General features: G+C 35.5%; 3 protein-coding genes and 1 pseudogene across 4 annotated transcripts; all 4 read right to left on the bottom strand.

The window, feature by feature from the left end:
* Positions 1–10339: 10339 nt before the first annotated feature.
* On the bottom strand, positions 10340–86226 carry LOC100925756 (glucosaminyl (N-acetyl) transferase 2 (I blood group)). 2 transcript variants are annotated; one of them, XM_031946868.1, is made up of 3 exons: positions 85272–86226; positions 19185–19277; positions 10340–12950 (listed from the first exon to the last, which is right to left on the bottom strand). In XM_031946868.1, the coding sequence occupies exons 1-3, from the start codon at positions 86185–86187 to the stop codon at positions 12760–12762; spliced, it is 1200 nt and encodes a 399-aa protein (XP_031802728.1). In that variant the 5' UTR covers positions 86188–86226; the 3' UTR covers positions 10340–12759. The 2 variants fall into 2 exon arrangements, with proteins under 2 accessions (XP_031802728.1, XP_003760236.3); XM_003760188.4 differs by lacking the exon at positions 85272–86226 and adding an exon at positions 54329–55711.
* Positions 72712–75602, bottom strand: LOC111719101 (annotated as a pseudogene).
* Positions 86227–115401: 29175 nt separating the features above from the next.
* LOC116420643 (N-acetyllactosaminide beta-1,6-N-acetylglucosaminyl-transferase-like) lies at positions 115402–116899 on the bottom strand. The gene has a single exon (XM_031946869.1). The coding sequence runs from the start codon at positions 116464–116466 to the stop codon at positions 115465–115467; it is 1002 nt and encodes a 333-aa protein (XP_031802729.1). The 5' UTR covers positions 116467–116899; the 3' UTR covers positions 115402–115464.
* A 17367-nt stretch (positions 116900–134266) lies between these two features.
* Positions 134267–135762, bottom strand: LOC116420653 (N-acetyllactosaminide beta-1,6-N-acetylglucosaminyl-transferase-like). The gene has a single exon (XM_031946940.1). The coding sequence runs from the start codon at positions 135221–135223 to the stop codon at positions 134267–134269; it is 957 nt and encodes a 318-aa protein (XP_031802800.1). The 5' UTR covers positions 135224–135762.
* Positions 135763–144179: the final 8417 nt, after the last annotated feature.

The raw sequence follows: 144179 nt of genomic DNA on the forward strand, positions 1-144179 counted from the left end.
AAATTCTGTGCCTTTTGTACCTTCTGGTTATCTCCTATATAGAGATTGTTCTTATGTAGTTGTTTACAAATTGCCTCCCCCATTAGACTAAGCTACTTAATAGTAAAGATTATTTTTTCCCTCTTTCTTTGTAGCCCCAGTTTTTATTATAATGCTAGTGCAGAGAAGACATTTAACAAATACTGATTCACTTAATTTACTGATTTGCCTGTGGTCTGACAGTTAATTAGTTTCAGAGCCACAAATGGACCTGAGTCCCCTGACTCCAAAGCCCAGAGTTCTTAAAATTACATCTCATCACCTTCATGGATGGCTAAAAATAATACCCAGGTCAGGTTGGGGAATAGTAAAAGCTTAACCAGAATAGTATTATTATTATGAATTTATAGATGAAAAACCTGAGGCTGAGGGAAGTTGAAAGACTTTCCTACATAGCTATTAAGTGACAGGGGAGGGTCTTGTATTCCTGAACTCCAAATGATGATAGCTAACATTTATATGTATAGCAGTTTAAGATTTGCAAAGCACTATTTTTCATAGAGGGACATTGTTGTTATTTGTCCTTCATTCTTGAAGAGGAAGATGACATTAGGAGGTCATGACATGCAAGGGAGGGAAGGTTGTGCAAAGTCAGTCTTACTTTCTTTTCCAAAGTCTTCTGGGTCCAGAAGCAAAATAGAGATCAGGACAACTCCAAATATCTCTATTATATATTGTGATGACCGCATATTTTAAAATCAGCTGGAGTCAGGAATTCAGGTTAAGGGAAAATCTTCAAACTTTATTCTCAGTAGAGGTGAAGAAGGATCAGAGGTGAAGGGGGATCGCAATAGCAATGTGAGCAGCTGCATCAAGAAGCCATCCAGCAGTCTCTTTCTGCTCCTCTCTCTGCCCCTCTGTCTCTACCCATCAAAATCATTATTTCCTATACAACACATCAGAACTTGCATAAAGAGTGGGCGGGGGCCATTTTTTCTCAAGCATATATATTAATAGAGTATGGTCCAATTACTATTTAGCCTCGCGTGCTTGGGACCTCAGTGCATCAACTCAAGCTTCAGCCCATTACAATATATCATACTGCTATTTCATGATGGTGTCTCAAAAGTTTCACATTTAGACATACTAATATGCACATAATTAAACAAGACATATTCTCTAAGATATGTTCTTTAAACACACACATATAGATTTATCACTGACCATAACAAGCAGCTTTTTCAACTCTGACCAATCTCTTGCTATTTTCCTTTTTTTTTTTTTCCCTCTGAAATAATTTGATTTATATTCTTTTTTTTAATTACTAAAATTTTAATTTATACTTTAACAAATTTATTTTTATTTTATTTTTTTTTATTTAATAGCCTTTTATTTACAGGATATATACATGGGTAACTTTACAGCATTAACAATTGCCAAACCTCTTGTTCCAATTTTTCACCTCTTACCCCCCACCCCTCCCTAAATGGCAGGATGACCAGTAGATGTTAAATATATTAAAATATAACTTAGATACACAATAAGTATACATGACCAAAACATTATTTTGCTGTACAAAAAGAATCAGACTCTGAATTATTGTACAATTAGCTTGTGAAGGAAATCAAAGATGCAGGTGTGCATAAATATAGGGATTGGGGAATTCAATGTAATGGTTTTAGTCATCTCTCAGAGTTCTTTTTCTGGGTATAGCTAGTTCAGTTCATTACTGCTCCATTAGAAATGATTTGGTTGATCTCGTTGCTGAGGGATGGCCTGATCCATCAGAACTGGTCATCATCTAGTATTAGTTGTTGAAGTATATAATGATCTCCTGGTCCTGCTCATTTCACTCAGCATCAGTTCGTGTAAATCTCTCCAGGCCTTTCTGAAATCATCCTGTTGGTCATTTCTTACAGAACAGTAATATTCCATAATTTTCATATACCACAATTTATTCAGCCATTCTCCAACTGATGGACATCCATTCAGTTTCCAGTTTCTAGCCACTACAAAAAGGGCTCTCTTGCTATTTTCCAAAGAGAACTCACATATTATTAGGAAGTCATTATCCTTCACAGGATCCTTTAGATTCTTTCCACAGCCCATTTGACTCTTGCCTACCTGAATAAGTCTTGTGGGCGATTTGATTGAGGGGCACAACTCCCTCACTCTTATGATGAGGTACCCCACACTCACATAATACAACAGTTATGTAGTCTTCTTTTTCTAGCAGGACCAATCCCTTGCTTTGTGGAAAATGCTTAAAGAAATTATATCAAACTCTAGACAAGAATAGGTATTAAGAAGATGGAATTGATTCAGATTATTTTAATGATCTCCCTTTGAAAGTTTGCATTTATGATATCACTCTCAATTTACACTGTTTACAGGTTGTCCTCTCTCACAAGGTTGCTAAACTGTTTATGTGTGATTCATGTGTAGTTACCCTTATTAAAATCTTATATGGTGTAAACTTTTCAGACAGAGCCAAACCGCCTTTCTAATTCTATCAAATATCTTCATAATAATTTTTTTCAAGAACTTTTTTATATTTTGGGGTTTGTTCTTGTGAACAACACATTTCTATAATACAAATAGAACAGTAAAATAAAGCCAAATATGGTACAATTACAATCACCAATATTGTTCCTAGAGAAAAGATGGAGAAATGCATGCTTTTCCTTTCCTTAGAGGTGTGTGTGTGTATTGGGGGAACTATGGCTGTAGAATGTGGCATTGATTGTTGAATCTGGTTGCTATGTAAAGTTATTTTTGCTTAACCATTTTTCTTTCTTTCTAGCTGCCCTCAGAATTTCATTGCTTTTGTAATATACTATTCCATTACTTTCTGCAATTTCATATAGTTTATGGAATAATCTTGTGAAATTTTAATTTCTTTTCCATCAAATTTGAAGATCTTCCTTCTGGCTGATTACAATTTTTACACTGAAATTATTGTTTAACAATTATGTGCCTTAGAGTTTGAAATATGTTTAATTGTTGTTTTTGTCTTACTGGTGCTATTTTTGTAGATTCTCTCTCTTGATGTCTCTCTGTAGTCAAAAGTACTGGGCAATTTTCTTTTATTATTGCTTATATCATTGTATTCAGATTTTTTTATTTTTTAAATTTATGATCTTTTGGAAGATTTATGATTCTGAAGTTATCTGAATATTCTATCTTCAAAGTCAGACACTTTGGTTTATATAGAATTCAGGCATTTAAAAAATTGTCCTTTGTTTCTCATCTTCCATATCAGTATTTTTGCTTTATAATCTATTAATCTCTCACTTTTAAAAGAAATTCTCCATCATAATTCATTCCCACCCCCTAATCTCCTGACTGTATTTTAAAATTCTGCATTGAGAGCTCTAAGTTCTGACCTAAATTCATTTATTATTTTTTCTCTTATGAATTTAATTTCTCTTTTGAATTATTGTGTAGTTTCTTCTTGTTCATTCAATCTTGGGAAACCCTAGAATTCTATATTTCATCAAGCATTGGTTCACTTTTTTTTGTATGAATATTTCTTCAAAACATTTGCTGTTTCATTTTTCTGGTTTTAAGATTCTCTTTGGTGATTTATCAACTTTTGCCACCAGGCTTTTATTTGGGCAGGGGCTTTTTTGTTGTTGTTGCATTCATTAATGATTCAGTCTTGTTTTTTTGTTTTATTTTATTTCTACTCCATTTCTGGCCCTTTCCCTTTTGCTGGTAAGTAGACCTTAAAAGCTGGTCTGCAAGTCCATCTCAATAGCTAGCCTTGTTCTTTGCCCTGAGTATTCTTTGTTGGGACAGACTCGTTGACCCCACTTGGGTCAGGGCTTTGTTCTTTTGTCTTTAGATTTTTTGCTATCTCTCTATCTTGATTCCTTTCTTATGGCTAGGCAGAATCATTGTCTCTTATTTGTTGCAGAGTGGACATAGAGTGTTTGGGAGTGGGTGAGGGTTCTAGTCAGGTTCTGAGACCCTATGAGGTAGGTGCCTCACCTGGGGCTGCTCCCCAGTCAAAAGGCAGTCTGCTCCATTCTTCCTTTCCCTAAGTTTCATGTGGATAGCCAAATCGGAATGGAAAAATGATAGTAGAGCAGCAGTTTGCAGCAATAGGGACTTCCTTAAATGAATTCTAAGTGAGCATTAAGGATTATAGTTCTTGACTGTTATTTTTTAAGTATTTTACTTTTGGGAGATTGACTCCCAAAAGTACACTTAGCTAAAAATTCTCTACATCGAGTACATAATTCCTTTGTTGAGGAAGGTTAGAGAGTTAAAGTGGTTTGGAAAAACGGATTAACCTAGCTTCCTGGTTATAAGGCTTGGAAGTCTCAGATAAAATTCTATAGAAGCTACAAGCCACCAAGATAAAACTTCAAAATAGCAAGATGATCTGCTGTCTGAGATTTATGGAGTCATTATTTAGATATATTCTGAGTCTGGGTCTCAGTTTCATTCTCCATAAAATGAGGGAAAGGATATTGCAAAGTGTCAGAAAGTAGAGATATTCAAAAAAGGCATGCCCCAAAAGAAAAATGTCAAGAAAAGTGGAGGTTCTGAGTTTTTCTGCAGTGAAAGACTTCAAGCAGACTTGAAATGTTGTATAGGAGATACCTGGTCAGATATAGTTTAGATTATGACCAAGATAATTGTGAATGATATTATTTTTCCAGAGCAAAAATAAAGAAATATTATCCTTCTTTCTTTGGGTTATACATGCACATCCTCCTCCTCCTCCTCCTCCTCTTCCTCCTCCTCCTCTTTTTCTTCTTCTTCTTCTTCCTCACATTTCCTTATGAATCATGTTGGGAGAGAAAAATCAGAACAAAAAGGAAAACCATGTGAACAACAACAACAACAACAACAAAACAGAAGAAAAAGGAGAAAAAAGTGAACATAACATGTGTTGATTTACATTAAGTGTCCAAAATTCTCTCTCTGGATGCAGATAGCAATTTCCATCCAAAGTTTATTGGGATTGCGTTGGATCACTGAATTGTTGAGAAAAACCAGGTGTTTTATAGTTGATCATTGCTGTTACTGTGTACAATATATTCCTGGCTCTACTTGTTTCGCTCAGCAGAAGTTTGTATAAATCTTTCCAGGCCTTTCTAAAATCAGCTTGCTCATCATTTTTTAAAGAACAATACTTTTTTTTTTCTTTTTAAAAAATTTATTTATTACTCATACATATTGCTTTAATGAATCGTTTTGAGAGAGAAAAATCAGAGCAAAAGCATAAAACCATAGGAGAGATAAGAAAACAGAAAAAAGAAGTGAACATAGAATGTGTTGATTTACAGTCTCCATAGTTCCTTTTCTGGATGCAGATGGCATTTTCTGTCCAAAGTCTATTGCTTTGGATCACTGAACCACTGAAAAGAATCCAGTCTTCCATAGTTTATCATTGCACATTCTTGCTGTTATTGTGTACAATATATTCCTGGTTCTGCTTGTTTCGTTCAGCATCATTTTGTGTAAATCTTTCCAGGCTTTTCTAAAATCACTTTGTTCATCATTTTTTATAGAAAAATAATACATTATTTTCATATATTACAACTTAATCAGCTATTCCCCAGTTGATGGCCATCTACTCATTTTCTAATTCTTTACTACCACAAAAAGAGCTGCTACAAACATTTTTGTACATGTGGGTCCTTTTCCTTTCTTTATGATTTCCTTGAGATACAGATCCAGTAGAGACATTGCTGGATCAAAGGGAATGCACAGTTTGACAGCCCTTTGAGCATAGTTCCAGACTGCTCTCCCGAATAGTTGAATCATTTAAAGAACAATAATATTCCATTACTTTCATATATCATAATTTATTCAGCCATTCCCCAATTGATGGACATCTATTCATTTTTTAAAGAAATATTATTTTTCTAAGGCATATTTCTTTTGTAAAGCCTACTAAAAATACAATTTATTTGATTGAAATCAAGATTAAACAAAAAAGCTTGAGAACAGCTCTGATATTGTAAAAACAGTGACCAGCTGGGATCCAATGTCCAGCTTCTCTCATTACTCTGTTGACTGCAGAAAGATGCAAGGCGATTTGTGCTTTCTTTTTTATCTCACTCAACTGACATTTATAGCTAATGTAGGTTGATTACTTGTCTGCTATTTAAAGTCCAAGAGTATTGATAGATTAAACAACTTGGTCAGGGTAACATAAGACATTAATACACTACTAAAATTCAGAGTTGTTTATATATCTTATTAACTCTTTACAAATAACCCTCTGTGATTGGAAAGTAGTTCTTTTTATAGAGGAGGAAACTGAGGCACAGTAAAGTAAATTAACTTGTCCTAATTCTCACAAGAGATGAGTAGCAGAGTAAGAATTTGAAGGTGATTAATTTGAAGTGATTCCAAATGTAGAACACCCAAGTACTTAGTGATCTCTGACTGGGCAAAAACAACTAGGTGGCATAATGGATAAAGTGACAAGCCTGGAGACAGACTTAAGTTCAAGTCTAGGCTCAGATGGTTGCCAGCTGTATGTTCCTTGGCAAGTTACTTAACTCAGTTTGTCTCAGTTTCCTCATCTGTAAAAATGAGGAGAAGGAAATGACAAACTATTCCAGTATCTTTGCCAAGAAAACCTCAATTGGGGTCATGAAGTTTGGAAAGAACTGACAACAGACATTAGGCAAATTATTTTGGGGAAGAAAGATGTATAAGGTAAAGTCCTTGACCTTAAGAATTTGGTATCTATTGGGTGACAAGTCTAATATGCTTGAAATAATAGTAAAATAAGATAGGATATAGTTTAGTAGTAAATTATTTGATGCAGACTTTTAGTACTATATATTCCTGGTTCTGTTAAATAAGAAACTGAAATAAGATAAATGTGGGTCATAAGAGCTTGGAAAATGGATTTGATCTGAGACTTAAATGAATTTTAAAGTCAAGCATGGCTATCTTGAAAGTTAATCAGATAACCTGAGATTTTCATAGTACAGGAAATAAGAAACCATGGAAGGTTTGAATAAGGGAATAGAATGAAGAAAGGAGTATTTAGGGGAAATCAATTTACCAAAAGCATCTAAATATTGGCTTAACTCAGCCTTTCTTAATCTTTTTGTATTGAGGACTCCTTTGGAAGTCTGCTAAAGTCCATCATCACAGTGTTTTTAAAAGCATAAAATAAAATACATTGGATTATAAATGAAGCTAATTACATTAATTAACAATTTTAAAAGAAGTTCATGCTTTCATATTAATAACCCCTGCTTTAACTGAAATATTTAACCTGTTCATATTTAATTTTTATATGTTAAAACATGGGAATTCAAAGGCACTGATATTGATTTTTGTGTTATTTATAATACTGAGTATGGCATCACATGGAACAGTGATAGAGACTGGACCTATGATTTTGCTGATATGGGAAATTCAATAAAATAACTTCTTCCATCAATAGAGGCTAGCACCTTTTTAATTTGCCATCTTAGAAAGCACCGTATGCATACAATTTACATAAATTCAAGCCTAATGATTTTAATCTAGACAAATTACCAATCTATATGACATTATTAAAAGACTAAATTATTTAAAAGGTCATTTGTTGTTGTTCAGTCATTTTTTTTTTCCAGTCATATTCTACTCTTTGTGACCATTTGGGGTTTTCTTGGCAGAGTAGTTTGCAAATCCTTCTGCAACAGCTAGGTAATGCAGTGGACAGACTGCTAAGCCCTGGATTCAGGGAAAATTCATCTTCATGGTTTCAAACAGAGCCTCAGACACTCGCTGTATAATCCTGAGCATGTAAATTGTTTAACCATTTACTCCAGTTCCTCATCTGTAAAAATGGGCTGAAGAAGGAAATGGCAAGCTGCTACTCTATCTTTGCTCAGAAAAGTCCAATGGGGACACAAAGAGCCAAGTCAAATGACCGAAAAATTATTTCTTTTAAATTTTGAAGCCTCTATTTTCCCAAAGTTGGTTTACCTCTCCCTAGTCTTTCACCATTTTTTCAACAACCATTCCTGGATCCTGTGGTACTTAAACCTTTCAGTTAGTTATCTGTTGTTGCTTGTCCTTTGTCCATGACAAGCAAGTGAACTGGATTGAAGCCAGGGAGGTCAGTGCAGGTCACTTGCCTCACTTTCTCCCCGAGAACTATTTGGGTCTAGTGGCAAGATATAGATCTTAAGAACTGGAAATGGAGAAGACCTTGACCTTTTTTAAGCTAGACTGCACCCATTTAGTAATTAAGGTGTGGTAGCAATTGAGACAAAGAATTTCTTCTTTCAGATAGTCCAAAAGGAAAAAAGAAATCCAAATAAATAAATAAATGAATCTGGGAAGGAAAGGCCCTCGGGGTTTCTGGCCAAAATAGAAATGACAGCTGTCTATATTCAATACGAGTTAATCAGGACTCAAACAATGACCAATTAGGGGTTGAACTAGGATCTACTGATGATCAGTGAGAATCAGATTGGTTTGGTTTAAGGCATGATACTTAAGAAAGAAATCTACCCAGTAAATCCCAAAATATCTTGGGAGGTCCTGAAGGAAAAAAAAATGCTTTTTAAGAACATCTGTTAAGTAAGGATGTGATGGCTTATGTAGGCAGAGAGAGGGAAAGGGAAGAAGGGTAGAAGAGAGAGTACAAACACTAGGCTTCACATGCTGGCCCAACACTAACTGGCTGTGAAATTTTGGGCAAGTCATTTGTTAGTAAATCTTACCTATGCCCTCTGACATCTACGTCTTAATAAATGTTTCCAGGTATGCTGTTAAATATTTAAGAAACAGATTTCTGAAGAGAAAAAAATGTAGACAGGACACACTTTTAAATTTAATCTACATTAATATTTTATCCATCACTAAAAAAATTCTAAACAACCAACAAAACCATAAATCAATCCCATTTTGTTAGTATTTATTGATTTCTAAGATGTAAATGTTCATTTTAAATTGATTAGAGCCAGCTCCAGCATACTACTGATTAAAGTTTGAAAAGCACTTTATAAATACTATGTCATTTTGTTGTCACAACAGTAATAATCTTGGCCCACTATAGTTAGGTGGCTTCAAATATGTTTCATTTATTCATCTTGATCTTTTCCACGATCCCATTTTGTAAATCTGGACCCATAATCAAATCAATACTACTACTGCATAATGCTTTTAAATATATTTATTAAAAGTCGCAGGGGTTGTCAAACTATAGCCTGCTGGCCAGATGCAGCAGCTGAGGACGATTATCCCCCTCACCCAGGGCTATGAAGTTCTTTATTTAAAGGCCCACAAAATAAAGTTTTTGTTTTTACTATAGTCCAGCTCTCCAACAGTCTGAGGGACAGTGAACTGGCCCCCTATTTAAAAAGTTTGAGGACCCCTGATAGAGTAACAGAACCCATGCTGTAAAAGATTCTCTTAAGGTAGAAAGGTTTCAAATAAAGACACAGTAATATATGGTATCTGAAATCTGAGGACCAGATTAAAAAAGGTTGGAATGTTATCATTGGAAGATTGGTAATTTTCAGCTAAATATCACTGATTAAAAATAAAACCAAAAAATTCCCAGTACCTAATGATACCTAGATTGCTTGGAAGATTCTTAAGATAATTTTGAAGTAGTTGGAACTTTAAGGAATTGGTAATAATAATTACTAGCAAGCATTTATGGGGCACTTTAAATAGGTGTGTTGGTAAATTTTTAACAACCAGTGTACAGAAGAAAAAAAATTAAGACTGGACACATTTTAAAGTTTAATCTCCATTATCATTTTATCCATCAATTTAAAAAATCTAGACAATCAAGAAAACAAATCAGTCCTCTATATTGATTTCCGAGATGTAAATGCTCACAATGAAAAATTTTAAATTGGTTGGAATTACAATACATCACTGGTTAAAGTTTTAAAAGCACTTTACAAATATTATCTCATTTTATTCTCACAACTATTTGAACAATAGATGCTATCATAATCGTTATTTTACAGGTGAGGAAACTGAGGTTAAGTGAATTGCCCAAGGTCACACAGCTAGTAAGTAGCTGAGGCTGGATTTGCATTTGGGTCTTCCTAATTTTAGGTTCACTGTGATCTATGCACTTTGCCACCTAGCTGCCTAAGTTCTATGAGGTTAATTCCCTCCAATGATGAAGACTAAAACCCATCATTTCACTCTTCCCCCCCATTCTGTATAATTTTATGTCCATCCTTAAATTTGATATGAGGTCTGAACCCATCATTCTACTCTTCCCCCCATTCTGTGTAAGTATATTTTATGTCCACCCTTAAATTTGATATGAGATCCATTCAGTGTGCTAGGAATATTCATGTTCTCTTTACATTGTATGAATTCTAATGGACCCACATAGGCTTAACTATCCTATGATGTTCCCTTGTTCTTGCCATATGATTGGCCCATTTTTTTTTTCTTTTTTTTAGGCCAGAGGTGTCAAAAAGAATGGCACCCTTGTAGGTTGAACTAGATTCAAAAGTACTTGGGAAATATTGAACAAAATAAATATACAACAGAGATAATGTTAGTATGGGGTTTTCCAAAACAACATACAACTTCAGGGATGTTTGTATATGGTCTAGTATATGTATACGCACTTATATGGTTATACAACTAGCACATGGATGTATAAAGAAGTCTAGTCCTACTTCTTTATACATGAGTTTGACACTACTATTTTGCTTTGAATCATTCCCAGAAAATTAAAGAAACTTTTCATTTTCTTTCTTTCAATGAATGAATTTTTATGTGAGGACTGCCTTCATATAATGATCTTTCTCAATGGATTTTAACCAATGAGTCAATTAACAACACCAGCAACTCTATACATTGTCCTATAAAAATGGAAAACAATATATTAATTTATTTAAATGAAAATATAACACAAAAATCATTCAAAACAAAGACATAATCAGTAGTTTAAGGTCATGCCAAGCAGGCCAGTGATCATCTGTCAGTCTGAGGCTCCGCTCTAACCTGTTCTTCCTGAAAAGTTTGTAGGAGAGCTCTAGCTGAAGTGTAAACATCTATTTCTGAAAGAGTTCTCCTGGCAAAGTCCAGTGTATAAAACAGTCTTTAGTTTCCAGCTTATTCATTTAGACCTTCAGAATCTATTTTCTGACATCACTGATTGCAATTTGATTGGTTTTTACTCACCAATTGATTGCAGTTTATTCTTTAGCAGGAAAAGTCACACTTTTCCCTTTGGCAAAGTTGGTCCCGTTAAATGTGACACAGGTATAATTTTGAATAAGCACAAATTACAGATAAAAAATACTATTTTCCTATCTAAATACATACTACTGGTTCTCTAGTAAAAATTTTAATCAGGAAAAAACTGTAGCAATCCAAAGTATTGATAGGATGACAACATAGACTTCAATCAAATGTTACTGAAGAGGCTGGCTTTTTTCATAGTGGGAACACGTTCTTTTGCTCACAGTAAAATGGCTTAAGATGACAGTGTGATTGACTTTTCCTCTAAAGAAAAAAAAGTTGTCCCAAATTCTACTCTTCTTCTGAATAGGTTCCAGCTTCAGAAATGAATGGAATGTTTTAACAGGAGGAACCAGTTACTGAAGAACCTGTAATATTTCCTCTCAAGGTGGTTGGCCAATTTCCTTATGTACTCCTTCCATGATCTGACAGCAATTCTGGAAAACTCAGGTATGGGTATCTTAAACCCTGACTTTATCATGCTAAAAGAATGAGATTCTGCAATTCTTTAGAACCTCTGTATTTCCTAGTGCTAAGGTAACTGCCTCCATTGATTTTAAGGGTCTTAGAATCTTCTTCCTGTGAATGAATGCCTAGAATTGCTTGTTTTATTGTAAGGAAGATAGAAAGAAGAATGGGGAAAAAAAACTGTACTATTTTATATTCCTATAGTTGACAACATGTGACAAAGCTATTTTATACTGGCTCAAGGTAAAGCTCTGCTAGGCAGAGTACAATCTACTCTCTGGGATGTTATTGTTAAGAAAGCATAGAAAGAATCACATAAACATGTAGTGATTAACTCAGACACCACAGAGAGTTCAAGCAGCACTTAAGAATTTACTCCTTTTCAAATTCTATAAACATGTAAAAGTGCATTGTCTTCCCCATACACACAGAGGAAGGAATCCATGCTTCAGTAAAGTTGAAATTTTCTTTACTTCACAACTTCTCCCTGCAAATATCCAAGCTGGTATCACAACTCCTTGCTCAGAAGGTAAATATAAAAGAGAGCCAAGGGCACAGAAAAACCTGGAATTTGTAATGGAGAAAGCACACGGTCTTCACAGACTTTTTTTTTTCCTTCCAATGAAGTATATGTCATTCAATGTTTCAAGCCTTGCTCTATCCTTTGCTGGAGACGTGGCACTGTTTAAGTCAGAAATAATTCTTTCTTGGAGGTGAACTCATTCTGCTTTGTCATAGACACAGCAACAAAAATGTAGACTTTCTTCTTTATATTTCAGTATGCTCTGGATATCTGACATGTAGCTACAACAAAAGTCTTAAATAAAATGGTCCAATTATTTTGTCTATAATATATCAATAGTTGAAATTTGTAGAATGAAAAAAGTCACAGGTATCCAATTGGTTCATGCTCATTACTTGGAATGCAGCTTCTGCTTTGGTCAATGTTTCATCTTGGGTGGCAAAATGTTCATTGTCATCTTAGAGCTAATCCTTGAAAACTGTGACTATTAGAGACCAAATCTTTAAGGAAATGAAAAGCTCCTCTCCAAACTAAGTCATTAATTAAGCTTTTGTTTCCATCTTCATTCCCTTGAATCCTGGAATCAAGGAAGATCAAAGATACCAGCTTGATTGTACTGGAGTTTCACTTTGGTTTAAGGCTCTTTCTCTAAGCCTCAGCTCCAGGCATTCTAAAGTAAGTGGATATGTTTTAAGCTCAAACTTGTTAGCAAACATATTTGGAGAGTCATATAACCACTTTAAGTCGCCATTTCCAAAGATGCAAATTTCACGTATGTAGTGACCTGTAAATGAAGAGAAAGCAAGGAAAAAAGTTAAAAAACTGAACACTTGTTTTGAAAGGATGGAGGTGTGCTTTCGATCTACAGAAACATATTTTTTGTCCCTTGCCCACTTTGTGCCTAGCATTGGTTAAGGTATTGTGCAAATACAACAGCAGTACAACATTAGGAGCTATGTCCATGGGGAGCTTACAATCATAGAAAAGATATAGGTTTGCACATTAAAAATTAGGTAATATAATGCAAGCCAGGATAATAACATGTCTAATGGCATTTGAGTAGCACTTACTATAAGTCCCTAAGAGTGTAGAAAAAAATCACCACAGACTACTGTATCCACCAAAATTGAATTGGAGGAAGTGATCTTCTTAATGAGTAGTGTTAATGGATTAATGGGTAGTTCTCACATAAAGAGATCTATTTTGCTGGTCTGAAATAGACCCCCAACAGCCACTAACAGGTAGTATGGGAAAAACATGAGTAAAAGCCAGAGGGAATAATGTACATAGAGTTATAAAGCAAAAAAAAAAAAAAAAAAAAAAAAAAAAAAGTACATTAGGATTTAATATCTGGAAGGAACTTGAAACAATGTATAACTCATATGTTTTATAAATGTCAGCTACTACTATTGTTCTTATAGGTAATTGGGTCTAATACTTTTAATATGCAGGAAAAAAAAATTAAACTCAGAGTGAGTGACTTATCCAAGGTTATATAACTACAGCATATCAGAATTTTTGGAGCATTGTAATTGTGTAAAATAGTAAATGGAAAGGCAAGTTGAATCTACATTGTAAAGAGCAGTAAATCCCAGACTAAGGAACCTGATTTTATTCTGTAGTTATTGACAGTTTTTGAGCAAGAAAATTTTGGGAAAGTAGCATTTTTAGAAAATGAGTTTGACAGGGCTATACAATGGGAAAGACTAAGAATTCCATTATAATAATCAAGGCTGGAAATAATAAGTGACAAGTTGGATGTCTCAAGAATGGAAATGAAAGGAAAGGTTAGATATATGGAATTATACTCATTAAAATCATAGTTAAAGGTATAAGAAGAAAAGAACATGGAGCAAAAGTTGTCCTGGAGATGATTCACAATTAGAATGAAAAATGAGGAACTAGCAAAAGGGATAGAGGAAGCACAGCTAGAGAAAAATTAAGAAAGGATAGAATCTCAATGAGAGAATGATCAAATACTTTAGAGAGATTAATGAGAATGAATATTGAGAAAAGGCCATTGGATTCGGGCAATTGAGAAGTAAATAGGAATGTATATTCAGTAATGGGGATTAAAATTATATTTGAGAGGAATGAATTAGCTACAAAAAAAAAGGAAGCAGTAAGAAAATGTTTTAGGAGTTTGGTATTAAATAGGAAAGAACAAATAAGAAGGTAGCTTGAAGAACAAAAGAGTAATGGCTGGGTTTCATAGAGAGACTAAAGTCAGGCATACCTGAGCAATTTGAAGGGAGAGGGAAGGGGGCCTCAGTGGGGGAGAAAGTAGAAATTAGAAGAAGGGTCAACATTCCAGAGTGGATGAGGGGGGATATGATTGGTATAATAGATACTTGATAGTCTTAGTAAGGAAGAGGGGTATATCGTATGTAAAAGCAGAGAACATTCTCCCCATACCAGTACATGTTCCAAATTTGCCAAAGTGATTTTCATGAAACATCAAGCTGAATCATTCACCTACTCAGTAACTCTCCATGCTAACAGGATCAAACATAAATTCTCTTAGTTTTCTTTTAAAGCCAGTAATATTTTTGCCCCATTGGTCATCACACTACTTCCCGTAATTGAGGCAAATTGACCTTTTCTATGTTTTGCATGAAAGATACTCTGTCTGATGTTTTGTGCCTTTGCACTAGCTGTCCCCCAGGTTTCAAAGGCAATGACTTCTTGAACTTTTTGCTTCAGAGAATTCTCTCTTCTTTTAAGACACAGCTTAAAGCATGATCAACCACTTGAAGCCATTTCTGGTCTCTTTTAACTACTAGAACTCTCCTTCCCAAATTACCCTGTACATAACTTCTTTTCATTTTGTTATTTATTCACTTCATATTTATTTTATATATATATATATATATATATATATATATATATATATATATATATATATATCCTAGGGTTGTTTTAAGGATCAAATGAGCTAATATTTGCAAAACATTAGTAAGGTGCCTGGCACATAGTAAGTGCTATATAAGTGACAAATATGATTATTCTTACTATTAATTGTACTCCTATCCCTAGGCACTTAGCATGATACTGTCATTTTTTTCTGTCATATCCAACATTTATGACCCCTTTGGGAGTTTTCTTGGCAAAGATACTGAAGCGGTTTACCATTTCCTTTTCCAGCTCATTTTTACAGAAGGTGGTACATAATAAATACTTGTTCAATGACTGCCTGAAGAAATACACTGAGGAAACAAGAAAAACCTTGTAAAGGAGCTGCTGAAAAGCAAGGAGATCTCTTTTGGAGGTAATGGCAGCTCTGAATGGATTTGTAGATTTTATCTAGATACACAATGACCAGAGAGCTAGCTTAACCAAAAGTTGAGGGCAGGGTAATCTAGGGGGTTACATGAGTAACAGTAAAGAGGCTGACCATTGTGATCCAGGCTGTGTAGAGAGTAAAAAATATTCAAAAATGAGTTAATAAATTTCATGAACTTAGAAAAAATTGGATTTTAGAAATGTATTGTAATATAGACTATGCTAAGGAGAAAAGGAAATGTGAGGAGATTTTAGTCTGTGACAAGGGAGTTTGAGGTTTTAGAGTATAATCCTGAGTAGTAATTGGTAGAGTGAAGGGAAGGGAGGGACTATTAGGACAGAGTGAACTAAGAAATTAATGCAGAGGCAGCTAGTTGGTGCAGTGGATAGAGCATCCACCCTGAAGTCAGGAGGACCTGAGTTCAAATCTGGTCTCAGACACTTAACACTTCCTAGCTGTGTCACCCTGGGCAAGTCATTTAACCCCAATTGCCTCAGCAAAAAACAAAACAAAACAAAAAACCATGACTGCTTGCCATCTGGGGGAGGGGGTAGAGGGAGGGAGGGGAAGAATCGGAACAGAAGTGAATGCAAGGGATAATGTTGTAAAAAATTACCCTGGCATGGGTTCTGTCAAAGTTATTTTAAAAAAAAAAAGCTTATGAGCCCCCCCCAAAAAAAAAAGACTTACATGAATTGATGCTAAGTGAAATGAGCAGAACCAAGAAAACATTGTACATAACAACAAGATTATGTGATGATCAACTGTGATGGACTTTTCTTTTTTTCAACAATGAGGTGATTCAAAACAATTCCAGTTGACTTGGGATGAAAAGTGCTATTCATAGTCAGAAAGAGAGAAAACTGTGATACTCAATATAGATCTGAAATGCAGAAAAGACTGGCCCCCTCATCCCTAAGTCAAGGGGCCTCAGGCTTATAGGAAAATGTTGCTTAAACTAAATTAAGGGACAAAGTGCTTGCTCAACTATGTTCAGACAGAATGCTTGTCAAACAATGTCAGACATACTGTAAGTTCCCCAGCATCCCTCTCCTCAAGTGAGAAGTCACTGTGTAACCACAAGGCAGAACAAGAATTGCTTATAAGCCTGTCTCTACTTGGGTTCGTGACAGAACTTGATCCAGAGATCCGTCCTGGCCAGTGAATAAACTGCTTTCTAAATTGAAAACAAACAAACAAAAAATTAACTGAGATGATAAAGTCCCTAAGAAGATTCCAGAGAAAAAAGATGGTAAGTGGTCACAGAAAAGAGGAAGAGAAATTCAATGGCAAAGACTTTTAAGTGGAGAGAAATGAACTGCCAAGAAAATCACAAAAAGAATCCCAAAGAGTAAGATATAACTGAAAAGATTGAACAACAACAATAAATAGTGCTATTCAGCAAGGAGTAGTCCAGTGTTTTCTGTTCTGTCTCTCAGCTTAGGGTTGAGAAAGAAGATGAAACTTCTATGGCAGAGAACAGAAACTTGCTGAGTGTCTCCTGCGGACAGACAATTCTTACATCACATCACAGCTATGATGTGAGATAAATGTATGGTTTTCTACAATCTAGTAGAGTTTCTTAGGGTTCTATGGAAGTTGCAGGTAGGAGGTTGCCTAAAAGGTGAGACTGAGTGGAGATAAGGCTGATTTTGAATAAAAGTGGTATAGGGGAAAGCAGAAAAAGGTGAAGATAGGGTGGTAGGGTAGGGTGAAGGAACCAGCAGGTATGAATCACAGGAATAAGAAAGCTAAATTAGGGAGCAAAATAGAGGTCGGATTTTTACTTGAGGAAATTAAAGAATAAATATGAAGGATATCAGGAAGAAATACACACGTGAAGTCCAACATTAATATTCTGAACAGAACAGTAATGATGTCCCCTGTCTGTTTAATTGGTTATATAATGGCCCCTTCTTCATTGTTCCTAATTCTTAAACTTCCCCTCTCAATGCCATAAACAAAGCTCATTCCAAGGAACCCTATGTGCCACAGGCATCATTATACCATCCTGTGCCAACCGGATCACACAAGCATCTTTCAAAGCACATATCCTATTTGAAAGGTCCACAAAGGAAGTAAGTGAAGGGAGGGGAGTTCCTGTCACTGAGGAAAACAAAGAAAAGTCATTATTAAGAATGGAGAAGGTTTTTTTCAGACTTTCTGGATCAGGGAGTGTGGTGCAAAAAAGAGGAACTGAATCTCTTATTCTGCCCTCCATCTGTGCCCAACATTAACTGCTACCCCAACCTACAGAGAACAAGAGGGGTAAGGGAAAAAAAGGAAATAAATTATGTATCTAAAAAAGCAAGTAACTGATTTAATTTTTCAGTCACCTGTAGATATACACATTCATACACATTCAAGGGAAAGAATGATCTAAAGCAGTATTTTCTTGGTATCTTCCTAGGACTTCAAGGCCTTTGGAAACTATCTTTTTAAAACATGAATTAAATAGAGTGATGGATAGATTGGTCCAAAAGATTTGACTGGTAACTCAGTTCTTCTAATACCTATTCTGATATTTTATGCTACAAACCCCATCTATGTAAATGTACTATTTGAGTCTATTATAGATAATTATTTTATGTCTCTATTACAATTATGTAATATTCTCTTGTTGGGGTTTTCTTGGGGTCCCTGGAGGCAGCCTTCCTTTCAGTTCAGTAATCACCACAAGTGAAGCCAGGGGTTAAAGTCCAAATTCTTTATTGTCTCCTTCAAAGTCTTGTCTCCTTCACTTGGGGCTCGGCTAGTTTTTCTGGAGGCCTTCCGGATCTTGGTTTCAGTGGAGAAGTGAAGGAGAAGAGCCTGCCATCACTTCTCTGGTCTTACCTCGTTCTGATTCTGGCTGAGTTTGTCTGAGCTTATGTCCTCTCTAATCAAAGGTGTGAATCTTGTAGAACTATAGTAAGTACTAAGTACATGTAATGAACTAGAGAACTGTTAAGCACCATGCTAAATTAGATAACTATTGTCTCTATCAAATCCACTGACTTAGTACCTTGTAAGAATCCTTTGTTTCAAGTTCAGAGTTCTGGCTCATGACACAATTATATATTTTGTTATACAGTGTTAAGATGATACAAAATGTATATTGTGGGTAATATATCATATATTACATATCAGACATATTCTCCTTTTTTATATTATAAAATGTCTCTGTTATAATCAATCAATCAAGGAACCAACATGCATTTATTGAATGCCAACAGTGTTAGGCAATGTGCAAATTTCTAGGATCACAAAGACAAGAGTGAAACAGTGTCTACCTTCAAGGAGTCACACTCTGGTGTAGGAGACATGTATATAGATAGGTATATACAAATAGATCCTTTTTTGAGGAAAAAACTGATGAATAGAAGAAATTGGAGATTTTATATAGTAAGAAGTAGGAAGAGGTAGATAAACAACTAAGGAGAATGTTGCAATAATCTAGATAAAAGGTGATGAAGGCGTGAATTAAGGTGGTATCTCTGTGAGTAGGGATGGTTGGATGAGAGAGGTATTGAGGAGATAAAAACTGAATTAAATGTATAGTGGGGTGAGAGTGAGGAATGACTGAGATAGAGAACCTGGGTAACTGGAAGGATGGTGGGAAGGAGCCCTCAACAGAAATAAGAAAGGTTAGGAAAGAGATGGGTTTAAGCATGAGGATCATGACTTCTATTCTAAACATGCTGAGTTGGAGATGTTTAATGAAAAATGTAATAACGATGAAATAAAGGACATCACCATGACAGCCTCCATGTTCACTTTCCATATCATGCCACTTTACAGCTCGAAGATTTCCTTCCCAGGATGCATTTGGCATGGATCCAGGAACTCCTGTAATGTTGATAAAGGAGAAAAATCAGAAATAAGAGACAAAAAAAAAGATAATTGAAGATTAGCATTAGGCTACATTCATCATTAATCAGAATTTTAAAATGACTAGAAGAAAGTTTCTGAAATAAACAAGAATGTAAGGTTTTATACTTTCTTTTACATTATTGAAATGCTTTTCTTTTCAGGGATAGAGGAGAAAGAAAAAAGAGTTGAACTGAATCTGATTTTATAAATGTATTGGCAAATTCTCATAATCAGTATGCTGATTGGCTAACAGTTTTATAACTTACCTTATAAGATCTACTTGTTAAGAGCTAGGAAAGAAAAAAAATGTTTTGGGATCCTATGTTTTGATTAAAAACTTGAAATTCCATAGCCTGAAATCATTGGGCAGAGAAGCCTTGAGATTCAACTGAATTTTGACTAGTCTTTCTTATAGTTACTTTCAGTTCTACTATAAATATTTCAAAGTGAGATGAGCTAACAAATAGGTTATAGGATTGTGTGTGTGTGTGTGTGTGTGTCTGTGTCTGTGTCTGTATCTACAAAGAATAATTTCTCTCTATGTAATGGCAAATAGTGGAACATAAGAATCTAAATATACCAAATATATACTGATATACTAAATATACCAAAGAGAATACTAAATATATCAAATAAACCAAAAAAAACAAATATAAATTACTTAGGAATTATTCATCTATTTGATAAAAACTGCCAGAAATACTGAAAAGCAATCGGGCAGAATTTAGGCCTAAACAATATCTTATTCCACAACATAAAACAATTAGAAGTAGATCATATCCTGCTAGGAAATATATATTCAATCAAAAAAAGAAGTAATTAATAAAGATGAAATAGAAAACTGTGATGTCATGAAACTGTAAAAGCTTCTACACAAACAAAATTAATGCAATTATTATTTGCAGTTTTTAAAGAAATGCTTTGATCTGCATTCAGACTCCACTAGTTTTTTCTTTGAAGATGGAGAGCATTTTTCATCTTATGTACTTTTGAATTATCTTGGATCATTATATTACTAAGAATTGCTAAGTCATTCACAGTTGATCATTGCACAATACTGCTGGTACTATATAAATGTTTTCCTGGTTCTGCTCACTTCACTTTGCATAAAATTCTTTGCAGGGTTTTTTTGCCTTTTAAATGGTCCTAATCTAATTTTCTATTGTCAATACTGATTATAATCTTACTACTCATTCTTTTAATACAATCAGTGATCTATCCAAACTGGCCATTTTGGTGTTCCTCACATGTAAAATGCTTTATTTGCTCTGTGCCTTTGCATAGGCTGTCCTTTAAGTCTAGAAATGAACTCTTTCCTCACATCTGCCTGCTTTATGAGTAGAAATGTGGCCTCAGAGACTTATCAGCTGGGTGACCTTGGGTGAGTCACTTAACCGTGTTTGCTTCAGGTTTCAACTGTAAAATGAGCTGAAGAAAGAAATGGCATACCCTTCAATATTTTTGCCAAGAAAACCTCAAACAGGGTAATAAAGAGTCAAATATAACTTAAACAACTGAACAACAAAAACAGAAACTTCCTACACAGGACTATGACAAGGAAGGCAGTTTAAAAACCTCAAATTCTTTAATAATGTGACTGACAAAAAGGAAGTCAGTTGAAGCAATCTTTCAAAGGAATTGTGCTTCCTGGAATTAGTAAAAGTTCAGCATAATGCAGTGGAGAGAAATCTAGGTGTTTGAGAAAGACACTAGATATACAATAAGCATTTACCAAGTATTTACCTTATGCAAACACTATGAGGTGATAAAAATGAAAATAGCCTCTGCTTTTGAAGAGCTTATATACATTTTATTGGATATATCCAGTGAGCCTGCTTGTATGTGTTTGTGGGTGTTATACATCATGATTAACTTGCATAGTGATAAGTCAACAGTAAGCCACATGAAGAGAGAGGGAGCAACCAAGAGGATTAGATTTTCATGGAGAAGATAAAACTTATGATGAACCTTTAAGAGAGTGTCAAAAATAAGCCAAAGTAGCTCCTTCCTCATCAGGCTGATGGAGGAAGAAGCCTTCCAAGATGGAGACAAAAGATGGCATGAAAACATGGAGCTCTCAGATCTCTGCCAGAGAAAACTCATGGATAAAGAAAATATAGAAACAAAAATTTAGAGACGGAAGAGACCTTAGAAGCCATAAAATATGATCTCATCCTTTTTATTCATGAAAAAAACTGAGGCACAGAGATGCTAAATGACTTGTCAAGATTCAATAGAGCTAGCTAATAATTGTGTGAGGCAGAATCTGAACACAAATGTTCCTGGCTTCTAAATCCAGGATCCCATCCATCTAATTTCTACTTTCTTCACTGATGGTGTATAAGATAAAGACATAGTCACAAATGTATATAAATAAATTCAAGCCCTGCCACAGACCCAATGAAGTCAAATGTCAGCTAGATGCTGCTCCTGTAGCACATCTGGAAATGAGCCTGCCAGGCAAGGCTGATCTCTGAAAGACCTAACTAGAAGCAATAGAGAAGATCCAAGAAGAAACCAACATTTCCCAAGCAGTAGAGATAAATATTCTGTCAGAATGTTTTGCCACTGTGTTTCTCAGTAATCAAAACAAGCTTTCCCCCTGGGCCCTCTTTTCTCTATGTAGACATACTCTTTTGGTGACCTCATTAGCTCCCATTGGTTGACTAATCATTTTCTTTGCAGATCACTCTTAAATCTATATATATCCAACCTTAGTGTCCCTTTTGGGCTCGTCACCAATAGACTACTGGACATTCTGGTCAGATGCCCCATAAGCATCTCAAATTGAATATATCAAAGATACATCATGCTCTCTTTCCTCCAGCCAATCTTTCTTGCTAACTCTAGTTCTGCCAAGGAGCTCCATCATTTTTCGAGTTACTAAAATTTCCAGTTTCTACTCATCTTTCTTCCCAGTCCCACATTCAAACAGTTGTCAAGTCTTATTAATTCTACCATCCTACTTATATTCATAGCCTTCTCTCTATTTATGTGGACACTATTTTAATTCAGACTTTCAAACTTAAAATATTCTCAATATTTTAACAGATTTCTAATGGGTCATTTGGTCTTTAGCCCTCTCTTCTTCAAAACTATCCTCCACACAACAAAGTAACATTCCTAAAATTCAAGTCTTGACTATGTTACTCACTTCCTTGCTCAATAAGCTTTCATTTTGTTTGATAAACTATCTATTCCTCTATTTGGTATATGAAACCCTTCACAAATGGGTTCCAGACTACCTTCCCAGGATTAATGAACTTTGTTATGCTTCACACTTTCTACATTCCAGCCAAACTGACTGACTTCTTGCCACTCATCCACAACATGTCACCTATTATTCTTTTCCAGGTCTTTGCATAAAAAGGTATCTTCCATGCCTAGAATATATATTCTTCTATATACTAAGTCTGTATGGACAAAACATTCTAGATCTTCTGGATCTCAGAACTAAATCATTATTCCATATCTAGAAGCTTAGCATTACTTCCAAAGGGCCATGAGTAGATCAGATGATGTCCATTCAGCCTGCAGGCCAAATGAAATGCTTGCCTGCAGCCAAGTAAAATTCATGAAATAATCTACATGCTTGTATAAATTGCAATACTCAATTGATTCATTAATGTTTTACCTTTCTCTGAAAATATTCTGAAGGCTTAGTGAGAAACAACATTTAGATGCTGAACCTATACTAAGTTTTCTCTCTTATGTCTGGTCTTTACTGAACAATGATTTGATCAAGCAAATAGAGATTTGCATTTACAGAAAAAGAAAAAGAGCTAGTTTGACAGACTGCAATAAAGTCAGAAGAAGAGGAGAAAGCCGAAACAGGTTAAATTCTTCAGCTCTATGCAGCAGTAAATTTTATCTAGACCCTCTAACTGTCTATACTTTAGGCTCCAAGTTTCCCCCCACTTTTAAACCCTCTCCTCTTCTTGAATAATTTGTTTAACTTTGTTGATATATAAGGCACTGCTCATAAAGCAATGGTCCTAGTGACAAGAAGATTTTTTTAGTAACCTAAAGAAAAATGCAAGCTCTTTGAAGGACGGACTTTGTCCTTTTTATCTTTATAAACACAAGACTTGACGATATGCATGTATAGAGTTGAGTTTTTAAAAAAAAGCATTACGGAACAGAATCAAATATTTGGTAACACAAATCACTACAAAAACATTTTCCCTCAGAGGACCAATGTCATTATTAAGTACTTGGCCTCAAACAAGGAACAGGATGTCATAAAAGTAAAAGAGGTATAAACTACAATAATTTCAATAGTAGTTGTGTTTCTCAAGTCCTAAAAATTTGGAAGAAATGTGTTATTCATATTGATAATACGAGGCCCAAAGTGCTATCACACACACACATATACACAATTACTTCATTTAAAATCAGAATCCTAATTATTACAAACTTCAAATAAACATTTAATTAACAATATCTCTTTTGTCTGATTTTTAAAGGACATTTTGATGATAGTTTGAATGGCCCTGATCTCTTGAAAAAAGCAGTTCAGATAAGTCTAAAATGAAGACTTTTCTGAAACTATTATTTTATAAAATAAATACTTTAAATGCAAAATAAAATAAAATGAACACTTCTTTGTCTCTTGATAAATTTCACTATAACTAACAGGGTCATTCATTACAACTCCTTAAATGATTTAGAGCCAAACTCAAATTTGGGGACATTATTTTTTAAAACAGACATAAATGTCTAAACATTTTCACATCCAGCATTCTTTGGCTTCTGGTTCCCTTGTTCATTTTTTTTTTTTCTTTGCTTCCTATGACAAAAACAGGCTTTGTTTAGGACCTGCAACCAACCTATCTAAGAACATGAATTTCTACTGAAGGTTCCTCTCACAAGACCAAGGTTCTTAACCTGGTTTGTGAACTCAGTTTTTTTTGGTTTATATACCTGAATAACTGTTTTTCTTTGTAACTCTGTATATCTTATTTTATGCATTTAAATCATTATTTTGAAAAGGGGTACAAAGGCTTTGCCTTGCTACCCAAGGAATTCAGAAGACAGGTTAAGAATCTCTTAAGTTACACTATATACCCTGAACCTTTCCTTCAGTTTCTTTTTTCTTTTTCCCAGGATGGACAAATCTTCTTCTCCAGCTATTTCAGAAGTCTTAGTATTGCTAGAGCTCATTCTCTAATGCTTTCTTTTTTATTGTTGTACCGCAGTTAGAGGAAGTGGTTGGGACTTTCTCATTCGATTTCTAAAGCAAGGGGAAAAAACTGTCCTTTCCTAGGTAGGTCACCCACAGCTTAGTAGAAATGCCATTGTCTTGGGCCTCAGATAATAAAAATATAGAGAAACTGATAGCTTTTAAGTTCCTTCCTGGGCTCTAAATCTATGATTTTAAGATCCTTATCATTTAGGAGAGAATATGGTTGTAGGATGTGGAAGAGAAATAGAGACAAAAGCATGGAATCCTAGATATTGAGAAGTCGGATTTTTGTCTTATATCATATATAACAGTATATATGTATGTATGTGATGAAGATTAAACTTTATATGATATCAGGGAAATTGCACACAGGTACTACAGAGCTAAAAAAAAAAAGTAACTGGAAAAAACTAGACATTATATATAAAAAGCAATACTAATTATAGTATGGATTGTTTATTGTTTAAATATTATCAGTAGCAAAATCACCAAAGGGAAGTGTAGTGAGAAAAGCTCTGTTTCTGGAATCCAGAAAACCTGGGTTCAAATCCTCCCTAGGATGGGACCTCCTGGGCAAGTCACTCAATTTCCTTAGTTTCCTTTCCTCTAAAATGAGGGAGTTGGGCTTCATGGCCTTCTGTTATACCAAGTCTGACTAATGTTTGTAATTTGTTTACAGGGTGAAACTGATAGAATCTAAACTCCCAGAAGGTAGAATTACATTCTTTAAGAAGGTTCCTAATCAATGGTAAAATACAGTGGAAGTCAGGTAAAACTTCGGATTATTTCTTCAGCTTGGTCATCAGATCAAAACTTGAAAAGATTAGAGTGTGTTAAGGATCGCATGACTCCATTCTACCTTTTGTGGCTGGAAAAATCTGGTGAATCTAAAGGATGTGAATTTAATCCGAACTCGAATGATCAGAACCCCTAAAGGAGCAATCAATGTCTGCCCTGGTTCCATAAAACCATGAGCCAGCACTGACCCTCATTACCCAGGAAACTTGGCCAATCCCAACAATATTCCTTGTCAAATATGCCTTATGACTGACTGCCAGGATTGTATCACAGTGGCATGCAATGTTATCCAAGCTAAATGCCAAGTCTAATTATTATTATTTTTTTGAGAAGTGAATTTGGTTTTTTAGGAAGGCAGTTCTACAGAATGAGGATTTTTAAGAAACAAAGCAATGTCACAAAATGGAAAGAAAAAACTAAATACCAGGTGTTTTCTGGGTGACCCTTGCTGGCCTCCACTGGCCTGACTCAGCTTTTTTGAAAACAAATTACTTTGAGAACAGCAGGTTTTTCGGCTCCTGGCCCCATTGGCTACTCTCTTGCTCCTTTTCGAAGTGACAATCAGATACAACCCCTTGAAGCATGCTTCTTGGTGGGCTTATTTTCAGGAGCCAAGACATTTCTTTCTGTCCATGACTGTTTTCAGAAAGGGAGTTAGTTTCAAATAGTTCAAGAGCCCTTGTGTTGCAAAATCCCCAAATCCAGGAATTTGCTTTTAAAACTATGACAGAGGGTGTGTTTATAGGGTGTCACAGTTCCTCACAGACTCACAAATATGTGCAACTAGGAAAATGTGTTCATGAAAAATGGGGGATGGGGTAGGAAGAAGAGTTTGCCTATAGCTTCAGGTAAGAAGTTGTGTCTTTCCACTGAACACTTGGAAAAATAAATTTCATAAAGATAATTAGCACCACATATTTTCAGCATATCTATCTATCTATCTATCTATCTGCATATGTGTGTGTATATATAAATGAGAGAGAGAGAGAGAGAGAGAGAGAGAGAGAGAGTCACTAATTCACATTAATTTTATGGCATATAACAGTGTAGTGTAGTAGAAATAACTTAGAGTGGAAAGACCTGGAATCACAGATTTGAATCAGGCCTCTGACACTTGCCAGTTATGTGACCTGCCACTTGTGTAAATCTCAGAGTTGCTTGTCATCTTGAATTCATAATAAATAATGAGTTTTTATTCACAATGTCTTGAGTTCATAAATAAACAATTATTAGAAGCAAAAAAGAACAATTAGCATTAAAAATAATTTTAAGACTGATTTGATGGATTTTTTTTTTTTTTTTTTTTTTTGGTTTTGGTTTTGTTTTTTTGGTCTGCAAGTGCCTAGAATAACTCAGGCTTCTGTCCAAATCAATGTTAAACAATTGAGAAGTCCATACTATATAAGGACAAAGACTTGCAAAGCAGAATGAAGGGGAAGAGAGAAGAGACAGGGTCTCTTAGAAAGGAGATTTGTTATATTATCAAGAACGAAGCCCAGAAGTAAATATCACGTTTTGTTCAAGCTTTGTAAAGCGTAAAATATTGCTATAAATTTGTTTCATCTGATCTCAGATTGGAATGTGGTTATTTCCTGAGACTCAACTTAATCTAAGATCTCAAACAATGAAGAAACTCCAATTACCTATATGAGCATAGAGGGATCTCAGAGCTCCTTTAATTGATTTTCCTCATTCTATAAATGAGGAAACTAAGTCTCAGCAACTTAACTCCAAGGAAGGAAATGTCTAAAAGAGTGTTATGACAGAGAGTGTCAAAGGTGGAACTTGGCCCGGTCCTTGTATTCTAGAGAGAGTGCTCTTGTCCCTGTGAATCTGCTTTATCCTCGACAATCTGACATGAAGTCATCCCTTCCATACTTAAAAGACTCCTCAGGAAGACCTGCACACATACTCTCCCTATCAGGGCTAGCTACACAAACTTCCTATGGTTTTCTGAATCTTGCCTGATAACAATAAAAGAAAACACAATATTGAAGAAGACCTAGAAACAAAAGCAGAAAAGACAGATTTGGGAGCTCCTGGTCAGAAGGCTAGATTGTACCATCCTTTTTGATGATTACCTTTGTATTATGGGTGAGTAGGGATGAAAAAAGTGCAACAACATTCATTCAAATGCTGAACTATACATAGAACTGGAGTTCTTAATCTAAGGAATGTGAACTTGCTTGTTATTTTTTTTAACAATATATTATAAAAATAACAACTTTAATATTCTTGGTTTCTCTTGTAATCCTATGAGGCAGTTAGGTGGTACAACAGAGTATCAGGCTTATAGTTAGGAAAACGCAAGTTCAAAACCAGCCTCAGACATTTATTAGTTGTGTGATCTTAGGAAACTGTTAGCTTCTGTTTGGCTTAGTTTGTTCATCTGTAAATTGAGTTGACTTATCTGTACTTATCTGTGAAAGATTTTGTGAAGATCAAATGAGATTAATTATGGTAAAAAAGTGCCTGGCACATATTGTTCATTTAAAAGCATCATTGAATTATTGTTCTATAAGAAATGATCAGCAGGATGATTTAAGAAAGGCCTGGAGAAACTTACATGAACTCTTGCTAAGTGAAGCAAAGACACTGTAGAAAGCAACAAGATTATGTGATGATCAACTCTGTTGGACATGGTGCTTTTCAACAATGAAGTGATTCAAGCCAATTCTAATATACTTGTGGAAAGAGCTACTGAACGTGGATTACAACATAGTATTTTCACTGTTTTTGTTGTTTGCTTTTTTTTTCTTTCTAATTTTTCCCACTTTTGATCTAATTTTTCTTGCATAGTATAATAAATGTAGAAATACATTTAGAAGAATTGCACATGTTTAACTTATATTGGATTACTTGCTGTCTAGGGGAGAAGCATGGGGGGAAGGGAGGAAGAAAAATTTGGAACACAAGGTTTTGCAAGAGTGAATGTTGGAAACTATCTTTTCATATATTTTGAAAATAAAAAGCTATTAATTTTTTAAAAATCATCCTTGAGGAGTCCATAGGTTTCTTTGTCCTGCCAAAGGGGACTACTACATAAAGAAGGCTAAGAATACTTCCTATACAAGATAAGACTTTAGCCAGCCAACAAAGAGGCCAAGGAGACAGGTTAGTCACACTAATATCTTTATTTTACAGATTATCATTCTCAGAATATTTTCAGAGTCAGTTTGTCAATATTCTTTCTTTAATGGGTCCCTCATCTAAAACTACTTCAGATGTGATCTGACCATTATTGTTATTTAGTCATTTTTCAGTCATGTCTTACTCTTCATGACCCAATTTGGGGTTTTCTTGGCAAAGATGCTAAAAGTGATTCAATATTTCCTTTGCCAGTTCATTTTACAGATGAGGAAACTAAGGCAAACTGGGTTAATAGATTTGCCCAGGGTTACACAGATAACATCTGAAAGTCACATTTGAACTGAAGGAGTCTCTCTATCCACTGATCCACCTAGCTGCCCTAGCAGAGTTCAATAAACTTATAACTTTGGTCTTCAATTAACCCCTATGAATAGGAGGAGGTGGACAAGGTAGCCACTAAGTTCTCATCCAACTCTAAGTGGAATAGTGCATAAAGTGCTGTACTTGGAGTCAGGGCAGATTGAGTTCAAATATTTATTAACTGGGCAATACTGGACAACTCACTTCACTTCTCTTAGCTCTCAGTTTCCTCATCTGTAAAATGGAAAAAATAACAATATCTACCTCCCAGGGTTGTTGTGAAAATCAAATGTGATTAATATTCATAAAGCACTTAGCACAATGTTTGGCATATATATATATATATATATATATTCATACACACACACATATATATGGTACTCTTCCTTCATATTAATACAAACCCAAAATTGTTTTATTTTGTGCCCTTGGGAATAGGGATTTTTCTTTCTATAAACCTAGTAAAGTCTCTAGCACATAGTAGGCACTTAATAAAAGCTTGCTGATTGATCTGGACTGCTCTTTCACACAAGTGGTTCAAATCAATACAATAGTTTCTCAATTATTTTCCATATGATTCATCTTATCACCTCTCTCTCTTCTCTACTCATACAGTTGATTTTTTGGAGCTCAACTGAGAATGAATCAGCAAATCTGACAATGTCTTTGTGCTACAAAATGGATCTCTGCACTTAATGATTAAACAAGTCTGACTCTGTTCACACTGACACTCTCCTGATTAAGAGAGGGAATCTAACTTGCTGCTTGTTCTAGAAAAGGAGTTTAGGAAGGGGTAGGGGCCCTGAGGTTTTATTTGGGGGAAAAGGAGAGGGTAGAAAGATCAAAGGAGGATAGGTAAAACAATGCCAAACTTTCCAAACACCAAAGCTATTACTCTCACCTTGATCAAAAATAATCAAGAATGAACACACAATACTCTTCAACCTCAACACAGGTCCAGGACACAAGGGACAAAGTTTTGGATTTTCATTTTATACAAAGCCAGCTTCATTATGATAGAGTTTTCACTGTATAGAATCAATTCAATAAGGCATATTACTTAGAGAATTATTTTAGGTAGATACAGTTATGTATCTACCTAAAATAATTCTCTAAGTAATATTTTGGTTTGTATTAATATGAAGGAAGAGTACCATATGGATTCTCATTGCTGATTGACAATGGTGATTAAAACTAATATATACTGCTAAAAGTTAAAAATAAAAATTTCATTTAAGAGAAAAGTTATTTATGTTGATTATTATATGGTTCTAGGAATTCCCATTGTCACAGCATAGCTGTATATACTGAAATCTGGTAATATTTCCATAGACCAGAAAGTTGAGTTTAAGCTGACCTGTCAAATCATACTCCAATTTTCCCTTAGCCATTCTGTCAAATGACTTTGTTATGCATGTTTAACATGTATAAGACTGCCTGCCATCTAGGAGAAGGGGTGGAGGGAAGGAAGGGAAAAGTTGGAACAGAAGTGTTTGCAAGGGTCAATGTTGAAAAATTATCCATGCATATGTTCTGTCAATAAAAAGCTATAATAAAAAAAAAATGACTGCTATGCCAAGAGACAGAAATTAGCCTTGACTTTATACATACAATAAAAACAGATATATCCCAAATCCAATTGAATGTCATCCAAAAGTGCTCATGTAGATGTTCTTAGACTAGTGAAATAAATCTATGGCTCAATAGTCTTACAAAACAAACTTACTCCTTTGTGAGAGAGCAGCATAAACAGAGCCAAAGTAAATTACTAGTTACTTGAGAGGTAAGGATTTTAAAGCACTGATCTTTTGCATATATGAAACTCACAGGTAAACATATATATATATATATATATATATATATATATATATATATATAGTTATTTGGTTATTTCACTTATGTCTGCACTGTATGTACTGCTGTTCAGGAGGCAGCTGCCCAGAGGGTGATATTTTTCCCTTTAAATCTTTCCAAATGCTAGATTACTTCCTTATGGATTTTAGGGAAGATATCTTGCCTTCAAATGTTGATAAGCACTGAAGCTCAGAGTATACATATTCCCTCATACAATTCAGGTAGCCATATTGGCTATATATTGGAGGTGAGGAAAGTGCCTTACCAACCACATCATAGAATTTTTCAATCCTGTTGTTGTATTCTTATACAGGTTAATACAAGAAATGTTTGAGGGCATGTAAACTCCTTTGAAGAGCCTCTTAAAGGGAGAAGAATGTCTGTGTATGATCATTGGGTAAGCTAATTGAAACTGGGCTTCTTTACAGAGCAGAGCTCTATGTAGTGATTGCTAATCAAATATTTTTTACAATATAGGCCTCAAAATACGGTGTTAATTTCTTTTTCTATGCAAATGTTTTATTCCCTCCCTTGAGGACATTACAGGAATGTGTCAAGTACCAGTGGATGAATAAATGTGATCCCAGGTAATTTCTTGCCGATTTACCACCACTGAACAACATTGCAGAAAGGATTACACCCACCATGAAAATGGCAAAAAGATCTCTGAAATTTCATTATTTTAATTCCCTGAGGAAAAAAAAGAAAAAAATTAAATCCCCTTTTCAGAGAAAATATACTATTCACTCAATTTCTAATTTAATTCTTTTGAAGACCTTGGATTTTGATTCCTCTTTGATTTTGTTGTTATCTGGAATCCAAATTAAGTTGAGTTTTAAAAACATTTATATTCTGTTTAAGTGATGTAGAGGGCCACAGATAGTGGGGGAACTCTGGGTAAGGTATAAGACCCTTTAGCCCAGAGGAAACCTGCTGACAATGTCTGGTTTGGCTCCCCATCTCCCTTTGGTGTTCAAAGGGAGAAGTCAAAGAGGGTGTGATTACCTCTTTTTGGTGTTCACATTTTCACCAATAGTTTGTTTGAAAGCTGTCTGCAAACGTCCCATGAAATCAGTAAAGGGTTCATTTGGACCTTGCACTATTTTCATGAGGGCTTCCCCTTTATCATATGTCCCTATTCGGGTGCCAAAATGTAATGTTCAGACTAGCTCTCTGGAGGGTCTCAGGACCAGCCTTGGTCTTAGTGGAGAAGTGAAGAAGGCAGGAGAACCACCAGGAGGATGGTCAAAGATGGAGTGTCTTTATTTCCAGTCCTCTCAGCCCTTAAATATCTCAGTATGAGATATTACAGTACACTAAACATATGCCAATTAGAGAACCGTTATATCATCAATCACACTGAGTAAGTGCTAACTATAAGCACCTTGCTATGTAAATTCATCTTGCTGTAAGTATCCTTTGCTTCAAATAGAACACAGGTGGTCACACCCTCCTTGACTTCTCAGGAAGGGTGAGAACACCAAAGGGAGGTGGGGAGCCAAACTAGATACTGTCAGCAGGTTTCCCCTATGATGAAAGGTCTCATACTTTACCCAGAGTTCCCCCACTATCTGTGGCCTATATTCCCACCATGATGAATTCTGATGAAGTCAAAGAAAAGTTTTATGAAGACTTAGAGATCCTTATCATAAATTTGTCAAAAGAGGACAAGATTACAATTTTGATTGACTTTAATACTAAAGTAGGCTCAGACTATCAAACAGGGCAGGGAGTCTTCGAGAGGAATGGAAATGGAAACAGCAACAGCAATGGTCATTTCCTATTGAAAACTTGTGCATCTCATGACTTTCACCATAAACACTGCAGTCTATTTACTAAATGCAATAAAACTTCATGGATGCACACTCATAGCATACATTGGAATTAAATAGACTAGGTGATTATAAGAAGAGACAGACAATATGTGAGAGTGACAAAGGCAATGTGTGGCAAAGTGCTGGACTGAACATAGACTTATCCTCTCCAAATTAAATATTCACATTCAACAAAAGTGGCAGCCCTAAGGCAAAATGACTTAAGAACAATTAATGTCAACCAGTTTATATCTGGTCTCCTAGACACAACAGTTTGTTGCAAAGTTAGAGGTAAAGATGAAACAACACATAGTTGACAATAGTAGAGCACAAAAAGAGTGAGAAGGTTTCAGAAATTTGATGTACAGCACTGTACTTTATGGAAAATAATACTAATAAACAGCAAGATGTTTTGATAAAAAATGATGGGAAAATTCAGAAGCTAAATGAAAAAAAAAAAAAAAAGAGAACTCTACAGGGTTTACCAACAGAATAATTCATCTACCTCTAAAAAGGCAGCATTTAATTCCATCAAAATTAAAGCACAAGTGAAGCTTAGAGAGTTACAGGACTCTTGGTTCAGGAAGGCAGATGAAATTCAGTTTTACACTGACAATTCAAAACAATTTTAAAGGCAATTCAAATTGCTGAAGGCTATTTATGGGCCAAAAAACTATAGTGTATCTTAGCTAGGTACTCCAAAGGCTAGCAACATAGCAACCATATGTGGAACAATCAGTTACAATAGATTGATCAGATGGAGCAGGAGAAGATAAAATGCTGTGGATAAATCATTTACTTGCAATATACTTTTCAGGGATGTACACATTGATAATGAGATTGACACACTCATTGCCAGAGCTAGCTCACTTAATGTTTGGGAGGCTCCATAGGAAAGTGTGGGAGAGGAGAGATATTAGACCAAACTGAAAGTCTATAGAGCCATTGTGCTGACCTCATTGTTGTATGCCTATGAAACTTAACCAACAAGAAACTTAAATACTTCCATTTGTATTGTCTTAGGAAGACTATGAAGATCACCTGGCAGGATAAGATACTGTGATCATTTCTTAAAACAAACTGCCAAATATTCAAACTCTAATGCAGAAAGTGCAATTCCAATGGACTGGCCACATTATTTCAATGCCAAATGTGTACTTCTCAAAAAGACTATTTTATGAAGAACTCACATAGGGGAAGTGCTCACATGGTGATCAGAAAAAAAGATTCAAGAACACTTATTATCTTTATAAATATACAGCTCATGTGTCATGTTACCCAACATCCAACATAACTGGTAAAGATTTTAGTATTGATGATACACATTTTAAGAGAAATGAAGAGACAGAGACAGAGACAGGAAGAGACAGAGTAATAGAGAGACACAGATAGATAGAGACTGAGACTGAAAGACAGACACAGAACATTTATGAAGAGCTTTGTAAATCTTAAAAGAGTATTATATAAATGCTATGTAGGTATTATTTTTCTTATTCTTATTATTTCATGTCTTCCAATGTATTTTTACTGAATTTTTTACATTTATACTTCTTAAAATACAAGAATATTCCATTACATCCATACATCACAATTTCACAGATCACATAATTCAAGGATGAAAAAACCTCAGTAATAATCGAATTCAACCATACCCCAAAGGAATTCTCACTATAATTTATTTAGCAAGAGCCCAACTAGCTTCTGATTGAAGAAGGATGTCTGAAGCCAAGGTTTCCTTCCCGCATCTTCGCCTTCAAGTAGGGCAGTTTCTTTTCTTTTAAAAAATTTAGGAAGTTGCCTCTAAGACTTGACTGGCCCAGGGGCTGAAGACTTATAACCCTCTTAACCAATTTACACAGCTTCATGGAAACATAGAAGTTTCCTCTTCCCCAAATCCAAGAGCCTCTTCTAAGTCCTCTTGCTTCTTGACATCTCTGAAGGTTTTGACACTTTCAATCATTGATTTCTTTATTGGTTTTTTGAACACGAGTCTCTTTCAGTTTTCTTCTTGGGTCCACTGTTCAATTTTTCCTAGATCTTCATTCATATCATGCCCATTAACTGTGAGGGTTTGCTGTCTTCTATCCCTCCCCCCTTAAATTATGGGCTATTTGAGAGATGGGGCTGTTCCCTTCTCCTCCATTCCCTCTTTCTTAGTAGTCCCAGAGTTCAGCAAAGACTCTGTCACTTAGTAGGTGCCTAATAAACGCTTGTTCACCTGACCGGATTTGTAGAGGTCAGTATGTGGAAGAGATTACAATAAGCTATTCTATTTCCTCTTACACATTTTGCTTTTGATTTGATCCTAGGAGATTATGACTCAGAATCAGCTGTCATCATTTGAGGCAGGAATTTTTAAGCTTTTTTGTATCATGGGCTTCTAGGCAGTCTAGTGAAGACTCTAGATCCTTTTTCAGAAAAACACTGTTAAATGTATAAAAGTAAATACATAGCTACTGATCCTAGGTTACAAATCCCTGATTTAAAAGCCATTGACAATATTATCTTTGGGCTTTCCCAAATTACTTTCACATGGTTCCTTCCTACATACACAATGTGCCTGCCAAACTGGATTGTTTGTCATCCATTGTGAATGTCGTTCTCATGTTATTTTTTGGACCTATAATGTCCTTCCCTTCCCTTACCATTTTTTTGAAATTAAAGCTGGCTTTCAGGGCCTATCTTTATAGGCTCCATTTCTTTACTGGATCATTGATCACTGATTTGGAGCTAGAAGAGACCTCCTGAGGTTCAACCTCCCTCATTTTACAGATGAGGAACTTGAGAGACCCAGAGAAATTAAAATCCCATAAAATCCCAGAGGTGACAAACATAAGAACCAAGATTTGATAGAAGATCTCTAACTACCAGTGTTTTGTCTTGTTGTGTTTTCCTTCTACATTATGAAACAATGACTATTCTGATCTCCCCAGCAATAATTAGTCTCTCCCTTTCTGGAAACAACAAAGTACTCAGTACTTAGTTTATGTTTGTATCACTCAGTTCTGTTTGGCATTATGATTATTGTATATATCTTGAATAATATTGTGTTAGTGTTTTAGTATATTTCTTCTGATTAAAAGTTCAATCAAGTCAGTATGTGTCTTAATTATCATCATCTCCCAATAGATCTTTTGCAATAAGCTCTTAAACAGGCAGCTAGGTGGGAAGTGATAGAGTGGCAGGGCTGGAGTCAGGAAAATTCCTATTTTTATGGAACTATATGTCCAGTCATTCCAAAACACCTACACAAAATACAGAATAATTCCACTGAATGACATAAAATAAGATGTCACTAGGATCACAAGATGGATGAAATAAGGAATATCTCTACTACACCAGATGGACAGGCTTCTCCTCATGTTAGACATGAGGAAATGGTACAAACTATCACAATCAGTGACCTAAGTGGTCATAAGATGATCATCTGCTCCTTTTAAACAAGTGATTCATTCGGAGGTACAAAAATATTTTGGAGGAGCTTTTCATGTAGTTGTCACCTCTGACACATTGGGTTTGGTCACTATGACAAAGAAAAATAAGGATGGAGGGCCATTAGTTAACTTCCTATAATTAAATAAGTGAACTTAGAATCTACAGCTCAAACTTCTAGAATCTTACAGAACTAATTAACTGATTGATTAATTATTCAAATTGATTAATATTGACTGGAATAGTGTAGGGATTCAAATGAATTACTTCTCACAGGTCCCAATTTGTTCCTTATGTATAGCAGGGGAAATAAGTTCTTTGCCAGTTTCCTGGTGACAGTTTTTTAAAAATAAACTCAGAATTATGTATATTGCTACTGCCATTTGAGTATTATATGAAGGATGTGTTTGCTACTAAAATGGTTAATTAATATTCTGAAAGCAACCAAATGAAGTGCTGGGATCACTCCTCTTTTATACTACAAAATTATGCCATGGTTGATGGATATTCTATGAGGACATGTCCATAGTATTAGCCATATCTTCTGCCACCTACCAAAAATATCATTTCTTTATGATACAGTATATTCTTTAGGTCTTCCACCTAGACAAGAAATGGGTTGAATAAAAATAGCTAATTTTTTGCTGACAATTTTATAGTCACTTTATGCAACAAATTAGTGAGATGTACCCTAGATATTAGTATCTTTACCTTGATTTCATAGATTTGAAAGTGAGATTAAGGTAACTTCCCCAGAATCACAAAGTTATTATGTGTGTTATGTTGTAACTAGAGGAAAGAGCAAGGAGAAGAAAGTTGGGGAAAAGATGTTCAGGTTCTAAATTAAACTTATTTGACTCCCAATTCAGTGATCTTTCCAAAGCAATTTTAGAAATACTGGACACAGAGAGAGGATATCAGAAAGTTGCAGCCTAACTGCAAGGTAATGGACTCTTCTTCATCAGTATTCTAGTGACCCTAAAGAACCGGAAGTCCATCACTTCTTTTTAGCCAAGGAAAAGAGGATTTGAACAAGTGCCCAGGAAATAAGTTGTAGTTGTAAAACCCAAATCTACTATTGTTCCACCATATTTGCTCTTTGTAAATTTAAACAATGAGATTTTTATTTATTTATTTTTTTTGTCCTGATTTCCTTCCCTACCTTTGTAGTCTGGTAAAGAAAGCCTATGGGCCCTTCTCAGAAGCAATTTTTTTTAAATATAAAAAAAATAAGATATACAATATTACAGAGCAAAGCATTTATATTGAAATATAGTTACTAAAATGCCAGAAACAAGTTTAACTAATCTGATTATAAACTCCTAATTAAACAAACAAGAGTATTAGAATAAAAGTGGTAACAATTTATAGTCTGCTTCTATGGAGGCTGACCTGGATGGATTTGATATTTTATTACCAGCAGGCTCCAAGGGAAGCATTATTTAGGAACATTAATATCCTCTTAGAAGAATATATGAAATCCAGCCACACCCATATTGAATTGTGCCAAGCCCCTATTACCATTCCGCGGTATACACAATACCTTTTTAATTATACAATGTTTCCATTCGATAGGTACGTGAAAGGTTTCTGATTTTGTTTAAATTTTTAGCCAATTCTTTCCTTTTATATATTCAATGTTATGCTCTTTCCAACACAAAATGAATCACACTCTCTTCCTCTCCCTTCTCAAAGCTCTTTTTATGCTGCACTTTGTAGTATGTCATAAACATAAACTTCTGCCATGTGAGGCTACCAACTATATAGATAAAGATACTACATAGAGATGCAACATAGATGCAGAATCTAGATTCTTCCTGATCAAGAATCACTCTGGACATGGCTCCCTGAGAAATTTTTTTCTATTCTACCTCTCCTTCAAGTGACTTTTCATGATCTTTAAAGTAAGATACAAACTTCTCAGTCTGATCTCCTACAATTTGGCTCATATTAGATGGCAGCACAGTGGATAGATGTCTGGAGAGAGCAAGGCTCATCCCCCTGAGTTCAAATGTTGTCTCAGACATTTACTAGCTGTGTGACCCTGGGAAGTCACACAAGTCTGTTTACCCCAGTTTCCTCATCTGTGAAAAAAAGAACCAGAGAAGGAAATGGTAAACCATTCCAGTATCTCTGTCAAGAAAACCCCAAATGAGGTCACAATGAGCTGGAACCGATAATCTGTTTTTACTTTAAACAATATTTAATTTCACAATATTTCTGCCTTCATAGATTCCCTGTTTTGGCTAATCAGCTTGGCTGTACCCTGAACTTGATATTCCCTCTCCCACAAATTTGTGCTTTCCAAGTCTAGAATGAATTCCTTTCTCATCTCTGCCTCTCAATCCTTATCCTGGTTTTCCTCCTGGAATGCAAGCAGAGCAAGACTTTCATTCCATCCTTAGCACCATGCATATAGAATATATGCTTAATAACAGTTTGGTGAATCATATTGAGAGAAATACTGAAAAGGTACAAGCTTCAAGATAATGTAAAATAATAAGTACCATTGACCAATGGGTTTTCAGAATGTGAGAAATTAAGGATGGTAACTTTTCCATAGAACAATTAAGTTTCAATCTTTCAGAACTCGAGCAAACAAGGAATTGGGGAGGTAGGAAGGCCCAGGTAGTCTCAGCCAATCAGAAAGAGTTTTATGGTTTTAAGAAAACCACAATCTTAAGATAATAGCTGATCCAGCTCAAAGTGGTTGGGATCAATAACATGACTTGACCAAATTGCTATTGCATCTGCTTAATAGACTAACTGAATATTAATCAATAGGGGCAGCTAGATGAGATGGCACAGTAGATTAGAGCACTGGCCCTGGAGTGAGGAGAACCTGAATTCAAATCTAATCTCAGATATTTAACACTAACTGTGTGATCACAGCCAAGTCACTTAACCCCAATTACCATGCCAAAAAAAAAAAAAAAAAAAACTAAATTAAAAACAAACAAAAAAAAATCCCCAGAATATTAAACATACAACATAGGAGGAGTTTTCCATCATTTTTTGAACATGGAATATATGATAAGGGAGGGGGGGGACATGCTTATACATATTTAGGGGGAAACATACAGCAGAAATATCAGAAAGATTGTAACCTGAAGGGAAAGAACCAATCCAGTCTCAAATGGGAGGGGATTTTCTTGCCTCTTCAGCATCTCCCTCTTCCCAAAGAGGAACAGAATCCACTTCTGGCCAGAAATGTTAAGATGATTCTTTAAGATTCTTCTTTAATAAATTTTCCTAGATAACTGATTCTCATTGCCAAGTGTGTTTCTAACAGTTTTGGCACCCAATGTGAGCTAGACTTGCAGACCTCAGATGGACTAGGCTAAGACCTCTTAGGAAGAGCGCTCCCAATGATTTCAATTGTCCTGGAGATTGAACCCATTCCTTCGAACCACAAACCTTGAGGTAGCCTGAAGAATATTAATACTAGGGAAGCCTTCCACAAGTTGCTATATCAAACAAAGGTAAGAAACATTCTTTGTTGGTCCGGAAGTTCCTTCCTAGCAGAAGGCTGAGTGAATAGCTTTGGACTACACCAACCTTGCAGGAATTATCTAGCGCGAATTGACAGAGTGGACAGTTTGGGGGCCCTGCCAAACTTTCTGGATTTGCAGGTGTGGGAATGGGTTCTAGGCCTAGGGAGAAGGGAAGAAATCTCTGGGAAAATGTTTCCTGAAAGTCCTCTTGGGAAAATACTAAGGGATTGGGAGGGTGCTCCCAGCACTAAAGGAAAGGAAAAGATGAAAATGATCAAATATTGTTGCCAAGAGTAGACTAAGAAACTTATCTTGGCACCCTCAGTGTTTTGACCAAAATTTGGATCTGATGAGGATTGGGTTTGTCAATTACTAAACTTGTATGTGAATGACAAGAAGGGAGTGACAGAGGAACAAAAGGATTATGCCACTTGTTGGGTTCCTGAAACCTCACCAGCAGCTAGAATTTTTTGAAGTCAGTCAAAGGAGAAGGATAAGAAAAATCACAAGTCATCTTCTAAATAGGATCCTCTACTTGTTTTACCCTTTTCATCCTCCCCTTATAGTCCACCTCTATCTAATGCTCTGTCCTCCCTGCTTCCTTACTCCAGGGTAAGGAAGGAATTAGAAAGAAGGATGTCTGTAAAACAGACATCCAGGACCTTCCATTTAAGTGTAATGAAAAGGGTGGGATGGAATCAGACTGCTTCAATTCCTACTCCTACTCCTACTCCCATGTGTCCCCTAATGGAGGTCCCAATGGGAGTCTGGGAAAGGATGGGGGGGGGGGCAGGGAATGGGGAGAGGTATTAGATTTGTGAATGTTCCCTTAATCCCTACTGAAGTAAGAGCCTTTAAGAAATGAAAACTTTGACAGAAGACCTGGCAGTGTTGTCTGAACAATTAGAGCAGTTTTTTGGTCCAAATATCTATACTTAGAGTGAGTTGATATCAATATTTAACATTCTCTTAACTGGAGAAGAGTATAATAAGAAGGGCAGCAATGGCAGGGTGGGAAAGGAGATACCCTCTTGAATGGGAGTGGTTCCAGGGGAAGGTCAAATATTCCAATGTAACCTTGGCTGGGATCATAATAATCAGACCTACTAGGGTCAATATGTAAGAACTTGGGGGATTAATTATTGCTGGCATTAAAAAAGCCACACCAAAATCTCAAAATTTGAACAAAATGTTTGCAATTCACCAAAAAAGGAGGATTTTTTTTTTCAGAAAATCTCTGAATTTTTAGAAAGGATGACAGAAAACTTTAGAAGGTATTCTAGCTTAAACTCACAGGATTCCCTAGCAGAAGGAATATTCAAAACACACTTTGTGACCAATTCTTGGCCAAATATAAATAAGAAACTCCAAAATTGGAACAATGGAACACTAAGCTTCTAGAGAAACTATTGAGTTTTTGTCAGGAGGGAAGACAGACAGAAAACTAAAATCATGATATAAACAGTGAAGGAGGTGTAAAATCAGAAAGAACTAAGAGGAAAGCAGATTGAGACAGAGATACCAGAAGAGGGGAAAATAATGAGAAGAGATGATGAGGTAGAGGGTGGCTAGCAAAGAACAAATGTTATATATGTGGGAAACCAGGGCATTTTAAGAGAAATTGCCCTGAGTGGAAAAAGGAAGAACAAGTAGTGCCTCTTATGACATGAGGAAAAAGACAACTAGGGAATTTGGGGGTTCTTTCTCTTTAAACCTGCCCAAGAACCCCTGGTTAATGTAGAGGTTGGGAGCTCCAGAGACAATATGCTACTCCTTGTAGATATGGGAGCAAAGAGATCCTCCAGTGGGGAAGCCTTAAGATACCTTGAATAAAAGGAGAAAATCTTCAAATATCAATTTTTAATAAGACAACTATTTGTGGTGGAAATAAAAATCTACTGTCAAGTTTTTATTTGTCCCAGAAGCAGGAATAAACTTGTTGAGAAGACAATTCTCAAATTAGATCTAGAGATATAAGTGGTATGGGAATAATTGGCTGTTAGACTACATTTGTTAAGTACTGAAACCTATAAAGACATTAGACCAGACATTTGGATAAAAGAAAGGAACTGTGAGGGGATGAAGGTTAATCCAATAGATTAAACTAAAGAATCCTTAGGCTATAGCCTGTATTAGGCAATATTCTATCCTGATAAGAGAGAAGAAAAGGGTTACAGTTGGTTATTGATCAACTGTTAAAGGAAGGAATTTTGGAACCATGCATGTCTCCCCATGCTTCCAATTTGAAAACCTGATGGAACATATCAGCTGGTACAAGACTTGAGGGAAGTAAATCAGTTGGTTTCAGTATGTGACCTTGTAGTTCCTAATCCTTATATCCTACTCAACCAAATACACATGGGTGTTTCACAATTATTGACTTGAAGGATGCCTTTTGGGCTTTTCCATTAGTTGAGAACAGTACAGATTTATTTGCCTTCACCTGAGAAAACCCAGGAATGGGTCAGAAACAGCAATATAGCTGGACGGTTTTACCCCTAGGATTCACTGAGGCTCAAATCTTTTTGGACAAATTTTGGAAAGTTTTTTTAGAGAAATCCGAACTCCTAAAAAGGTCTAAGATTGTTACAATATCTAAATAACTTGCTACTCTCTGGAGAAAAGGAGAGAAAAGTCTCTTTTAGGAGATAATGGGTTGAAGGTATCACCCAAGAAATTACAGTTTTTGGAAAGAGAGGTAGAATATCTGGGACATCTGATTAGTAAAGAAAAGGAATTAGAAAATGTAACCTTGACAGAATTAAAGCTTTCCCCAAGACTAAGAAGGAATTAAGTAAATTCTTGGGATTGACAGGATATTATAGACTATGGATTGACTCATATGCACAAGTAACAAAAGCCTTGTATAAGAAATTGTTAAAGAAGTTCTTGAGTGGTTAGAATGGTTAAAGGAGAAGGAAATGTTTCAACAGATAAAGCAGGCTCTAGTTACAGCCCCCAATATTAGCTTTGCCTACCCTTAACAAACCTTTCCATCTGTTTGTTATGGTAGATAAAGGAACCACTTTGGGGAATTTTAACTCAGTCATGGGCTGGACAAAGGCAGCCAGTTGCCTTCTGATCTAAATTATTTGACCCAGTCCCAAGGGGATGGTCTGAGTGTATGTAAGCAATAGCCATCTTCTTGTTGGTAGCAGATAGTCAAAAATTGACTTTTGGGGGAGGACTGATAGTAAATCACCCTAAATCAAGTCAGGACCATACTAAACCAGGTCATTGGTTAATTGATCTGACAATCTTAAAAATATGAATCATTATTGCTGGAAAAGTATGACTTGGTTTTAAGCATTGAGAATGGTGTCAATCCAGCCCCCTTCCTTCAGAAATGGGAATCAAGACAGGCAGAACCTGAACATAGTTGTTTGAATGTAATAGACTTCCAAACCAAAATTAGATGGGATTTGAGTGACATTCCTTTTGAAACAGGAGAGCTGTTGTTTACAGATGGGTCTTCATAAATGGTTGAAGGAAAGAGGAGTGGTTATACGATCATAAATGGGAAAGATTGGTCAGTACAAGAGTCTGGATCTCTGCCAAGGAATTGGCCAGCATAGACTTGTGAACTCTATGCTCTAAATCAGGCCTTTAAGAAACTGAGTAGGAAAGAAGAAACTATATACACAGATTTATGTCTATGAGATAGTACATACTTTTGGAAAAATTTGAAGGGAACAGGGCCTTGCAAATAGTAAGGTGTTAAGGGACAGGTCAATTCCCTGAGAGCCTCCACAGCTGTGGATCATAGCATCTGAAGGAGTTGCAGGGCAGCCTTTGCTGACACAGGTGTTGTGGACTGGGAATGAGATAAATTGGAGGCAGTAGAGAGAGGTCAGACAACCCAACGGCCTCTCAGTCAGAGAACAGCAACTGCCTCTCAGTCTCCTCTCACAAGAGGAGATCCATTCTGGGTTGGATTTCCAGCAGCCACTGTCAGGTGGCTCCCATCTATTCCAGCAGCTCTCCCATGTATTCTAACAGTAAGGGAAAGAATTTGGCTCATGGTGAACTAGTCAAACAAGTGTTAGAAATTTTGTTATTAGCATCAGAAATATGGTAATGTACGTCAAAAAGGAAGCTAGCTGGAAGCAAGGGGAAATAGGCTTTCAGATGAGGAAGCAAGGCAAGCTGGGCTAAGTGACAGGAAAAACCCCATGTTAGTCTTAATACATCAAACAGATCATCCCAAGATGATCCTTTTCTTTAATCAAAGGAAAACAGAAGAGTTTTCTAAATTGGGGACTATTAAGAATGAAAAAAGATGGTAGGTTCTCCCAGATGGAAGAAAAATGTTAAACAAAGGACTAACAAGAAAATTGATAGAAATTTTCCAAAGGAGGAGTCATTGAGAAGCCCAGCACTATGTGATAAGATTCTCAAACAGTTTGGTTGTATTGGGATTTGTACAGTGGCAAAATAAATTATAGAAAAAGTGTGATATGCCAGATGTGGTACCCTTTGAAATGTTTTATGGGATGCCTTATCCAAGGGGAAAAAGAGACAAAGGATAGATTTCAGACAAAGGATAGGTTTCTAAGAGACTACATAGGACAGTGTCCACTTGTCTTTCAGAATTTCGATTAAAAGGACTCCTTGCTCAGACTCCACTCTTGAATTCACAGTACATCATTTCAAACCAGGTGATTGGATATTGACAAAATCTTGGAAAGGAATCCTAATTGGGATAGGTCATTCCAAATTTTGCTAACCATTGAGCCTGCTGTAAGAATTGCTGTACTAGGTTAGATTTATTACATCAAAGTTAAGGAATCTGTTTATGAACTAGCAGAATCGGAGGAAGTGGAGAAGACCAAATAGATAAATTCTAAGTGGGAGGTAATTCCCAGGGAAAACCCTCCACAAGTAAAACTAAGGAGAGAGACTGAAAACAGAAAATTCTTCTGACTCAAGATAAGCTATGAACTTTCTAGGATGAATCTCTTACTGTTATTAACGTAAAATTATAGTCAATATTTATTTAGGATAGGTGATCTTTGGGAGCTAAATTCACCCAAGATATGATTAGTGAAACTTGCTATTTGAGATAAAATCTCTTGGGACTACAATTGATGTTGTTTAGTTTTGAATTCAGGTATAATTGTCATTGAAGTCAATAACTACCAATCGAGAGAAGTGCCATAAGCTACTCAAAAGGATGTGATCTTGAACTATTACAGATGGTCAGTATCTGGATAAGAGTTCAGAGGACAACCTTAGCTTCAACTTAAGGTGGAATCCTTCTGAATCAGTTTCCCAATGGTATTCCTTTGAATAAGAACCCACCTGATTAATACTGAGTCTGGCTATAAGGTAGAATTGTTACTGCATAATTAAGACAACTCTGAGATACCACTATACACCTGTCAGATTGTCTAAGATGACAGGAAAAAATAATGATGATTGTTGGAGGGGATATGGGAAAACTGGGACATTGATGCATTGTTGGTGGAGTTGTGAATGAATCCAATCATTCTGAAGAGCAATCTGGACTTATGCCCAAAAAGTTATCAAACTGTACATACCCTTTGATCCAGCAGTGCTACTACTGGGCTTATATCCCAAAGAAATACTAAAGGACCTGTATGTGCCAAAATGTTTGTGGCAGCCCTTTTTGTAGTGGCTAGAAACTGGAAAACGAATGAATGCCCATCAATTGGAGAATGGGTAAATTGTGGTATATGAATGTTATGGAATATTATTGTTCTGTAAGAAATGACCAGCAGGATGAATACAGAGAGGGTTGGACAGACCTACATGAACTGATGCTGAGTGAAATGAGCAGAATCAGGAGATCATTATATACTTCAACAACGATACTGGATGAAGATGTATTCTGATGGAAGTGGATTTCTTTGACAAAGAGACCTAATTCAGTTTCAATTGATCAATGATGAACAGAAGCAGCTACACCCAGAGAAGCTGTTTGCATTTTTGTTTTTCTTCCCAGGTTATTTTTACCTTCTGAATCCAGTTCTCCCTATGCAACAAGAGAACTGTTCGGTTCTGCACACATATATTGTATCTAGGATATACTATAACATATTTAACATGTATAAGACAGCTTGCCATCTAGGGGAAGGGGTGGAAGGAAGGAAGGGAAAAGTTGGAACAGAAGTGAGTGCAAAGGATAATGTTGTAAAAAATTACCCATGCATATGTTCTGTCAATAAAAAGTTATAATAAAAAAATAAAAACATAAAAAAAAGAATTGTTACTGCATAATTAGTGGTCAACTGCAAAACAGAGTTAATAATATTTTATTCTGTCATGTATGTGCTCTCAGGCTGAAGTCTGAAGGACCAGCTTAGATGCTATTATAATCACATCCTCTGCTTTCCCCCCTCCCCCCCCATAGCAAATTTCTATAATCAAAGCAAGTGGTCAGTAGAAGCCATGAGCACAATTCAAGTATATAGTCATTATATCCTAAATAAATAGATAAATGAATATTTGGTGTAGTCATCTATCTGTAGCTAGATGTATATATTTAAGAAATAAGGTTCTTAAAAGTTTACCCTGTAAGATGACTCAACTCTATATTCCTTTCAAGACTGAAGTAGTACAAGATTGAATTAAGAAATACTGAAAAGTTAGATTTCACAGAATGTTGCAAGCTTTGTGGTACTGTAAGATAATAAGTACCACTGACCAATGGGTTTTCAGAATGTAAGAAATTAAAGAAGGTTATGTTTTCACATAACAATTAAATTTTAATCTCTCAGAAGCCTTGAGCAAACAAGGAATTGGGAAGCTAGGATGGCACAGGTGGACTCAGCCAATCAAAAAACTTGTAGTTTTCAGAAAACCACAAGCTTAAGATAATAGATGGTACAGCTCAAACTGGTTGAAGTCAATGATCTGACTTGACCAAATTGGTACTGCACCTGCTTAATAGCTAATTGAATATTAAACAACATATCCCGTAGGAGTTTTCACATATTTGGGATGTATGATAAGGGAGAGAGGACATACTTATACATATTTAAGAGAAAACATATAGTGGCAGTATCAAAAAGATTGTAATCCAGAAGAGAATGGACCAATCTGGTCTCTGAAAGGAGGGACTGTGCCGAGCTAACAAATATAAAGTTTCTCTCATTTCTGTGTTTAGCACTCTCTTTTCCCAAAGAGGAGTGGAGCCCACTTCTGGTCAGAAACATTAAGATTGATTCTTTAAGATTCTTCTTTAATAAATTTTCCTAGATATCTGATTTTTTGTGTCATGTGTTCCTAACAAAATTAAATCTTAAAGTGGAAATCTAAGAAAATCTTGAACCAAAACCATGGAAGATGATAAGTGAACTAAATAAACCAAAACAGTGAGACCCTTTGGTGATGTTATATTGTAACTGTTGTTTGTCCTTTGAGAGGATCATGACATTAGGGAGGTGATGTCATGACATGCAAGTGAATTGGACTGAAGTGAGGAAGAGCTATGAAAGGTCACCTGTTTCACCTTCCCCTCCAGAGTCATCTGGATCCAGTGGCCAGATTATAGAGGAGGACAACTGCAGATGACCCTGGATGCAAAGATCTTGGGCTTTTTAAGCTAAGGTCTTCAAACAGACCTCAGTATGGTCTCACTGAGGCCATAAGAGTGATTAAGACTAAATAGTAATTAAGGCAAAGAATTTCTTCTGTCAGTCCAAAAAAAAAAAAAAAAAAGATCCGCAGGGTTTTGGGCTAAAATAGAACTGATTGTTATTTACATTCAATTTGAGTCAATCAAAACCCAAACAATGATCAACTGGGACTTGGCTTGAGACCTATGGGTGGCCAATCAATGAGAATCAGAGTGGTTTTGGCTTAAGGTATTGAGACACTGGGTTTACTAGCTAATGAATGCTGAGTAGTAAGAGATACTCAAATATTTTAACTGATTTAATTATCATAAAAACCCCAGAATATTAGAACAGGGGAAAAAACATAAGAATTCAACCTACTCATTTTATAGATGAGAAAAATGAGGTACAGGGAGTAATCAATTTACCCAAGTTCACATGGCAAGTAAAGTACAAAATCAACCATCACATCCTTGATCTTCTTCAAGTCCAGTTGGCTTTTTAAATACATATCACTGCCTTCTAATGAAAAACTTTAGTTTTTTCCCCTTTAAAATAAATTTGGATGCCTTAGATGTGATAAAGCAAACAAGATAAAGATAGTTAAGAGTTGCAGTGGATAGTGTTGATTCTGAAGTCAAACAGATCTGAATTCAGATTTGGCCTCAGAAATTTAGCTAGTGGTGTGCCCCTGAGCAAACTACTTATCTTCTCAGCTGCAGTTTCCAAACCTATAAAATGGAGATAATAGCACCAACTTTCAGAGCAGTCTTGAGGATCAAATGAGATATTATTTATAAAGTACACTGTAAACCTAAAAGAGCTATATATAAATGCTTCCTATTATTGTTCTTAGCTAAGAGAGTAGGAACTGGTCAGGAATTTGTGGTCTTGTTCATTCCTAATAAGGAAAAATAAGGAATACATTACAAACCCTCTAGACATGGAACAAAATGCTCTTATTGCATCACACAGGCACATGCTACAGAGTAGACTGGGACATAGTCCAAGCACAAACACCACTTTGTATTGATCCTTAACAGAGTACTTTGCTTTTAAGAAAGGGGAAAAAATAAAACCAAACAAAATGAAACAAAAAACCCTGAGCTGATTGGAATCTTACATAGAATTAAATTTTCTCTAGTATAGATTTGCTTCCCAACCTCTTTCTTTGGGATTTTAAATGTTACTGAGAGAAAAGAAAGGATAAGGAAAGGAAGAGGGAGAGGAATGGGGGAGATGCAAAGAAAGAAATGATAAAGGAGAATAAGAAGGAGAAGAGGAAATAGGATAAGGAAAGACAAATGTGTCCAAATTATTTATGTAAAAGAAAATCATTTAAGAAATAAAAGCTATCACGAGCTAGAATTAAAACTTTAAAAAAATGATTTGCCCTTTTAGCTTCTCTGAGATTTTCTTCATTTGCAAAATGAAGGGATTAGATCAAATGACCTTGAAGATTCCTTCTAACTCTAAATCCATACTCCTATAATTCATTAATCACTTTCTATGTTCCAGGTACAGAGGTAAGTGCTGGGAACACAAAGACAAACCATTCCTGCCCTCAAAGAGCTTAATTTTAGCTAGGCTAAATACATAAATTGTTATATACAAAATCACTAAGGGGAAGGGAACTGGCATTTAAATGTATACTAAGTGCTATATGCTGTGCCAAGTGCTTTACAAATGTTTAATTTGATCCTTTCAAGAGCCTACCTTAAGTGGGTGTTACTATCATTCCTATTTTTACAGTTAGGGAAACTGATGAGGTTAAATGACTTGTTCAAGGTCACACAGCTAGTTAAGTGTCTGACTTTGAATTTAAACTTGGGTCTTTATGACTTCAAACCTAGCACTCTACCCATTAACCAGATGTCATACAGAGCATAAACAAGATAATAGCGAAAGAGTATCTGAGTAGACCAAGAAAGGAATCTTGCAGAAGGTGAAATATGAATCAAATCTTGAAAGAAATCAGAAATTACAAGGGTAGGAGTATTACAACAAGAGAAGGCATTCCTGACAAAGGCAAAGAGATGGGAAATTGAGCATCAGGTATGAGAAATAATAAGACAACTAGTATGGCTAAATTGCAGAGTGCACAGAGGGGAATAATATAAGAAGACTAGAAGAGGCTAGGTGGTAAAGAGTCTTAAATGACAAATATTAATGTCTTTCTATTTGATACTGGAAGTAATTGAGAACCACTGAAATTCATTGGGGTAGGGGTGAAGGTGCTGGTGGTAATGGTAGTAATGTGTTCAGGACTTCACACCCTGTATAAATAGGAAAAAGCCTTAAAATTGTTTTTTCTCAAATCCCATCTTCTATAAGAAGCCTTTCCTAGTACTTCATATACCCATTTCCTTTTCCGTCTTATAACCTCCAATTTTACTATGCCTGCACACACACACACACACACACACACACAGTGCATGCGCACATATTCATGAGAGCACTAACACTAACCTGAGTGATAGTGCAAGATGAAAGGGTGACAAAAATGTTACCTTTTATAATTCCCAAGTGATCACTAATACCAATTCACTGTTATATTTGGCAATATCAGCTGCTTATATAGACATGGTTTTTGTGCCTGGATATGTGTTTTGTCTCTTATTGTATGGAACTCATCAGAGGTAAGATTCATCTTTCATTTATATTAAGTATGTTGTAGGTACACAATTATTTGCATGTGATCTTCTCTTTTGGAATGCAAGTTCTTGAAGATAGGGGCCTGAGTTTTTCTCATTCTGTTCTATTCCCAGAGTTTAGCAGAATACTTGGCACTTAGTAAGCTATAATAAATGTTTATAAATTGATCTTTTGGGTTTTGCAATTGTCAATGCTGAAAAATTACCCATGCATATATCTTGTAAATAAAAAAATAAATAAAATCAGAGTGCTACACAAACTATATTTTAAAAAAGGATATCTTTGTAAAATCTGTCAATTCATGTGTTCCCAATTTCAAATACAGTTTTATTCAATTAAAAAAATAAATATAAATTGACCTTTTGGAAGGGGACAGAGATGATATGATTTGATGGATTTGAAATTTAGAGACCTCAGTTTTGAGTCCCAACTCTGCTACTTAATAATAGCTGTGGGCCCTAGAGCAAATAGCAGGAACATATCACTTCTCTTTCCCCAAATTTATCTCTCTTAAATCCCAAACAATTTTGAAAAAGGATCTAGATCAGCCATGTTTCACCCATTTTTCAAACTTTCTACTACATGTGAGTCGTCTTCTCCCTCTGATCCTGTGCAGTCCCCCTCCTATTGAGGAATTTCTCTCAAAATGTCCATTTTTTTTCAGGAAGGGTCCAGACCATTCATTCTTCATCCTCGTTTGCCTACAAGCAATCTCTACTTTCTAGATCCTTTTAATGAGCTATCTTTCACTGTCAGAAAACAAGTTCCAGAAGAGCAGGGGTGTCTTTCTGCTTATATTTGCATCCCAAGTTCTTAGCAGTTTCTGACACAATTTTTAAAATTATCATTTATTTTGGATTGGGTGATCTTTTCAAATTTCTTCTCACAGGGGCAGCTAGTTGGTGCAGTGGATAGAGCACCAGCCTTGAAGTCAGGAGGACCTGAATTCAAATTTGGCCTTAGACACTTAACACTTCCTAGCTATGTATCCCTGGGCAAGGCACTTAACCCCAATTGCCTCAGCAAAAAAAATAAAAAAATTATATATATATAAAATCTTCTCTTTCTAAAAATCCCATTTCCAAATTTCTATCAACAATCCCTCATCTTAATAGCAAGACATTAATAATATGTCCTCTTGGCTCATTAGTTATCTCATACAATGTACTCTGGAAACCCAAATACATATCAATGATTATAACCAAGGGGTACTCTTTGTAGTCCTAGGAACTGGCCTATGAACATGCTTTATAGGTGTTCGTTGAAATGAATAAAATCATTTGGTTCTGAATTCAGATGCTTTTCAAAATATGAATAAATGACTTCATTAAAGCTAAATTTAGCAATTTCTTAGCCTTCTTCATGTTGTTTAATTAAAAAAAGAGAAAGTACTCCTAGTAGAATCCTCTGATGAAATTCATATACAGACACAGGACAGTTACCCAGTTCAATTCCTTAATTTTACAAATGAGAAAAATAAAACCCAGGGAAGTTAAATGTATTCTTGCTCATGGTCACAAACATAATATCAGAGGCATGATTTGAACTTTTTTGCTTCCAGAATCGGAACTTTCCTCCTCTAACACAAATCATCTAAAAACAAAAGTGTTAATGTCCATCAACATTAAAATGCTCTATGTATCATTTGTTATCAATGAAAAAGCATTTATTAAGAATCTATTACCATGTGCCAGACATTTTACTAAGCACCAAAGTTACAAAGAAAACCAAATCCCAAAGAACAAACAGCGAGTATTTTAATGGTGGAGACAATTTGCCAACAGATATATATATATAAAAGATATATATACCATAAAATGGAAAGTGATGTCAGAGGGGAAGGCCAAGCAGTAGAAAAGATAGGTGGGAAATAAACTGGGAAAGATCTTATGCAGGTGGAATTTTGAGCTGAATCCTGAAGGAAAACCTGATAGAGCTAGGAGGTAGAGGTGAGAAAGATAGTAAATAATATTTGAAGGCCTATTCTTATATGTTCTTTTAATGAGAAAGTTTGATTTAAATTTACTGTAAAATCAGTAACTAATCAGTAACTTAACTAAAATGTTAAGGACAATATTTAACCAGGGTCACTGTATACCAAAGTTATGTTTCTAACAGTAAACTTTGCTTAAGGAGTATCACATAATGTACTTATTAAGTAAATAATGCTTAACAATATGGTTTAAAACTGAAACCAAATTTAATTAACAACAAAGTTGTTGGTAATAATAGGTTGTTCGTTTTTGGTTTGTTGTATTTTTAAAGAAAAAATCCCCAACAATAATTCTATTCTCGTGTAAGAAAAACAACCTCCTTGGAGACACTTCATTTTATTTTTTATAATAAGCACAGTCTTATTTTTTGCACCTGAGACTAGCCTTAGTGTTTCCTTATAGCTCTCTAACCCCTCCCAAACAGGGATCACTCATTTCTCTAGGCAACACAAATCCATTTACAAGATAGGAGGATACTTCTCCAGAAGGAGGGAACTATGGGACTTCCCCAGCATTGTTTTATCAAACCTCTTGATTGAAGCCCCTCTTGTGGCGATCATAGCTCACAAATTTAGTACAGTGGCAATGATCCCTGAGCATACATATACTAACTAATCCTACAGTTTTTCTCACAACCAATTCAATCCAATTAATCAATCAACAAGTAATGCATTGTTTACAGGGTGATAAGCTCAGAGCTAAAGCCCAGAGCTATCTGGGAGATACCCAGAAAGGCAGAAAATTAGCCTGTCTTTGTAATTAAAAGGGAAGGGTGAAGCTGAACCTCTCCTTACTCCCATTCTCTTTTTTTTCCTCTTTCATTTCTCCTCCCAGAGATATGGCCTAGAGATTGCTTTAGATGTACAATACATAAAAATGAATTATGAATCAGTCCCTACTCAGAAGTGCTGGAGTGGTTCCTAGGTTTGGTGGGAGCAATAGCTGACAGGTGGTGTCTAATGAAACCACATTCCCTACAATCATGTGAATTTCATTGTCCCTTAGTTACCTAGGTCCAACTGTATCAGTTCCTTTCCTGAGAGAAATTCAGATATCATCCATTAAAAACAAAACAAAACAAAACAAAAAACAAAAAACCACGTCTATGTTGTATTTTCAGAGGCAGGCAAATATAGGGCTACTTTGTGTCTACTCTAAGGTAGAAAGGAAGTTTCAAATAACAATCAAATGTTCTGGTGATACTACATTAAAAAAAAAACAAAACAGGAAAAGAAGACCTGTGGTTAAAACAAACAGGTGGGAGGAGGGGAGGGAGGTGGAGGAAGGAGACAGAGACAAAGACATGTGAGAAAAGACATGTGAGAAAAAGGAGAGGAGAAACAGAAAGACAGGGAGAGGAAGTCACATTGAGAAATAAACATTTGCTCTGGGGCAATATGGGACCACCTACCAATCAATTAATAAACATTTATTAAGAGCTCACTCTGTGAAAACACAAATGTGCAAGCAAGCAATTATTCCTATAACTCACTAACTTTCCTTTGCATACATAGGAGCATACATAGTTTTGGAAATATAATCAGTGCTTAGAACAAAGATTAAGTCTTTTTCTTGCCATCAAAAGCAATATTTGGGACTGTGGCAAGTCAGTTTTAATCAATCAACTGAGAAGATTCGAAACTACAAAAAGACAGAGTCTGAAAGACAGGATTTCTAAAAAAAAGGTTTTTTTGGTCATCTGGAGACAAGCCAAAAGTAAATGTTTCCAAACTATTATGATTCTGTCAAGCACATTTTTGTCTTTAAAGCCAAATATTTAGCACCCTTGCTTCACCTGCTAAATGTACTGATTTGAATAAAACATCAAGGTAAAATTTCCCCATCTTAAACTGAAAGTTGTAGATATTAGATAAGAGTTTAGCTTAGTCATTTTGAGGCCATCTCATACATGGAGAAAAAGGAAGTGTTGAAATAAAGATATTTGCTCTTATGTATGGGAACTTTTGGAGAAGCGAAGGGGTGGAGTAGATAAAGGTCTGGTCTTGGGGCCAAAGACAAGGATTCAAATTCTTAAGATACATAGGAACCATATGACTTTGGTTAAATCACTCAAATCCTTTACTAGATTAAGGGAAAAAAATTTTCCCTAGTACAAAGCAGTTGGAGATAATAATAACAAAAGATGGCATTATATAGGGCTTTAAGATTAAATAAATGGGGCCTTCCCAACAATGATCAAGGCACAAGCCCTTCACAGTTCCTTAAAAATAATGAATGTTATGATTATAAAATAGAGAAAAAGGTTTTTTTGTTTGACTGGTAATCTGGTTTATAAAAGCAACTTAAAGAGTTAATTTTTTCCCTTGAGCATTAGCAACCTAATGGAAGAAGTACAGAGCTTTCCAATTTGATGGACACCTTTGGACCAAAAGTGGAATTTTAAGTTCACAATCACACAATCACAAGATTAATGTTAATCTTATTATTCATAATCGCAACGCATTAAAATTAAGTAATTTTGAGAACTCTAAACAATAATAGCCTTGAAAAGTCCCACCATTAAATTTGACCTGTATAGTCTATTACATCTAAGGATTTTCTTCAGTTGTATGTCATATATAATTCTCTGCATCTTATGCCTACACAGTCATATAACATTCATAGGTGAATATATAAAATCATGCCTAAAATGTCCTGAGAACCAAAAGATTTTTCCTATTTATGTTTTTTTTTTAAGACATTCATAAATTATGGTTAGAGCACCATGAAATCAGTGTGGTCTGCATGCAGAATTTAAAAATCACACCTACCAGAGATCCGATTGAGTGTCACCCAGAAATGCTCATCAGGACTATAGGTGTCCTTAGACCACTGCAGTAAATCAATGGCCCGATGGTCTTGGAGAACAAAGTTGACAAACTCCCTTGTAAGGGCCACATAAGCTGAACCAAAGTAAATTACCAGTTGATGGGGAGGTAAGGATTTTAAAATTTTGGTTTTTTGCATATATGAGACTTGAGGACTCATATATTCTTTGAAGACATATTTAGTCCTTTCAATAGCATGTGCAGGAGGCAGTATCCCTGGAGTGATATTTTTCCCTTTAAATCCTTTCAGATGCTGGATTATTTCCTTATTGGTTTTCAGAGGGAAATCTTGCCCACAAGTGTTCATAATATATTTCCACTGAACTTCAGAAACGACAAGGTCTTTCATGCAATTCAGGTCAGCCTGGAGCCTGGATATTCCACCATAGACAACTGGCTCCATCTTGGAGGCAAGAAAAGCATTGGAGAAGCAGCCTACCAGCCACTCCACAGCATCTTTAAATTCAGCAGTTGCCTTCTCATCCACATGAATACAATAAACATTTTGGGGCATGTAAACAGCCCTGAAAAGCCTCTCAAAGGTTTCAAAATCTTTATGTATGACCATTACATAGGCTAAAGGAAACTGGGCTTCTTCTTTAGACAGGGGAGCTGTTATGTAGTGACTATGGAGCAAGTACTCCTTACAGGAGAGACTTCCAAATGAAGGCATTAATACTTTCTCCCACGCAAACGTTGGCCTCCCTTCTATGACGGCATTACAGGATTGGGATAGAGAATATCGCTCATTAGATACATTTAACCGCTGATAGGTCTTTGGTTGATAGAGTTGATGGTTGTACAGTAGGACAAAGAGGGCCACGCTCAGCACAGGAATGATAAAAAGATAATATTTCCCAAAGTTCATTCTTTTGATTCCTCGGGGGAGGGGAGGGGGGAAAGAATCCCTCTTCAGGGACTGAGAACTGATCGGTTGCTGAAACCCGTAAGTCACCCAGCCTCCAACTTACTTTTCTGGAAGATCTTGCATTGGGACAGGTTCTCAGCTGTGTTTGCTTGTCGAGTCTCCAAAGAAGACATGTGGTTTAATTAAGAGTAGTTCTCTAATTCTGTCTCCAGTCCATTCCCCCCCAGCTTCGGCATCGGATAGCAAAGCTCTCCTCTCAACTACGTGCTACGTGTGCTCTAATGCACAGAGCTCTCGGAAACTGGTTACTCGGCTACAAGCTGAGAGCTAGCCCAACCCAGCGCAGCCCAGCCCAACCCTCTCGGTTCTTGATTTGCATATGAAAGCGGGGGTAGATCTTTGCAAATTACTTTAGGGTCCGTTAAGAGAACCTTGTTCCTGTAGGAACTTTTGTTTCTGGGGAGACACCATTACCACCTACTCCCATTCACCAAACTATTTATTCTGCTTTCTCGGATCCTCCCACCCTTGTCCCACCCACTTAGCTCATCCAGTTTAACACCACTTTCTTTCCACACCTGCAAAAGTGCAAAAAGTTGTGGCAACTATTCTCATAAATTCCATTTTCTCTTTATGATCCCTAGCCACTTCTTACTCATTTAAATAGTATCTTTGCCTTCTGGGAACTATCGTAGGTGGGCAGGGAAAATGCACCTGCGCTCTGATCTATTCAGAGTAACGTCACACAAAAAAATCTTTTTCGTGGAGGTGTATGTTCACTGATTTCCATCAAGCAGAATCTCACGGGGCCACATGCATGATCTCTGCCTTTTAGTGGAAGACGTGGAAAGGCATGTTTTGCAAAATTCATCCTGTGCTGACATGGGGAAAATCCAGAATTCGGAGGGCTTGGGATTTTTGTTTGTTTTTTTGGGTTTTTAAGTTGGGAATTTCTAACAATAAACACTAAGTAATATGATTCATGGAGCACAGATTAGCTCCTATTACATATAGTCAGCCAGTCAATAAACATTTATTAATCACTCATTAATTGCCAGGTACAGAAATAATAAGCACAGAAATATAAAGTGTGGAGATGATAATTAAGTACAGGTTATGTGGAATGGGCCCTTTGAAAGTCAGAAATTTCTCATCAAATTTACTATAAGAGCCTTGCACTTAGATTCTTAGAATCCACACACTTCTCTTTCTTCCTACTCTCTTTTCCTCTTTCCTGCAAAGAAGTAAAAAGTCCTAGAGTAATTAGGAATTATCAATGATTTTAGGAAAGACCTTGCAGACCTGCTGGTGGCAAATGTAATGGGCTGAGGTTTGGCTTGATGCACTGAGGTCCCAAGTACATGAGGCTAAATAGTAATTGGACTATACTCTATTAATATACATGATTGGATAAAGAATGATCCCTGCCCACTCTCCGTGCAAGTCCTGATGTGTTGTATAGGAAATGACGATTTTGGTGGGTGGAGACAGAGAGACAGGAAGAGAAGCTGGGAGAGATTGGGCCTGGGTTCCATACTCCTAGCTGCTGGTCGTGTGGCTGCTGATCTAGCTAGCTTCTTGACTCAGCTGCACACATTGCTATTGCCGATTGTCTTCCACCTCTGATCCTTCTTCACTGAGAATAAAGACTGACAATTTTCCCCTAACCTGAATTCCTGACTCCTGCTGATTTAAAAATACACGGTCTTCAACTGCTTTGGGGAGAGGGTTTGCTTGTATCTCTACAGGTAGAGAAGGAATCAGATGGGTGCCAATGAGCCATATTCACCTTGTCCATCACAGAGAGACGGAGCAGACCCTTGAAACAAAGGAGAAGACCCAAGAAATATCGGGTGGTTCTGTTGCTGATTGTGCTCACCATTGAAAGAGCGTGGCAGTTATGGCGTTTGACTCATGGACATCAAAGATTGTTTGGACTTCAAAACCCTCAGGAATCATTGGATTCTCTGAGACATGATAAGATTGTTGTAGGACTTGAAAACCCTCAGGAATCATTGGATTCTCTGAGACATGGAACTTGAAAACCCTCAGGAATCATTGGATTCTCTGAGAAATGATAAGACTGTTACAGGACTTCAAAATCTGCTGGAATCATTGGATTCCCTAACACATAAAAATACTTTTGCAGGACTTCAAAAACTCAGGGGGATCATTGGATTCCCTGACATGTGAAGCAATGGACAATAGATTGGTTTTGGACTATCTCTTGGCTGCTGAAGAAGGTGTATGTGTGACTGTTGTTTACATACCCTCCTTCTAGGACTTCTGGTGATCTTTTCCAAGACCATGTTGATTTATATTGTTTGCTATTCCGCTACTTGCGCGTACAATTCATGTTTGTTACACCACATCGAGCCTGCACTGACTGTGGGGAGAGTCATTCCTAATAGCCTCTGCGTTATTGCTATGTGCTTGTGTAATTCCCATGCTGATGGGTTTTTGCATAAGACCCTTCAGCCCAGAAACCGGCTAGCAACCCCCACTTCCCTTTGGTGCTTTTCATCTCCCTTCCTGAGATGTCAGGGAAGGCATGATCATCTCCTTTTTAGTGCTTTCACCTCCTTTCCTGAGAAGTCAGGGAGGCTGTGATCACCTCCCCTTGGGGGCTCTGACCTCCCTGAGGAGTCAGGGATGGCATGACCACCTGTGTTCTAAAATAAAAGAAAGCGGGAGATGTAATGGGCTGAGGTTTGACTTGATGCACTGAGGTCCCAAGTACATGAGGCTAAATAGTAATTGGACTATACTCTATTAATATACATGATTGGATAAAGAATGATCCCTGCCCACTCTCTGTGCAAGTCCTGATGTGTTGTATAGGAAATGACGATTTTGGTGGGTGGAGACAGAGAGACAGGAAGAGAAGCTGGGAGAGATTGGGCCTGGGTTCCATACTCCTAGCTGCTGGTCGTGTGGCTGCTGGTCTAGCTAGCTTCTTGACTCAGCTGCACACATTGCTATTGCCGATTGTCTTCCACCTCTGATCCTTCTTCACTGAGAATAAAGACTGACAATTTTCCCCTAACCTGAATTCCTGACTCCTGCTGATTTAAAAATACATGGTCTTCACAGGCAAAGGGATATAAAACTTTCTTGCTGCTGTATAAAATGCGTCCCCCCCACCTTAAAAACATTTCGTAAAAACATAGTTAAGTATCTAGTAAGTAGACCTAAAGTCAGGATGATCTAATACTTAGTCCCAATTTAGTCTCTCTAGGTGAGTCACAGCCTGCCTGCACCTCAGTTTCCTCATCTGTAAAAGGGAGATAATAATAGCAATCATTTCACAGGGTTGTTGTGAGATAACATGAGAGGAGTTAACATAAAAGTATCTTGCCAATCTTAAATGCTATATGAACGTTAGTTATTATTATCAAATGAACAGAACTATCCTTATCTGTGATTCTGTAATCTTGTATGGGGGCAGTTAGGTGACTTAATGGATAGAGTGCCAAGCCTGGAGTAAGGAAGAATCATCTCCCTGAGTTCAAATTTGGTCTCAGACATTTACTAGCTGTGTGACCTGGGCAAGTCACTTAACCTTGTTTGCTTCAGTTTCTTCCTCTGTAAAATGAGCTGGAGAAGGAAATGGCAAAACATTTCAGTACTTTTACCAAGAAAAATCCAAATATAGTCACAAAGAGTGACTGAAAAAAAAAAGAGTAATAGCAAAACAAAAACCAAAACAAACTTATCCCTTCTATACATGAATTCTTCCTTACAGTGGTACATTCAACAAAGAGGCAGGGTTTCTTAATTTTTTTTTAATGTCCTGTAATCCTTGGCAGACCTGATAAAATCTTTGAATCCCTTCTCAGAAGAATGTTATTAAATGCAGAAAATAAAATACCTTTGTCTAAAGGTTACAAAGAAAATCAATTATATAAATTTTATATTTTCAATTATGTTGAAATTAAATTATCAAAATATTAAGTACTAAGTATTAAATACAAAAATAGTTTTAAAAACAAGGTGATAGACTATTTTTTATATTTATATTTATTATATAGCTTAAGAATCTTTGAAAGGGGATCTTCAACCTTATCTTATTTATTATTATGGCTCCATCCTTTGTTTTCTTTTTCTTTTTTCTTTTTGCTGAGGCATTTGGGGTTAAATGACTTGCCTAGGGTCACACAGCTAGAAAGCCTTAAACTTTTAAGGCTTTAAACCCAGATCCTTCTGACTTCAGGTCTGGTGCACTATCCACTGTACCACCTAGCTGCCCCTCCATCCTTCATTTTCATTAGGTTTTTAGATTTTCAAAGCTTTTGGCTTATTTTACTTCATTTGATCTTCTCAACAATTCTGTGACATAGGTGGGGCAGGTATTATTACCCCTGTTTTCCAGAAGAAACTGAATTTCTAGAGGATAAATAATAGCCTGGTTGGGATTTGAAGGGACTATTTAACCCCCCTCCCAATTTGGTTAATGAAAAAACTGAGGCCCAGAAAAGTCAGGCTTCAGAGAATAAACCAAGCCTCCTGAAAAATGACCTTAAAAGCTCATTTGTTCCAAATCCCTTGTTATTAGAAGACATTAAAGCCTCTTGAAGGTGGGTGATTTCTCCAAAGTTCTACAAACAGTTGGTATTAGAATTGAAACTAGAATAAAAGTCTTTTGATTTCTTATGAAACCGATATTTTGAACATGAGAACAGAACTTTCCATGGGGCATGGGGTTAGAGGGAGGGAGTTGCTTATAGGACCTGCAGCTTCATCACTGGCTAGAATTCTAATGTGGAATTCCCTTCTAAACAAGAACAAAGCAGCTGCTCCAACCCACATCCCTTCCTACCCAGGCTTCCTCCCACCCTTCTCCCACTCACTTAGTTCTTTACTCTAAGTAGGTCTTGGTTTTGCTTATTTAGTATTAGAATCTATAAAGAGTAGCCAGGTGGAGCAGTGGTTAGAGTGCTGGTCCTGGACTTAAGAACGCTCATCATATGAGTTCAAGCCTAGCTATTGAATTTGGGAAAGTCACTTAACCTTGTTTGCCTCAGTTTCCTCATCTGTAAAATGAATTAGAGAAAGAAATGGCAAACTCCAGTATCTTTGCCAAGAAAACCCCAAATGGGGTCAATAGTGAACAACAAAATAAAGGATCACTGTAACCTTAGAAAGTTGCTTGGGGTAACAAGAGTTCAAGGCTAGTAATTTTCAAATGATTTGTTCATTTCAAAATTTTCAAAGATTCCATAATGTCTATGAAATTAAGTTCAAATTTCTTTGCCTTCTATAAGTCAGTAAGGACCTCTACAAGCTGTTTTTGTTTTTCCTATCTTATCTCATATTATTTCTCCTGATCTCCATACTTTTGCTGCATAGAGTCATAGATCTAGATCTGGAAGAGACCTTTCATTACATACAGGACTTGAACCAAAGTCTTCTTGATCTTGGAAATAGCTCACTAACCCTTTATGTAGCTCTTAAGTGTTGCTACTGAAAAAAAGAAATAAAGAAAAGAAAATGTAAATCTAGCTCAGGTCTATGGGCTTCTAGTTCATAGGACATTATCATTCTGGCATCTTTCCTGGTTCCCAGGCAACAGAACATATAACAAAATCTAATCAGTATTGATTTGGCAGACAATGTCTCAAATTCTGTTTAAAAAGTGCCCTTTGTCTAAGTGCTTTCTCCTATTGTATTAGGAGGGTCTGGTCACCATCAACATTTTTTTGGTCCCAATCCCTCAGAGGAAAAAAAAAAATCCTTTCCTTTCCTGAAGTTTTTAAAGTACGTTGGTTTGCTCATTTTGTTCCTTCTTGTTTCTCAGGATCAGCTCAGACAGAGTGGAAATTAGGTTTTTGGTGAAGAAAGAGTTGAACAGCATCTGTCCTCCCTCCTGCTTTCACTTCTCTTTTCCTGACTCACAGATATTCTCTGTGTCTTACTTACTGCCATTTTAGGGAAAAAATACCATGGGCAAAAGAAATGCATGAAGGAAAAAGGAAGAAGAGAGGCTGAGGACTTTCAGTGCAGGCCCAGTGTGTATTTTTGTTTCGTTTAACTGAAATTGTACTTCTACAGTAGGGAAGTTTTGTGATTTGCCAATGAGAAGATGTCCAAGAAAACATCTAAATGTGAATGATTCTATCAAAGTAGGTTGTAAATAAGGTATTTTGCAACAATCTTTATAGACTTTCAGATTTATAGCAGCAATTAAAAAAAAAGCATTTAAAAAATATCTGGCTGGATCTTTAAAAATGATTTTGATGAGCAGCAGCAGAACATTTTTTCTGATAGAATCATAATAATGTGATGCCTTTTAAGCAGATGGCTGAACCCTGAGAATGTTTGGCCAGTATCCATGGTTACCAGGGTTGAATGGACATTTTCTTCCAGCAAATGAAAGAGTAGGTTAAGTTATTAATTTCCTACTAAAGCTTTAGTTGATGTTAGTGGCTCAATTGTGTTTTGAGGACCAAGATATTGAATAATTGCATTATATGGCCATTTTTCCCCCTGCTACACCCTGACTATCCCTGTTCCATTGCAAATTTAAAAGTAGTTTATCTTTCAAAGACCAGGAATGAAGTAAAAACAAAATCTCAGAATCCCTAATGTTAAAAATTATATATTGGTCTAGCTTGGTCCTAAAAAGAATTGCACATAGATGATGTTTTCTGTTTTCCTTTTCAATGAATTGGTATTCATTCAATTGTGAGAAAATCATCATAATCCCCCTCCATGTGCTAGGACCTTAGTAGTAAATAAGGATGCAAATGTAGGGAAAAGGACATGTTTTTAGGCAGAAAGGAATAGGCAGTGCTTTTGACTCTAATTTCCACTACCCTACTGTTGTGAGAACTTCCTAAAAGATAGGTTTTTCTGCCTCCATTTGTTCTCCTTCCAATCCATCCTTTATACTATTAACATATTCATTTTTATGTAGATCTGGACATGTCCTTCTAAAAGTCAAAAATTGTCAGACTCCATAATGCCATAAAATTAAGTTCACATTTCCTTGCCCTCCTTAAGGGATCAAGGACCTCTAATTATCTAACACCATCTTTTTTTCCTGGAAGGGGATTTTCCTACCTTAGTTCATACTATTCTTCCTGGCCTGAATAGTTTTGCTGCATAGGGTCATAGATCTGGGTCTGGAAGGGACTCTTCATTACACAGAAGACAAAATCAAAGTGTAAGAAATTTGGTTAGGGACACACAGTTTGTCAACATTAGGATTTGGACACAGATCACATTCCAGGGCCAAAGCTCTTTCTATTATATCTCAATTATTTCTATTGTATTATATATCTTTCTACATTTTGAATTCCTATCTAGCCTTTGAATTCCAATCCAAATTCCTTCAAGAAGTCTTCCTTGATTCTCTCTGATAGTATCTGGTCTTGAGCCATCTTTTGTCCCAACTATTATTAGCCTTTAGTTGCTGAATGGGCATGGCCTCAGACAAACTGAGACGAGGGAAGGACATTAATTTTGAAAAGCCAAGGTCACCCACTGCATCCTGGGTCATCGCCAGTCATCTTGACCTTTTTGCCATTGGACTTTGATGATTCTGGAGGAAAAAGTGAGGCTGAGCACTTTTCTAAACTCTGTCTCTCTTGAATCCAATTCCTGAGCAAGTCAAGATATTCCTCTTGTGATATCATTCATTGGTCCTCTTCCAGAATGAAAGATGAACAATAGCAATTGGTTTTAACATCATCACTCTTTCATACATCTATCATATGGTAGGTACATAATAAAGAAAAACTTCCAAACAATTAGAAACATCTAAAATAATTAGAGGGAAGCTACCTCAGGTAATAGTGCTTTTCTCTCTTAGCAAATCTCTAAACATAAGCTAGAATAGCACTTGGCATATAGCTACAGAGAAGACTCCTGCTTGGCTGTGGTTGATCTGGCTATGTTCCTTCCATCTCTGAGTTCTGGGATTCTAAGATTTTGTATTCTAGTTATTTCTTTCTCATCTCCCTCCATTAATCTATAAACTCCATGAAGTATGAGAAAATTTTTTTTCTAAACCATGTATTTCCCTCAGTCCCCAGTATACTACCTTACATAGTGAAATGTTTGTTGAACTGAGTTGTATAAAACTGAAGAGTAGTTGGATTAGAGGCTTTTGATAGTACTTGTTTTATATTCAGGCAAATCACTTAACTGCTCTGGGCTTCAGATTCCTTATCTATAAAATGACAGTTATATGCTAGATGATTTCCTTTTAATCCCTAAATCTATGATGAAATGAAACCATAAATTGTCAATCCTTCTTTTCAACTCCAGGAATCAAAAACCCACTGTGTTACACTGAAGTATTGTCAGGTTTTTTAGAAGCAGTATACTGTAGTGGATTAAATAACTGAATCAGAGTTCAAATCCTAATTCTGTGACTGTGTTAACCTGTTTAATTTAAGCAAGTCATTTAAAGACAATTTCCTCATCTGAAATTTTACTATTATTGTTGTTGTTATTTTACAAAGAATGGAAATAGATAAGTTCTGAGGTTCCTTCCAACTACAAACCTTTAATTCTATGATATTATTCTGGCTCCTTTTCCATCTCCTCCAATCCCTCTAAACACCCCCCCCCCCCACACCCACACCCACACACATATTATTTTGGCTCTAATTTCTAAGAAAATAATTACCTAGATAAAAACAGATTTGGGGACCTTTCAAGGTCATAAAAAGACTTACTAAGGAACATGTGACTTAGAACCTTTATGTAGGTACCTCCCCCCCCCCAAGTTTGTATACATTAGTCATGCATATTCTGCCTTGCATTTATAGCTATTTGCTATTAGAATACACCTAATCTCTCTTCCACATGACAACCCTGTAAATATTTGAAGAATACTGTTATTTCTTAATATTTTCTTTTCTCTAAGCTAAACATTCCAAGTTCCTTCAACCAGTTTTCCTATAAACATGATTTCCAGAAGCATAGCTATCTTTACTTATTGCCTTCTGTACTTTCCAGAATGTAATGAGGCAAAAGAATTGAGATGTAGCTTTTTTTCTCTGTTATCTGTTAAAGTAGACCCTGAATGAATGAGGTATTATATTGTTTTAAGACTTTTTCCCTAATCCCATTCTGACACCTCGAACAAGTTTCTACAGGATCTTGTTAAAGGAGATTGTCATTTATACACAGAAACAGTAAGATTATGTGATGATCAACTATGCTAGACTTAACTCTTCTGTCAATTGTCAGCCACCACAACCATAATGGCTGAGGTATCTCAAGGAAGGAAAGGTGCAGATGAACAGAAATCTGGAAGCAACCTTTGTGCTATACTTTGATCCATGCTTTCTGTCAGCTATCACCCCGTGCCTAGAAAAAAATCAAATCAGAACTATTTCAATCAATATCAAGAAAGAGTTTGATGGTTGTAAAGGTGGCTCTGTTTGATTCTATATCTGGGACCTATTTTTTGGACCTTTCATTCCCAAGAATTCTACTATTATTTCCAGGATGTCATCCTTAACTGATTCTGTGTGTGGATTGGTGCCCTTCCTCTGTGACAAAAATCTTGAACACTTACATAGGGGAAAGTGTTATTTCTTTTTATTCCTGAAAGAGCAGGAACCCAAAGAGGGGAGTTCTGCTGGTCTTTGTTAACAATCTGTAGATAGGCCAGGAGTCAGGACATGAACCTGAATTGGTCAGTCTTTTTCCAGACAAGGCTAATGAATGTAGGTTTTGGCCCTGCATCCTTCCCTATCTTTCTTTTCACCTGTTGAAGATGAAAACATGAGGATAATTCTACTTCCAGGTTTTCTTGCGCACTGTAGGGACAGAATTCATGTTCCTGGGCATGTGCAGCATCATTATATTCTCCATTTATCCCCAGTGTGATTTTAGAAACCAAAGGGCCCCACTTATGTAACTTTTCAAATCACATGGGGCACCCAGAGGAAAAGTAAAAATCACTGACTTGCTATGGGCAGCTCCTTCTCACGGACAGCTCCCATCCTTATAATTGTGTCACATCCTATTCTTTACTGGCAGCAGTTGTCTATTTCTATTGCTGAGTCAACTCATCTTTCCTAATCATCCCCAGCTGTGTTCTCTCCCCAGCAAGAAACAGCTTCCTAGAGTGGTCTGGCCCTGTTTCAGAAGCATAATAGGTCTAGTGGTAAGGATTTGTAAGAGCTTTTCCTTTCTTCCTGTTGTACTATTGGAAAAATTCCCTTTCCTCCCAAAATGTGTGTGAACTAGAGAAGTGAAGTCAGAGAGAGAGAGGCACAGATGATCAAATATGGTCCTTTGGAAAATATTAATTATCTGAGGAAGTGAACAATACTTGTGTAGAATGTAGGCAGTGATAGAGATTTGAAAAATTGTAATGTATAACTAAAACAGCATCATTGTTCTCTCAAATGATGGGAGTGAAGTAGAAGGGATGTGGACAATGGAAGTTATTGGAAAATAGGAAGCAAGATGATGATAAAGGCAAGTAACGTAGAGGTACCACTCAAAGAATGGATCAGGGTATTATGTTCCCCAGTTTGTTGTTGCTGTTAAGTCATTTCAATCATATCTAACTTTTCATGATCCCATTTGGATCCCATTCTTAGAAAACATAATGAAGTAGTTTGCCATTTCCTTCTCCAACTCATTTTACAATTGAGGCAGAGTTAAGTGACTTGCCCAGGATCATACAGCTATAAGTATCTGAGGCTGGATTTGAGCCCAGGGAGATGAATCTTCCGGACTACAGGCCTAGCATTCTATCCATTGTGTACCTAATTGTCATATATTTTGCAAAAGAAGAATTGTAAACTATCAACCACTACACAAAAGATGATTTCAAATCTTTAATAATGAGAAAACTGTCAACTAAAACCACTCTGGGTTTTATCTTATACCCAACAAATTGACAAAGATGATTAAAGAAAGGAATAGCCATTATTGGTCGAGTTATGGAAATACATAAACAAAAATATGTTGTTGATAAGAACTGTGAATTAGAACAACTTTTCTGGAATGAAGTTTGTAATTAGGCAAATAAAATGACTGAATGTCAGTACCCTTTGCCCCAGAGATTACACTGCTATATCCATAGCCCAAGAATTTCATTAACTAAAAGAAAGGCTCCATAAGCAACAAATATTTACAGCAGTACTTACTCTTCATGGTAGCAAAGAATTGAAAATAAAGTAGATGCCCATTGCTTAAGGGAATGGATAAACAAATTGTGGTACATAAATGCAGTGAAATATTTCTTTATTTATAAAATCACAATCCATAGAAAGACATATCAGTTGATACAAAGTGAAGTGAGCAGAGTCAAGAAAATAACACAATGTAACACAAAATAACACAAGAAAGTAACACAATGACTGTCAACAGAAGGAGAAAGCTAGGTGATATAAAAACTAAAAATATCAATAAAAATCTAGATTTTGCATGTACACACAATATTGTGGTCTTAGAAAAGAAAAAAAGGCTAATTTGGGGAAATTCTGTGAACACCATTCAAAGTTACTGAGTCAGGGTTTGGATGGCTGTGAGAGCAGCAATTTTGATCTGAGAGTGAGAAGGAATTTTCTCTCCAAGTAAAAGATGAATTTGCTTCCCCAGGGAGTGATCAAAGTAAGAAAAATGACTAAGTACAGCTTTAATTTGGGGGAAGGAAAGATAAACTAATAAGGATTAACAGAATGACTTCCAACATCCTGGAATCAAGGAACTAGAAGACTCCAAGTACTGAACTAGAGAATAGCAGGAATAGACTAACCAATGACAATTCAAAATAAATTTGTAACATGTGCCTGTAATTTTCAGTCAAGGCTAACATATGAATTTGTTTTGTTTGATAATACTTTCTATGAGGGAGGGCTTTTGGTTTGGAGAGAGAACTGATAGAGAGTGTGAGGGAGTAATGCTAGCGATGCATTACAAAAAGGAAGTAAAAGAGTTTCAGTGAAACATTTTAAAAATACAAAAAAATAGAAGTCATATAAAGTTCAGAAGGGGACACAGGCAAAGGCAATGTTAGGACTGTGATGTTAAGTTTAATAGGGCCTGGGATTGGATTGATTACATCAATGTAGGGAACTCCCAGATGGCAGAAACTCCCTCTATCAAAGTAGCTTGGCCTAGTGCCTGCAATGCAGTCTTAGAAAGTTGTTTAGAGTGCTTAGCCTTGGTGAGATCTGCCCACCATCACACAGCCAAAAGCTTAAGAGACAGGATAAGAATTTACTTCTTTCTGACTTGGAAGCTAGCTCCTTCTCCACCATGTCATGTCATTTCTCATTATTTTATTATTTATATATTTAAAGCAAATTGGACATAATGGACATTCACAGTCTCATATACAATTCTTTTCTGTTCTTTTTATGTTGAAACATACATGATTGTTAAGTTCACAATAAACTTTTAAAATGTGACTCTAATTGAATATCACAAGGCCCTTCTCAGTTCCTCACACTATAGTGTAATGATTTGTCTACTTTGGCTGACTATGCATGTGTTACAGGAAGTGTTGTGGGAAACGTTATTGTAGAATAAATTAAAGAGCTAGGATTTTGAGAGGAGAAATTTTCCCCTTTAGGGTTGAAGTTATTCAAGCTAGTGCAAGAGAACTGATGAGGAAGTTCCCATTTTGGAAAATGCCCTGAGGGCCACATTTTGTCCCAGCTCACAATACATTTCCTGAGTCATAGAGCCCTCAAAATATAAATCCTTAATGAGTTGAAAGGGAAGATCACCTATCAAGTGACACTGATGCATTTCTCAGGTCTATTCCATTCTTCCTGTGACTTGGTCATCACTTTAGGTTTGATAAGGGAAAGGGACTAAACATTTATATAATATCTACTATGTTCCGGACACTATTTGATGATATTACATCATTTGATCCTTACAACAACTCTGCAAAGTAGTTATTATCCCCATTTTACAGATGAGAAAACAGGCAAACTGTGACTTGCCCAGGGTCACCCTGCCAATACTCTAAAGAAATCTAACTCTACTGCCACCTAGCTGCCTCTGAAAGGCTACTCCTTCAGGGAGGATTAAGTTTTTTTCCACAAACACCATACCTGCCATTTCGCTACCTTCCACCAGGAAATGATGGTGTTGTATAGAAAGAAATTTTGTGAAATAATAAGTACTTTTTGAGTGTTCATTGTGTGCCTATATGCCAGGTACTAGGCTAGACAGATTGAGATACAAAGCCAAAAGAAATAGTTCTTGGACCTGAAGGAGTGTTTTTCTATCTGCAAAATAAGTAGATTGAATTTTTATGTTTTTTTCCCTCCTTTTCTATGGTTTCTTTGATAATTAAATCAGTTAGTGTATTAAAGTATCTCTTATTTCTCAGGACCCAGTCAGCCCAGTTCTATAAGATGTTAGCCACTAAACCCAAACCGTGTCTTAAAGCCTTAATCCAGAATCACTCAGATTTTCATCTATTGGCCATCTATAGGTTCTCTGGCCAATTTTGGTCACTGTTTGGGTCCGGCTAGACTCAGGGTGAATATAAATCACAAACATCTCTTCTTTGCATTTCTTCTGAGAGTCTTTCCCTCCCAAATTTATTTAGATTTTTTGTTTGTTTTTTGGACTAGGTGAAAGAGATTCTTTGCCTCAATTACTACCTTACCTTCATCACTGAATGGATATTGCCTCAGTCAAACTGAGACCTGTTTAAGACCTTAGTTTAAAAAGGCCAAGGTCTCCCATTGCATCCAGGGCCACCTACAGTCATCCTGATCTATCTGGCCACTGAGCCCAGATAGCTCTGAAGGAAATATGAGCAGTCTTCCTTTACTTACATCCAGTTTACTTGCATATCATGGTATCACCTCCCTAATGTCATGGTTCTCTTCCAGAAGGAAGGACAAACAACAACAGCATGCTAATGGAGGAAACTGCATAAAGTCATTTAAATAAATACAAAATGTATGGAGAGGGGTAGAAAGTTTCAGGATGGATATTCCTTCTACCAATGCAAATCAGTCCATTGTCTGCAATTTAGTCTTCAAGATTTTCCTATAGCACTGAAGTGAAGTAAATCTGTATATATCAAAGATAGGCTATAAACTCAGGTCTCCTGGATTCTAAGGGCAGCTCTCTATCCATCCTGCCACACTGCCTTTCCAAAATGCTCAGTAAATATGGTACAAGGCAATTTCATGGAAAGGAATCAGGAAAGGCTTCTGGAAGGAAGTTGCACTTGAGTTGAGCTTTGAAGAAAGTAGGGAATTCTGAGGTAAAGAGAAACAAAAATATGCCAAGCATGGATAACAGCCTATGAAGAGGTAGGAGACAGAATGTTATGTATGTGAGGGACAGCACGTGTAACTGGACTTGTATATAGTGTGTGTGGAATCAGGTGTATATTGTTTACAAAGATAGCCTGATCAGAATGTGAAGGGTTTTAAATGCCAACAAAGGCCAAAGAAATTTGTATTTCTTGCAAGAGGGAGTTAGTAGGGCTCTTTGAATAAGGGAGTGCAAGGGTCAGAACTCTGTTTTAGCAATATTATTTTATTAATTGTAGATCAGAAAAAAGTGAAACTTGAACCAGGAATGGTACAAATGAGAAGTGATTAACTGAACTAAGGTGATAATGATGAGGTATGGATCGGGGCAGGAATATGGGTTGGTCTCCTAGTTCTCCAGAACACCAAGTTAGGGCGGGTTCGCATCGAGAAAAGCTACACAAAAGGCTGTGATAAGAAAAGGCACTTTATTAAAGAGAGAGACACTAAGATGTTCACTTAGTGGGCAATGTCAAAGAATTGCAAAGAGACATTTTCTCAGGGCTTACTTTTATACAGAAACAAAACAATTTGGGTTTTGCATCTGAAAGGAACATACTTGAGATGGGGTGTGGGAAGAGAGTCTTTCCCAGGGAATATAGATGCTCTTCTGGGCAAGATTGTATTGTCCTTGTCAACAGTCCTGTGAATAGAGAGGAGATGGATGGCAACTGACTCATTGATTGACTCTGAGGGACGGGGGAAACTGAAGTGTCCAAGATGACATGAGAATATGAAATTGAATGACTAGAAGGATGTAAATACTCTCTACAGAAGTAGGAAATTTTGGTAGAGGGAAAAATTTGGTGACAGACACAAAGTTCTATTGTGTATATATTGAATGAGTTTGCCTAAGGGATAAGCAGTTGGAAAAGTCCAATTAGTAATTAGCAACAGTGGATGGAAGCTAAGAAATGACTTGACAGTCTGGATATGTCGATTTGTGAATCTTCCACACAGAGATAATTGACCCTAGGCTGCTGATGAGACTATCAAAAGAGAAAGCAGAGATGGAGAAGAGAGCCCCTAGTCAGTACACCATTAGAGAGTGGTGCTTGAATGATAAATAAGCAAAAAAGACAAAGGAGGAGCCCTACAAAGGTAAAGAAAAGGAAAATGGGAGAAACTGACAAACACAGAAAAAAGCAATAGAACAAAAACCTAGACAGGAGAAAGTTTCCTGCAGGAGAGGGTACTCAGGAGTCTCAAATGCTAAAGTTCTGGTAATTAAGATGGTAACTTAACTTAAGATGGTAACTGGTAACTTCAGTTTCATTTTTAAAAAGTAAACTTGCATATATATGTGTATGTATGAAATTCTTAAAAGAAAAACTGACCAACATATCACAAAAATCTGACAAAGTTCTATATCTATGGATCTCCGAACTCTACAAAGGAGTTGGGGGAAGTAGCTTCTCTTACCTATTCTTTAGGACCAAGTTTGTTTTTTTTTTTTTTTGGTGTTTTTTGTTTGTTTGTTTTTGTAATTTTGCAACATTCACTTATGGTTGTTTGATGGTTTCTTGTTTTTTTCCACTTGCATTGTGTAGTCATATGTTGTTTTCTAGACCACTTCTCTTTGCATTTCATGTTAAGTCTTACATGCTTCTCTTTATTAATCATATTCATTGTTTCTTACAGCATACATTTCTTACAGTAATATTCCATTACATTCATGTATAATTTATTTAGCCATTCCTCAATTATTGGCATCTGGTTTGTTTCCAGTTCTTTGATTTCACCAAAAATACAGCTAAAAACATTTTAGTAGATACTGAATCTTTCTTTTGTCAGTCACCCCCTTGCGGTATGCATGGAGTAGGATCCTAACTATAGATTCTCTAGATCATAGAGTAAGATTATTTAAAAAATGTGAACAAGTAATTTTAGAAGAGTAGCAATAAAGAATATTATTTCCCTCTTGACCATGAGGAGATAAGGAGAATGAGACTCACATTTCGGGACACTTTCAATATGCAATATTCAATATGTTTTTCTTTCTTCTCTTCTCTTTCTCCCCTTCCCCCCTGTCCCAGGTCAGTAGATAGAAGAAAGAAAAAAAAAAGTGTAATAATTAAAAAAAACCTCAAACATTTAAAAGAGAAGGATGATTGGTATGGGGTGGGGGTGGGTGGTGAATGGGAGGTGATGATTACCAGAGGAAATGGGAGGTAATGGAACTAAGGATCCAAGCTTGGCATGAAGGAATACCTTGTCATTAAAGCCTAGAATAAAAGAGTTAATTGGGGATGGTTTCAAAGGGTTTTGAGAGATACAATAAAGGATAAGAGAAAGCGCATAATAAAGGTTGACTGATTGGGATAAAAGGAAGGAATGATGTGGGAAACAAGAAGAAGAGAGAAAATTTGGAAAAGTTGCTGTGGTGATAGTGCCAATGAATTATGAAAGACTGTAAGAATTATGATGCAGAGGTGAGGATTTAGTTTAGATTATATAAAATTAATTTATAATGGTCACAGAATAAGCATAATTGTGGGATTTTTCTGCAGCACCATTCACTACCCAATCTGCTAGACTTTTTTAAACGTAACCCACATTTATCTATCTGTCTGGCTATTTGTCTGTCTATCCATCTATCAACCTACCCACCTAGTTATCTTTCTATCTATTTCTGTACATTTCTCTGTGTGTATTTAAATAGGATTATTAGTTAACTCATTTTCTGTTTGTGTCCCATTATAATAGTTAGCTAGTTCTCTCTTTAACTTTTTAACTATACCATAGAAAAGTCAATTATTTCCTAAAATTTGGATAATTTATTAGACAAAGGTCACACTGAACAACAACAAAAAATAGAAAGTCATGTTAGTACGTGGATGGTTCACACAAACCTGAGTTTTTCTGCTTAAATCTTTCATGTAATTGTAGCTTTTCTGCTACTTTTGAACTAAACTCTTGCAAATATCTGCCATTGCTCAGTCTTTTTGAATTCTAAACAGGCTTTCTGAGAAGTCCTCCCAGATTACTGATCTACCACAGAATACAGTAAGTCAAAGTTTTAAATGACACGAGCCCAGGGCAAGATTACTCAATGTGTCTATACTACAATGGATAGTGCAAGATCATTTCTCCAAGTTTATTGATGAATAGATCACCAATGGTAGAAAACTGGGATGAGAAAACCCTGAGTATGTCTATACATTTCCACCTTCATGTCATCCAAATCCTTTTTTTTTTTTTTTTTTTTTTTTGCACTGAATATGGTGACTTTGTTGATGATATACAATATAGGACACTCTAGGCTTCTCCATTTACTACAGTGATGGCTTTGGGACAATGATGTGAAGGGCACGAAATCCCCAGTATAGGAATATAGGTTAGGGATGTGGATTCTCCAGTGGTGGAACAACATTTTTTGGCTGGGGATGAAGATCCATGGCTTCCCCCTTTACTCCTTGGAGGCCACGTAGACCATAAGGTCCATTACACAGTTGCTATAACCATACTCATTGTCATACCAGGAAATGAGCTTAACAAAATAGTTGTTGAGGGCAATACTAGCACCAGCATGAAGGTAGAAGAGTGAGTGTTGCTGTTAAAGTCACAGAATACAACCTGGTCTTCTGTGTAGCCCAAGATGCTCTTCAAGGGTCCATCTGCTGCTTGCTTCACCCCTTTCTTGATATCATTATATTTGGCAGGTTTCTTGAGGAGGCAAGTCAGATCCACAACATGGGAAGTTGGGAACACAGAAAGCCATGTCTGTGAGTTTTCATTCAACTCAGGTATGACCTAGCCTACAATCTTAGCAGCACCAGTGGACGCAGGGATGATGTTTTGGACAGCACCACACTCATCACCCCACAGCTACCAGAGGGGCCATTCTGAAGTCTTCTGAGCAGCAGCAATGGTATGAACTGTAGTCATGAATCCTTCCACAAAGCCAAAGTTGTCATGAATGACCTTGGCCTACGGGGCCAAGCAGGAGGCATTGCTGACAATCTTGAGGGAATTATCATATTTTTCATGGTTCACTTCCATCACAAATATTGAGGCATCAGCAAAAGGGGCAGAGATTATGAACCACTTAGCTCCATCCTTCAAGTGAGCCCAAGTCTTTTCCATAGTGTTAAAGACACCAGTAGACTCTACAATACACTTGACTACAGCATGTCCCCATTTAATATTGGTGGGATCCCACTCCTGGGAGATGGTAATGGCTTTCCCATCAATAACAAGCTTTCCATTCTCAGCTTTGACAGTGCCCTTGAACTTGCCATGAGTGGAATCATATTGAAACATATAAACCATGTAGTTAAGGTCAATGAAGGAGTCATTGGTGGTCACAATGTATATTCCATCAGAGTTGAATGCAGCCCTGGTCACCAGGTGTCCAATCCAGCCAAATCCATTGACTCCAGTCTTCACAATCTTGTTTCAGGGATGTTACCAAAGGAACAGATCCTGGCACTGAGCTTGGGAGAAGAGCTGAGAGCCACATCTCTCCTTATTTTTTTATTTTTTTTTGCAGAGGTAAGAGACTATGGATGTAGAAGACTGCATATATTATCAGACTTGATGTGTAGCTTGGTTTTGCTGAACTAAATTTTGTTTCTTTCTTATTTTTTTGTTTTAAGAGATGGTGGACAGTGGTGGGAAATTTAAATTATCAAAAACAAAAGCTATCAATAAAAAAATTAAAACAAAACAAAAAAATAGAACTAGGGATGTTTGGCTTGAAGAAGAGATCTTAGGATAACAGATTTAGAGCTAGATTGGCTTTATAAGTCACATCAACCAAATCGTTTTACCTAGAGAAGGCAATAAGGGGCAGATTCTCTTTCACCCCTACTCTCCACCAAAGGCAATAACATCTCCTTTATCTCCTATGGGGAGTCAAACACTTTTTGGTGTCTGTCTCCAACACTTATTTCTTCCTCAGCAGCCCAAGGAGATAAACTGGAAACATGATGTGTAGAGAGAAATAAACAAGCTAAAGCTAATTTAATCATACCTCTAGATCAAAGAAAAGCCTGAGCTCTTGGGGCAACTGGGATGTGAGAGAAGAGGGAGTGCCTCCATATTATGTGCAAGACAGCGCTTCTTTCCTAGGATCTTTTAAATGCACTTTTATAATTTGTACCTCTCCTTTCCCTTCCTCTTCTAACAGTTTACCCATGAGTGAGGATTTTACAGGATGAAGGCTTTCCTCAGGTCCCTTCCTCATCACCACATATATATACACATATATACATACCACCTCAGCCAGATATAAAACAATTTAGGCAAAAGAAAAAGGAACATAGTTCAGAATTATGGAGATTATGGAAAGGTCTTCCCAATTTATAACTAGAGCATTTTCTTTTTATTTATCCTTGACCTAATACATAGGGCTTAGACTATTTTTTCATGACAATGTGAATATATCTAGATACATATATATGTATATGTGTATATATGTAAACATGTATGTATGTATACAAACATATTTCACCCAAAGCCTAAATCTCTACAAAGATTATTTCCTTTCACAGTTTGTCATTACCTTGCATGTAAAATGATGACGTTAGAAGTTTTTCTAATATCCCATCTATGATCCTATCTATCTCTTTTCCAGGATAAATATCCCAAGCTCCTTTGACCAATGCAAACATTGGATAATTCTAATTTCTTTTAGTATATTTTCAAATCCTCTCCCCATCCTAGTGATCTTCCTCTGTATCTTGTGTTCTAGAATCTCAGTGTACTGTCTAAAGGGTGGTATTTCAAACTAGACATGGTTGTCCATATGTGACCTGAGCAGTTTCTGATCCAGCAGGATTATTAGCTCCTTTGTTCAGAACATTATATTCTTACCTGGAGTACTGAAATAGCATCCTAATTAGGCTTCCTACATCCAGTTTCTCTACTCTCCAGTCCATCCTCCACACAGCTGGCATGTTTGTATATGCCAAACATATGTGTCTGATAATGTTTAAAAAGCTTCAAAGGCCTTTCCAGCATGACTCCAGCCTACCTCTCTAGGCTTATTGAACATTACATTTTTTCATGCCCTTTACTTTGCAGGCAAATTGTCCTATGGTTGTCCCCAGTACAAGATGTTCCATTGCTTCTCTCCTTTCTTTTGCTCAGGCTACCTCCCCCTTGCTTCCCACCCCTCATGCCTGTTTATATATATATATATATTTTTTTAAAATATATTTAAAATATATATATATATATATATTTTAAACCTAACGATGGGATTTTTCATTTTTCACTATTAAATTTCATCAAGTTATGGTCAGCTCATTGATATGACTCCTGAAAATTTTATTAGAGTTGGAGAACTTTCTTACCAATAAGTTGGACTGAAGAAGAATTTTTTTGGAAGGAGTATGAGGAATTAGAAATGTGTAATTTGAGAAAATGATCCTGAATGTTCCTGCCCACCATCTTTGTGTTTGCAAAGTGCTTTTTGATTTGGAAAGTATATAAATGTAAAATATTATTATTGTTGTTGTTGTTAAAGCTGAATTTTTCATCGATTCAGTTTGATTGAACCATCACTAGAATGTTCTTAGAATATTCCAAGGCCTCCTCAATGAGACTCACAGCCATTCAAAAGATAATCCACACTAGAAAAACAAAGCATACAAAAATTGTTTCTTGTCCAAATAATGGCATACAAGTGGATCCATGGTCAATGGGGTATTATCTTAAGAAGAAACACTGCAAGCAAATTTAATTCTAGCTGGGTTTAGAATTAAATTGGGAAAAAGATAATGAGATGGATTACAGCTAGGAAATTTTAAAGTGATTTCCAGTCAAGTCAACAAGTATTTATTAAATACTTAAATGCTAGGTACCATGTTAAGCACTGAAATTAGAAATTCAAACAGAAAGATGGTCCCAGATCTCAAGCAGTTTTCATTCTAATGTGCTAAAACAACATATAAAAGGAAGCTTAAAATGGGTGGAGAGAAAAAGATGGAGGTCGGGTGGGATTGAGGAAAAAGATTTGCAGAGGATAATTGAAAAAGTCAGGAGTTCAGCCTGAAGAGGAATGAATACAAGCACAGGCTTTTCCCAGAAGCAAATAAAATCCCTTACATCTTTTTTAACAATGAGGGATGATAGATGGATGGAACTCGTGCTGCTGTGGTACCCACATAATGTGAAGAGACCTAAAGGAAGGTTCCCAGGACATGAGTTATGTCCTCTGTCAGAAGATTTAAGGGAGGATGTGTGTGGATTAGATTATTCCAGAATGGGTAGTGATCATGCCAGTAGAGGCAGAGATCCATTTAAGTATTTGGAGGTCAAAAAAAAAAAATTACTAGCTTAATCAATTTAACAAATATTTATATAAGCACTTGCTATATGCCAGGCATTGGGCCAAGCACTAAGGACTCCAAAGTTTTCAAAGATCTTATTTTGTACAGGATAGAATGGATATATTGTGCAAATATAGATGCTAATACAGAATTTCATTTGAAAAGAGTAGGGCAGTGTAAATCTAGTGCTCTGGTGGCCCATTGATTCACAACCTGAGAGGCTGGGGGGAACAAAAGGGTCCTTTTGGTATTAATAGGAGTCCTGTTTCCATAGTTCTTAGTTTCAGTTGAGAACAGTGGCTTATGTAATACAGAAGCTATCTGAGGCTCAATTTAGGAGTCAGAAACTACTACTTTTGAAAGAACTCTATAATCCATTGAGAAACAAAATTCTCTAAGAGGGATTTCAAAAACAATGAATTTCTACTTAGCTGGTAGTGGAACAGTCTTAAAAAAAAAAAAAAAAGCTGAGGTTGAAGGTCCTTCCTACTGCTAAATTCAAGCTTTAAAAATTACCTTCTCTAAAGTATTGTAATCTCATCTGGGATTCTAATTGAAGGGGATGTTAGAAAATCCTTTTTCTTTAGGTTGCATTCCCCCTATGGTGTAGGACACTTGGTAGATTTCCTCTTTGAACACACAGTTCACCCCAGGGTTGCGTTAAGGGTGTGGATTTAGGCTAAATGTTCTATTGAAAAAGTCTACAGCCCCAGGAATTCAGGTGAAATAGTAGGGTGGAGTATAAAAAGAAAGGGCAACTTTTTGGCAAGTTCAGAATACAATTTTGCCTTTGGGGCAAGGATATTTACACACAGCCCAGTTACATTCTCAAAGTATTTTGAGGGGGTATTTTGGTAAGGTGATGTGTGTGACAGTGAAGAATGACAATAATTGAATGCAAAAGCCTCCATGAAAATCCAAAATTTCAGAAACAAAGAATCATAGAAAATATTTTAGAGTCATAAAAAAGTGAAGAAGCTATCTAATCCAATGCCTTGTTTTCTATTGCAATGTACTTTCTCTTTTTATTTTTATTTTTTTTGGATTTCTACCTAGATGGGCCAGCTAGTGATTTTTTGATATTGTAAAGGTCTAGTAGAAATGAAACTGAATTCATATATTTTACTTGAAATGAAAAACACTGGGCTCTTCATAAATTATATATGTTTATTATAATCATATAATAAGTTATATGATTATAATAAAAACATAAAATATATAATAGATTTATTATAAATTATAATAAAAGTTATTCAAACAAATCTCATTAAGAGATTTCCCATTCCCAGCATAGAATCTTATTACTCCATTTCTACTTTAAGGTGCTATAAAACTAATTTCAAAATCAGATCTCAAAAGGAAAAATAAATAAAGGTGGGTAGTCAAAGCATTTGCAAGCTTAAAAGAAGAGATAGAAGTGTTCATTTATCCTGGTCCTAAATCATCAATTTTTTATCTATGGCTTGGATAAAGGAATAGAGTGCATGTTTATCAAAAGACATTAGGGAATCTTAGCAAGGCTAAAATGATGAATTCAATCTATTAAGAACAAAGTTTAAAAAAGATCAAGTAGTTTAATGGATTTTAAATTTCATATGAATCATCACCTTGATATGGCAGTTGAAAATGCTAATTGAATCTTCATTGCAATTTATTAAACACTTATAAAATACCTACTATGCTAGGTACTCGGGATACAAAGATGAAATAATAACCTCCTTTCAAGGGGGTTACACTCTATTAATGGGGATACGAAGAAGTATAACATAAATAAAATATGAACTAAAAAATGTCTATTATAAAATCTAAGGAGAGAGAGGCTACTTTTAGCTAAAAGGATCAGGGAAGCCTGCCTGAAGAAAATGATTATTGAACTTGAGAGAAAAAGAATTTCAGTTGTCAGAATTGTAGATGAAGTGAGATGCAGACAAGAAGAATGCATTGCTCAAATTTGTAAAGGTTGAAGTAGACAGGATGGAATTCAACTTTGGTTGGAAGTTGAAAACATGATAAGGAGAAGTATAAAAAAGCTGGAATGGTACTATAAGGATAGAAATATAATTGAGACAATTAGTCATAGTCCACCCCACTAAAACTAACCAACAAGATATTCTTATCTTGATACCTTTATTTTATTTGGGAGGGAAAAAACATTTTTTGATTGAATCATCAGAAATATGAACCAGGCCTAGTTTTTTCCCTTGAATCAGTCAAAGTGTCATGGACTAGTGGGGAAAGTCTTTGATCAATTTAGAAGCCTTTGAAAGCCATTGAAAGAAATGGAGTGATATTACACAGGAGGTATATTTGGATTGTTTGAAGAGACTTAAGTCATAACCATTTTGGGTGGTTATATAAAACTATCAAACTAGTTTACAGTGAAGCATCAAACATTTGGCAGCCTAATGATGGAAGATAGTTCAGCCGAATCCCAAATGAGAAATCATTGTTGGGGATAGAACGAAGAAGAGGTGAGAATAGACCAACTTCCTAGACTATTTTAGTAAACAGCATTCAGGAAAAAAGTAATTATCTATCTGACTAATTGATATTAATAATAATCAAAGGGGATAATATACCATCTATTGCATTAGAAAGACATTTCCCTCCTTCCTCCCTCACCATTGCCATCAGAATTAACTCTACTCCTGAGAAGTTTAGCAGCCTTGCTCTGCAGGCTCAATTTGCCCCATATAAGTGCAAATTGGGAGAGTAAATCTAGAGCAACTACTGTTGTAGGATAAAAATAGATTCTGGAGGGCCCAAAGGGTCAGGCTAAATAAAGAATTCGGATTTTATTCTACATGGGGCAACTTGGGGCCTGAAGTCAGGAAGACATATCTTCCTGAGTTTAAATCCTAAATGGGTGGCCCAAGTCAAGTTACTTAACACTATTTGTTTTGGTTTCTTATCTAGAAAATGAACAAAGTGAAACAACTGGACAATAACATTTTATTCCATAAGCAATAGGAAATCACTGAAGGTTTTTGAGCTTGGAGATGACATAATCAGATTCATGCCTTGGGAAATAATATTTTGGCAGCTATATGAAAAGCAGAATAAATATGGTAAAGACTAAAACTGGTTAAATTAATAATAAAGTTGTTAGATTAGTCCAGTTAAAAGATGATGAGCGCCTAGGCTGGTCAGATGGCTAACTGAGGAAATGAAGGATTTGCTCCAGTATCTTTGCCAAGAAAATCCCAAAAAGAGTCATGAAGAGTTGGATACTACTAAAAATCAACTGAACAACCACAAACTTTCAAGTAAGTTTAATTTATAGGATTTGGTTATAAATCCTTCATCTTTTGGAAATTTGCATACAGAAAAACCACCTGACTAGCTGATATGGAGAGAACAGTCATAGAGATCCTCCAAATAGTGTGTAATCAAGTATTGAACTAAAAAGAGAGGTGAGAGATATAAAGCTGTCTGATCTTTATATGCCATGGCAGTGAATAAAATCTCTGAAGGGAAGTGTGTGGAGAGAGAAGAGGCTTGAGGATAAAGCCCCAGACAACATCCACACTTAACGTGGCAGGATGAAGATGAACCAATAAAGAAAACAAAAAGATTGATGGAGAATAAGGAGAGGACCTTGTCAATAAAATCACAGAAGAAGAAAGTATCTAGAAGAAGGGAACTGTGGGGAAATAATTCATCATTTAATATTTGTTAATATTATTTGAACCTATCTTATTGTGGTTAGATAGTATTAAATACAGAATATGAGGTGGATGTCATTGAGACCCCAGAGACATTGCAGAAAACCAGAGTACTGAATCCTTAGACTCCATCCAAGTCTTGTACTGGGTCCACTCAGTCTTGCGTCCACCTTCTGCCCAATAGCTTGGGTTTGGGCTTAGCTCAAATTTTACTGAATGTTTATACTTACTTGATGATATACATCTCAAGTAACTTATGTATGAGTGGGTCAGTCAGCTTGTACCCTAATTTAAATCTCACAGAAACTTGGAAGGTAGTTACCTCCCCCCCCCCCCCCCAGCTCTCTCCTCTGTCAAATGACTTAATAAAATTCTTCCTTAAAATTTTTTAGGTTTTGGATTTTGTTCTTGACCAATAGGATCTAGAAAAATGTTACAAAAAGGTTAAGAACAAGAATTAAGAAAAGGCCACTGAATTTTAAGACAATCATTGGCGACTTTTGAATAGAATTGTGGCCTGATAACAAAGGATAATAAAATCAAGGGGAAGTAAAAGAAGGCAGCGAAGGCAGATTATTCTTGATCTTATTAATAGAATAGACTTTAGGTTGAATTAATAGAAGCATAGCATTCCTATTAAAAAAAAAAATGATGATCCTGGTGTACTCTGACCTGGATGGATCACATATAAATTTTTATTTTCAGTTTGGGGTATCTAATTTTAAAAAAAGGAATTTATACATGATAGGTAACATAAGTTTATTTCCTTTAGAAATGATTATGTTTTTTTCACTCATTTATCAATTATGAGCTAAAATATATCCAAAGAACATTGAACAGAATGGCAAGGGGACTGAAAACTATGCAATATGACCTAGGCATTTAGGCACCTAAGCAGTTAAGTGGTGTGGTAGATAGAGCACTGGACTCAGAGTTAAGAAGATTTCAGTTCAAATTTTAACGCTGACATTTATTACCTGTGTATCCTGTATCACCTAATCTCTGCTTCAATTTCCCTACTTTTAAAATGGGAATAATATCACCTGCCTTTCAGGTTTTAAGGATGTCAGGATCCAAAATCAGCCCTCTTTCTTATTTTTTCTTTTTCTTTTTCTTTTTTTTTTAAACTATTAAGCGATATCTGGTTTTCCCAGAGTTAAGGTCTAGCAAGCAAGCTGTGCCCGAGCTTGACATAACAACAATCCTTTGTGCTCACTCTCTAGATGAATATGCTGCAATTAAATGACAGAACTGATGGTCTTTGAGCTTAGGCAAGGACCAACAGGCTCAGACATGAAGTCTTTCTATGAATGGACTTTTTGTTACTTGACATCTTGCCTTACTGTTGCTGTTGTGTCTCACCACTGTTGGTGTATTCACTGTTAGATTCTTTATCTAGCCCCAAATATATAAATCAAGGTTTAGCCCAAATGTCTTAGGTCTCCTATTTGAGGAGGCCTCAATATATGAATCTAATTTTTTTGCCCAATGGGATAAAGAAAGTCTTTTACTTTTAACCTGTATAAGCTCTTTGCTATTTCGGTAATTAACACTGGTTGCAAAACCTCTGTGACTCTCTGGTCATTTGCTACCAGAGTTGACAGGATCAAATGAGATAATGTTTTTAAAGGATTGAGCACAATATCTCTAACATGGCAAATATTTAGCAAATACTTCCTTCTTGTTTGACACTGTGTAAATCACTTAACTCAACCTCAGTTTCCTTATCTATTAAAATGAAAATAATAATAGCATCTACATTATAGGATTGTTTTAAGGGCCAAATGAGATAAGAATATATGTAAAATGTCCTATAAGTTTAAAAACACTATACATATATTAATTATTATTATATTAGAATCATTTTATGGAAATGATTCCATTTGGCATGTAAAACAAAATATTTTGGGGGGAGATGGTAGAAAAAAAAACTCATCTGTCTTTGGAAGAGAGCTTAGCTTTATTTGTCACAGAACCCGGAGTATAGGTCTACAAGCAACGGGAAGATGATGTAGAGAGAGAGATTTTAGGCTTAATGAAAGAGAAAACAATTAAGGGTATCCAAACTGTAATGGGTTGTTTGGGAAGTGGTCGCTTCTGTCTGTCTCAGTAGAGGTGTTCAAGCAGAAATCAGATGAACACCTGTTAGGAAGCTATCAAAAGGATTCAGTTTCAGGTTTAGGTTACATTAAATGACCTCATAATACCTTCTTACTCTGAGATTCCATCCTTCTATTAAAGTCTGAATCTCTGACCCATGATCCAGAAAATAGCCCTAAATAACTGCTATTAATTCTTTAGGGGTTTGGTCAGGAAGGGCTTAAAGCAAGCTGCCCTGTTTTCTCTCATCCTTATAAATACGCCAAATAAGATGGCACATGGTTGCTCTGCTTAAGCTTCTCTTGTTGTGTGTGGGTGTGTTGCCATGGCACCTGCAACTGGCTCCCCCCCCCCTTCTCTAACAAGTCCCTGCATCTTTCCAGAATTGCCATAAGCCGAAGGATAAGAAACTCTTGCTGAAGAATGATTTTTTCTATCATTTAGTTGAATCCCTGGCATATAGCAGGCATTTAATAAATGCTTGGCCATGGACAAGGAGAGAAAACACCATTTTTCTGCCGACATTCAGGGAGTGCATGCTCCCTGACGCTAGAGAAGACAGTCTAGTCCTTAAGGACATAAACTAATAAAAGCAGCTTACGCTGTACACAGATACAGCGAGAGAACATGATATATGCAATCAAGAGTTTTGTTCTAGAATAATCAGATGCATTTGGATTTTTAAGATTTCAGTTTACCTCCTTGCACCATTTGAAAAAATAAGTACCAACCTTTTCTCCCATTGCAGGCAGGGTTATGGGGGACAGTGTCAAATTTATCTGATGATTATTAAGGGGGAAATGGAATGCTAACAGTCTGTCTGACATTAAGGATTTTTTGGCTTCTGAGAGAGGAAAGAAAAGATACTAGTTATTTTAATAAAAGGTTTGCAAAATAGACATTTAGTACAGAATGAGTGAGTGGGTTTGCAGAAATAATTATTTTCTATGTAGTCCAACATTAAAAATAGAAGAACTGATATGATTAAAAATATTCTGTTAATGAAGGGAAGACTTGGAGCTGTGCCTCAGCTGGCTTGAATCCTATAGTATGATACTGTCATCCATCTACTGGCCAAGTGTAAGAAAAAGCAGAAACACTTGCGGTTAAAGATCAATTTATGTGTAACTTGATACAGCATTTGAGGAGGGACATACGTAAAACTAGGGATGCTGCTGATGGTTATTTTTTCATTTGGCCTTCCTATAGCAGCCTGCATAATTCAGATCTATAATAAGTGTTTGTCTTTTTGAATTAAATTGAAATTCTATTAGTTGGATGAACTATCCTTTCTGGCAAAAATGCCTGCAAATATTTTACATAAGCAAGAAAGCTGAAAAGTTAAGTCAACAAGTATTTATTAAGCACCTACTATATGCCAGACACTGCTATGTTAGCATACACACACATCTCAAAACAAACCAAAAAACAAATAAAAGTTCCTGTTTTTAAGCAGCTCATAATCTAATGGAGCAGACAGAAAGCAAACAAAATTTATACAGAATAAATTGGAGATAAATAAGAAGAGGATATTGACAAATAAATGGGAAAGAAGGGGATATGATCAGGAGCAATAATTTATAAAACAACTATATTCAATGAAAAAGACTCCTGGATGAAGATTTAATGTGCTAATCAAGCTGGTTCCAGATGACTGACTGTTAAATCATACTTTTCCTGCCTTTCATAGATGAGGGATAGATAGACAGTCGTTTGGAATGTTACATACATGCATCCATAGTCAACTTAGATCATTGGATGGAGATAGTTTTGTTTAACATTTGTTATTATTATAAGAGAAGCTGAGCGTTTGGGAAATGGTGTATTACAGTGTTCAAAAAAAGCATAAAAAATTTTTTTTAAAGTCAATTAAGTACAGAACACACTGTGAAGTAACTCGGAGATTTTGTAATTCAGCATCTTGAGTTTTAGAGAGAGCAAACAGAACATTTAAAGTCCTGTACACCTTCCTCCATTCAATCATGAGCTTTTCTAGGTGGTGCAATAGATAAAATAATGAGCCTGGAAGTTAAGAAGACGAGTTTAAATTCATCCTCAGATACTTGCAAGTTATGTCATCTTGACCAAGTTACTTAACCTCTATTTCTTCAGTCATAAAATGGGGATTCTCCATGTGTTGATGTGAGAATCAAATGGAATAACATTTATAAATCATTTAGTATAGTGCCTTAGCTCATATTAGGCACTTTTTATTATTTCTTCTTCTCCCTCCTTTCCAATACTAAATAAAGGTCAGTGTTCTCTGTTACTAAAGTTGTGTAGTTCAGCTGGATTCTTCCTGATTTTCTTATCTACTGAGCCTGAAATAAGTTCCTTCTTTCAAAGAGCAATTTTCTATGGTTAGGAGAAGAGGAAAGTGATTTGTGGGAAACTCCCAGAAGCCTCTTATCTATCTTAAATAAAAAGCTTCATTACTTGGATTCAAGGAAAATTGCTGAGGGTATAGGTACAATTTAGTCCATAATGGTTTTTTTGAATAGCACTTTCCTTTATTTGGAAGAATACTGGAAGTTTTACAGTCTAGCACAAAGCCCTCTATTTCAAATTATGCTCATGAAATATTAGTTAGGAATCTGAATGGAATGAAATTAAGTTCCATTTCTGACAGGAGCGGGGGGGGGGGGAATCAGTTCTTCAAAAGATCTCTTTAGCACACTATTTTGTTAGCAGGAATTAAATAGTTACACATACCTGGAATCCTATTGAGTGTCACCCAGAAATGCTCATCAGGACTGTAGGTGTCTTTAGACCATTGCAGTAAATCAATGGCTCGTTGATCTTGGAGAACAAAACTGATAAACTCCCTTGTAAGGGCAACATAGGCAGAGCCAAAATAAATGGTCAGATTGTGAGGAGGTGGGGTTTTTAATGCTTTGGTGTTTATTACATAAGATGCTTCTGAACTGAGATGCTCTCTATGAATATATTTTGTCCTTTCAATAGCATGTGCAGGAGGCAGCACCCCTGGGGTGACATTTTTCCCTTTAAATCCTTTCAAATGCTGGATTATTTCCTTGTTAGTTTTTAGAGGAAAATCTTGCCCACAAGTGTTGATGAGGTACTTCCACTGAACCTTAGAGGCTCCAAGGTCTTTCATGCAATTCAGGTCAGCCTGGAGCCTGGATATTCCACCATAGACTATTGGCTCCATCTTGGAGGCAAGGAAAGCATTGGGGAAGCAGCTCACCAATCTCTCCACAGCATCTTTAAACTCAATAGTTGCCTTCTCATCCACGTGAACACAGTAAACATTTTGGGGCATGTAAATAGCCCTGAAGAGTCTCTCAAAGGTTTCAAAATCTTTATGGATGACCATTGCATAGGCCAAAGGAAACTCAGCCTCCTCTTCTGAAAGGGCAGTTGTTATATAGTGACTTTGAAATAAGTATTCCCTACAAGATTTTCCAGATATTGTTAGTGTGTTTTCCCATAGGAAAGATGTTTTCCCTTTGATAAATGAATTGCAGACTTTAGCTAGAACCAAAGTATTTGTTATATTTAACCTCTGAAGGCTTTGATCGCTATATAAATTAAACATGTAGAACAGAATAAAAAGAACTACAGTAAAAACAGGAACTACAAAAAGATAATGCATCAAGGAAGGCATGTTTCAAAGGCAGTCAAAATCATGAAGTGCTTGCTCCAAACTTACTTTTCCACCAGAGTTGTTATTTTAGTCCGAACAGCTGCCTCTTCTGCCCAGGAGGACGCAGAATGCTCACTTTCCATTTCATTCACCGTGCCTGGCTGCTGTTTCCCTTCCCGAATTGACATTGGGAACCGTTCCCTCTTTCTTCTGCCTCTTTCAAACCTTCTTTGTCTAAATCCCGGTAGCAGGTTGCTTAAGCCCAGCCTATTTTCCCCTGGCTCTCCGTTTGCATCTGCAAGCTCTTTTCCCGTAGGTAGGAGCAACTTTGAACTGCCAGGGCCCGTTTTCCTTTCCGGATTCCGCTTCTCGAGTATTTTTCTTTTGCTATTATCCTTTTTTTGGGAAGGGGAAGTGGGGGAGACTATCCTTTAGGGAATTAGCATAGTGAAAGCCAAAATCTTAATGCGGAGTTTTGGCAAGCAAGCCCATTTCCTGCTAATCATTGAACAGGCTGTAGCATTTCTTCCCCCCACCCCCTTCCCCAACCTCTCACAGTGCTGCCATAACATATAACTTATCTTCTCTCATGTCGTCGCACAGGCAAGCCAACAATTGCACAGACAAGCAGCTCACATTTTAGAGTATAAGCCAGTTTTCATTTGTGGCTGCTATAAACTTTCTCTAAAGGATTTGTAAAAGGAAAACAGAACCACCACGGAGATAAAACAACAAAATCTTCATTTAAATATTTTCTTTCGCTCTCCTCAACTGAAATAAGAACACTACCAATTAAGGGGCTATAGAATAGACCTGAGCCTAATTTGTTCATGTTGATTAAAAAATTAATTCATGTTTCTTGTAATTTTTGTGGAAAAGTTCCCCTTGATTCTAAAAGGATATTGATATTGCCACACAATGGGTGCTTAATAAATTCTGAATTTAGACTGAGTATCTTATTTTGCCTAATTATTAGGTGGGGGTTTTTTTTCCCAAAAAAAGGTATTTAAAGACCAACCTTTTTTGCTTTTCTCAAAAGACAGTTTCCTTTAAGAGAGCCAGTCTATAAGGAAAATGTGGGTTGAAATTATGGCAGCTAGGTGTCACAGTGAATACAGTGCTGGGCCTAGGGTGAAGAAAATAGGAGTTCAAGTCCAACCTCAAACATGTACTTAGTGTGTAGCCCTGGCAAATGCACTCAACTTCTGTTAGTCTCAGTTTTCTCAATTTGCAGGTTGTGCAGGATTAAATGATATAATATTTGTGAAATGCTTAATACAGAGCCTGGGTGCTATATAAATGGTTATTCCCTTCCCCACTTTCAAAATCATGCCTCTACCATGTGCTGGCTGTGTATCCTGGGAGAAGTTATTTTCTTTCCTTAAGGGAACATATAAGTGTCAGAGCAGGTGGTAACTTGCACTGGTGGAAGGATGTTCTTCATTGAGTATCTTCTTTATCAATGAAATGTCATGTTTGGTTTTAAAAAAAAAACTTAAAACAAAGTTCATGTAACTTGCAACTGAACTTCTTTTTTACTGTTTCCTTCTTTCTCATCCAAGATAATCCACTCACTAACTTCACCCACTTCAATTTTTGATCTTCTGGCTGGGTAATATTATTTATCCCCAAATGGAAATCTTTCCACTTACAAAATATCCCTAATGCTCTTCTTCCCCCTTTTTTAACCCTCTCATTCTCTGTACTTTCCTTTAAAATTTGAATTTTCCACATTTTTTTTTTGATAACTTGAATTTTCCAAATTATCAGTCTATTTAGATTGAGTTCATTGTAGAGAGGTGATATGTAATGGTGTATAACAAACAAAGCCATGGACTTGGGGTCAGGAAGATCTCAATTCAAATCCCAATAGAGACTTTTTCTAGATGAGAGATCTTATCATTATATACTTCAACAATAATACTAGATGGTGACCAGTTCTGATGAACCTGGCCATCCTCAGCAACGAGATCAACCAAATCATTTCCAATGGAGCAGTAATGAACTGAACCAGCTACGCCCAGAGAAAGAACTCTGGGAGATGACTAAAAACCATTACATTGAATTCCCAATCCCTGGGATATTTATGCCCACCTGCATTTTTTATTTCCTTCACAAGCTAATTGTACAATATTTCAGAGTCTGATTCTTTTTGTAGAGCAAAATAACGTTTTGGTCATGTATACTTATTGTGTATCTAATTTATGTTTTAATGTATTTAACATCTACTGGTCATCCTGCCATCTGGGGGAGGGGGTGGGGGGTAAAAGGTGAAAAATTGGAACAAGAGGTTTGGCAATTGTTAATGCTGTAAAGTTACCCATGCATATAACCTGTAAATAAAGGCTATTAAATTAAAAAAAAAAAAAAAAAAAAAAAAAAAAGATGAGAGATCTTAGATCACTTAACCTATTGGGTTCAGTTTTCTTAATTTGTAAAATGGGAGATAATCATAATAACCTTTGAATATAGTTGTTATACATACCTTCAAGTGCTGTGTAAATGCAAACTATTATCATTATTATTGCTGGACAATGGCCAGATCTCCATTTCACTTTTTCTGTTAAAATCACTCTTTCCTCGCCCTAGGCTAGATTAAATCTTAATAAAATATTGTCAAAATATAACTGCAATAATCACATTTTTTTACTTATATAATGCAGAACCATATGGATAATTTGGAATTTATATTTAAAATATACCAATAAATTAGAATTGTGAAAAAAACAAAGAAAAATTCTTTCTTCCATTATTCTTCATGTTGCCTTTCAGCCTTCCTTAAGTAGAGCTTTAACAATCAAAATAGTACTCTCCTTTCTATGCTAAATAATTAAATATCATTTTTTATGCTTTCACATGGAAAGATGAAGTATTTGCGAAGTTCTATTGACTCCAGATCAAAAGGGGGAAACACAAATAAAAAACAAGCAAACAACAAAACAAAAAGGTGAAAATACTATGTTTTGGATCCACATTTATTCTTCATTTCTAAAACATGTAAGATATTGATTCAATTTTATAAGAAAAAATTAATTTTCCAATTGACAAATGGTATAAGGATATGAATGAATAGTTCTCAAGAAAGAAATCTACACTATCTATACCTATATGAAAAAATCTCCCAAATAAATGCTATTATTAATATTTCACCTGACTGCACTACTTTGGGACTTTTTTCACTGATTTTTCCCTTGTGTGCCAGGAAGTTTATTTTTAGGATAATTTCATCATCCTATAAGATCTCATCAGACTAGGTACTCCCCTCAATACTACCCTCTCCCACTTATGACCCAGTTGGTCATTGTTTGAGTCCTGATTGACTCAGAGTGAATGCAAATAGCAATCATTTCTGTTTTGGTCAGAAATTCTCAGGGTCTCCCCCTCCCAAGAATTATTTATTTATTTATTTGTTTGTTTGTTTGTTTATTTTTATATTTATTTTTAACTAGGTGAAAGAGACCATTCTTTGCCTCAATTGCTATCTAATATGAATTCAGTAAAATTGACTTAACTTAAAAAAGTCAAGCTCTCCCATTGCATTCAGTATCATCTCTAGTTCTTCTGATCTATATCTAGCCACTGGAACTTGATGGCTCAGGTGAGGCAGGTAACTTTGCACATCCTTCCCTCACTTAAATCCAATTCACTTACATGTGATGGCATCATTTTGATGTCATGATCCAAAACAACTCTTGTAATTAGCCTGAATTCTCTAATTCAGTGGATAGAAAACTCTGAGCCTGGAGTCAGAAGAGTTGAGTTCAGATTTGGCCTCAGACACTCATTAACCCTATGACTCTGGTCAAATAATGTGACCTCTATTGGCTTTGCTCCATAGGAGAAGGAAATGTCAAATCCATCCAGTATCTTTGCCAAAAAAGCCTACATGTGGTTATGAAGAGTCAGACATGATTAAACTACTGGATAATAGTAACAATTCTATTCTTCTGGTTATCATAATTCAGCTCATTACAGTTTATGTAATCGTTTCTCATCCAGACTTCCAATATATCCTCTCCAATTTCCAGTTTCTCTCTTTTCCAAAGTATTTAACACATAGCTTCCAAAGTAATCTTTTTATATGCACAGGGATTATATGAACATAACTACAAAACATTCATTGCAGTACATACAAATAATTGGAAGTCCTTAATTGCTCATAATTAGACTGTAACAATAGGATAAAAATGACAGATACTATTATCCAGATTAATTTCCCATTTCCAAAATGTTATTTTGTCGAATAACAAACTGTCTTTGGAGAAACAAAAAGATAAATAATTTCTGGAAGAGAAGGAATTTTAACCAGATCTCATACCATGGTTCAAATTCGTAATCATAAGCATTATTTGATGCTCATTAAAGAATAGAAAAGTTTGATTAGAACAAAATTTATCAGGAAGATCAAAAGGTCAAGCATATCAAGGGAATTAATGAAAAAAAATTGCAAAGGAAGGTGTCCTAACTGTACCAGACCTAAAATTATTTTATAAAGCATCAATCATCAATACTATTTGGTACAGGCTAAGAAACAGAGTGGATTAATAAAATAAGTTAGATTCATAAAACATAATGCTCGGTATAGCACTCTACTGTTTGCTAAGTTAAAACACTCCAGCTTCTGGGATAAAACTCACTATTTGACAAAAATTGTTGGGAAAACTGGAAAATAATATTGCAAAAACTAGGTATAGATTAACATTGCACACCTTTTGCCATAAATAAAATAAAAATGGGTTCATGATTTAGACATAAAGGGTGATGCTATAAACAAATCAGGAGAGTAAGGCATAGTTTATCTGTCAAATCTTTGGAGAAGGGAGGAATTTATGACCAAAAAAACCCTGAAGAACATTATAAAATTCAATATTAAATTTAAAAGATTTTGCACTAACAATGCACCCAAGATTATAAAGGAAGAAAAAAGCTGGGAAACAATTTTTTTACAGCCAGTATTTCTGATGAAGGCCTCATTTCTAAAATATATGGAGAACTGACTCAAGTTTATAAGAATATAAGTCATTCTCCAATTGATTAATGGTCAAAGGATACGAACAGAAAATTTTCAGATGAAGAAATTAGTCACTTCTAATGATATGAAACAATGCTCCAAACCACTATGGAATAGAGAAATGCAAATTAAAACAACCCTGAGATACTACCTCACACCTATCAGATTGGCTAAGATGACAGGAAAAGATAATGATAAATGTTGGAGAGGATGTGGAGAAACTGGAACATTAATGTATTTTTTGTAGAGTTGTGAACTGATCTAGCCTTTCTGGAGAGCAATTTGCAATTGGGTCCAAATCTTTGCATAATTTTTGATCCATCAGTGTCACTATTGGGTCTCTATTCCAAAAAAGAGATGAGATCTCAGAAATCAGAAAAGAGAGAAAAAGACTTATATGTACAAAAATTTTTGTAACAGCTCTTTTTGTGGTGACAAGGAATTGGAAATTGAGCGGATGCCCATCAACTGGGGAATCACTGAATAAATTGTGGTATATGAATATAATGGATTATTATTGTGCTATAAGAAATGAGGCACAGGCTGATTTTAGAAAAAACTTGAAAGATTTACATGGACTGATGCTAAGTAAAGTGAGTAGAGCCAGGACAACATTGTACACAGTTACAGTAAAATTATCAACTATGATAGATTTAGCTCTTCTAAGCAATACAGTGTGTTCCAAGACAATTCCAATAGACTAGGGATAGAAAATGCCATTCACATTCAGTGAGAGAACTGTGAAAACTGAATACAGATTGAAGCATACTGTTTTCATTTTTTTTCTTGTGGTTTTCACCTTTTATTTTGATTTTCCCCCCACATGATTAATATGAAAATATATTTAAAATGATTACACATGCATAATTTATATCAGATTACTTGCTGCCTTGAAGGGGGGTGGTAAAGGAGAGAAGTAGAAAAAAATTGGAACTCACAATCTTACAAACATGAATGTTGAAAACTATCTTTACACATAATTAGAAAAATAATATATTATTGAAAGTTTTTAAAAATGAAAACTTGATTAGTCAAACAGATGAGGTACATAAGACTCCACAGCAATCATACCTAATAGCGTAATATTCAATGAACCCAAGAACTCCAAACAAGTAAAAAACAAGAATCAGTGAGAAAATTGGAAGACGGATGGATAGAAATTAGGTTTAAAGCAATTCTTAAACCATATTAACTCCATATGTGACATTAGATACAAAATATCATATCATTAACAAATTTGAACAAGGAAGGGAATACCTTATACCACTATAGATGGAGACAATTCTTTGACCAAAGGATAGATAATCATAGAAGATAGCAAATGAGCTTTTTTGATTACATAAAATTAAAATTCTTTTGCACAAAAAATTGATGCTTTTAGAATTTAAATGGAATTAGTGAATTAGAGGAAAAACATTCAGCAAATTTCTCTGGCAAAAGTCTTATAATAAATTAATCTAAGGAATTGATAAATATATAATAACAAGAACAATTTCCTAAAGATAAATGGTCAGAGGATATGAACACAGACCTCTTTTTAAAAAATTTTATTTAAAATGTAAATGTAAAATAAAACAAGCAAAAGAAAGACAGAAAAAGAAAAAAAAAAACATTGTCACATGCCTAGCACATCGAGGATTCAAAATATGTAACAATAAGTTTCCATTTCAAGAAAGCATATATAATAATTGGAAACACTGTATTTATAATTGTCCATCTTTTTTTTTTTTTTTTTTTTTTTGCTTCCTTGTAGGTTTTCTTTTGTTCTCTCCTATGCACTTTTTACACACTTCAATTATATACATGTTTAGACATGGCCAATATATGAATTCATTATAGTTGACTATATGTACTTGTTCTAAGAGAAGGTTTTTATTTTTATTTGTGTGTGGAATGGACGCAGTTATGGGAAAGTTCATCTGTAGGGAAAGTAGTGATAGTGATTCTATGAAAAAAAAAGAATAGACACCAACTAAAATAATACACAGAGGAGAACAGAAAGAAGTCCAGAAAAGGACATAGAAAAGCAGGGTAGTGTTGGAATCACCAAGTTAAATTTAAGATATACTTTAAAATTCATACCATACACAAAGATTCACAGTATTCAGTCCATCTTTGCAAAGAAATTTTCTTTGATAAGTTCACAATAATAAAAATCAAATTAAAAAAACGAAAGCAAAATAACTTTCTTAATTATCTTCTTTAAATTATCTTTAAATTAAATCTGACCAAAGTCTTTATCCTCCCTAGTATGCATTGCTAACTAGGTGTATTTCCAAGCTCCTATAACCATAAAACAGGCTATCTTAGTGGGGTTTTTTTTATGAAGGAAGTAGATAAGATTAATGCACTGACAATAAAAACTGCTAAAGGAATAAAGGCAAAAACTTTTAAGATAAAACATGGGTAAAACTTTAATCATAGATCTATGCAAGACAACTTTATACTAATAAGGAGTCTCAAAAATGACAAACAAAGCAGCCAGGAAAAGTTTTTTTTTTTTTAGGACTTTCTCTACTAAGCTCCCATTCAGTACAGATACCACCTTTCCTTTTCAGCTAGCTTTAGATGTTGTCTTCATCCTTTAGAATATAAACTTCTTGAAGTTAGGGATTGTCTTTCCATTTTAATTTGTATTTCCAGTGCATAGCACAATGCCAGGCACATAGTAAGTACTTAAATAATTGCTTGTTGATTTGGCTGAATTAAGGCCTAATATTTTAATTTGTATTTATTTGTAACAGCATGGACATCTTTTCATTCTTGCTGAAAAAATAATGACCCCAGTCAAATCACTTGCACAGTGATCTGCTAAGAATGAATAACCTGGATCTCCTCTGATCTGTGACTTTCACAACTAATTCATTATTGGCAAAGTCCTAAAGTGGTTTGCTGTTTTCTTTTCCAGCTCATTTTAAAGATGAGAAAACTGAAGCAAATAGGATTAAGTGATTTGCCCAGTCACACACAGCTACTAAGTATTTGAAGCCAGAATTGAATTCAAGAAGTCTTTCCTGACTTCAGGCCTGGCACTAGCTGATACTATGCAAACATTTATTAGGTGATTTATATGATATGAACAAAGTTTTATGGTAGATCTTAGATACAAAGGCAAAACAAGATAGCACAGAGTATGGGAAAGGGAGGAATAAGGAACGAGGCTAAGAAGGTAACTTGGAGCCCAACTGTGAAGGAACACAAAGCCAGACCAGAGTTTGTATTTTACTCAGAGAAACTTAGGAAAACTTGAATGAACTGATGCAGAATAAAGTATATAGAACTAGAACAATACATACTGTCCAAACAATACTGTATTTGATACTGCTTTGATAGACTAATCCTCCATGCCTTCAGAAGACAGATGATGTTCCTACCTCCTGACAGAGTAGTAATGGATTTGAGTTACAGAATGAGACATACATATGGATGTGAAACCATGTGAGAATTTGTTTTGTTTGACTATGCATAGTTGTTGAGAGGGTTTTGTTTTTATTTTCAATGGGGAAGGCTGAGGGATGGAAAATTAAAATGGGATAAAAAAAATCAAAAAATTGAAGTCTGGCTTTGCTTCTTACTAGCTTTGAATGTCTCATAGACTCAGTTTCTTTTTTTCTAAAGTGTGTTTTTTTTCTTTTCTTTTCTTTTTGAGGCAATTGGGGTTAAGTGACTTGCTTAGGGTCACACAACTAGAAAGTATTAAGTGTCTGTGGCTGGATTTGAACTTGGGTCTTCCAGACTTCAGGACCAGCACTACTGGACCAACACTTCAGGACCACTGCACTACTTAGCTGCCCCAAAGTGTACTTTTAATCTCTTTACTTGTAAGTAAAGGTCATTTTATATAAGGTCATTATGATAATCAAAATCACATATATATATCACACATATACACACACATATAATATATGCATGTATATATATAAACATATGTATATATTAATTTCATAAATTATAGATATACAAATATCAGCTGTTATTATTGTACTCATTTCCACATCTCCATTCTCACTCTCTCTTACCACTCACATATATACACATTTGACTGACCTATTCTAATAGCCTTTGAGTGCCAAAAGCTCTTTATAAATTAGCTTTCCTTTAACTGCTTCTCTAAATATGGGAACGGTAACTTGTCATCTTTTGGACTCCTGTAGTTATTTTATATCTCTTTGGCAGTCCAGATGTGATTGCTTTACTCTTCTGAGGAGATCATAATATAATAAAATCCTTCATTGAGAGAGAAGAGCTGAAGCAATGGATAAACACTGACTTCCCTGAACTTTTCCTGGCTGCTTTGTTTGTCATTTTTGAGACTCCTTATTAGTATAAAGTTGTCTTGCATAGATCTATGATTAAAGTTTTACCCATGTTTTATCTTAAAAGTTTTTGCCTTTATTCCTTTAGCAGTTTTTATTGTCAGTGCATTAATCTTATCTACTTCCTTCATAAGAAAAAAAAAAAACCCACTAAGATAGCCTGTTTTATGGTTATAGGAGCTTGGAAATACACCAACATAGATAAAGATAATCCAAGAACATCTTCAGAGGATCATAAATCTAAAGCTAGAAGGGACCTTAGCTACCATTAAGTCCAACTCCTACATTTTACAGTTGAGGAAGCTGAGGCCCAGAGAGGTTAAATAATCTTCCCAGGGGCATACAGCTAGTAAGTATCAAACCTAAGATCTGAATTTAGATATTCTTGATTCCAAGTCCAACATTCTAATACTGCTATACTATTTTGGTTTGACAGATCTTGCAACATGATCCATATAAAATATAGTTCAATGTCCTGTCCTTAATCAACCCTTAAAAGATCATAGCTTTAGAATGGGAAAGTATCTTAAAAGTTATTTGATTCAATCCCATTCATTTTAAAATTGAAGAACCCGGACTCCAAAAGTCTTAAAGTGACATGCCCAAGATCATATAGATAGCAAAGCAGAGAACCATAGATTTGAATTTAGGTCCTCTGATTGGAGAGCCAATATTCTTTTTACTATACCCTAAGCCCTCTTACTCTTATTGTTTAAGATCTGAAGCTAATCAAAGAAGCAGCCATAGCCTTCCGCCTCTGAAGATTAATACTAACAAGACAAGGACAGAATTGGTAATCATCTTTAAGCCACAAAGTTCAGAACCATATAGAATAAATCCTCTTTGGTATACCTTTAAAAAGTAGGAATTGGAATTAACTTATTGTAGAATCCGGAAAAAAGGTTTCTATGTTTCAACTGTCATGACTAAAATGAAGGAGTTGGACTAAATGTTCTTTAAGGTGTCTCCTATTTCTAACATTCTATGGTTCTGAGATCCTAATATATGTGTTGGACACTTAGGATATTAAAAAAATGTATGACATGACCTTTACTCTGAAGACGTTTGGGAAAATAGTCTATTTGAATGAAGGAAGGAAACAAGCATTTATTAAGCAGTGAGTACCAGGCAACATACAAAAACATTTTGTAAATATTATCTCATTTGATCCTCACAAGAACCCTGGAAGATTCTATTATTATCCTCAGATTATGGAGGAGAAAACTGAGGCAGACAGAGGTTAAAAGACTTGCCCAGATCACATCTTTGGAGTAAGTGTTGAAATAAAGGGAACAAAGGCACAAAATCAAGAAAGCTCAATGCCAGGATGCTTTCCTGGAGCAAGAATTGAGTTTTAATTTTCTCCAGTATGGGAACTTTTAAACCAGTGAGTTATTGCAACTGTCTGGTAGTGTTGGTTATTTGGTTATCCTTCATTCTCAAAGTGGACCAACATAACATCACTATATTGGGGTCTGACTGCAGCTGATGAGACCAAAACAAATTTGGAAAGCTCTACCACAGATCAGTTACAAATAGTCCATATTTGGAATGGAGATGGCTCTAGAATTGTATGTCTTATATTTCTTTTGAGCTACCACAATTGTGGTACTTTGTGCATAGAATATAGCACCTTTTGTTCATAAAGGTATGCCATGTTGTGTAGTCCTATGCCAGTGTCTCCCATGTCTGAGAATCGATTCTATAATTCTTTAGAAAGACCTTGAGAGTGTCTTTGTATCCTGTCTGATCTCCACATAAGCACTTGCTTTGTATGAATTCTTTGTAAGGTAGTCTTTTACAAAAACATTAATTTGACATTTGAACAAAGTGACTAGTCCATCGGAGTTTCACTCTCTGGAGTAGATAGTGTCATTCAAAGCATCTAAAGCTATTTGGGCATTTGTAGAGTGCATAAACCAGTAGACATTAGACATGATTAGGCAAAACCATTTGGTTAGAGCAACTTTCGGATACCATGTTAATGGTCCTATTATATTACCTGGGTGGGTACTCCTTTTGTTAATGCTGACCAAAACCTTAGGAGCCTTAGGAGTTAGAAGTAGGAGAGACCTGATAGATCATGAGGTCTAATCTGAGTGATTTATCCAAGACTGAAGCATTCACTTGAAAGTAGGAAAGTTTACATTTGTAATATCTATTCAAGATGTCTTACAATTAATTGACAAAAAATTGAAAAATGTCATTGTCTGGGAATAGTTCTCTTGTTCCATTAGAAACTTTTAACCTCCCAGATGGGCAAAATTAGAATCTTCAGAAAATTATGCTTTTTTATACTTTATGTTAGATTCAGAATATCATAGATTTAGAGTTCAAAGGGACTTCAAAAATTATTTAGTCAAAACCCCTCATTTTACAGATGAGGGAATTGAATCATAAGAAGCTTTAATACCTTGCCCAAGGTCATCCTTGTCAGAGGTAGAATTTGAAACTCTATCTATAAAATTAATATTCCTCCTAACTAACCTTCTAAATTCAAGTAGGTAATGAAGTATAACTATAGTAACATTTATTTTTCTATCTTCATTCTTATTTCTTTTGCTTATTTATCTATGACAGTATGAAATTTGTTGTATTTTGGAGCACATTCTAGACCTTGTACTAAAGGTTTGAAGAGTTCAAATTCTTCTTTTGAAAATCTTTTAAATCCATAAAGTCAAAGAATGTGAAAAGTATATTTGGTAGGGCTGGCAGACTTCAAGCAAAAATAATTTGTCAAAGAAGCACTAAATTCAGGGTTATTTAGCTGAATGTGATTAGGATTAGGCTCATTCTTGTGATTAATGATTCTTCTGTAATAGTTCTATGTTGGAAGACAATTTTAATGGAACTTTCTTCAAAATTATCGAAGCAGGTCAAAATGACTCAGGTTTGTTTGTTTGGGTTTGTTTTTTCCTCCTAATTGCTTATTATAGGGAACTTTTTCTGAGATAATAAGAGCTTTTACATATAATTTTCAGGGAAGAGTTGGCAATGGTGGTGAATCACACTCTAATTTTAACAGCTAAACGATTCTGTTCTCTTTGTCTAGATAGCTTATAAATGAAAACCTATGAACTTATGATGAACTGTTTAGATTATGATGATAATTCCAAACAATACCTTTCATTAAACAACAGCTATTGTATATCAGTGGAATCCTTTCTAGAAATTCACTGGGGAGAACCTAACTCCTCCTGGGGCCTAATCATTTGACTTTCCACACTAGTTCAGCTAATTGGCTATGGAGCAGGTATGAGTCAGTGCATCTCCCAAATTGGCTGAAAGGCCTCCAAAATATTTTTCAGCTCTTACCTAAATACTTAATAACTTTTCATATACAAAATTGGCAGGGAATTTTCAAGGTAAATATTCTCTTCCAGCTGAAAGTTATTTCTTTCTTCTCAAGTTTCTTGTAACACTATGTATAGACTTTTTTTTTAATCCTTAATTAGGTTCTGACTAATAGAGCAGTTTTTTGTTTTTTTTTTTTTTTTACAAGCATGTCTTAGTTTCCTTCTATTAGATTATAAGTTCCAAGAGGATAAGGTCTAGGCTATTATTCTTCATTTTGTCCCCAGTCTTGCACATAATAGGTAATTAATAAATGTGAATGGCATAGCAAGGCATGTCACAGAGACTTGGGTATGAACAGAATGGCATTGAATTGAATTAACTAGCCCAGTGGAAAGTAAGTGAAATTTATAAAAAGTACCCTTAGTTTTGATGGAGAAAAGTTAACAGTCAAACACTCTCTGAATGCTGAATGATGTCAGGCAAATATTTGCAAAGAACTATGTACCAGGCAAAGCAAATAAACAAAAGCACTGAGGCAAAAGCAAGTCCCCACAGTGAATGTTCTAGAAATTGTGAGCAGTCATAGGAATAGAGGTTAGGTTTTCAGCGATTCTAAAAAAAAAGTAAAGGTTGTTACTTAGAAAATAGTTAACAATAATCAAAATTCTACTGATACTTGGACATGCTTATATCACAGCCAATAAATATTTGAGAAGGCATTTACCAGGGTGTGTAAAATTTTCACATGGAAAACTCATTCTGTTATAAATTGTTTTTATCAAAATGTTTCTTTCCACTGAGAAAGTTCAGCCAATAATATCTATATGTGGTATATGAAGCTTCAGTGAAGGTGTTACAAATAAAAGATTATTATAAATTATTTGATCAATCTTTTATTTCTGTATCTAAACTTAGAACAGTTTAGGTATACTATTAAAAATTCATAAAGTTAGCAAAATCTTTTCACGGTTTTTGTTTCTATGATAAGCAATGTAAAGCCCTATCATTTTGGAATTTTCATTCCAGGTTGTTAGCTAACACAGTCAAGAAACATTCTTTATCAGTTTGCCTGTGTGTGCTCACATCAGCAAATCAAATAAACATGAAATACTGAGGTAAAAACAGGCAGACATTATATTTCCTAGCAACATAAACACAGCAATTGGATAAAGAGTTGGATAGGGAAGAATATTTTTACCAATCCCACAAGATGCCTATATTTATTCCCTCTGCTGTAACCTTTCTTATATTTATTGCATTGTCATCGGTATCTTTAAGAACATTAGATTTTATTGTGTAATATTTAATACTGATTAAATTTAAATATAATACTATTTTTAATCTACATAACAAAATCAGAACATATTCCTTAAGTAAATTGACTGCTAAATGCTTTTCTATTTGCTTGTATGTTACCCTCACTGACCTTCTCTCCTATTTCCTCCCATGCCTGGGTTACCTTCCACTGCTTGTTTTCTACAACTAAAAGGTCTAAGAACCCTGAGAAAATAAATGCTAAAAGCTGCCTTGGCAGGGTTCAAGAGAGTTCTGGGAACTGCCTATTGGGAAATATGCCAAGACTTAACAACATGGAAGTCTTACCAAGAAGATAAATGGAACTAGATTCACTTTGAACAGGCCCATTTTTTTTCCTGTATATGTATTTCTTCCTTTTTAAGTCTCTTGATATCATTTTTTCCCTCAATTCAACAAACATCTATGGCATAACAGGGATGTATATATGAATTTTGTAGTAATAGGAATTCAGAAGTTATAATCTAGTACATTGAAGCATGTATTGAAGTCAACTGGAACTGATTTGGAGAGCCAATTGTTAAATTGTCAGTATGAGAATCTCTACCTTAGGAAAAGGCAAAGTATTCATCAGGGCTTGATTTACTATTTTGTTCCTTATCTGTAACAGACAAGAAAAGATGCCATTTAAATATAAAAGATTGTCTTTCATACTTTCCTTTCCTAGAATGCTGGTTGTTAAACATCTACTTTTGCACTGCTAGACACGTACAAACACAGGCAACTAAAACACAAGGGAGCAGCCAGGCAATGCAATGGATAGTGTCTAGACTAGAGTCATGAAGATCTGAGTTCAAATCCGACCTCAGGTACTTACTAGCTATATGATCTTGGGCAAGTCATTTAACCCTGTTTGCCTCAGTTTGCTCATCTATAACTAGGCTAGAGAAGGAAATAACTCCAATATCTTTGCCCAGAAAACTCAAATGGACTTATGAAGAGTTATGCCTGCAATTGAAATCACTGAATAATCACTACATAGAAAATAAAGAAGGGTGGAGAGACAAAGAAGACCTGGACAGGTCTCCTGCCCAGGATATAGACTACCTCTATTGTGCCATTTTCCCCAAATGCCCAAATGGGATAATCATGACCATGCTGACCACCTACTAGAAGTAGAATAAATTTTATTTCATCCTACTAATTTTCTTTCGTTGTACATTATTAAAGTAGAAAGAGGGGAACATTGGGGTCAAGAGACTCTGACTTTCACAAGATGTATGACTATTTCTCTCCTCTGTCTTGCCTGGACCTGTGATTTCATTGATTTCTCATTGGCAAAATTTTACTTGAGATTTCCTAAATCACAGGGTTACAACAAAAACACTATGTAAAATCTTTAAACACAGAAATGAGTTGTTGCTGGTAACACTCAATGCAAATTATCTTCATAAGATTCATGCCTTCTATCTATATCCACTCCCCAAACCTAAAGTAGCCTCATTTCTCAGTAGCCTTGGTTAAAAGAATGGACCGTCCAAGAGCCACTCAGCCTTTGTTCTCTTTTCTCAAGTCTTCTTGCTGAGTGAAGTGTTTGCCAGAGAGGGACATGGGAGAGCCTAGATGTAAAATATTGGAATATTTTTTGCTAGGATACTGAAACTGGAGTTTGTGAACTGCTTCAGGCACCAAGAAAAGGATTTAGCCTATAATTAAATTACTAAATGAAATCCCTGAAAATGGTTCTGAATGACTGTATTAATTAATGCCCTGTCACATTGGTACTGGTTAATCTGCACATGTCAATACAGCAAACCATCTTTTTTACATATGCTCGATTTCTTTGTCCCTTCAGGGAATCATTACTCAGCACTCCTTCCCCCATTTGAAATGTTTTTTAGATTTTTTAAAACTGCAGAGTCATTTCTGGATCCAACCTCTGAAATCCCCAATGAAACTTGCCTTATAATAAAAGAAAGCAATGAAGAAAAACAATGCAAGTCATATATAGTAGCATATGCAACAGTTTTCATTTACAGTACCCCTTCCTCTAACAAATTTCTGGAAGTGCTTCCTAATCTCGTTATTACAAATTACTTTTTTCTTTAATATTAATGTAGTCTTTGTATGTGTAGCTCTATCTCTGTTTGTGAATTCTACATGAATTCCCTGCCTCAATGTCTCCTTTCTCAAACTTCTTCACAACTGTCAAAATCATTTTCCTCGAGTTCAGATCTGATTCTGTCAAACCCCTTACTCAGTAAACTCAAATTTCTAATAACTCTACTAATTCTAGACTTAATTCTAAGCTTCTCTGTTTGACATTTCAAACTCTTCACAATTAGGCCCCAATCTATGTTTACAGACTTTTAAAATATTATTCCCCTTTCTGTATTTTATAATTAAACTAAACTAGCTGTCTTGCTATAGCTCACGTATGACTGATATCTTTTCTCCATGCCTTTGAATTGGTTTCCCTCCATGCCTAGAATGTCCTCTCTCCTTACCTCTGTCTGACTTCTTGTTTTCCTCAAGACTCATCTTAAAGATACTTTTCTACATGAAACCTTATCTTAAATCTCCCCATCCCAGATTCTGGTAAACTTCCTCCCCAAATTTTTTTGTAGCTGTTCAATAGTTACAGTAACATCTGATTCTTCATGACTGCATTTGATATTTTCTTGGCAAAGATACTGGAATGATTTACTATTTCCTCCTCCTGTTAATTTTACAGATGAGGAAACTGAGACAAACTGGATTAAGTTATTTGTCCAGAGTTATACAACTAGTGTCTGAGACTGAATTTGAACTCAGATCTTCCTTACTCCAGGTTCAGCATTCTATCTACTGTCTCATCTTCCAAGATTATCTTGTATTTATTGTGCGTATATTATACTTGTACTTATTTGTGTGCATATTGTCTTCCAAGAGATTATATTAACTCCCTAAAGGCCAGTACTTTTATTTTTTCATTCATAATATGAATAGTAGACACCAAATGTTTATTGATTGAATTCAGCAAATCTTCGTTTGTTCTTTTAAGTTCCTCATTTTTTGTTTCTTACACTGAAATAATATGCCATAAATTATGAGTAATATTATATGACTAAAATATTCATATACCAATTTGTTTATTCATTCTAACTGATGAGAATACATTGTTTCCCATCCCCCCTTCACCAAAAGCAACCTCCAAATGGGATAATATTTGTAAAGTGCTTAGCACAGTACCTGGAACAAACATAGTAAATACTATATAAATGCTAGCTATTATTATTATTCCTTACAAATTCTGAAAACACCTACACAACTGATAACTATTGAGAAGTCATGTCATTATAATCATATTAAAATGACCACTTTTCTGGGATCTGGTTCTATTATTAGGATGAGGCCTAAGGGTAGGAATTCTATCAAAGTCAACAGTTCTACAATTTTTCCTTTATAAAATGTTATTCTTTTGGATTGGCACATAAGATTTAAAGGTGAGACACTTGAGAAAATTGAGTCCAACACTTTCATTATACACTTGAGGAAACTCGGTCCTAGAGACTAAAACTCATTTTTTTTTAGTCACACAGGTAGTGTCAGTAGAGCTGAAATTTTAATCTTGGTCATAAAATTGTAGATTTAAAGCTGGAAGGGACCTTAGAGCTTATCTTGTTTGATCACTTATCTTAAAGATTCAGAAATTTGAACCTCTGAGGGGAGCCTGGTTCTGGACCCAGATATCTTGACTTCCAATCCCATGGTTTTTATTTTTTTTTTCCTCTGCACTTCAGCGGGCTCCTTCCACATCTCAAACCCATTTCAATTTTAAATTCCTCTTACCCCAAATTGAATTCATTATCTTTCCCTTCTACAGACCCTTCCCTATTTTTAACATTTTTATTACCATGGAGGGTACCACAATCTTCCTAATCACCAAGGTGTCCTCCTTGCTTCTTTACTCTCTCTTATCTTCTATGCTTAATCTATTATCAAATCCTGTTAATTTTACTGGATATCTCGGGTTCCTTCTCCAATGCTGCCCCTACCTTAATGTAAGCCTCTCTCATCACTTCACACCTGAATTACTGCAATAATCTGTTGGTACATCTCAAGTCTCTCTTCATTTCAGTCCATCCTACACTCAGTTGTCAAAGTGATTTTTCTAAAGTTGATCAGGTCAGACTATGTTACTCCCTTATTCAATAAATTCTACTTGGTCTCCATCACCTTCCGGATCAAATATAATATCTCCTATTTTGCATTCAGAGCTCTTCATAAAGCAACCCCTTCTACCTTTCCAATCTTTTTACATGTACTCGGTCAGTGATCTCCTTGCTGTTCCTAGAAGACTTATTGCACTTCCTGAATATGAGCATTCTTTCACATATCTTCATCTCCATCTCTGCTTCTTGCTTTCCTGTCTTCTTTCAAATCCCAGCTAAAATCCGATGACCATAGACAAATAAGAGACTCTCTGAAACTCAGGTTTCCTCTTTTGCAGATGAAGTAGGTTGGACTAGATAACCTTCATAATCTTTTCCTGTTCTAAATCTTTGATCTTCTGACCCTTGGAGTCAGGAACCATCTTTTAGTCTCTGCCATAACACTTAGGACAACGTTTTCCAATAGAAAATTTAATAAATGGTTATGGAATGAATGTTAAATAAAACTTCAGAAACCAGAACTCCCTCATAGTTTTCTGGTTGGAGGTTTTTAAAAATATTACTTTTTTGTTTATTTGTTTCTTGTTTGAATCAGAGCTAATAATAAAAAGTTTGAACTCTGGAGACAGGAAACTTAGATAAAGGCTGAGCTTGGTAATTGAACCATTAATTGAGGTTAGGCAATTATAACTCTGTAAAGTAGAAGTCTCCTCTTTATGAATGCCTTGAGGCAAAGATGCTCTAGTTTGGTGTGTATGGAGAAGTTTTATATTCTTAGGCCATTAAGGGACCCATCTGGTTCAGTAAAAGACTAGGGGAATCTGGGTTTGGGAAGGTTGAATATTTCTGAAAACTAAGCAATTAGAAATTCGAGTCAGGACCAAGAAAACAGTTTTTACTCAATTATTTGAATGTTTCAAATGAAAGCTTTTATTCTGAGCCATCTAGATTCTTGGGGGAAAGGGATAGAGGCAATTGGGATTAAGTGACTTGCCCAGAGTCACACAGCTAGTAAATGTTAAGTGTCTGAAGCCATGTTTGAACTCAGGTCCTGACTTCAGAGCCAGTGTTTAATCCACTGCACCATCTAGCTGCCCCAACTACATACATATATATATATATATATTTATATATTTATTTTTATTTTTTTTTTTTTTTTTTTTTTTTTTTTTCTTCATGGAGTTTTTCTTCTTCACTAGCTTTTACTGAAGTCTTCCATTTTCAGTGCAAAAGGGCACAGGGATACATTTATACTAGAAATGGAAATAAAAAGACATTCCAATTGCCAAGATTCTTTCATTAATGAACTGGGAGTTAATCATAATAATAACATTTAAATAGTGTTTTACAAAAGTTTTTCAAAGCACTTTTATGGAAGTAGGGTTTCAAAGGAAAGCAAAAGACACTTGTGCTATGAAAGAGTTCACAGTCCTATAGAGGGGACAACAGGCAAAAAGTTATATACACATAACATATATGAAGGACAAATTGGAGATGACCATAGAAGAAATGTATCAGCCTTAATGGGGATAGGGAAGATTTTTTTTTTTTTTTTTTTGCAGAAATATAATTTCATTTGACTTGATTCTCAAAGCAGTTTCTGATAAGTGCTATTAGTATGTCCATTTCAGGATTGAAGAAATTGAGGCAAACAGAGGTTAAGTGTCATAAGCTGGATTTGAACCTAGGTTCTCTTACTTCTAATCCACTGCCTTTTCTATTGTTCCATACCTCTTTAACAAGGGAAAGTTTTGTTTATGGTTTTTTGAAGAGGAGCATTAAGGAAAGGAGGAAGAGGTAGTAATACTATGTTATTTTTGTTTGTTTGTTTTTTTCTGTTTGTTTTTTTTTTAGTTAGGCAATTGGGGTTAAGTGACTTGCCTATGTCATACAGCTAGTGTTGAGTGTCTGAGGCTAGATTTGAACTCAGCTGTTCCTGACTCTAGGGCCAATGCTCTATCCAGTGCGCCACCTTTAACTAGAATAAGACATCACAGAGTCTTAGAGCTGGAAGGAACTTCACGGGCTACTTTGGCTAATTTTGATAGTAATCTTCTTTAAAAATCCCCAAACAAGTGATTATTTAGCTTCTATTTAATGTCTTTCTGGGATGGAAAATTCTCTGCCTCTGAAGATATTCCATCTTACTTTTTATACAGTAATAATTTTAGAAAGCTGAATTCTACCTCTGTAACATGTATAAGTTGCTCCAAGTTCTTCCCTCTGGGACAAAGAAGAATAAGTATAATCCCTCATGACAACTTTTAAAATATTTGAACAACACATTATGTCCGTGTCTCCTCGAAGCCTCAACATCCCCCCTTTCTATTTTCCAGGCTTAATGATCCTATTTTTTTCTACCGAACCTCATACAGCCTGGTCTCTATTTTTCATCATCCTGGACACCCCTCTCCAATTTATCAATGTTCTTCCTCAAATATGATGTCCAGGATAAACTAAGATTGGAACGTGGTCCAACCAGAGCAGAATATAGAGTATATATTCAGCTTACAAAGTAAAAAAAGTTATACATCCAATCCATGATTGCCTTTACAGTAGAATTGCTTTTTGAACCTGGGCCAGAATTTAGTTCTCATAAAGTAAACTTCTTTGCCCTTCTGAAAGATATTTTCTGGGAACCAAAGAAAATTGTCTTTATCTCTAGAGAAATATTTTTATGTACATGTACTTTCTTCTTTTTTGCTCTTAGACTCAATATAAGTGAAAAAAACTTGAAGTTTTTAGAAGTGAAGGAATGCTATGTTCCACACCTAAGAACGTACAGCTGGGTAAGTGGAACTAAACTAAAAGCAGAGATTACATGTACCAGTCACAGACTGTCTCTAAATTTTCTAGCTAACCAAACACATTTTAATAAAAGCAGATACAAATATGAGTTAGACCTACCTTTTCTAGTTATTTTGTGTTCATAGCTTAGTGTTAGTGACTACTTTGCAGATATCTGCCATCTAAATTAGAAGCAAAATCAGTAAGCTAATATACTATCATACTGGCAGTCTGTCAGTAAACATTTATTAAGCTTCCACTTTGTTCCATACTGAACACAAGGAATTCAAAGAAAGCAAAAAAAAAAAAAAAAAAAAATAGTCCCTGTATTTGAGGAGCTCACCTTCTATTAAATGTCAGTAGGAGATTCCAATAAGACCTTAAATTTTGGTACAAGTTCCTTTGGTTACATTATAATTACTTTAGAGAGCTAAAAGTTATCGCTGAAATAGCCTAAGGGAAGAAGTTGGGGGGTGGTGAGGGAATGGTATTATTACTTATTCTCATTTCTAAACTGGAAAATTGAGGTAGGTGACTAGTGGTGGATCCAAGGTCACAGAGCAAATCAGCGAATCAATGATACATTAATATCCCAGATATTTGGGTTCCTATAGTAGTTTTTATAGTTTGGTGGACTCAAAAATCAGAAGAAATCAGACAAAATGTCAATATAAATTTTAGTAAAAGTTTATCCCTGATGCTGATAGCAATGTATATCTTTAAGTTATTCCCAATGGAGTCTATTCTACTATAATGGAAAGTGGTGAAAATGTCACAGAAAGGTATAAATTTTAGTGAACTGGCTAAATGATGGATGTGAATAGTGCAATGTCAATATGTATTTCTTAAATATGTAACATGTGCCAGATACTATGGATAAGGATAGGAGATACAGAAGTTCCTGCCTTCAGGACTCACATTCTTTTTTTTTTTTTAAATTTTAAAAATGTTTAGGCCCTGTTTCTTTTTATTTTTAAAATATTAATTATTATTTTTTATTATAGCGTTTTATTTACAAGATATATGCATGGGTAATTTTTCAGTATTGACCTTTGCAAAACCTTCTGTTCCAACTTTTCCCCTCCTTCCCCTTACCCCCTTCCTTAGATGGCAAGTAGATCAATACATGTTAGATATATTAAAGTATATGTTAAATACAATATATGTATACATATCTATACAGTTATTTTGCTGCACAATAAAAATGGGACTTAGAAATAAGGTAAAAATAACCTGAGAAGGAAATAAAAAATGCAAGTAGACAAAAACAGAGGGATTGGAAATGCTATGTTGTGGTTCACACTCATTTCCTATAGTTCTTTCATTGGGTATAGCTGGTTCTCTTCATTATTGAACAAATGGAACTGATTTAGTTCATCTCATTGTTGAAGAGAGCCATGTACATCAGAATTGATCATTGTACAGTATTGTTGTTGCAGTGTACAATGATCTCCTGGTTCTGCTCATTTCACTCAGCATCAGTTAGACTCATGCAAGTCTAAGAGCTTACATTCTAATGGGAAATAATTATTCACATATAAGATATAAACAGAATAAATTGAAAATAATCTCAGAGGCAGCACATAACCATTAAATATTTGTGCATCATCAGCTCCATCAAAGATGTCACCAAAAAGATATTCAACTAAAGGAAAAGGTGTTGAATCGTGTATTTAGACATCATTGACATCATATCATAGACACATATCTAGTGTCTGTGAAACCCAATAACAAATGAATAACAAGAGATAGTCCATGGGCTCCATTGGGATGTCAAGAGCTCTGGAGGGAAGGCCCCTAGCATACTGGAGAGATTCCCTGTGTCCTTTATGAGAAGAAGTGGGCAAAAGTCATACAGGTTGAGACAGTAGGATAGATTTTCTTCACTGTAAGAGGGAATGTTAACATGTGCATTTAAATACAGAAATATCAAAGTAGTAGAATTCTAATTGTTTCCCCAGTTCTAAACCCCACAGAATCACTATAGGAACAAGCAGGTCATCAGGCCCTGGTAACCACACTGTCTGGTTTAGACATATCACCAAAATCAGCCAATAAGAAAGCAGCACCAACAGGATGCAGAACAAATAGGACCACAAACCTCAACCTTTCCCCTGACATAGCACCTGTGGAATTCCCCTTCTTTGCTGTCCTTGGATGAATCCATGCTAGTTATATTATTATTACCATACATTAATACTCTACTAAATAGGCTTTTCTGTATGCATTCTGGGTAACCATATGCACAGTACCATCAAGGCTTTAGAGTCTTTCCGTGTTAGCAAACTCCTATAACCTCAAAATGTACATATCAGCACTATTAACTTTATAAAAATTCTTATCTTGCTTTGCTGGGCTGCTGACTCCTTCAGGGAGCCTGGCCTGCCCACAGAAGTGCATAAATCTCATTAAAATGCCTTTGCTCGGGTTGGAGACTATCTGAGCCTGAATTATTTCAGAAGCAGCATCATGATACATATCTAATACCTCAACAAAAGTAAGAAGCAAATAAACATTTATTAAATGACTATATATACCAGGTAATGTTTTAAGTGCTTTACAAATTTTATCTCATTTTGTCCTCACAATAACCCTGGGAGGTTGTTTCTATTATAATTCCCAGCTTTACAAATGAAGAAACTGAGTCAGACAGAGGTGATCATCACATAGCTAATAAGTGTTTGAGGCAGAATTTAAACTCAGGTCTTTATGACTCCAAGCCCAGAATTTTTTTTTAAAATGGTATTTCTTTTTCCAAATACATGTAAAATATTTTTTAATGTTCATTTTTGTAAGACTTTGTATTTCAGATTTTTTTCCTTTTCCTCCTCCTTTCTCCCTCCTCCCAAGACAGCAAGCAATCTGATATAGATTAAATATGTGTGATTCTTTGAAACATATTTCCATATTCATTATGCTGAGAAAACAAAAAAGCAAATCAAAAGGGAAAAAAATATCATGAGAAAGGGAAAAAAGTAAACAACAATAAAAAGTTGAAAATACTATGCTTTGATCCAAATTCAGCAGTGCCATACCCTATCCACTGTGCTACCTAGTTGCCTCTAAAGAATAGATTATAAATTATCTCCTAATGGAACTCACAAAATTAGAGAGCTACTTTCTTAGATTGAAAATGCTACTCGATGCCTAATTTTGCAGGGGTCAGATGAGAAAGCAGAATATTTGTCAGTGGAATAATATGAGAAAATGTTCTTTATCATATTTATTAGACATTCTCAAATGTGGGTCATCCCCTTAAACAGACTCTCTCCCAGCACAAACACTCACATCCAGATATAATTTGAGCCAGGAAAGAAATTTCTCTAAAAATGAGCACAGGTCCTGAATAACTAAGTAAGCCCATTCAGGGGAAATTTTTGTGTTCACTGAACCTTTAAAATACATACATATATATATATATATATATATATATATATGTATATATACAAAAAAACCAAAACCCACCATGAGAAACACAGCTCTACTTCAACTCCCTTCCCTTAATTGTGAATGTTGTCTAATCTCTATGCTTTCAAGACAAATGACTAGATTTGGGAAACATTTTCTAATCATCAGCCTAGGAAAAATACCTATAAAACACCCTCCCTGAATTTGACTAATACTGATTTTTAGTTTCAGTTGGGGAAAAACCTTCATTTTTTCACTACAAGTTTTCTCATTATGAATTTAACTTGATCTACTTCAGCAAACAATTCTTACTTATAAGTTTTGACTCTCATTTGGAAATATGTGATGAGCTTAATGAGTGAATGTAGTGGGAGTGGGTGTGGGAAAGGAAAAATGAGACTATTTTGGTGAAAGAAGATACTGTATGATTTTATCACCTCTTCTGTCCTGCTTGTTTGCCAAGGTAATTAAGGAAAGGAAGAAGAGCAAATAGGGTTGGATCCTTTCAGAAAACTAAATAATAGAATAGTGTACTTTGCATAGAAAGTGCATATAAGGAGAGATAGAGGTAGGGGGAGAAGGGAGAGAGGAAGAAGAATGGGGTAGACTGAGACAGAGGATGAAGAGAGGAGGAAGAAAGATGAAAAGAGAGGAATGGGGAGAAAAGGAAAAAAGACAGGAGGGAGAGAGAAAAAGAGAGAGCCAGGGGAGGATAGGGAGTGAGAGGGGGGGAGGAAGAGAAAGAAAAGCCAAAAAACACAGAGATATTTAGTGAAAGATTGACCCAGAGATGAGTGAGGGGCTTTGTGTGGCTGGGTAATAGTTATGGTGGTTGATTTAGGAATTCAGTGTGTTCCTGCTGGGTTGAGCTTCCACCTGGGATGGCAGTCAGAGGGACAACAATGTCTGTTTCCTGTTTATTGTCACGGTCTATTGTCTCAGTCTATTTCCCTACTTCAGAGCTAGCCAGTTTACATTTGGAGTATGACTGTGATAAATGATATACCGAATCCTTATGGAGAATAACTCCTTCCTAACCTTTTCTGAGCCATCTCCACTTTCTAGAAGCATTCCTGAGTCTGGATCCCTTGCTAACAATTCTTCCTTATTTCCTGTACATATCAATACAACTGAAACACTGCCGCTCTCCAAGCCGTCCTATACAACCGAATTGGCAATATCGGTTTTATACTAGCCATAGCATGACTAATAATTAACTTATTAGTAAAATATGGTAAAAATTCTTTATACTAATAATATAGTAAAAAGGAATCCTGATAAGATGGATGATTTAGGTTTGCTTACCTCCTGCCCTACTTACCTGTTTAGAAATTAGAACTAGAAATGGACTAGACTAGAAATGAACAGCAACACTAAAGTAAGTGCTTTACAATAAGCTCTCTGTACCAATAAAATCACAGTGTTCCCCTCCCCCCCCAAAAAAGTCTCAGAATCATGGATCCTGGGAAGGGAAAGCAATCTGGGTCACAGTTCCCCCTCCACTGTCAATAATAGTAATTAATAATCATAGTAGAATTTATACTGCACTTTAAGGTTTGCAAAACAATTTACCTATATTATTTCCCTTGAACCTCATAACAACTCTGTAAGGTAGATGCTATTATCGTCCCCATTTTACAAATGAGGAAACTGAGGCTGAGATAGTTTAAATGGACTTACCCAAAGGATCACAGAACTAGTAAGTGTCTGAGGCAGGATGGAAGTGAGGTCTTCTCTATCCACTGTATTACCTAGCTATCCCCATTTTTCTAACACCCTGCCCAGCCTGGCCCCACCCCATGAATGAGAGTAAATCTAACAAGGACAACAAGAAGAAAACTGAGGAAAAAACATTATAAGTAATTCTTACAGAAAAAGAACGTAATTGAGGTCCATATTCTTCTGTAGTATTGGGAACCTACCTCCCTGACTGGTTCGAATTTTGAGGCATTAAAACATAGACACCATAGAGAATCATGGAGCCTGATGGAAGAAGCCTTTGGAGGAAAGGGGCCAGAAGTGCAGCTGCTTGTTACAGAGGAAATAGAAAATCAATGGAAGGAACGAGAGAAAAGCACATACACAAAACACCTAATTGCAAATATGTCTCAGAATTTCCCTCAGAAATGTTACAGGGACCTTCCCTCAATTGTTTCCCCACCAGTTAACTGGGATCAGCCTATGGATTAAAGAAAGTTGGCTTCATAAAAAAGAGCCCAACTCACAAGAGTAGGACTGAGAAAGGTGGAGAAGAGAGCTCCAACTACAGTGGCCTCTCAGAGTCTCCCTGCAGCAGTGTCCCAAGGAGATGCCCTCACCCCTTGAAGGTCACAGATCACACCTGAAAGAACAAAACCCAGGAGAAGCACCATAGCTCTGGGCCTGCAGAAGAAAAATGACTCACTGTCACTTTTAAAAAAAGACATAGTAAATAGGAAAATCAGTAATTGATATAGATAAAAAAATTAAAGAAATTAAAACTTGAAGTTAATTTTATGCCCAGAAAATAGGCAAATATGTTAAAAAAAAAAAAAAAGTAATAGGATGAGCTATAACAGATAGGTAAACTAATACACTATTGAAAGAGTTGCAAACTTTGACCAACCACTCTAGAAAGCTACTTTGAATTATGCATTAAAAAGGATTAAAATATTCAAAGAAAAATCAGAGAAACATTTTTAAAGGGAAAGGAGGCAGTATATTCACAGACAAATATATACAGGAATACACACCCAAAGAAACCGTAAGGCAAAGGGAAAGAGCACAAGGACAGAGGAAATAAATATTTATCAAGTGCCTACGATTTGTCAGGCAATGTGCTAACTGTTTACAAAATGTTATTATTTGCCCCTCATGCTCCAAGAGGACCAAAAACACCAGAAGGATGATATCTTGATCTGTATGTAAATTGGATTTAAGTGAGGGAGAACTGTGCAGAGTCACCAGCCCTACTCCCTCCTCCAGAACCATTTGGATCCAGTGGGCAAGATAAAGATTAGAATGACTGGAGATGGCATTGAATGCAGTGGGAGGACTTTGGTTTTTTAAATTAAGGTCTTTCCCAATCTCAGTTTGATTGAGTCAATACCCATTTAGTGATGAAGGCTAGGTAAGAAATGAGATAAAGAATGTTTTAGCCAGAAATTCTGAAGGTCTTTCCCTCCCAAACTACTTTATAAAATAGGATGCCAAAAAAGGCCATGACACTTGAACTGAGCCTTGGAAGCAGCTAGGACTTCCAGGATATGTAGTTGTAGTGGGAGAGCATTTCCAGATGTGGGGGATCACCTGACAAGATTGAGAGGCAGGAGATAGAATGTTATAAATACTAAATATGAAACAGGTTAGTTTGAATGGAATGTTGAAACTACAGATAGCTAGCATTTATATGACTCTTTCAAGTTTGCAAAATGCTTTACAAATATTATTCTTACAATATTTAATATTCAGAACAATCCTGGGAAGCAGGCATTATTATTATTATTATCCATTTTTTCAGACAAGGAAACTGGAAATGAGTAAAAAAATTTAGTTGTTTGATCAAGATTCCTGTGATATTCTTGCAAAAGAAGGGGGGGTGATCAAGCTGAGCTAATTTAACCTTTTTAAAGGATAACACAATTCATTTGGGAGTAAAGGAGAAGAAGGATTTAGTTTAAAAAAAAAAACTTCTCAATGAATATTTATTAAATGTCAAATATATGGTAATAATAATAAATAAACATTTAGATTAGCATTCACTATGTGCCAGGCTCTGTGCTAAGTACTTTGCAATTATTATTCCATTTGAATCTCACAACAGCCCTGGAGAGTAGGGGCTATTATTATCCCCAGTTTACAGGTTAGGTGACTTGCTCAGGGCCACATAGCTGATACATATCTAAGGATAGATTTGAACTCAGTTCTTCCTGGCTCCAGGCTGATGCTCTGTCCACTACATCATGAGCTGTCTGACAGTGTGCTAGATGTTGTGGTTAGAAATACAAAGAATTCCCACTTGCAAAGAGCTTATATTCTATTGGGGGAGACAAGAAATATATATTTATATCTATATCTATAGATAGATACAGATATCTATATACACATACATACATACAAAATAAATATTGAGAGACTGAATAAAAGTGGTTAATTATTAAGTAGTCTGGGAGAAAGGCACTAGCAATGGGGGAAGAAGGAAAGTAAGAAAAGGTTTTTCATAGAAAGTGGTAAATAACCTATATATTCAAAGAGAATGTTTCTATAAGGTGGGGGTTTTGACATAACAAACTGCTAAGCATGGAGACTGGAGGTGGATTGTCATATATGAAGAAGATCAATCTGGCTGGACCTGAAAGTAGAGAATCAAGTATAAGAATACTGGAAAGACAAGCAGGGCAAATGGGTCAGTGAAGGGTTCCAAATTCTAAACAAATTCATTTCTATTTCATTCTAGAGGCAATCATGGAGCCATTGGAATTTACTGAGTAGAGTAAATTTGCTCTTTACATTGGTATTTACTGAGAGGTTTTAGGAAAATCACCATGGAAGCAATATGGAGGACAGAATGAAGAGACATGATGAGAGTCTAAATCCTTGTTCCTAAATTCTAGTTGTTGTTCAGTGATGTTTAACTCTTCATGACTCCCTTTGGGGTTTTCTTGGCAGAGATATTGGAGCAGTTTGCCATTTCCTTGTCCAGCTCATTTTACAGATGAGGAAACTGAGACAAAGAGGGTTCAGTGACTTGCCCAAGTCACACAACTACTCAGCATCTGAGATCAGATTTAAACACATGAACTTGAGTCTTCCTGACTCCAGGCCCAGCTGCACCACCTACCTGTCCTAAATTCTAGTGTCTAATTTTAAATGCCCTCATGTTAGGGAGAGAGTTAGGTCTACACCACACACCAACGGTTCCTAAATTGCTTGAAATAAGTGTAACTTAAGATAGAATCAAACTTTGGAAATACATACTGTATTTGACAGAAACATCTACTCATTTTCCTATACTAAGAAATTTCTTCCCCAAAAGAGACATGTTTATTTCACAAAGACATGTTTTCCACATATCTACTTTTTATAGCATCTGTCATTTTTGCAATATAAAGCTTTCAACATTTTTGTTCGTATTTCCTAATTTTAGTAATAGCACATGTGAGACAAACATACCTGGATTCCTATTGAGAGTCACCCAGAAATGCTCATCGGGGCTGTAAGTGTCCTTAGACCACTGAAATAAGTCAATAGCTTGTTGGTCTTGGAGAACAAAGTTGATGAACTCCCTCGTCAAGGCCACATAAGCTGAGCCAAAATAAATGGTCAGATTGTGGGGAGGCAGGGTTTTTAATGTTTGGGTTCGGTTAACAAAAAATTCAACTGGACCCACATGCTCTTCATGGCTGTATTTAGTTCTCCAAATCATATACTCAGGACTCAGCACCCCTGGGGTGATATTTTTCCCTTTAAATCTTTTTAAATGCTGGATTATTTCCTTGTTGGTTTTCAAGGGAAAATCTTGCCCACAGGTGTTAATCATATATTTCCACTGAACCTCAGAGGCTACAAGATCTCTCATACAGTTCAATTCAGCCTGGATCTTGGATATTCCAGGATAGACCACATATTCCATCTTTGAGGCAAGGAAAGCATTGGGGAAACAGTTCAGAAATCCTTTTACTTCTACATAAAACTCAAGGCCTGCTTTCTTATCCACATGAATACAGTAAACATTCTGGGGCATGTAAACTGCCCTGAAGAGTCTCTCAAAGGTTTCAAAGTCTTTGTGTATAACTATTATATAGGCCAAAGGAAACTTGACTTCCTCTTCTGACAAAGTTTTTGTTATATAGTGATTCTGAATCAGTTGTTGTCTACAGGTAATCACACGGTCTGAAGTTCTTAGCACACTTTTGTTAAAAAGAAAAGTCTCCCCTTTTATAATTTGATTACACACTTGTGCTAATTCGGCAGAATTTGAGACAGTTTTTCTCTGGATACTTTTTTGTACCAGCAACTTATGATTGTAAAAGAGCACAAAAATCAGAGTGATAAGGAGAACTAGCACAAAAAGACATTGCTTCCAGAGCCCCATCCTTCTTAATAAAGAAACAAAAAAATGATGCAGGCTTCTCTTTGATAGAATTCCATTTAACTTACTTTTTGGGGGAGGAGGGAGGGCATAATATAGATTCTCTTGACAGAAATATCTTCTAATGTCATACTTTCTCTCTTCTGCCTATTTTTCCATTTTTCAATTTCCTCCTCTGTCTCTGCACCTCGCTGATGAATAAATGCTTTTTTATTGGGATTCTACTTAGCATTTTGCTAACCTGTTACATCATCAAAGCAGTTTGCCTCAGGTGAATGAGAGGATGCACCAGTGCTTTCCCACATTCCTGTACTAAGATAAAATCACTTATGTGAGACATGACTATTTTTGAAAGTCACATACCGTACACTCCAGTGAGCTTCCTTTCCCTGCCAGAGACTGGTAACTGTTAGCAATGCTGCCTCCTGTTAAGGGTGTTCAGTTGTCCTCAGGGCTTATTTGCTTAAAAAGTAGCCTGCCAAGATAGCAGCATTGGTCCAAAACAAGGGAACATTGCCTGGACAGTCATTTCATGAATACACATTTACTATTCAAATAGAAAATTACTTAACCCTTTATTTCTTTCAAAATTCTCTCTCTCTCTCTCTCTCTCTCTCTCTCTCTCGACTTGCCCATAGTCACACAACTAGGAAGTATTGTGTCTAACACCAGATTGAACTCAGGTTCTCCTGACTTCAGGGTTGGTGCTCTTTCTGCTGCGCCACCTAGCTGCCCCTCTTTCAAAATTCTCAAGCCACTCTAGTATCTTCTCCAAGAAAACCCCAAATGGGGTCACAAAGAGTCACTAGAAATGACTGAACAATAACAAGAAATCTTACTTTTGTCACATTAGGTCAATATGTTATAAGCCCCATTTTTCCTAAGCCTTACTTTATTCCTTGCAATGTGTGAACAAAATAAAATTCATTAAGTAAAAGAAATTGGTCATATCTGAAAGTGTTTTATTTAGCATGTATGTAAATACACTCACCTCTTTGACAAGAGATAGCAGAAATGTTTCACTAGCTCTTTATGATCACAATTAAATAGCATATTGAAGAGAGTTCTGAAGTCTTCTGATGTAGTTTTCCTTAATATTATCATAGTAAGAACACTAATTTGATTTTTATTTTTCTTTCTTTCTCTCTGCATTAGTGTGTACATATCAAGTTTCTCTGAATTCTTTATCTTTTTCTTTTTAAAACATAATTCCATTATGTTTATTTAATCACAGTTTGCCTAGGCATCCCAAAATTGATGAGCAGCCTTATTCCTTCTACTTCCTTCATTGATGCTACAAAGAGATTTGTTCATAGTTTTTTGTATGTATCAATTCATCTCTTTTCATCATTTCCCGTAATTCTGGAAAAGTACTAAAGACAAAGTTGTCAACTACTTCATTGTTCCCTGTATTTTCAGCTAGATTAAAAAGCAGGTGCATGGTATTGATTAGAGAAATGAAATTTAAAACAAATCTGAGACACTACCTCACACATCTTGGATTAGCTAATAAGGTGAAAAAAGGAAAATGGTAAATGTTGGAAATGTAGGAAATTGGTATACTAACACTTTGTTGGTGGAGGTGTGAACTGATCCAACCATTCTAGAGAGCAATTTAAATCTATGCCCAAAGAGCATAAAAACCCTGCATATTTTTTGATCCAACAATAACACTTCTAGGTCTATATCCTAAACAAATCATTAAAAAAGAAAAAGGGTCTATATGTACAAAAATATTTATAGCAACTCTTTATTTTGGTGGCAAAGAAATTGAAAATTGAGGGGACATCCATCGATTGAGGAATGACTGAACAAATTGTGGTATATGGTTGTGATGGAATACTTTTATACTATAAGAAATAATGAAGACGTAGATTTCAGAAAAACATGTAAAGATTCATATGAAGTGATGCTGAATGAAGTGTGCAGAACCAGAGAACACTACACAGTAACAGCAACATTATGTAATGATCAGCTATGATAGATTTAGCTTTTCTCAATAATACAGTGACTCAAGACATTTCTAAAAAGAGTTTTGATGGAAAATACTTATCCATATCTGGAGAAAGAACTAATAGAGTCTGAATGCAAATTGAAGCATTCTATTTTCACTTTCTTTGGGCTTTTTTCCATGTTATTTTTCCTCTTCTTGTTCTGGTTCTTCTTTCACAATATGACTAATGTGGAAATATATTTAACATGATTGTACAAGTATAACAAAAAAACAAAACAAAACATGTGCATACCTTATTACTGGAATCAATAGAAAAATAGTTCAGAAAGCAAAATAGGGATTCTGAATGTGCTACTCCAGTGATTCTCAAAACATTTCAGTCTTAGGGCCCTTTTACACACTTAAAAAAAACAAACCCAAAATGTATATATTTATTTAAAACAAATGCAAAATAAAAAAAAATAGAAAAGAAAGACAGCAAAAGCAAAACAACATAACAAACAGACACATATACATACACACAAAATCATTGTCATGTAGACATTAGGGAACATTCATAATATGTAACAATAAATTTCCATTTCAAGAAAGCATTTATAATAATAGAACACATCATATTCAGAATAGTACACTGTTTCTTTGCTTCCTTGTAATATGTGTGTACACACATATTATATACATACACACACATATTTATCCACAGACCTACACACATATGTGTATATATCTATAACATATACATACACATATACACACTTACATATGTACATATATACATACAGCACAATATTAATATGGCTAACATCATGTAGCTTTCTCTCTTGGTAATTAAATCTTTTTGAAGTTTGACTTGATCAATGATTACTATCACTACTTTTTTTTTTCTAATAAATTCTACTCCTGATCATTATTATGTTTGTGTATATCTTTTATTTCTTATTCCTGTTAACTCTTCTACTTTACTTCTGTCTGTTAACTTGTCTTGCTATTACTTAATCTCTACTCCCCACCATAGATTCCTCCCTTATCTTCTCTTCCATTCTTTCCTTCCCTCTTTATTCCATTCCTATTAATCTATACATTTTATCCCATTCCAGTTAATTTAAACACCCTTTTACTCCACCTTATCCCATGTCCCCCTTTCCCGCCACACTTTAGCCTACTATGATAGATTTACACATCTTTCTATACTTCACCTCTCCTATCCTCCCCTCTCTAATTCTTTATAGATTTTGGAAGGTGCTATACCCTTCTTGATATATATGTATTTGTATATGTGTGTGTATGTATGTATTATTCCCTCTAATCCATTCCCAATGAGAGTAGGTTTTCAGAACTACTAGTCCTCCCTCATTTAAGTATTCTGTTTTGCTTCTTGTTCTCGCACCTCATTCATATAGCATAATTACTATTTTGTACCTTCTCCTAGATGGTTTTCCTTTTTAGAGTCACATCATGCTCAGCTGTCGTATCCTAATCTTTTTTTTGGATTATCCATTTGCTAATGTCAGTTTTAGATATGTGATTTATGTTTCTGTGCATAAAACATAAACAATTTGTCCTTATTGAGTCCCTTGAAATTAGTCTTTGACATTGGTTCTTCTATGTTAAATTTTCTAGTAATTTCAGGTTTGTTTGAGACAAAATCCTGCAAATCTGACAGTTTGTTGAATGTCCTTTTTTCATTCAATATTATATTTAATTTTGCTAGCCATAATATTTTTGGTAGCAACTCTAATTCTTTTGGTTGTAAATATATAGTATTCTAGGATTTCTGGTCATTTATTGTAGCTGCTGATAAATCTTGTGCAATTGTTTTTTTTTTTTTTTTTTTGCTGAGGCAATTGGTGTTAAGTGATTTGCCCAGAGTCACACAGTTAGGAAGTGTTAAGTGTCTGAGATCAGATTTGAACTCAGGTCCTCCTGACTTCAGGGCTGGTGCTCTACCCACTGCACTATCTAGCTGCCCCATCTTGTGCAATTCTTATTGTAGTTCCAGCATTTTTAATTTTTTTGTTGTTGCTTATAAAAATTTTCCTTTGATCTGGGGGTTTTGAAGTTTAGCAATGGAGCAAATGAATATTATCATTTATTGTTGTTACTCGGTTGTTTCAATTGGGTCCCACTCTTCATGACCCCATTTGGAGTTTCTAAGTAAAGATACTGGAGTAGCTTGCTATTTCCTTATCCAGCTCATTTTACATATGACACTGAGGTAGACAGGGTTAAGTGGCTTGCCCAGAGTCACATAGCAGGTAAATGTCTGAGGCTAGGTTTGAACTCAGGGAGTCTTCCTGATTCTAGGACTGGCACTCTATCCACCTCACCACCTAGATGCCCCATACACATATATTTATACATGTAAATATATAAACCTACAGTTTTATATATACATGTGTGTATCTATCTAAAATCTGTATATTTGGACATATGTACTTATATGTACATAGATTGCCTTCTCCATCTAAGCTTCTTGAAGCTTCTTTTGTCCTTGTATTCCCAGTGTGGGCAAAAAGTAAATGCTTAATAAATGTTTCAAAGATCCCCTAGAAAAGTTTTTTTTTAGTGGCATTCACTGTATTGCCACTGAAGCTACAGCTAGCTCTAGTCTCTTTCACTGTTCTACATTCTCATTCCTGGAAGCTCTGCCAACTCTTCCCCAAAGAACATTTATTCCTTGGGTGAGACTGTTCTCCCTTTCCCAAAGTATTTTTCATCATTTTGCTTGCAGACATTTTTGGAAGAGACAAAGGAACACATTGGACAAGTAGGATTTATTTCAGAGGAAGGCTTAGACTTTTTTCCTCTTTCTCAGGAATTCCTTGCCACTCCTACTCTACCTTCCAACTCTGAAAAAAAAAAGAAAAATCAAAACATACAGGTTTTCAGTGTGTGTGTATATGTGTATATGTGCGTGTGTACGCTGCACATGTACCCTTTGGGTCTGTGTCTTCTTTTACATGACTAATATGGAAATACATTTTATATGATTGCAAATGTATAACCTATATCAAATTACATTAAAGATGGAGGAATGGAAAAATTTGGAACTCAAAAATTTCAAAAAATGATTTTTAAAATTCTTTACATGTAATTGGATGAAATATTGTTTAACCCTCTTCTCCTTCAAAAAACAAACAAAAGGCTCACTTGGCAAGAAACTGGAAACTGAGTGGATGCCCATCAGTTGAGGAATGGCCAAATAAGTTATAGTATATGAATATTATGGAATATTATTTAGAGAACTAGAATTGGAATTGGGGCAAGGAAAAACCTTTAGCTGATTGTTGAAGGAGATATCAATAGTATCAACCTCATAGGGCTGTAGTGGAGACCAAATGTGGTAAGATAAGCAATTGTAAATGTTCGTATTATTATTTTATTATCATCTTAACAGTGAACCATACTAACACAGGAGAGTAACTATGCTGGCAAGGGTTAACTGGTGGCAGCTCTTTTCAGTGCTTCAGAGAAAGTAAGAGGAAGGAAAAGAAGTGGGGTGGCTAATAAAATGGACAAAAGTAGGAAGGAGTCTGGTCAGCTGGGAAAAGAGGAGGGTGGATAGCATTAACCTCAATGACCTATTTTCAGACTCAATCAATCAACAAATATTTACTAAATGTTCCTCGGTTCCAGGTGTTTGTTGTGCTAGGCACTATAGGGGAATACAAACAAGTATAAATCACGGTCCCTGTCTGTAAATTGTTAGATTTAGTTGAGAAAATACCCTATCTGCTTATAAAAAGGCAGATGACATTAGAGAATCTAATATTTGTGTCAAAAGAATTATACTTAAAAAAAATACTGTAGAGAAGGGAAAGTTTACTTCCAGGTGAGGCTGTCATGAAAGGTTTCATGGGGATGGAGATATCATTTTGATTCTTCATGACCCTATTTGGGGTTTTCTTGGCAAAGACACTGGGATAATTTGCCATTTCCTTTTCCAACTCATTTTTACAGATGATGAGATTTAGGCAAATAAGGTTAAATGATGTGACTAGGGTCACAAAACTGGTAAGTATCTGAGACTGGATTTGAACTCAGATCTTCTTGACTCCAGACCCAGCAGTTTATCCACTGAGCCACCCAGCTTCCCCAAGCATTTTTTAACCTGGATCTTAAAGTATGAATAAGATTTGGCTAGGGAGGATCTATCTATTGAGGAGCTTATTGCAGGATGGAAGAGAGACAAAGACATATATCTCAGTGATATGGCTCTCGGTCAGTAGCTCTGCTCTCTTTATCATCATATCACATCCACAGAAATGTCAGAGCTGGAAGTGAAGTGAGCAGAACCAAGAGAACATTATATAGAGTAACAACAAGGTTATGTGATGATCAACTTTGATGAACTTGGCTCTTCTTAATAATGCAGTGAATCAAGACAATTCCAATAAACTTAGTATGGAAAATGCCATATGCATCCAGAGAGGTGACTATGGAGACTGAATGTGGATCGAAGCATAATATTTTCATCATTTTATTTTTTTCTTTCTTGTGGTTTTTTTCCCTTTTGGTCTTATTTTTCTTGCACAACAATGCAAAAAATAGAAATATGTTTAAAAGTTTTGCATATCAGGTAAGAAAAGGAGGGAGAAAAAATTGAAATACAAAGTCTTACCAAAAATGAATGTTGAAAACTATCTTTAAATGTATTTGGAAAAATAAAATATTATTTTCAAATTTCTACTTATTTTTAATACACATTGCTTTATGAATCATGTTGGGAGAGAAAAATCAGAGCAAAAAGGAAAAACTAAGGGAGAGATAAAAAAAAAAAAACAGAAAAAAGAAATGAACATAGCATGTGTTGACTTATATTTAGTCTCCTTAGTTCTTTTTCTGGATGCAGATGACATTTTCTGTCCAAAATCTATTGGGATTGCTATGGATCACTTAACAAACTGAAAGAACCAAATCTTTGATAGTTGATCATTGCATATGATTGTTATTGTGTACAATGTATTCCTGGTTCTGCTTGTTTCACTCAGCATCAGCACGCATAAATCTTTCCAGGCCTTTCTAAAATCTGCTTGTTCACTAAAATAAAACATTATTGAGAAAAAAAAAAAAAGAAATGTTAAACTGGAAGGGATCTGAGAAGTCATTTAATTCACACTTCCCATTTGACAGATAAGGAAACTTGTTCCTTGAGCATTTCAATGAGCTACATCTCACTACATCTGTACTTAGCAAAATCAGGACTAGACTCCAGGTCCCAGGGTGTCCATTCCATAACATTATGTGATATTACTTCTACTTCTAGGAAGTTTCCCATCACTTATAGAAGCCTTTATTCTGATATACAATAAAAATAACTCACATTTATATAGCATTCACAGAAATCCTATTAGGTAGAAAGTGTAAATATTAATGTCCATTTGGCAGATGGGGAAGCTGAGACAGATTAAGGAGCTTTCCCTTCAAAAGCCTTAAAGGGGATGATGACAAGACAATTTCTGGTAACAACTATCTCAAGTTTTTAATAAAATCATTAAAAATAATTCACTTGGATAATTAAAACCATAACTAAAAACTGAGACTAATGGTATTGATATTGTTATCACGACTCTGTGTGACCCATTGGAATTTTGTTTATGGGGTTTTCTTGGCAAAGATACTAGAGTGGTTTGTCATTTCCTTCTTCAGTGTGCCCTCATTTTGCAGATGAAGGAATGAGAAAAATAGGGGTGAGGTGACTTGTCCAGAGTCACAAAACATTTGTGACTGGATTTGAACTAGTTTTCTTGACTTCAGGCCTGATGGTCCTCCCACTAATCCGCTTAGCTGCACCATAATGATGATACTTAATACTGTGTCGCTTTATTTACTGTTGCATTATGGGCCAAGTGGCCAAAGAATAGATTGAAAATAATGCCTTTAATGGTAGATTTGATAGACTCTGGAATCATGGTCTCCCTTTTTCTTCAGTTTTTACCACCATTGGTACCTCTAAGATATGAGAAGTATCAAAACCCCAAGAAGTCAAAAAATGAGGAAAAATAAAAATAGATTTGTTTTTGATCAGATGGGACTTCATTTGGGGTTTTACTTTTCTGAGAACTCTGAGAAAGCTCTAAAATTGTCTCAAGGCCTCAGGCTTTGTTTTGGTTCCACTCTCTATAAAATGAGGATAATCTCCGCTTTATGGGATTAACTAATTAATGATTAGAAAGTGCTTTTGAAAACCTAAAGTACTTCAATGTTTATTAGATTAGTTGAGACATTTCCCCTGCCTGAAGGCTATTAAAGAGCGTACTCAAGGTGCAAAATAAAATCACTGCCCTGGATCCACAGGAAGCAGTTCTTTCTCTTAGGGAAAATTCAAATGGGGTTGGGATAGAGATAGGGAACTAAGGGAGAGAAGACAAGTCTAATTACAGGTATAGTTAATCTGTAAAGGGAAGAAGATAATTTTCTTTTTCTTCTTCTTTTTTGAAATGATCTTTCATTTAAATCATTTAAACTATTTTTATATATAAAAATAATTTTAAAATTTAATTAAATTTTTTTGAATTCTAATTTTTTTTCTCCCTTTCTTCCTTCCCTTTACATGAGAAGGCAAGCAATTTAACAGAAACTATATATAAGTAATTTCCATTTTCTAGGCAGTATGAGCCATTCTGCTTCAGGAGTAGTGGGGAGGAGACTAAAAAAGCTTGCCACTAATGAATGCTTAATTTTTAGTGTGACTGAATCTGGATGTAAATAAATTTTATTCCTAATTAACTTACTAAGTTATACAGCAATGTAAACTATAAAACATTTCTTGTAAATTGTCTAATTTATTATTTTTTATTTTGTGTGTTTATCAGCAACGTGTAATTTCCTTAAATTTTCATCATGAAGTCTACTGTAAACATTCTCACACTAAAACATTCCCACACTATTCTGGATTTTCCTTAATGTTTGTTTGCATGAATGATGCCTGGGTTTCATTTACTTACTGGTATTGTATTGCCATTAAGCTAACTCCCTTACACCCTACATACTTTTTAAATAGTTGAGTTGATTTTCCGGGTTTTGTTGTTCCTTTGTATGAACGTTAGAAACCATGTTTTTTATCTTCTTTCCAAATAAAATTCTTTTATATTTAACATGAAAATTTTTTTTTTTTTTTTTTGGTGTTAGCATTTAAGCCTGAGAAATTGGCAAACTACAAACCAGAACATTATTGATTGGTTGTCTAGATGTAAGAAAGTAATGGAGAAGATTTTAATAATGTAGGTTAAACTTAAAAGCATACTCTTTTTTTGGAGCCTATTTTAAAAATATTTACCACCATATCCTTGATTGCTCCGTTCCACTTGTAAAGAGCTTCCAAAGTGATAGGACTGGAAAGAAGTAGATGGGGAATAGTCACTATCTCATCTCTCTAGAAAAACTCTAGCTACTCTATGCTTGTTATAACCATATGTTAGGCTAAAATCTGCAAAAATAGTTCCATGATATGAAAGAACTGGTTTTTATGTAGGATAAAAACCAAGGTAGGGACAAGGAGGTTGTGTAGTGTACTGGTACTGGAGTCAGGAGTACTAGAATTCAAATGTGGCCACAGAAGCTTATTATTTATTCTGTGTGACTCTGGGTAAGTCACCTAACTCCTCCACCCCCATTGCCAAAAATAAACAAATCCAACCAAACACACACACACACACACACACATACACACACAACCAAACAAAACAAAAACCATACTCCCAAATAAACAACAACGGATGCTAAACAAAATAAAGACAATTTGATGAAGAATATTATAGTGATAATGATATGTGAGAGTTACAGGAACAAGTGAACTAGAAAATGGATTTTCATGTAGCTGGGTGAGAAAAGATAGATGAGGGCAGAAAAGAAAGGGAATAAGCATTTATATAGTATCTACTATGTCCTAAGTACTGGTGGTAAGTACTTTTTACAAATATTCTCATTTGAGAGAATAGGACAATAGATGTGGAGTCAGTAAGACTTCAATTCAAAATTAGCGTCAGATGATTATATTAGTTATATGACCTGTGGCAATTCACTTAACCTCAATCTGCCTCCATTTCTTCATCTATAAATGGAATATTAATGGCACTAGGGTTTATATGAGGAGAAAATGAGATAATGTAGAAAGCACTTTGCAAACTTTAATAGAAGCTTCTTGTTCATTCATTTTGAACTCTTTGTGACACCATGTGGCATTTTTTTGGCAGATAGTTTGCTGTTTTCTTCTCCAGGTCCTTTTGCAGATGAAGAAACTGAGGCAAATGGGGTTAAGTTTCTTGCCCAGAGTCATACAACTAATTAAGTGTCTGAGGCCATATTTGAACTCAGGAAGATGAGTCTTCTGGACTCCAGTCCACCATTGCTGACCCAATATAAATGCTAGATATTATTAGGTATAGTAATCATACTTTTGGACAACTTAATGAAAAAGAGTGATGTTCTTGAATTCAAGCAATGGTCTTGAATTCAGATGAATTGATTTTAAAATTTGATATTTCCATTCATTACTTATGGCCTTAGATAAGGCATTTAGCCCTTTTGTGATCTATGCTGTGATTTCCAAACTTTTTTGATCACTCATTTTTATCAATAAAAATTTGCTGAGACTACTTCTCAATTTATGTACATCTATTTATAAATTATATCATAAATAACTATCCTCATGTATTTTGTGGAAACAATTTAAAATCATTTTTGCTTTACTAATAGCATGAAAAATCTTCTTTCCTGTCACTAAAATATTACATGTAATAATATAACTTAGTGAGAGCTATGTAATTAGATTACTCCATTCTTTTTGAAAATGGGGCGGGGCAGTAAATCTTGGCTTAAGGTTTTGTGACGTAACAATACATTGCAGTTGTTTTCTTTTTCTCTTTTCTTTTCTTTTCTTTCTTTCTTTCTTTCTTTTTTTCTTTCTTTCTTTCTTTTTTTAGAAAGCAAATAGTCAACATTGCCTTGCTGTAGAATTCCTCTCTTCCTTCAGGATATCTTGTGTAGCATCTGTGCTATGTCTGATATACATACAATATAATATATGGTCTGTCTTTCATCCAGATGGAGTGAGGGAACTAGATCAATCTGTCTTTTGAATATCATTAAAACCAAATTTCTTCCTCATTAAAAAAAAATCACCAGCATTTATCATTTATTTTTCTCCAGATGCATAAAGGCATCACTCATGCCTTCTCCCCACCTCTTACCCCTTACCACTCCTCCAACAACATCTGATTTGCTGTAAATAAACATTGGAAATGAGGTGGTACTTGGATCTTAACACTGGCAGTTGGAGGAGCACAGAGTGTTTTGGGGATGTGGATAGGTAATAGCATTTTAAATGCTTAAGGAAGCCATGTTAATAGAATTTTAGTCCAGAAAGGATAACTGGAATGTGATTCTTTTATTATTTCATCTGTTGTCAGAAATGCAGCTATCAGCAGACAGCAGTGACTGGGCTGGAACATGGATTTTCTTAGAGAAAGTTGTTGGGGTATTGACCTGTTCTGTGACTCTCCTTCTAACTACTTAGACAGTAAGCTTCTTGAGGGCAGGGACCATCTTGACTCTTTTTGTATCCCCAGCACTTAACATAAAGCTTAAGGCATACAGTAAGCCCTTAACATTTATGGACTGATCAACTCTGTGAATAACAATCATTAGGCCCTTTTTTTTCTTTAAAAAATCATGTCACCCATAATAATCTGTTTGATAAACCTAAAGACTTTAGCTTCTGGCATAATAACTCACTATTTGACAAAAATTGCTGGGATAATTGGAAACAGAAGAAACCATGTCACTAAGAAACCAGTTTTCAGATCCTTTCTTTCTTAAATTTTTGGAAAATATGTGATGGTCTCTGTTTCAGCTAGGTTACATGGAAAATAGAACACTGGACCAGAGATGGGAAGACCTTAGTTTGAATGCTGCCTCAGACACTTACTGTGTGACTCTGGAGAAGTCATTTAAGGAACTCTCTAAGGCTCAGGTTATTACCTGGGGATTATAAAATGGGGATAACTAAAGCACCTACCTCATAGAATTGCTGTGAGGATGAAATAAGATAATGGGTGTCCCAGAAGTCTTATTAAAAGATATTAAAGTTTACTGGGCTTATATCCCAAAGAGATACTAAAGAAGGGAAAGGGACCTGTATGTGCACAAATGTTTATGGCAGCCCTTTTTGTAGTGGCTAAAAACTGGAAACTGAATGGATGTCCATCAGTTGGAGAATGGCTGAATAAATTGTGGTATATGAATATTATGGAATATTACTGTTCTGTAAGAAATGACCAACAGGATGATTTCAGAAAGGCCTGGAGAGACTTACACGAACTGATGCTGAGTGAAATGAGCAGGACCAGGAGATCATTATATACTTCAACAACAATACTATATGATGACCAGTTCTGATGGACCTGGCCATCCTCAGCAATGAGATCAACCAAATCATTTCCAATGGAGCAGTAATGAAGTGAACCAGCTACGCCCAGAGAAAGAACTCTGGGTGATGACTAAAACTATTACAATGAACTCCCAATCCCTATATTTATGCACACATGCATTTTTGATTTCCTTCACAAGCTAATTATACAATATTTCAGAGTCTGATTCTTTTTGTACAGCAAAATAACGGTTTCGTCATGTATACTTATTGTGTATCTAATTTATATTTTAATATATTTAACATCCACTGGTCATCCTGCCATCTGGGGGAGGGGTGAGGGTAAGAGGTGAAAAATTGGAACAAGAGGTTTGGCAATTGTTAATGCTGTAAAGTTACCCATGCATATAACCTGTAAATAAAAGGCTATAAAAAAAAAAAAAGGATATTACTAAAAAAAAAAAAAAAAAGATATTAAAGTTTAAAGTTGTACTAAGACTTTGGGGGGCAACTAGTATGTGCAAAATGTTTTATAAACCTTAAAAGGGTATATAAATACTAACTTCTCTTCCTACTCCATACTTTTTTCTTCAGTGACAATCTATCAGGAATATTCTTCTCTTAGTCACCTTTTTATTTCTTTTGGATTTGGGATCCTGAGATGTCTGTCTGAGCATCGGTGTTAATTACTTTCTTATTTGAAAGAAACACCTAACTACAAAAGCAGATCTAGTTTATTATCTGAATGGACAGAACTAGTTCCAACAGTCACTGTTGGATACACTTCCAAAGACTATGGCATGAGTCCATACTTACTTGTGGGCACTGAAGAGCTAGCAGCATCTAAGACCACATTAGGAATGGGCCTCCAGGACCTTTCTATGTCTATATGCCCAGCCCCTGACCCAGTCAGTTTCTAACTGTCAGTTTTACTGTCAGGCTGTAGAGGGGCTGTAACCTAGACTAACTCCACAGCTTCATCAAGTGGTCCATGAGGAGCCTTTATTAATGACTCACAGTTTGCCTAGAGTATTGAGATCTGCTTTAACATCCAACACTTTTCTTCTTAGTTGTGTGATCCTGGGCAAGTCACTCAACCTCAGTTGCCTCAACAACAACAACAATAACAACAACAACAACCAATACTTTCTTCTCCACAAAATATAACCAGAAAAATGGTTTCCCTCCACAAAATGCAGCTGTGAGAAGGAATCTCCTGCAGAACTAGACAGGATATTGAACCTGATGAAGGTTTTCTACCTTCATTTTCAGACTCTTACTCAATGCCTTGATACCTGTCCCATTTGAAAACATTTTTCTTTTACAAAATAATTTCCTCATTCATTGTTCTCACCTCTAAAGGTTCCTACATCCTTGTACTCTGGCATTTAAAGCTTTTCCCAACAATGGCCCCAAACTAGCATTCTTCCCCTTCATACTAGTTCATCCTAACTGTTTTTCTGGCTATTACTCATACATGATGGGACACCTCCCACATTTAGACCTTTGCACTAGTTGTGTTTCATGCCATTCCCTCCTTACTTCTGCCTCTTGGAATATCTAATTCCTTCAAGATTCAGCTCGGATATCACCTTCTAATGAAACTTTTCTTGATTATTCTAGCAGTTAGTATTCTCACCTCCAGTGTATCCACTCTGTCAGCAAGTCCTATTATTTTTGCAGCATTTTGGGAATATGCCCCCCTTTCTTCTATGACACAGCTATCCCTTTGCCACCAAGAGGTGCAAAATTTTATCACTTCATGCCTGGATTATTCTAATAACCCTCTGGGTGGTTTCTTCAAGGGAGCTGAGACTTGAACTCTTAATATAGTTCAAAAGTCAAGCACATGAATAATTGGCTGTCCTCAGAGTTGAGGCTCCATTATGGTAAATGGATATCAGAGGAGCTAAATGCAACTGAACTAATGCTGAATATTTGTTAAATATCTTATTGTTAAGTAAACCTCCTTTTGTTAAATGATATGTATCTCCATCTTTCATTTGGTTGCTATTGGGCCAACACCAGTGGTCCTGACCTATATACTGCCATTGTTTTCTGATGATTCCTTCCTTCCTTCCTTCCTTCCTTCCTTCCTTCCTTCCTTCCTTCCTTCCTTCCTTCCTTCCTTCCTTCCTTCCTTCTTCCTTCCTTCCTTCCTTTCTTCCTTCCTTCCTTCCTTCCTCCCTTCCTCCCTTCCTCCCTTTCTTTTTTTTCCCTTCCTCCCTCTCTTCCTTCTTTCCATGCTACAGGTTAATTATTACCTTTCATCCAGTAGGCTGGAGTGGAGAGGAGGGAGAAGGGTCCAAATATTTATATAGTTCTTATGTGTCAGGTTCTGTGCTAAGCACTTTTTACAAATAATATGTCATTTGATCCTTACAACAGCCCTGGGAGGTAAGTGACTTATCCAAGATGACAGCTAGAAAGTGTCTAACACAGAAAAGCAGTGTATTCAAAACAGGAAGCAGCTTCAAAGAATAAAACCTCAAGTAAAGGACCTAAATATGAATTCAAGAGAAAACTAACACTGGCAATTAAGAGTGGAGAGCAAGGCCAGAGATTCAACTGAAAGGGCTTGCCCTTCAAAGAGGCAGTAGTGTGAGGATTCTATGAGAAAGGAAAGGTATCCAGGGCTTACACAGTGATAAAGCTGAGTTTCTTCAGATGTATGTGTTCCCTAAATGTACACACACACACACACACACACGCACGCACGCACGCGCACACACACTCATTTTTCCAATGAATGTTATGTGTATTTGTGGGAAAGTTTACCCCAAGTTTATGATGGGCAAGTAACTCCCTGAGGGAATGTTTTGATGGGAAGTACTCAATCTAAAATTCTATGAATCTTATTCCCAAGGAACAAGATTAGTGATGATCACTAATTTCTAAAATTGGCCAACCAATCATTGGAAAAGAATTGCTGGACTTATCTCTCTGAGACTGATTATCATCACATATATACCAAACTGAAGGTCTATATGCAGGGGTCCTCAAACTTTTAAAATAGGGGGCCAGTTCACTGTCCCTCAGACTGTGGGAGGGCCAGACTCTAGTAAAAACAAAAACTTTGTTTTGTGGGCTTTTAAATAAAGAAACTTCATAGCCCTGGGTGAGGGGGATAATTGTCCTCAGCTGCTGCATCTGGCCCTCCGGCTGTAGTTTGAGGACCCCTGGTAGAGTCATTGTGATGACTTCATTGTTTCATGCCTGGACCAGTATACAGCGCCATGCCAGGAAACTGAATCACTTCCATTTGATTTGTCTTAGGAAGATTCTGAAGATCACAGGATAAGATAACAGACACTGATGGTTGAAAAAAAAAAAGTAGTACAAGGACACTCTCAAAGTCTATTTTAAGAACTTTAGAATTGATTGAATGATATGGGAAACACTGGTAAAAAAAAAAAAAAAAAAAAAAAAGAACTCCTAACATGGTGTACCCTCATTGGAGAAGGTGCTGTGCTCTATGCGCAAAACAGTATTGAAGTAGTTCAGAAAAATACAAGCTGTGCAAAGTTAGGGAATCCAACCCAAATGTTCACAGGGTCTATTTGTTCTTTAGTAATATATTCCTTATTAAACTGCATTGCACTCAATCCCAGCTTCCTCATGTGCCTCTGAGCTTATTATATAAAGAGAAAAGAATATAAAAACCATGATAATTCACAATTTCCCCAGAAAAGACAATGGAAATATCTGATCTAACTCAGGGTCAGCGAAAAGAGTTTTGTGTCTTTTTGCAGTCAGAAGATCTGGGTTCCCAGAAGATCCCAACATTTCCACTTAATATCTATTGGTAAGTGGTTGGTTAACCTCTCTTGATTCCTTGGTTTCATCCATAAATGAATTTGTTGACCTCAGTGATCTACACAGCTTCTAGTAACAAATCTAAAATCCTCTGATCTAACCTTTTCCAGACAATAAAACAAAGTGACTTATTTTTCATTTCAATAACAATAATAATAGCACAGATTTATATCTATGATTCTCTGTAATTATTACATAACTGTGAATGTGACATGCATTTTTCAAACTCCAATTTTTACCTTCTGTGTTGTCCATGTAAGCAGAATACACAGAGGGGAAATGCTAGAGGCTAGTACAGAATTTTTTCTGGTAAGTTATATCAGAATTCTGTCAAAGCACTCTATTAGAAACTCCATTTAATGATACAAAGACTCCTTGCATTAAGCTCAAGGTACAGATATCATCAATTTTCAATCATTAAAATCAGCATCCATATAATCCACCCAGCATACAATGTTTTGGGTTCTTTGTGAAACCTGTCCTGATGAAATCAGCAACCAAGACAAAAGAATAAAGGACATCTCACAAATTGTGTTCTTCATTGCAAGTTATATTTAAGTCATCTATTTATTATACAGTTTTCCTGAGTTTCTTGGGTATATTTATTTCATGAACTCACTATAATTATCCCTTCTATATAAGAGGATTGGGGACAGAGTGATTAGATGAATGGTACCCCAATGATCACACTTTGACTCTCTCTTTGTACCATAGAAAATTTGAGTTATTATGATGTTAAAAGAAATATATATATTTTATTGTCTGCTGGCCCTTGCATGTCATCTTTGACTTCCACAAAATTCTTCCCAAATTCCCATTTAATTTTTTTTTTGTCAACATGCAATATATCAAAACTGCAACAGGGAAAGTCATAATGTACTTGGATTTTCTATAACCAAATTACTAACTCCATGTCTTCTTAATCTTCATCTCATTCTTTTTGGTTTTGCTTCCCCATTCTTTTTTAAATAACCTTATTGATCAACCATGATTTCAGAGGACTCACAATGAAACATTCTACCTACCTCTTGATAAATAATGGACACAGAATACAGATTGAGGCATAAGGTTTTTTTTTGTTGTTGTTGTTTTTGGTTTTTTGTACATAGCCAATTCAGGAATTTGTTTTATTTGCCTATACATGTTCATAAAAGGAATTTTGGATTTTTTCTTGCTCTTTCAATGGGGGTAATAGTGATAAGGAAGTAAAACTGCATTTTAAAAAAAGTTGTATCTTTTAGTTTACTTATTCCTTATTCATTTCTGATCCTTTTATAATGTAGGCTCCCTGTGAATAGGGATTATTTCATTCATTTCTATCCCTAATATCTAGCATAGTGTGTGGCACTTAATAAATATTTAATCAATTCTTGTTGATTGATTTTTGGATCTAACAATAAATTACCTCCATCTCAACTGACTCATTGCAACTCTAAATACATCATCTACAAAGCTGTAAACAAATTCTCTATCTCCCAAATGACCAGTATATAATAGTGGTATTGACCCTTTATGCAATATTTAACTTGCTTTTTAAAATGATTGCACAAGATTTGTGACATATAAAGTAAATAAAATTTCATGGGCATATTTTATGAGCACTCAATGTACATTAGTACAATAGCTACAATCATATAATTTTTTTCTGCAATGTCTACTGAACTTTATAATAGGTTAAAATAAAAATAAAAGTCAAACATACCTGGAATCCTATTGAGAGTCACCCAGAAATGCTCATCAGGACTGTAGGTATCCTTAGACCACTCCAGTAGATCAATGGCTCGTTGGTCTTGAAGAACAAAGTTGACAAATTCCCTTGTAAGGGAGACATAAGCAGAGCCAAAGTAAATAGTCAGACTGTGAGGAGGAGGAGTTTTCCTTCTCCAAGTCCACATCATGAAGGAAAAGAAAATATATCTCTGCTCCTTGTAGATATATTTAGTCCTGTGAATAATATGAGGTGGAGGCAACACTCCTGGGGTGATATTTTTCCCTTTAAATCCTTTCAGATGCTGGATTATTTCTTTATTGGTTTTCAGAGGGAAATCTTGCCCACAAGTGTTAATAATATATTTCCACTGAACTTCAGAAACGACAAGGTCTTTCATGCAATTCAGGTCAGCCTGGAGCCTGGATATTCCACCATAGACGACTGACTCCATCTTAGAGGCAAGGAAAGCATTGGGTAAGCAGTCCACCACCCACTTCACTGCATCTTTAAAATCATTTGTTGCTTTTTCATCTACATGAATACAATAAACATTTTGGGGCATATAAACAGCCCTGAAGAGTCTCTCAAATGTTTTAAAATCCTTATGTACCACCATTACATAAGCCAAAGGAAACTGGACTTCTTCTTTTGACAGGGGAACTGTTATATAGTGACTTTGGAGCAAGTAGTCTTGGCAAGTAAGATTTCCAAATGATGGTTTCAGGACAGTGTCTTGAAAAGAAATCATCTCTCCTCTGATAACTGAATCGCAAACTTCAGCAAGGACTAACGAGTTTGGGACTTTTAGCATTCCCTGGGTTGTTTGTATAAACACATTGTTCATATAAAAAAAAACTATTGTCACTGTAAACATAAGCATTGCTAAGAAACTAAATTTCTTTGAATTCATTTTTTAAAAAATCTTTGTTCTAAACATCCAAAGGCTTTAATCTGTTTCCAAAAAACAGTCTTCAAGTTCTTCTACTGGTTTTGTAGCTGCAATTTCTTGTTCAGAAAAAGAATAGAAGAGTTTCCATTCACTCAGAGAAGTCCTAACAACTCTAAATAAGATTTACTCTGAAGGTGCAGTGAAGTGACATTACTATGGGCTTCCTTCCCACAGAAGGAAGTTGGCTGGTGTGATGAGTGCTAGCCACTGACTGGCAGCTCAGTTAGAGCAAAACAAGATGAATAATTCTTCAGATGAAAAAAGTTCCATAGCTACAGACTAAGGTGTGGCCTTTTCTAGTTCAGTGGGGAGAAGTGCCCACACTAGTCTTTTCAGTATCAAATGCCAATCACAAGCAAATTCAGTAGAGAAGACCTTAGGATATCAGTGGATAAAAATTATCTCCAAGATGTCTGTGCTCTTCATTTCTCTGAACCAGCTAAGCAAGAGGATCTAATCTGCAAAGACAACAGCTTCTGCTGTCTAGCCTTTGGCTTCCTTTCATCTAAAGATAAATGATCAAGAATTCATTTATTGAATCTAGACTTGGCAAAATATCTACAATTTTACTTTATGTCATTACTGATCTTGTTCTGGGGTTGAATAGCAATGTGGAACCCTTCTGTTCTGCCCCATTCTGAAACTACTTCTGAGAAGGAAGTACCTGAACAATTTTTTTTGACACATTGTAATAATGCTCATTCTTTTGGGTTCCTGCACAAAGGCAGGGTGATCATTTATGTTAGAGTCTGTGAGGTTATCAGTTTGGAGGGGTAGAGGTATAATTATAACCCCCTATTCCACCCTCCATCCCTAACCCTAACCCAAGAAAGAGTATAGACTAGATTTAGTGAAAAGTAACAGCTTTAATGGAAACTAGAGTGCCAGATCTGAATCATGAAGATTCATCTTCCCCAGTTCATATTTGACCTCAGACACTTTCTGGCTGTGTGATCACGGACAAGTCACTTAACTTGTTTGTTTCAGTTTATTCATATGTAAAAATTACCTAGAGAAGGAAATGGCAAACCACTATGATATCTCTGCCAAGAAAAATCCCAAATAGGGTCATAAAGAGTCAGACATGACTGAAAAATGACTGAACAAGTACAACAGCTTTGATGTGACTCCCATACATGACAGAGTTGGCAGCTACATATATATATATTTATATGTATGTGAATATATGTATATATGTAACACCCTGCCTTTATATATATACGTATATATAAAATTTAAGGGAAGGGGAGGAAGCCTGCCTAATTCACATTGACCTGTTGTGGTTCCTGCTACTTAAGTTATCCTTAAAAAGTATTCTTCAAAGTGTCCATACTTCACTCCCTAACTTGGAAAGGTAGGGACTCTGGTTGTATATTATCGCTACTATACTCAATATATTGGTTGAAAATTGTTTCTTTTTTAATTGTTAAAACAGATGATGATTATTTAGAAAATGAAGGAAATACAAAAACAGTCACAAAAATAAGTTTTAAAGTTTAAGAGAAAGGTAACAAAACCAAGGTAAATTTTAAGTAAGTTAATGCATGAAATCAGTCAGGGGGCTTGAGGCAACTTCCTGGCCAATGCTGTCACCATTTCATCTTCCAAAATTACACACACACACATACACACACCAGTTACTGGTGAAGTGGAAAAAATATTAGACCTAGAATCAGGAAGACTTAAGTTTAAATCTTTACTCAGACAATAGCTGAATGATACCAGGCAAGTTATTTACAACATCTGTTGCACAATTTCCTCACATGTGGAGATAATAATAACACCTATCAGGTTTTCTGTGAGAATGAAATGAGATGGTATTTAAACAGTACTTAATACAGTGCCTGGCAAACAGTAAATCCTTAATAAATATTTCCCTTTCTTTCTTCCTTCTTCCTTCTTCCTTCAGGTAAAAAGACAAAGACCAGGGTAGGTTTATTGAGGGGGAGGAAGAAATGAGTAATGTAAAGAGCAAGGTCAGAGAGTTGTATATACAACTATGTTGTATAGCACCTGTAGGATACCCTGGAATGATCCATTGGGAAAGGGCTGACAAGCAGCTATGACCTGGGGAAATGGGTGTAGGTGTAATAAAACAGAAATGATGGGGGGAAAGGTACTAAGAGCAATTATGCCTACTTTAGTTTTATTTGAGGACTCTGACTAGGTCTGTAGCCATTATAGGTGTATAATGGGGAATATCCACCCCCCCACTGTAGAGGAAATGGTCATTCTTAAGCATTTTTACATTAGTAAAAGCCCCCTATATTTAAAAAAAAGCAATAAATATCTGTGGAATAGGAGAACAAAATCAAAGTTTCATCTCATTTGTATTCTTTGCTTTTCAAAGCACATTTCAGTCTCGGAAGATTTGTAAAGTTTAATTTACTGCAAATATTCTAGACTTAACTTATTTAAAACACACACACACACACACATACATACACATACATGATAAATTAGAGAATTCTACTTTGTACATATGTGAAAACTCAACCCAGGGCACAGGGCACTCTGCTAAGTTTAGTTTTAGGTTTAGACAGATTAGGTAGGACATCACTCCAGGGTTGCTAAGGCTTATGGGCTAAACAATATAAAAATGACTAGAATAAAATATAATATATGCTAAGTACCTGACAATGGTGCCAACAAAGTGATTTGTGGAGACTAGGTGAAGAAAATCATTATTGCCTCCATTTATTTCCCAAGTTCAGTAAAATCTTCTTATAAGCTTATGCTCTATTCTCCTTGTAGAGATGTTTTTGTTCTTGATGTCTATGCTTACAGATTCTTCATTGATGAAGAATTACCAATAATGCACAGGAGAGAAAAAATAAATTGAGAAGAAAACATTCACAGTGGTATATCTTTAGAAATAACCTGATAAATTTGTTTAATGCCTAAACAACAAGCTATTTACAATGGGAATTCATAGTTTCATGTTTTTATTCTTTATATATGGGAATGTTCACATTTGATGGTGTTTGTTAAGTTCAAAAAAATTATATTTTAAAAAAATTTTATAGAAGAGAAAACAAGTTCTTTAAAGTTTTCACCATACAACAACGGCTTCAGTTTGAGACCGTCATGGATTCTGTGTCTATCCTTTGATTTACTTCCCAACTAAGTACAGAAACTCTCATCATCAGAGTTGACTAACCAAGTAATTAATTGTTTAGGCCAGAATCATTTATTAAAATATCTACTGAGGCTTTTAAAATTTGTGAACAATATCTGTAGATACCACATTCATAGACTCTCACAGACAATCCTAGACTCTGCCTCTGGGACTCTGGTCTCTGATAGGTTAACTTTCAGATTATCTCGCCTAAAACCAGGCCTATGAGACTATTTCCAAACCATTCCATTGAGGAATATCCTTCAACCATTTTTGTTTTCCTTTATGTGTTGTCATCTCTTCAGAATTTAAGATAATTAAGGTCAGAGACTATCTTGTAGATACTGTTCTGATGGTGCTGATTCAATAAATGCCTTTCTTTGATTTAGATAATTGTCTCTCCTGATTTATTAAACACAGTGGTGGGGCCTTATGAATTATGGTGTTAGGAGTATGTTCTCACAGAGTACCTTGAATCTAGTTCTGCGGAGGTTCCAACTACAGGCTTTAAATTGGGGGAATAATCTAGAAGTGGGGGCACTACATACATTACTTTTTATCACATTGTGGGGTAGCCAAACTGACATTTTTGGTATTGCCCATACGTGACAACTCTATGTTCCCTTTCTCCATCCTTGCACTGGCTCTCAACCAAACATTTCTTATCTTTGCCTCTTAAAATCCCTTCTTTCCTTCAAGACTCTATTCAAGCCACATCGTCTCGAACAGGGATTCTCGATCTCTTTTCTGTCATCGACCCCTTTGGTTAGGCCTATGGACCTTTCCTCATAATGTTTTAAAATTCACAAAATTAAATACTTGGGATTACAGAATATTACCAGTCATACTAAAGTTTGAGTATCAATGTATTTCTTAAAGACAAGTGCACAGAGGTTAAGAAACTCTTTTTTTAATGAAAACTTAAGTGAATCACTCATCTGTTAGTACTCTCTACACAAAACAATTTGTCTTCTATTTATTTTTTGTGTATATGTGTGTTTTTATATATATATACACATATACATACAAAATAAATAGAAGACAAGTTGTATTATATATACATATATGTATATATATATATATATATACTTATACATATTCTCTCTCTCTCTCTCTCTATATATATATATAATAGATATATATATATATATATATATATATATACATATATACCCAACAGTAGGAATGATTTGATTTTTGTCTTTGTATTCCAATGCCTGACTAGCATATAGCAGAAGTTTAATAAATGCTTGTGAATCATTTCCCTTCTCTTCACAAATAGTCCTATTACAAAAGTTTCCTAATTATAGATACTGAGCTAATATGGATTAATTTTAATCTCATCTTGCCTGGAATTAGGCCTCCACACCACTTTCCAGCCTTATCCATACCTTCCATGTCATGCTGCTTGTAATCCAAACATTATCTTCAAGCCCTTCCCATAGGAACCTTGAACTGTACCCTTGAGATAATTGGCTTTTTAGTTTTTGCCTCATCTTGCGCAGAACCTGGCCTCCGTGCCTCTTCTCAACTACCTTCACAGCAGTTCATGTAACTGCTTACTCTTCCTCCTTACCACCTTCCCTTTATATATTTACTTCTTTCATTAAAATGTAGAATACAAAGACTATCTTGTTAGCTTGTATTGGTATCTTTAGCACTTAGCACAGTGAATGGCATAAAATAAAGTTTAATAATTGCTCTACCTACTTATCTATCTATCTATCTATCTATCTGTCATCTTCCCTTTATAATCTATTCACATGAGTACAAAGTTGATACTCCTAAAATATAGGTCTGGTCTTATTCTGCCACTCCCCTTCAGTGATTCCTTCTTGCCTCTAGGATCAAGTACAGATTTCTCTGTCTGGCATGTAATCTTTCACAATTTGGTTTCAGCCTACTTTTCCAGGCTCCCCTTGACACACTTTATGGTCAAATCATTGATATACTTGCTCTTCTTTATGTATGACATTCCATAAGTGGTCTCTTAGTCTTTGTATAAGCCATTTTCCATGACTGGAATATACTTCATTCTGATTTCTATCTAATGGAATCTCTTCCAGGATTAACTCAGGTCCTATTTCTAATAGGGTCTATCTTGATCTCTTCAATTACTAGTAGTCTATCTCCAAAAGCTATTTTCTATGTGCAGTTTGACTTTTGACTTCATCAATCAGTTGAAATTACTCTCTCCAAAGTTAATAATAATCTTGCTTGTCATATCTAATGGGCTTTTTTATTTATCTTTCATAACCTTTCTGTAGTCTTTGACATCATTTCTCACCCTCTTTTTTTTTTTTTTTTTTTTTGATACTCTCTACACTTTCATGACTGTTTCCTCCTGTTTTTTCATCCAACCTGTCTGATTATTGCTTCTCAGTTTCCTATGAAAATGATTGCTCTTTCATCAGTTCATGCTTGTTTATGGGTATCTATCAAGGCTCTGTCTTGGGCCTTCTTTTATTTATCTATATTATTTCATTCAGTGATCTTATCAATTTACATGGATTCAATTATCATTTTTATTCAGCCCTAAACTCTCTTATGATCTCCAGTCTTGCATCTCCAACTACTTATTGGGCATCTTACACTCAAAGCTGGGTTAGTAGCCAATCAATTAGTCAATAAGTATTTATTAAGTAGCTGTTATTTGCCAGGCACTGTGCTAAGTACTGGGGATACAAAAAAAGACAAAGACAATAACTGCTTTAAAGGAATTCACAATCTAATGGGGAGAGATTACTTAAAAAATAATTAGGCAAGATGATATATATAAATTGGAGAAACCCAAAGGAGGAAAGGCACTAGATTTAGGGGGATCAAGAAAGAGTTCTTGAAGATGAGATTTTAGCTAGGACTTGAAGGAACTCATGGAAGTCTTCTTTTTATATTACTTCATTTGAAATTCTTGATCATTCATTTTTCTCAGTTAATATTTTTTAAAAATATTATTATTTTAGCTAGTTCTACAATGTATTTCTTTGGTATTTTCATATCATACTAAATCTCTAAATTAAAAAATTAATCATATCTTTCCATTTATTTTTCTTCCTTTATTTCTATTAAAAGTGATTTATAGTTGTGTACCTATAATTACTGTATTTTATATATTATAAGTACTGTATAATATACTGTTATTTCAGGTAGATTCACAAATATTTTACACATTCTGTAGTTATTTTGAATGGATTTTTTTGTATCATTCTTTGCTAGATATTGTTGGTAATATACAGAAATCTTGAAAATTTTTGTGCACTTAATTTGTATACTGATATTTTATTGAAGTTAATATTTCAGTTTATTTTTAGTTGAATTTCTAGGGTTTTCTAAGTAAACCATCAAATCATCTTTAAAAGTAATAATTTTATTTTTTTTTACCTATGCTTATTTCTTAAATTTATTTTTCTTGTCTTATAGCAATGGGTACATACACATATGTGTGTGTATGTATGTAGTGAGAATGGACATCCTTACTTTATTGTTATTATTAGGAAGATCTCTACCACTTTTCCATCCCAATAATATTAGCTCTTAATCTTCTAGGTACCTACTATCATATTGGAAATAAGAAAAGGTATATTTTTTTTTTATATTTTAAAAATAGAAATAGTTGTTTATTTCATTAGAATTTTCCATATCTATTTATAGAATAGTATTTTAATTGTTTTTCTATTACTAGAGTATATCATGTTTATATTTTCTTAATGTTAAAATTGCCTTTTATTTCTGTTTTAAAAATTTAGCCTGTTTATGATACATAATTTTAAATGTTTCTATAATTTCTTTGCTAAAGATTTATTCAATTGCATTTCTTTCTCTGCTTTACCTCTCCCAGGTTTACATATCAGGATCATATTTGTCTTATAGAAGGAATTTATTAGGATAGTTTTTTCTCCATTTTTTCAAATAATTGATGTAATATTGGAATTCGATGATTTTTTGAATGTTTAATAGAATTCATATATAAATCTATCTATTTCTATCCCTCCTACCTTTTTAAAAATAAATTCATTTTTAGCCAGTTCCAATTTTTTTTCCTAGAGTTATTGAAATTCTGTATTTCTTGTTTTTAGGTAATTTCTTATAAACATTCATTTTACTGAAAAGTTATAAGGTTGTTAATTTTTTGCATATGATTGAGTTGTTTCTATTCCCTTAATTTTTTTTCCCAACTATGTAAATTCTTCATTTTTTTTATTTGTGTGATCATGGTTTTCAGAGAATCCAATGATTTCTCTTCTCATCTTTTTTTTTTTTTATCTCAGTTTACTTTGTTTTTTAGTTTTTGTAAAAAGATATTTACTTTTAAAATGTAGCAAGAACAGAAGTACAAAAATATCTTCCTCAAATAGGGCATATTGTACCTTATATAACTTTGATCTAAGAAGATTAAATTATGAGCAATGAGTGGAATCTAGAAAGAATTTGGTTTTGTTTCCATATGTGGAAATATTCAAATAACTAGAAATATTCAAAAGTTGAATGGGGTTTCTCAAGAATTAAGTGGGTCCTTTTCATAGAGATTTTTAAATGGAGGCTAGATGACTGTTGGTTAGAAATGACGTCAAGGAGATTCCTGTTCAGTTATGTAAATGATCTCAGTGACCCTTTACAATGATGAAATCTTATGAAGTGTCCTTCTCAAGGCCATATGACTAACTTGTAATCTATTGGTGCAAGAATTCAGGTCTAGACTAGAATTCATATGTCCAGACTTTCAGGCACCTTCTATTACACTATCTTGCCCCCTTTCTTCTTTTATTCTGTCATAAATAACAAGAAAAAAAATGTCTTAAGTGATTTTGTAGATCTGGCTCACTTCATACTTGAAAGTCAAATTAAATAAACTTTGAGATTCATTTAATTGTACAGGGCTTGTTCTCACATTCAACTTGTACACTTGCACACTTTCAAGTTAAATATAATATTTGTACTTTTCAAAGAGGCTGATCAAATATTTGCACTTTCAAAAAAGAGGCTGATAGCATTTTTTCAGGCTAAGCTTATCAGGACTGAGTAAATATATATAAAGGAAAATGTATTTCTGAGAGTTTCTTACAAAGACCACAAAAGTCATCAAAAATGCCCATTAAGGACCTTCAGTTCAAATAAAATTTCTTGACTATTCTCTCAAACCTTAATTACCTCCTAGAAATATAACAACCTAGCCAGGTGGATCTACCATCTGCATCTAAGAATTTACAATCTTCTCACCTTCTCTTATATAGAAAGCCAAATGAAATAATAATTGGCCACATTGCCTTTCCTGATTTCTCCAAAATATCCCTCTCTTCTTTAATTTACCTGGATTTCTTTATAGATAAATTATTTTTTTCAAAAGTAAAGAGGAACAGAAGAATAGTGCTTTTTTGAATAATATTATGGGAATATTTGAGCCTTCATTTGATTGCCTTAAGTATGAAGTGGTAGTCCTTCATACTCAAAAAGGAGCAAAATTACATTACTCTGTTGGGGTTAATGTACAGTGTGTCTGACGGTATTTGATCAGACCTTTACAAGCTCAGAAAGCTGTACCACAGACTGAGCACAAAAAAAGCCCATGTGATCATTTAAGAGGAAGATGTTTGTAAATTTGCACATCTTACTGAGCACAAAAAAAGCCCATGTGATCATTTAAGAGGAAGATGTTTGTAAATTTGCACATCTTACATTTCTTGTGAAATGCAATTCTGCTGAAACTAAGCATTGACCCACACTTAACACCATATACCAAGATAAGGTCAAAATGGGTTCATGACCTAGGCTTAAAGAATGAGATTATAAATAAATTAGAAG

The sequence above is a fragment of the Sarcophilus harrisii genome, chromosome 1 (genome assembly GCF_902635505.1).
Source record: "Sarcophilus harrisii chromosome 1, mSarHar1.11, whole genome shotgun sequence".
NCBI classification, from domain to species: domain Eukaryota; kingdom Metazoa; phylum Chordata; class Mammalia; order Dasyuromorphia; family Dasyuridae; genus Sarcophilus; species Sarcophilus harrisii.

Bases quoted from the DNA above. Each gene is read 5' to 3' on its own strand.
- LOC116420653 (XM_031946940.1), bottom strand. From the start codon at position 135,223: ATGAATTCAAAGAAATTTAGTTTCTTAGCAATGCTTATGTTTACAGTG.
- LOC100925756 (XM_003760188.4), bottom strand. From the start codon at position 55,253: ATGAACTTTGGGAAATATTATCTTTTTATCATTCCTGTGCTGAGCGTG. The intron at 19,278-54,328 runs GTAGGTGTGATT...TCAACATTACAG, and splicing joins GACACTCAATCGGATCTCTG to GAGTTCCTGGATCCATGCCA. The intron at 12,951-19,184 runs GTGATGTCCTTT...CTTCATTTACAG, and splicing joins TGAACATGGAGGCTGTCATG to GTCACTACATACGTGAAATT.
- LOC116420643 (XM_031946869.1), bottom strand. From the start codon at position 116,466: ATGGGGCTCTGGAAGCAATGTCTTTTTGTGCTAGTTCTCCTTATCACT.